This window comes from Solanum verrucosum, unplaced genomic scaffold (assembly GCF_900185275.1).
Source record: "Solanum verrucosum unplaced genomic scaffold, falcon-dt-bn FXZP01000142.1, whole genome shotgun sequence".
In the NCBI taxonomy this organism is placed as follows: domain Eukaryota; kingdom Viridiplantae; phylum Streptophyta; class Magnoliopsida; order Solanales; family Solanaceae; genus Solanum; species Solanum verrucosum.
In genome coordinates, this window is record NW_026020259.1 from 839773 (window position 1) to 961210 (window position 121438).

At 33.2% G+C, this 121438-nt stretch overlaps 13 protein-coding genes and 2 pseudogenes across 18 annotated transcripts; 6 read left to right on the top strand and 9 right to left on the bottom strand.

The window, feature by feature from the left end:
- The first annotated feature begins 3687 nt into the window (after positions 1-3687).
- Positions 3688-5139, top strand: LOC125833372 (pentatricopeptide repeat-containing protein At2g37320). Its single transcript, XM_049512512.1, has one exon. It carries the CDS (start codon positions 3688-3690, stop codon positions 5137-5139), a length of 1452 nt encoding a protein of 483 aa, XP_049368469.1.
- Positions 5140-6289: 1150 nt separating this feature from the next.
- Positions 6290-8849, bottom strand: LOC125833380 (uncharacterized). The gene is made up of 5 exons (XM_049512517.1): positions 8517-8849; positions 7559-7637; positions 7374-7461; positions 7140-7248; positions 6290-6713 (listed from the first exon to the last, which is right to left on the bottom strand). The coding sequence occupies exons 1-4, from the start codon at positions 8811-8813 to the stop codon at positions 7161-7163; spliced, it is 552 nt and encodes a 183-aa protein (XP_049368474.1). The 5' UTR covers positions 8814-8849; the 3' UTR covers positions 6290-6713; positions 7140-7160.
- A 1897-nt stretch (positions 8850-10746) lies between these two features.
- On the bottom strand, positions 10747-16326 carry LOC125833384 (serine/arginine-rich splicing factor RS2Z33-like). Of its 3 annotated transcripts, none has more exons than XM_049512524.1 (7): positions 16268-16326; positions 13862-13992; positions 12680-13012; positions 12462-12557; positions 11902-12098; positions 11717-11809; positions 10747-11396 (listed from the first exon to the last, which is right to left on the bottom strand). In XM_049512524.1, the coding sequence occupies exons 3-7, from the start codon at positions 12701-12703 to the stop codon at positions 10985-10987; spliced, it is 822 nt and encodes a 273-aa protein (XP_049368481.1). In that variant the 5' UTR covers positions 12704-13012; positions 13862-13992; positions 16268-16326; the 3' UTR covers positions 10747-10984. The 3 variants fall into 3 exon arrangements, with proteins under 3 accessions (XP_049368481.1, XP_049368480.1, XP_049368479.1); XM_049512523.1 differs by having other exon boundaries at positions 11717-11806; positions 12680-12719; positions 16268-16320; XM_049512522.1 differs by having other exon boundaries at positions 12680-12719; positions 16268-16320.
- A 1615-nt stretch (positions 16327-17941) lies between these two features.
- On the bottom strand, positions 17942-20218 carry LOC125833479 (ABC transporter G family member 20-like). Its single transcript, XM_049512647.1, has one exon. It carries the CDS (start codon positions 20172-20174, stop codon positions 17949-17951), a length of 2226 nt encoding a protein of 741 aa, XP_049368604.1. The 5' UTR covers positions 20175-20218; the 3' UTR covers positions 17942-17948.
- A 3184-nt stretch (positions 20219-23402) lies between these two features.
- On the bottom strand, positions 23403-27956 carry LOC125833350 (uncharacterized). Its single transcript, XM_049512491.1, has 4 exons — positions 27787-27956; positions 27509-27687; positions 24861-25062; positions 23403-23855 (listed from the first exon to the last, which is right to left on the bottom strand). The coding sequence occupies exons 1-4, from the start codon at positions 27866-27868 to the stop codon at positions 23623-23625; spliced, it is 696 nt and encodes a 231-aa protein (XP_049368448.1). The 5' UTR covers positions 27869-27956; the 3' UTR covers positions 23403-23622.
- A 921-nt stretch (positions 27957-28877) lies between these two features.
- On the top strand, positions 28878-30457 carry LOC125833386 (pathogenesis-related protein 1A-like). The gene is made up of 2 exons (XM_049512526.1): positions 28878-29155; positions 30124-30457. The coding sequence occupies exons 1-2, from the start codon at positions 28917-28919 to the stop codon at positions 30449-30451; spliced, it is 567 nt and encodes a 188-aa protein (XP_049368483.1). The 5' UTR covers positions 28878-28916; the 3' UTR covers positions 30452-30457.
- Positions 30458-31684: 1227 nt separating this feature from the next.
- On the bottom strand, positions 31685-36208 carry LOC125833378 (fatty acyl-CoA reductase 2, chloroplastic-like; annotated as a pseudogene).
- Positions 36209-39246: 3038 nt separating this feature from the next.
- On the bottom strand, positions 39247-43904 carry LOC125833379 (fatty acyl-CoA reductase 2, chloroplastic-like; annotated as a pseudogene).
- A 5718-nt stretch (positions 43905-49622) lies between these two features.
- On the top strand, positions 49623-55328 carry LOC125833478 (uncharacterized). The gene is made up of 6 exons (XM_049512646.1): positions 49623-49874; positions 51317-51452; positions 54166-54250; positions 54338-54385; positions 54738-54859; positions 54955-55328. Exons 1-6 carry the CDS (start codon positions 49712-49714, stop codon positions 55073-55075), a joined length of 675 nt encoding a protein of 224 aa, XP_049368603.1. The 5' UTR covers positions 49623-49711; the 3' UTR covers positions 55076-55328.
- Positions 55329-55842: 514 nt separating this feature from the next.
- LOC125833383 (protein CANDIDATE G-PROTEIN COUPLED RECEPTOR 7-like) lies at positions 55843-58561 on the bottom strand. Its single transcript, XM_049512521.1, has 2 exons — positions 58029-58561; positions 55843-56842 (listed from the first exon to the last, which is right to left on the bottom strand). Exons 1-2 carry the CDS (start codon positions 58516-58518, stop codon positions 56031-56033), a joined length of 1302 nt encoding a protein of 433 aa, XP_049368478.1. The 5' UTR covers positions 58519-58561; the 3' UTR covers positions 55843-56030.
- A 4380-nt stretch (positions 58562-62941) lies between these two features.
- On the top strand, positions 62942-71735 carry LOC125833343 (phosphatidate phosphatase PAH1-like). 4 transcript variants are annotated; one of them, XM_049512485.1, is made up of 12 exons: positions 62942-63184; positions 63272-63344; positions 63576-65123; positions 65253-65860; positions 65937-66010; positions 66702-66786; positions 67962-68048; positions 69604-69676; positions 69914-69957; positions 70556-70684; positions 70780-70878; positions 71464-71735. In XM_049512485.1, exons 3-12 carry the CDS (start codon positions 63692-63694, stop codon positions 71521-71523), a joined length of 2691 nt encoding a protein of 896 aa, XP_049368442.1. In that variant the 5' UTR covers positions 62942-63184; positions 63272-63344; positions 63576-63691; the 3' UTR covers positions 71524-71735. The 4 variants fall into 4 exon arrangements, with proteins under 4 accessions (XP_049368442.1, XP_049368439.1, XP_049368443.1 ...); XM_049512482.1 differs by having other exon boundaries at positions 63272-63340; XM_049512486.1 differs by having other exon boundaries at positions 63272-63340; positions 65265-65860.
- A 732-nt stretch (positions 71736-72467) lies between these two features.
- On the top strand, positions 72468-85998 carry LOC125833344 (uncharacterized). The gene is made up of 18 exons (XM_049512487.1): positions 72468-72701; positions 73538-73771; positions 74236-74331; positions 75805-75857; positions 76037-76133; positions 76255-76328; positions 77632-77746; positions 79852-79962; positions 81151-81227; positions 81921-81987; positions 82710-82775; positions 84044-84151; positions 84268-84398; positions 84628-84694; positions 84794-84849; positions 84917-85001; positions 85274-85344; positions 85439-85998. Exons 1-18 carry the CDS (start codon positions 72546-72548, stop codon positions 85947-85949), a joined length of 2175 nt encoding a protein of 724 aa, XP_049368444.1. The 5' UTR covers positions 72468-72545; the 3' UTR covers positions 85950-85998.
- Positions 85999-93033: 7035 nt separating this feature from the next.
- LOC125833381 (probable membrane-associated kinase regulator 4) lies at positions 93034-94598 on the top strand. The gene has a single exon (XM_049512519.1). It carries the CDS (start codon positions 93212-93214, stop codon positions 94580-94582), a length of 1371 nt encoding a protein of 456 aa, XP_049368476.1. The 5' UTR covers positions 93034-93211; the 3' UTR covers positions 94583-94598.
- Positions 94599-102531: 7933 nt separating this feature from the next.
- LOC125833362 (cytochrome c-type biogenesis protein CcmE homolog, mitochondrial-like) lies at positions 102532-103685 on the bottom strand. The gene has a single exon (XM_049512503.1). It carries the CDS (start codon positions 103393-103395, stop codon positions 102550-102552), a length of 846 nt encoding a protein of 281 aa, XP_049368460.1. The 5' UTR covers positions 103396-103685; the 3' UTR covers positions 102532-102549.
- A 4342-nt stretch (positions 103686-108027) lies between these two features.
- On the bottom strand, positions 108028-110698 carry LOC125833388 (ankyrin repeat-containing protein At5g02620-like). The gene is made up of 3 exons (XM_049512527.1): positions 110321-110698; positions 109224-109633; positions 108028-108915 (listed from the first exon to the last, which is right to left on the bottom strand). The coding sequence occupies exons 1-3, from the start codon at positions 110652-110654 to the stop codon at positions 108034-108036; spliced, it is 1626 nt and encodes a 541-aa protein (XP_049368484.1). The 5' UTR covers positions 110655-110698; the 3' UTR covers positions 108028-108033.
- Positions 110699-121438: the final 10740 nt, after the last annotated feature.

Below are 121438 nucleotides of genomic sequence, written 5' to 3' on the forward strand. Positions count from 1 at the left end.
TCGAGATAAGTGTTAAAAACACCTCTAAACATGGCAAGAATTTAGAAGTGTATTTTACTCATATTACAAAATTGAGGGTGTTTTAAGTTCAATTAATCAAGTACATAGGTGTCATCCCCATAACAAGCTTCCTATTGGCTTCTCACCCTGGATCGAGATTCACTCTTCTCGTCCAAAAGAATAGTTGTCTTCCTGGTTAACTAGTCATTGATCTTTAGCGCCAAAGAAAGTTGAAAAGGTTTTTAAGGTTGAAAGATGAAACTAATAATTCTCTAAATAAATACGACTCAATTTATAGTTATCAATTAGTTAACATGTTGGTTCATCGTATTTTGAAACACGAAAAGTAATCATTTGGCTTATCAAATTACCTATCAGGCTATCAGTGGTGAAAAAGATTCAACAACAACAAAAAAAACAGAAACAACTCCACTAATCTATAGGTGGATCGACTTATTAAGTTCTCATTAAAATCCACAGTTACAAAAAAAAAAAACACTTGTAATTCGTTGGTTATTAGCTGTATTCAAAAACATATGGGTCAAAATATGACTTTCAAATTTAGTTCGTGTAACAAACTCAATAATAACCAAGGGAACTTTTGTAGTATTGCAATCACTGACTGGAATTACAAGAAAATAACAACTGGTAAGGAAGAACAATTAAGAAGAAGAAGATAGAGATGAGATACAAAAGAAGATAAAAGATGAGAGTAATAGACAACTTCTTTCACAATTTGCATCAGTCCAATTTGCTCTCCCAAGTCGTATTTATCAACCCGAATCCCAAACATAGTCTGGCCCAATTGCTTGTTCTCAGCCCAATAGGTCTTGCTAGCCCAACACTATTTGTGTGATCTTGGTATTCCTATTGGGTTGGACTTGGTTCATAACAATACTTTCGTCCTCAATAAGAACCTTGTCCTCAAGGTTCGAGTAGAGCCACACGGACAATATAATATTGAATCTTCCAAGACTCAAGTGTGTGTAGAGAGCTGCAATAGTGGTGCGAAGTATAAACCAAACACTGTCAAATTGCAGAATTGAGGAAACAAATTCATTGCCTTCAAAGAATTCCATATTACCAAAAATCATAACAAAGGCCACAACTCTAAACAATTTCATCTGCTCTCTTTTGCCAAGCCAAGCAATTTTCAATACCTCTTTTATATTAACAGAATCATGAGCAGAAGTAATACATGCTATTATTTCATAGCAATAAGATTGTTGGAGATAGGAAAATGATTCAGAATCCCTCAATCTACACTTCTTGTTTACCTCCATAGGTGTTTCACAGAGAAGGGAGAGATAATGATGTTTCTGTTGAAGAATTATAGCAAGAAGGGCTTGAGAGCTTGCGAGGAGAGGCAGTATCATGGCTGCACCGGATGTTTTTCTAAGCTCTGCAAGCTGAATCTGTTGTGCTACAATGCGCTCTTCAACAAGTCTATGGCCACCGAAATGGGCAAGATAGCACATAAGTCTCGTAGTAGTTATAAACTTCCCCCAACTACTCAAGATAGAATTACTTTTACTCTTCTCGAGCATTGACTTGTGAACAACATAAGCATCAACAATTGAAGCACCTTTCAAAAATTCAAGCTCACTTTCAATCTCTATAGCATAACTAGCTGGTACACCTTGAGCGCCAAAGAAAACCATGATCTCCTCAAGCGTAGAGAAATTACACAACTCCTGCTCAATCGAGTCTACCATAGTCTTGATGCAGCCTTGTAGACATGCTAAATAAGCAGATACAGTATGCTCAACTATTTTCTTTCGTGAACAGACATCACCTCCTATTGCTGCATACCTTATCTTACTCTTTGGAGCTTGGAGAACAAAAATTAGTTGTGCTAGTAGTTGTTGCAGGAATCGAAATAATTTGGGAAGACATATAATATCCAGAGGTGCAATTGATTGTATCTCTCTCGATAAAACTCTTTGAGAACTGTCCTCAAACACACGGTTCACCTCAGCGCATGTATCATCCACTTTTAATTCCATCACTACCATCTTGTATGCAATTGCCCACTTAGCAAAAGTGTCCCGAGAATTAAAATTCAAAGAGGTAACTGCTGTCAATGCAAAGAAAAATAGCAAAATTGGAGAATGCATGCACCTTTGTTGTCCGGGATCCCACACTTGAGTGACGGAGTTAGCATAAACAATGAAGCCAAAAGTACCAATAGAGCCCAACAATAATGGTGGCTTCGTGTTCACTGTACCTATGAGAGCCTTAAACTTGAAACTTATACCCAGATCCCATATACAAAGATATGTTGCAGTTCCATGAATAACGGCAATATCACCATGATTAAATAAAAATTGACACAAAATATTGCGAGCACTGAATTCATCACTAAACTTTCCATGCTCCACAACAAGCAATCCATCCGAAGGCAAGTTACTTCGTGGACTGCTATCCTCGCTCTCCATAAAAAAATCATCAAGATATAGCTTCTCAATTGTCTCAGGCTCCACGAGAAACTCAGCAAGAGACTTGTCGTCAAATGTCTCAAATTCAATTTTCTGCTTACTCAAGCCACGATCCAGAGACTTAGCAGTAACATACCTCTTTGACATATCTTTTGGGGAACCTTCATCGAGCAGTTGGACTTCACTGTGTTTAGGATCTGATGCTTGTTCATCAAGCATTTTGAATGGAGTATCGGGTTGCACCTTTGCGACTACGATGGGGCAGTAACTACGAAAACATTTGTCGAACTCCTTAGGCGACTGAATATGGTTCAAATCAGCTACAACGATAGAGGCAGGAGAAGTTTCTGCCACTTCTTTGGTGAAAACTCCATTAGACATTTCATCGAACACATAGTCCACATGACCTGAATGGTCAGGGATAGATGTGTCTAACAGTTCTGGATGACCCTCAATATAATCCACAGGGCTTGAGTTTTCTTCGGTTGAAGGAGACGTCGTCTCTCCGCTAAAGACTGTAGGAGTACAAATCCCAGTATCTTCTACTACAACCTGTTGAGATGTAAATGCATATTTGTCCTCGATCTTCTGAAGCAAAGCGAGAATACTGGTAATTTGAGCATCCACCCCAGAAGACTCTGTATAGGTTCCTTTCTGAAAACGCAATGCTAATTTTTCCTTTAAATGATTCCAATCAAAAAACTGTTTGTTGCGAAACAACCAACGGAACCACTCGAGGGCCTCACCATCGAGATATAAGGAAGGAAGAGGTAGCCAATATTCCTCGGAGAAGCCCAGAAAAGTGAAATATCGTTCTGCCCTAGAAATCCAGTCCTCTGGATCAGCGTTGCCATTAAATCGATCTAAAACGACAACTTCCATTAGAGTACGTCGATGAAAGCACCAATGTAACAAACTCAATAATAACCAAGGGAACTTTTGTAGTATTGCAATCACTGACTGGAATTACAAGAAAATAACAACTGGTAAGGAAGAACAATTAAGAAGAAGAAGATAGAGATGAGATACAGAAGAAGATAAAAGATGAGAGTAACAGACAACTTCTTTCACAATTTGCATCAGTCCAATTTGCTCTCCCAAGTCGTATTTATCAACCCGAATCCCAAACATAGTCTGGCCCAATTGCTTGTTCTCAGCCCAATAGGTCTTGCCAGCCCAACACTATTTGTGTGATCTTGGTATTCCTATTGGGTTGGACTTGGTTCATAACAGTTCGGAATAAGAAGAAATGAACAATCTCCTTTTTCGTTATGGTATGAGAAAAAATTTGCCACTCACAAAGATAAAGAGGCCATTGAAGGGCCAGAGATTTCTTGATATCTTAGCTCCAAAGCAAAATGTGATCAAGAATCACCAAAACTGTGTTAAACTCATTGAGGACTTTCTTCAAACAGGTTCTGTGCAAAATTGTAAACACCCATTGGATAGAGATAACTCTTTTTCGTATTCAAAGGAAGAAGATTCAGTCTCATTGTTATTTAGATTTCATAAAGAAGGGTGTAAAATTGGGGTTAGTTTAGTATCGAATGCTATGAGTTTGTGTGCATCGAAAAGGGTTTTTAATGTAGGGATTCAAGTTCATTGTTTGGTGATTGTTAATGGGTTTTTATCCAATGTGTATATTGGTAGTTCTTTGATCACTTTTTATAGTAATTTTGGAGGAATTGTAGATGCGTACCAAGTGTTTGATGAAATGTCTGTGAGAAATGTTGTGTCTTGGAGTGCTATGTTAAATGGTTTTGCGAAGGAGAATGAGTTGGGTATGTGCTTGAAGCTGTATAAGGGTATGATGGGGTTGGGGTTGAAGGTTAATGAATTCGTGTTTACGAGCTTGTTGAGCGTGTGTATGGGTAGTGGATGTTTTGGTCATGGAAGAAGTATTCACTGCCAGATAATTGTTATGGGTTTTGAGTCCTATGTACATGTTGCAAATGCGATTTTATCAATGTATAGTAAATGTGGGGAAGTAAAGGATGCTATGTGCATTTTTGATAATACGAAGAGTAAAGATTTGGTGTCGTGGAACTCGATGATCTGTGGATATGGACAGCAAGGACATGCTATTCAAGCTATTGAACTTTTTGAGGAAATGAAGAAGCAAGAAGTGAGGCCTGATTCCATTACTTTCCTTGGGGTGTTGTCTTCTTGCCGTCATGCTGGTTTTGTTAAAGAAGGCATGTCTTACTTTAACTCGATGGTTGATTATGGTGTGAAGCCTGAGGTAGATCATTATTCATGTATCGTGGATCTTCTTGGACGAGCACGTTTATTAGAAGAGGCTCGTGAGTTTATCAAGAAGATGCCAATTCGACCAAATGGTGTTATCTGGGGTTCCTTGCTTATGTCGTGTAGGCTTCAGGGGAACTTTCGGTTGGGGATTGAGGCTGCAGAGAATAGGCTTGCACTGGAACCATGGTCCACGTCTACCCATCTGCAGCTGATAAATTTATACGCTCGTTTAGGATACTGGGATCAGGCTGCTAGAATGCAGAAGTTGATGAAAGACAATGGACTTAAACGGGATCCTGGTTATAGTTGGATCGAGATAAGCAATCAAGTGTTTCGATTTACTGCTGAAGATATATCGATGGGACATATTAAATCGATTGCTAGTTTGGTGGATGTTTTGGTGGATCACATGAGAAGTTTTAGTGTAGAAGAAACTGATTCTGGTGAATAGTAATGTAGAGAAGATGCACAATTTTGAGCTTAATTCAACTCCAAAAGCTAGTTCATCAAGCGTATTTTCCCCATGAAAATTAACGTGGGAGTAGATATGAGATTCTTACAATGATATGGCAGATTCTTCCTGGCATACATCAGGGAGATAATCCTGTTACATCATTCAAATATTCTTACTTTATAGTACCCAACACAGATACAATACAAATACAAATGGCTAAAATTGAGGCAAATTTACTGAGGAGGTTTATTAGTTTGTTTTACAAGACGGTTTATTTCAAAGTTATATTTTGTGATCCGTAAACGCTAAAAAAAGTGGTGCGGATCATAAAGAGGCTATGGGTACCGTTTACTAGGTCATTAATGCACGGTCTAAGAAAAAATTTGGTTCAAAAATCTAATTAGTCTATTTCCAAAAATTCATGAACTAATACACATGAAAAATTGAGAAAATCATGAGTTCATGTTTCATGACCGCTACATGATGAAAAAAGGTGGTGCGGATTATGTGGAGGCTATGGATATCGTTCACTAGGTTATTATGGATGGTTCTTTAAATTTTGGTTCAAAAAAATTTGACCGGTCCAATTTCTAGAAATTCATGGACTAATACACATGGAAATTGAGAAATTCCTTAATTCATGTTTTGTGACATCTAAACATTAAAAGAAGTGGGTGGATCTTATAGATATTGTTCACTAGGTCATTAAAGATGATTCTAAAAAAAAATTGGGTTAAAAAAATCTTGTCAATTATATTCCCAAAAATTAATGGAATACATACAAAAAATTGCAAAAAGAATTATATTCTTATGAGTGGATCGTTCGCTAAGTCAATTACAGATGGTCCCTTAAAATTTTGGATAAAAAAATCATGTGGGTCATATTTTGAAAATTCATGGACTATAACATAGAAAAAAAATGAGAAAATTCTAATTCTTATTTTGTAACCCCTAAACCATATAAGGAGTGGCGTGGATCCTATAGATGCCATGGATATCACTCAGTAAGTCATTACGGATGTTCCTAAAAAAAAAATTGGATAAAAAAACTCTTTTCATCAAAGACCTATAGTAGTGATTTTTACATCCAAGGAACTTAAGAAAACAGCAAAGTATAGGCCATAGTTGTATAAAGGATACAAAAAGATGAATAAACTGAATTTTTTTATATAAAGCAAAGTCTTCTCCCACAAATTCTGGTAAAAGATTGGCCATACAATGAAATCTGACATTAGAAAACATAGGTCTACTCATGGAAGCTACTGTCTCACTGTATTCTAATCCTTTAGAGAAGACGATCCCGGGATAAATCACCAACATTGTCCATCGACTATGATGATTCATCGATCTGCCTAGCCAAAAGATCTCCATACTCTTTAAATTTGCGATTTCCCATCAACTTTTGAGTATTCCAGATCCAAGTGCAGCGCACCAGTTCATTATGCACGCATAGAACTGATTGCGATAGAAAATTATATAAAAATGACAACTATGATGGTTCATCGATCTGCCTAGCAACTGCAACAGGCTGCAAACGCTGATCGACAGAGAAAACCACCAAAATGATTCACCTGAAACTCAGAATATGAAGATGATTAAAAAAGCCTATAACTTCTCATGTAAACTCCAACATCTTGAGAGAAGCAAATTAGACAAGCTCACAAAAGAGACTAGCAATTTATCAATTTGGGTGCGAAAGTCGACATCTGTTATCAGAGGTGGAGACAGCGTACAATATATGAGTTCACAGGAACTCAGTAGCTTTTGTGTATACCCTGTATACATATAGTAAGAAAATCACTAGAAATCTATAAATATTTGATTGTGAACCAAGTTATTTATATATATATTAACTTGATATTGTTGTAGGAACCCATATATTAAGAAATTCACTAATTATACCCCGAAATTCGGGATCTGTCAAGACAGTAAAAGCATCCTGACGACTTAAGCACCTTGAACTAAAATCTAGTGCACCAAAGGAAAAGAGAAGCTACCTCATGAAATAGAATGCAGAACTAAGTTGAACTCCATATTGCAGCATTGAAATTCTCCAACTCCTTTGAGGTTGATCCATACACCGCTTTAATTGTGTCTATGCAACAACTACAATCGAATCATTTCTTTAATCAAAACATCAGTATCGAATAGAATTTCACTGGAGAAGACTTCAGACTTTCACAAAGTCGAAAGGCAGGCTAGGAGTATATGAGAAAATATCAATGAATTACCTGCAAGCTTCCTTGTTGAACTTTTTCGTTTCAATCCCATACAGTATCTCAAAGATGTCCGGTTCAACCCGACAAAAGTAGGGACGATCTAAAGCAAAGAGAAGAAATTCACCAACATAACAAAAGCAAAAAGAAGATAAATAATGATATCTCCAAACTCCAACAGGAAAAAAAGTAAGTTTCACCAGCATAAATGGAGCATTTTCTTGTGCTCTTATCGAAATGTATGCACCATCCATCAGAACCCACCAAGCTGTTGAATAACTGAGAAGGAAAATCCACATATAAAAGCTTCAAACTTCATATAATTGTCTTTTCATTTCGGAATCCGAAAATATGTTGCACAAAATCTATTACTTAAATGACAACTTTTAAGAACTCAAATTCAGTTTAACCACTTATCTCTGAAAATCAAATACTCTAACTTATCTAATCTTACTAAATTCAATCATATCTTGATACTTTACTACAACATAAAAGAAGCATTTTCTACGGGATCCCGAAACCACCAGCCATCCAACCTAATTCATGATAAGCCCATCAACATCCCGACAAAATGCCTACGGTTAAAAACCACCGACATGTCAAGATCCAAATTTGAATACGTTCCTGATCCTGGTGGAGACCACTATGTTCGCACCAGCAGTCCAGCAAAGAGGTGTAGTAGTGGTATCTTTCCTCCCATTACAAACCAACACACTTCGCCCCCCGTGTCCACTAGCGCTCCTATCTAGAGTAAAGAGAGGGCGAAAAAGTGCCACCAAAGCAGCATAAGCAAGCTTCTACTGCTACGTAACAACAAAGTAGGATAGCATTTTGCATCCACATTTTTGAATTTGAGGGTGAAAAGCTAGCTCGACAACAACTAGGTCTCAGTCCCAAACAAGTTAGGGTCGTCTATACAAATCCCCACTTCTTTTAACTAAGCTCATGTCATACTTATGACGATTCATAATGAATTGACAAGTTTTACATTAGCTTCCAGCTTCTATAACAACCCTCCTCCTTTATCCAAGCTCAAAACCAACATAATAAAGGATCAAACTCCATTCAAATAGCTTATAAAATATGATAAATGTAGTATAAAACCATCATATTCATAATACCCACATAATTTAAACTCAAAATTATGAAAACAAATACCTCAATATCAGAAGGGTCATCGAAAATTTCTTCAGCGGAAGGAAAATTTGGCCCTTTTTCTAGTTTGCAGCAGGCACCACAGTTCTGGACACACTGCCACGTCGGTTCTTTGTTTCTGCTGTTAAATCCTGACATTGTCTTCATGGCGGTGGCCGCCGGTACACCTGGAGTGATGGTGGTTGTTGTCTTTTGCTTGCCGCTTTGGGTTTTCGCGTTTGGTCTCTGACGTGGCTGCTTCGCCGCCGTGATGACGGTGGCGAAACGCGGCAGAGTCACCGTAGACAGCGAATGAGACATTTGGATTTCTTATGGATTGATTGGGTCATTGGCGCCATATAAATTCTTTGCAGAAATAGCCCTTTCAGATGTTTATATTTTGTCCTTTTTTAAATTATTTTTTTGCATATATAGTCAAAAGGAATTACTTTATTTTGTGTAAATTTGATTTTTAAAAAATAATTAATTATTGTTTAGTCCTATTGCCAATAGGGAAAATGCATAAATTCACCCTCGAACTTGTTTCGAAAAGTCAGTTACACGTTTAAACTAATATAATGACCTATTACCCCTAAGACTAGTAGCACCACTCGCATAATGGGAGGTGTATCACATTTGGGCCACAACAATGTCATGTCACTGCCACATCAGATGTCATGTCAAATTTTAACTAAAATTCTCCCTATCATTCAATTATTTCTTCTTCAATGAACACCACAATGAAACCTCATTGCCGCCATATTACTACCAAATCTATATATTTCACCATGAAAATCAAAATAGTCCCCATAAATTTCACCACCTACGATCAAATCCACCATCGAAATCATACTATCACCATTATCCCCACAAAAGTTAGAAAGATCCACAACAAAATTTGACACCCATAAACAAACTCATCACCGAAATTACATCATTACCATCAAAAGGTACAAACCCACCACCAAATATCGCTACCACCATTGTCAATATCAATTTTTTCTTCTTCACCACCTTCAATTCCTGCTTCTTTGTCACCCCACGCCAACAAATCCATCATTATATTTTATTTTTTAAACTTAATCATCAATTTTATCAATCACCAACAAAGCCGAAGAGAAAAATCAAATATAATGAAAATGGTGAAATCGAATAAGCATTAAAATAGGATATGATGGAGGGGTGGGGGAGAGGATTTTGGTGGAGGTATAGTGGGGTGGATGGAAATTGGATATGAAAAAATGATGAAAACAAATAAAGAAGAAGAAGAAGAAGAGGCGTTGGGTGGGGGATGGAGGGTGGGGGTAGGGTGATAGTAAAAAGTTTACTTTATTTAATGTCAAACGCGCTTTTTTTTTTTTGCCACATCAATTTTAGGGGGTAAAAAAAATCATTTTTAAATAGTAAAGGTGTGTAATAGATCGACATGATAGTTTAAGCGTGTAACTGACTTTTCGAGACAAGTTCAAGGGTGAATTTATGCCTCATTTGATGGTAATATGCATCGATTAAGAGCCTGTTTGGATTGGTTTAAAAAAAGTACCTTTTAAGTCAAAAATAAAAAATCAAACTGAAATGGCTTTTAAGTCAAAAAATAAAAAGTAGGGGATACCTACTTTTGGTTTCTGACTTATTTTAAGTCATTTTTTATATTTGTCATACATTTTCAGAAGTCAAAAACTGACTTAAAAGTAGGTTTGACCGACTTTTAAGCCAATCCAAACGGGCTCTAAATATATCAAGACAAATTCTTAATGAGATCTTACATAAGTGTTTATATAATCTTCTTTTATTAAAAAAATGATTCATCAATATAAGGAGTCACGATCATATTAATACATCTAAAATCGCCAAATGCTCGAAAGTTTCTCGTACAATCAAAGTGGATAATGTATTTCAAATTTTGCCACTTTGGCTTCCTCTTGTGCCATTCTCCTGCCAAATATAACATTGCATATGGAAAGGATGAGAAAACTAAACTTATGGTAATGAATTCTCTCTTTGATTTGTTGATTCATAAAGCTAAATTAAGGCATAAAAAGACACTCAATTGATCAAATATGTGAATCATTCAGCGGTGGAGTGTTCACGGAACAAAAGGTATCACGAAGTCTCGCTCATAGAGGAAGAGTACTAACGTTAAAACTTACGTAGTTGATGGGATAGAGAACCTTCTATTACTTTACTTTCAACTTTGAAGACCCAAAATAAGTGAAATATATCGTTGGTTCTCAAATATGAAGAATGTATATGCATCAAGACGCCAGCAAACTTGTCATTGAGAATTTCACCAGAGACTTTGTAATTTCATTGTTTGAACAGGTTTTATATTGTTCAATGGCTAGTCTAGTATTCATCAAATACCAAGCATTGTACTAGCATATAATAATCCCAAATATAGATGCAAGTCTGATTCTTTCAAGTAACATCTCATTAGTCCACACAAGGTCCAGCCTTCACAAAATGCATTCAGAAAGATACCACCATAAGTTTCAAGGTGATTGGCTCTCTCTACCGGAGCGTTGATTACGAAACTCACCTTCATCCTCATCATCTTCATCTGCATGGTTCCTCCGGTACTTGGGACTCGGGCTTCGACTTCCACCATTAGCTTCAGCAGGGCTGTCATCATCATACTTTCGAGGAGCTGGGCTATCCCTTCTAGGACTTGAAGGACTCACGCTTCTCTCTCTGGGGCTTTGGCTATAGGCACCTTCTTCTCTCATTGGTGAAGGAGGGCTCTTTGCTTCCATCGGGCTTCCCTCTTCAGGTGTTGGGCTGCGCTTCCTAGTCTTGGGTGGAGGGCTTGGACTAGCCTTCCTTGGCTCCGGGCTCCTACTGTAGCTTCTTGATAGCTTGACTTGGTCCACTTGTTCTCTCTTTGGTGGCGGGGATCTTGATTGACTGAAAGAACAAAGGAGAGAGCTCAGAAATATATCTACTCAAGCGTTTGAACACCATATTTAGTTCCTAAAGTTGAAGGCTGAAAAAATATTTGGAAGTTGAAGCTCTGTCTTGGATAGAAGCTTTACAAATTTCACCTGATATACTCCCAAACTAATTTTTCAATATTTTCATCTACTGATGATGAGTATTTGCAAATATTGATAGCCACATTCTAACTTACAAATAATGACTTCAGTATCTGCAAGTGAATTCATGGGGACAACCCGAGCAAATAGCACAGCAAAATGAATACCATCTAAACATGTGTCAAAACTCACCTATAGCTGCGACTTCTGCTATAACTTCGACGAGGAGAACGTGAACGTGAGCGTGACTTTGACCTAACAGGCGACCGTGAGTAGCTGCGTCTACTGCAATGAACACCACAAAGTCAAGAAACTCAAAAGGAAAAGATTTGGGGCATAAAATAAAGAAGGCACTTGCTTCACAGAGGTTAAAGTACCTGACTTTTTTAGGACTATTTGGGCATTTCCTTTCTATGTGACCTCTTTCTCCACATCGATAACACTTGTTCTTCCAATCCCCAGCTTTGCAATCTCGAGCCCAGTGACCTTCAAGGCCACAGTTGAAGCAGCGGCCTGACCCAGGAGCGGGTCCTTTGCCAAGATACTCGCGCGAACCGCCTGGTCCACGTGGCACCTAGAGAAACAACCATTATCCAATATCAGAATCAGCCGAGATGCATCATAGGAAACCAAGTTCAACAATTAATTCATTTACATAATTATTTTGTGAATAGGATCATGCAAGTACAATTGGCCCACTTCCGTTAAACCGGGACAGTGCAATTTGATGATGTGTTCAAACAAGAAATGCCTTCCTCTTTTTATTCAGCATCTATATATAAATAATTCAACTTAAAAGGCAGAGAAAATAAAGTGCAGTTAAAAGAGAAAGAAAGAAATGAGGTTATCTAGCAGCTTTACTGGAGCCCTATTCACTAGTCAGGACAGCAAATTGATGAGTGGAAAATTCAAGGAAATACATGTGTAGAATACTTACTCCCTTGGCAAATTCAACAATTATGCGGCGTCCATCAATGTCACGGCCATCTAAATAGTATCTTGCATCATCAGCATCTCGAGGATCACTAAATTCCTGTTTAAACACATTGTGTAGCAAACAAAAGTTTTTTTGGCGGGGATGGTTGGGGGATCAAAATGGGAACTAATGAAAATATTAACACCATAATAAAGGGAAAACAGAGAGATGATACATACTACGAAGGCATAGTCGTGCTTCATGTCCACATCCCGTACTCTGCGGAAATGGTTGCCAGAAACAGTAAGGCCATCATTACTTACTTAAGCACAGGAAGTTCATGAACACTTGCCCCTCAAGACGAACTATACACCAGTTTGAGATTGTTGGGAATTCCATAAAAATACGCAAAGACATTATAGAAAGGACCACCAAAGTCTCCTAAAACCGGGCAAGACTCCACCAAGGCCATTATAGAAAGAATCACCGAAGTCCCCTAAAACCCGGCAAGACTTCCCATCAATTCCACCAAGGCCACCCTCTCAAGATTGACCTTCAGGCCAGGCAAATGCCTATAAACCGTCAACAAGATCATTCAAGTTAAACTCACAAGCATCTGGAACACATTTTCCTTTATATATAATAATTGATAATATACCCGAGCAATACATAGGCTTGGAAGGAAATTCCAACACACAGATGGGAGACTTAAAAATGTAAACCTCCACTGACTTTCTGCTGGTGTGCTAAACCAACTGTGCATTTCTAAGGAGTTCCCCACAGGAAACCATCGAGTTATTGTACAATATCAGAACACAAACAAGAACTTGAGCTTTATGACAAACAATTATAAGGGCACACAGAGCAGGCGACTATGATCTTAGTATGTCATATAAATTGGTTGAACAGAACAGTGGGGAATAAAACTCCCTTCCAGATGAAGGAAAAGAAATATATGAGAAATTGGACAAAAAGAGTAGCACAGAAATATTTCGCCAGTACCCCTGTCCAATTTTACAAGCATAGGTGAACCATCGATTTGAGATCTAACGCTACAACCCTAAGGAGCCAAGTATCTCAGGACAAATAGAAATATCCCTCCATTATTGTTAAATGAAGCACCTTCACGGAAGAAGCAACTTGGGTAGGAATTAGGATTGCATTGAACTGTAAGGTAGATGGAACAAAATCCCATAAGACCAACATATAAAAGGAAAACATCACCCAACGTTTTCTAGGACATCAACAAACAACATTAAATGGTTATAACAATAATAATTTTCCCACAGAATTTTCGCAATTTCAGTTGCTCAATGGCAACTGGCAGTATCAAAAGCAATAAGAAAGCAAGTGACACTGTGATGGCCTTAGGCCTATACAAAGAAATGCATGATGTGCCAAGAATCTAGAAAAAAAATTACCTCCCATATTTACTGAACGCACGCTCCAGATCACGTGAACGGGTCCGTGAAGACAAGTGTCCCACATAGAGACGAGTGCTATTTCCCATCCGATCATCATAACGAGGCATCTTTACAGAACAATTCTCAAACTGAAAATATGCACAGAACGAAGATAATATAATATTATAACTTAATCCGTTCACAAACATTATAAATCACCCAGCACAAGATGTGTCAGACCTATTCAAACATGCCAAAAAGTAATTTAGAGCAGAACTAATCCTGGGGTAATACAACAAACAAGAAATGAAAACTAGTACATTAAGCTATTGGCATAACCCATCGGTGGCCCACTAAAGTTGGCACGATGTTTCCTTTAGACACCTTAACTGAGAGATGTTCATTATAGACACCTAATATAGAAACTCGTTGAGTCTTTTTGCTTACATGGCATAATGAGTGTGTCCACTCATTGATAGGCGCGTGAAAGAGTTATTTAGTTAATTTTAATTATTTTTTTCATCTTCTTCCCCATTTTCAGCCACCATTTTGACCAAATTAAATTTCATCCATTGTTAAATAAGGTTTTTCAACAAAAATGACGGAATTTTTTTTTTTAAAATTCAAGAATAAACTCATTGGTAAAATTCTTTCATGGAAAATTTAATATTTACGACAAAGTGAATTTCAGAAAGATTAATAAAAGCTTATTTCGATAATTTGCAGGGAGTGAATTCAACGAAGCACAGCATGCAAGTGTGGGTAATTTCTACAAAAAGGGATAGGAATTTGGAGAAAGCAAAGAGGGGGAAGCCAGGGGTTATTTTGCAAACCCCAAAACAGAAATACAAATCAGAAAGGGGATTTGTTTGTTTGGGGGTTTTGGAGAAGGCGATCAAGGGTGGTTTGGAGAAGACTATCGCGGGGGAGGGGTTCTTTTAGTTGGCTTAAATTTTATTTTACTTTTATTTGGGAAAATATCATGTTTCATTGGGTCAGTTTTAATTTTTACTCAATATTAATTATTTAAAAATTATTTTTCACACAAATGACAAATGTCGTCGTTTAATTTGTCACTTTACATGTCATGGGCGAGTGTAATTCACACAATTATATGTTTTTGCTGATTTTTGCTGATACTAAAAAAGGTGTCAAAATGACGCAACTGAATCCTACATGAGGTGTCTAAGTGAAACATTGTGCCAACTTTAAGGGGCTACCGATGGATTAAGCCTAAGCTATTCTATAACAAAATTACCTGTTAAAAACTTATCTAAGCACAAAATTAATCACTGAAAGGCTTTTGGAAGCGAAAAGATCCCATCCAACAGTGAAAAATAAAGAGTTCAAAAGATAATCAAGCATAAACAAGAATGTGTCTAAGCTCTTTAAAATTTCAAAACAGAAAAAAATAATAAGCCTATTCAACCTGACATATTCAATTTACACAATCCAACTCAGATAACTTCCCATCAACTCAAGCAGAATCTAACCAAAGTAGTTTGATTTTAGCTACAGTATTGAAATATCTCAACCAATTATGGAACCTAAGCGACATCTCCTACCTCAAAAAGATCAACTCACAGTATACTTCTTACAACCAATTTTACATAAGCTTTCAGCGAGTAAAAACAACCATAACCATTCCATATAATAAGAATCTAACATATTCCTAGTAGCAAATTTCTCCTTCATGTACAAAGAATGATTAAGCCTTAACTTTCTTTTCAGAATTGAGAAAGCTTGAACTTCCAAAAGGTACTACAACGCCAAATAGTTACTGGTGTACCACTACGAATGAAGAAAAGCATGCAGAACTCACATCAATAGAAACTCAGTAAATTTTCCACCCGAAATTTTTAACAAGAAAACCGACAACATAATCAGAACCAACCACAAATTCACATTTCTAGAAATCATGCTACTTCACAATCAAATTTCATAACAAGAAAACACGCACACAAAAAGAAAATAGACAGAATAACCACCACAATTCACATTTCAAGAAACCATAACTCCTAACTCAATCCAATCCCAATCAATTAAATTCAACAATTTCAAGAGCACAAAGCCAAAAGCTTCAATCTTTTTTCATAATTGTTGACAGGAAACAACCTACACAACTTCTCACTATTAGAAATCACATAATAGGATGACAACACTTTTAACCTAGTCCAACCCCACAACAAAAAAAAATCAAAAAATTGGATAAAAATCTCAGCTTTATACTAAATCCTAACAAAAATTCCACGAATACTCACAAACCCAAAAAAATAAAAAGAATCTAAAAAACCCCACAACATTTCAGAAACAACCACCACAATTTCTCACCAATACAAATCAAGAATCCCTAAAAATCAATAATTTTAAGGCAATTAAAGAACAATTAAAATTAACTAATCAAGGTAAAAAAAATAAAATTACCCAAATAAGCGAAATTCCTTTGTAACTTTTCTTTGGCTGCTTATCGAAACCCTGTAAAAAGAAAAACGAAGAAACTCTTATTATCGAACGTTATCTTTTTCTTGAACCGACATACAGAAAATGAACGGCTCAGATTTTAGTGATTGTATATCGGACGGTTAGGATTGATTGAGGCCCAAAATTAGTTTTTGGTTTATAGGCCCATTTTATTGAGCCCAAAGTGAAAATTGTTTGGATGGTTGTTAGCCTCTTAGGTTTCGTATTGTATTGTATCGTCTTGATGAATATACTTTTTGAATAGATTATCTCATTTTTCATCATTACGTAACGTAGCACATGAGTAATTTAAAAGCAAAACCTACAAGAAATAGATTATTAGCTGACAAGCAAAGATAAAATAAAAAGGAAAAACATAAGGTGACAACTTGATCACATCAATTTGGTCAGTATATAAAATAAGACTTTTCATAATTACATAATGATATGATACAATAAAATTTAAATAAGAATTAAAACAAGCATTGATTTAAACCAATAATATAATACAATTGGTAACACGTTGTAAAGGGCAGGTTCGTTGTTAACTAAAAAGGTGATCTCTTGGCTTGGAGAGAAAGGAAAATCCGAAAATGTATTACATAGTTGCATTCTTTTTCCTTTTTGTTTTGGCTTGGAGCGCTTAGGTTTATCTCTCTGAATTCAAATAGTTGAGGTGGATTTTTTTTAAAAATGTTTTCATGCTATATTTATGATTACTTAAAATATCTTTTAAAAAGAGATGTGACTATATTGAAAGAGCAATTATTTCCATTTACAAATATATGACAAGGACACCCCATATTACATCCTACATTCTATCAAATTACCACCTACTTTTTTTCAATATATAAAAAAGAAAAGGACCTTTTTCTACCACAAGTAACATATAATCATGCTTAAGAGAAATTGAGTTTCAATGTCAAGCAAGGTATTGTTTATTTCTTATACTCTCTCTGTTTTAATTTGTTGATCTTACTTTTTTGTTTAATCTATCAAAAAGAATGTTCTTTTTTGTTTTTGACAATTTTTTAGTTTCAACTTTCCAATGACAGATTTAAAATTACAAAATTCAAAAGTCATCTTCACTTTCTTAAATTTCCTGTTAAGTCAAAACAAGATAAACAAATTGAAACGAGGAATTTATATCCCAGATGATTATAAAACAAATAGACCAAATGGTTAGAAGCTAAGTTGCTCGGACTCTCTAAAAAAGTTATCGCACCCGTGTCAGATCCTTAAAAAATGCACTACTTTTGAAGAATCCAACGCACACCCAATGACATTTTTGAAGAGATCAAACAACATAAGTTAGAAGGATATCTACAAATTACATTCTCCATAAAATAGTGGAACTAACAATATCATAAGCTAAAAATCTGAATACAACTAGACGAACATTATTTAACAACATATTGAACACTTGAAAATAAGCATATTCATAATGCCTAAGAAAACATAGGAGAAAAGAGCTACTCAATTAAAATTAAGATTAAAAAAAGAACTACTTAGTAAACTTATGGTGAGATTAATTTTTTTCTTCATCTTGTTTTCCCATGGACTCTTCACTTTTGATATTGCACCCATATCGGATTCTTCAAAAATACCCGTTGACTTTTTTGAAGAATCTGAGTAACATAGGTTTTCAACTCCTCTTATTTTTGCTTCCAATCAACAAAGCAAAATAGAAGAGAATCCTAAAGAAAAATCCCAAACCAATTGTGATCCAAAAACAAGTCCATTTGTTCAAGTCAGTCCCACCACTTTGCTTCAATATATCTGATCCAGTTGTCAAACATGTTGTGCTTGTTATGTTCATTCCCAATGTCTTGCTCATGTTTTGCAACAACTTGATCTTTAAGGCCTCAGGGACAGCCCTTAATGGCGAGGTGTCGAAAAGCTGGACACCCTTTACAAAACACTTGTTGGGATCAGAAAATTCATTTTGTAACACCCCTTGGTAAGGGTATTTCACTAAGGACATATAGTGAAACCATATCCAATAAGGAGGTATTCGATCACGACTAATGAAGAAGCCACTGAAGAGAAAGAAGTAAGCTAAGACCGCGACCACGACTGTGTAGGCCATCATGATGTTGTAGATGACACCAGAGAGGAATGTGACAAATGAACTCCCTGCCCAAAATGAGGCAAGTAAGAAGAGCAAGAAGTAAAGGAAACCTGAAACGCCACCGGCTAGTCCAACTGACCAATATGTTGTGACAGCAAAGGCAATGGAGAGGACTAATATGGAAGGAAGTGAGATAATGGCATGTGAAACAACATAAGAGGAACGACGATAAGCGTTATGAGCAGTCTCTCTCATGAAAATATACCTTTCTTGAAGAAAAACAGGAATGGCTTCAGCACAAGTGTAAAAAGTTGTGGACATTGCAAAGGCAAAAAAGCCTAACCTTTCTTGAACCCCTTTTGGAGAATTGTCTAATTTCCAAAATATTGTAGCTAGGATAATCCCAGTGACAACGACAGCGCCAAAACGCATACCAAATAGCTCAGGCATTCTCATGGAATTCAACATTGATCTTTTGGCTATCACAACCATATCTACCCAAAATGGATTAGCAAATTTTGGAACGTTTGAAGAAGAGACATTTGGGTCGATATTCGTTGCTCCTGAGACTAATTTCCCTCTTGAAACACTTGCACTTATTGCATCTTTAAGTGATGGTTTTGGTCCATTGTAAAAGCTGCTGGTGCTAGTTGTTGAGTTTCTTTCCCTTTGCCATGTTTTATTGAATTCCATCAAAGTCTTGGTTCCATTTGGAGTTCCTTCGAGTTCTCTGATGAAATCCAAAGCAAACTCTATCCTGTTTTCATTTTCAGGAATTGGGTTCCCAAAATCAGAAAAAAATTGTTGTAGACATGAAGGAGGGCTAGTCAAGACCGTGTGTCCACGCGAAAGGATGATTAAACGGTCCAAAAGACTCAAAATTCTATAACTTGGTTGATGAATTGACATGATCACAATACTTCCACTTTGTGCTATTCTTTGCAAGACTTTTACCACCATATATGCACTAGTGGAATCAAGTCCTGAAGTTGGTTCATCAAGAAACAGGACAATAGGGTCATGAATTATGTCGATACCAATAGAAACACGTCTTCTTTCGCCACCAGAAACTCCCCTATGGCCTTCATCACCAATCACTGTCTTGGCAGCATTTGTAAGGCCTAGTTGATCGATCAACGCTTGAACTCTAGCATTCTTCTTGGACTTAGATAAAGTCCTTGGAAGACGAAACTCGGCTGAGAACATGAGTGTTTCTTCAACTGTTAACATTGGGAACAAAAGATCATCTTGCATAACATATGCTGAGATAACCTTGAGAAGCTTTGATTCAAGAACTTCACCATTCAAAGTAACATTCCCTTTAAGACTTTCCCTTGATATTCGATCAGCAAGGGCATCAATCAACGTTGATTTTCCCGATCCACTAGCTCCAAGAACAGCCATGATTTCACCTTCTCTGGCTTCTCCTGATATGTCATTCAACAACACCTTCATGTTATTATCGGATGACAACTCATCGTCTTTATCGCCCCTCCTCAACCACCTAGGAAGTGATATTTTACTTTTGACCTTAACACTATAGGTTAGATTGTGAAAGGAAAGAACAAAGGGAAATGATGAAGGAGTAGTAGTAGTATAATTGGAGTGATTCCCAAGTTCAAGAACTTGGTTTTTTTCCTCAGCAGAGTCGCCAAGGCGTTTCAATAGCTCACCTAGTGTGATAGAGACATTGTGCCTTGGTTTTCTTCCAAATTCTTGAAGTTCCATGTTGTTTCTTGGGCCTAAAAATGGAAGATCACTAGCTGAAGACATGTCGTCGCCTCCACCAAGACTAGACATGTTTGATCAAATTAGCACTACGTACCAAATTTTATAGCTAAACAGCAAAATTCAGTAGTTGTTGATTTTTTTGGTAGTGAAGGGTGTTTGGTGTTTATGGATGTATATTTCTTACTAGTTTTGTCTAAAACAACACACTAAATAGAAAGACAAATGTATGAAAAGTTCTTCAACAAGTTTTTCTTCATGTTGAGTCACTTTCTTTATGAATTTTGGCTAGCTAAGTAAATATATTTTTTTGATGCCTTTGTACAAGAATATAAGGTTAAAATTTTAATGTTTTCGTGTAATGTTGAGGTTTGAAAATTATACTAAAGTAAGTTCAGTAGGTGGCAAGTTGGATGCCTTCCATTGAATAAGTATACAAGTGTATACGTAATTTACATCATCAACTACTAGGTCTATGTTACTAGGCATCTCATATGGGTGCGGATCTAAAAGTCGGATTTATTATTACTTAAATTTGGATTTGGGGATATATAGGGGTAAGATACAATCAATAAATGTATATTACGACGTATGTGAGTATATATTTTGATGATTAATTGAAGTTGTTAAATCAAAGCTAGTTATATTTTGTTCATAAGTTATCTCATATAATAGTAAGTGTTCCTAATATTTGTTCATAAGTAATCTCTAATTATAGCAAAGTGTTCCTATATATATAATATATTTTTCATAAGCTATTTCTTATATAATAATAAAGTGTTTCTATTTATATATAATAAAATATAATATAATATAATATTTAATAAAGTGTTCCTATTATTATATATAATATTTTCTTCATAAGTTATCTCATATAATAGCAAGTGTTCCTAATATATTTACCACATGAAATCTCAACAAAACCAAATACCATTTCAATATTATTATTTTTGTTCACAGGTGAAGTTAAGATTTTAAGTTTATGAGTTTTTAATTACAATTTTCTTTACTTACGAAGTTCTAGATAGATTTTTTTTTTACATATTAAATATTTTTTTAACACTAATATAAAGTTTGAGCCAAAGTTTTTGAGTTTTGTCACAATCACCACTATGACTTTACCCTAGCCATAAATGTAGTTGAAACACCCGGGTTGGATTGACCAAATCCAATATGGATCATACTTCCACATTTCCACACCCAAATCATGTTGGGTGCGACAAATATTTTGAAGGATATGAAGAATAGCCAATATCTTTCAATTTTTACGGATAAAATTCAGAAATAATGTTCTAGAATATCACTCGTGTAATTTAAAAGGTTCATAGTAGTAACCTCTTTTTTAAATTACAAGAGGCTGAAAAATGGTTATTTGTCGATTTTCTATAAAAATAAAAAAATAATAAAGAATTTTTTTTATAAAAAACATCAGATGCCATAGTTGTAACTAACCAGATTTAATGGGGAGACATTTCTTGTGTGCTTTTAGAAAAAAATATCAACTACTTATTCTTCTAACCTAATAAATTCCTTTCAAGTGATTAGAGTATATCATAACTCTTTGGTTTTTCTATCAATTGGTTTGTTGAGAAGTAATTTACAACAAGGAAAACTTTATTGGACATCACTAAAATATCAAAAGGTTCATGTCTATTAACTTAAGGTTTCACCAGAATTGAGATGATTGGAACTCGTTCATCCTTAATGATCGGCTTTGAGCTTTAAAAATAAGTAATATTTTGATAGAAAACGTTTGACCCCCTGAACAAATTTCCTCTGCAAAAATTAATCCTGAATTACCAAAGGCATAGCGAGATGGTTAAGCCTCATTCAACCTTAATTAATAGTCAAGTTCGAGCTCTAAAGATGAATATTATCTTAGTAGGAAGCATTTCATCCCCTTAATAAATCTCTCTGGCGAAACTTAATCATCAAAGGGTATGTCTAGATATGGTTGGGGCCCATCTACATAAGATAATCGGTTGATAGTGAGTTTTTCTACCCCTTAATAAATTAACATATTAATAGAAAGCGTTTAAACTCCTTAATATATCACCTCAATAGAAATTTTGATTATTTGAGTTACAGTCAGTAAATTTCGAATTTCAAGATACATAATAATGACGTAAAGTTTGGATACATAATGTAAACTTGACTATTTGTACAAAGTAAAGAAACAATATAATACACTTTGCTAACTTGTTGCGTGTTATATTCATATAGTAGCCACTGCTACTTTCTTGTGTGTTTTATTTAGTTGCAAATAACTATAATTCATCTAATTTTTATTGAATTATTAGTCACTTCCAAGTGGCTTATAATATGGTGACCAATATATTCCTAATCTCTTTTGCACACGCCTTCATTACTTTACGAAATCAATTTTGTCTATTTCCTACTATTATTTAGGAATGTGTTCTTATAATAATTTTTTTTTTAAAAAAAATCAAATTTTTAATCTATACCTAAATCCCTTTCTTATTAATCTGGATTTTGTTTACTTTAGTGTAGATGTTCATCTACTCTGGACCTAAGAATTCCTACAACTCCTCGGTCAAAAAATAGAATATAGAAATGTGCAAGTTATGGATATATAAAGTTCGATTAGCTAGTTTATCAACATGGCCGAAATATACACTAACAATGCATATGTTGTGTATATGTATAGTTAGTAATAGTATATACGACCTATATATTTTGTGCATATTTTGTAAGCTAATTAATCGAAGTGTTTAGGATAGTGATTATCCCAATACTCATTCAATGTATATACTTGTAACTTGCTCATAGTAACTTATCTACACTGATTGTCTCCTCCCCACCCTCCACAACTCACCCCACCCCACCAACCCCCACCCTCAATACTATATGTAGATTATTATAAATACTTTTGCAACAATACTTCCTGCTTACTTTACCAAAGACCAGAAAATAAGCAAAAAAATACTTATTTTCCGAGAAAACATTTTCCTTTCATACCAAACATACCCTTGAGTAATGTGAAGATTACTTGACAATCATGTATACTTATTAATTTACCTGTCAATAAAGACCAAGCCAAAGCCCCCATAGGTAGATTCACTTTTAAGAGACCAAGCCAAAGCCCCCATAGGTAGATTCACTTTTTTTAAGAACCCGCACTAGGCAAGCCCGATGCGACGAGCTCAACCTAGAAGGCAAACCACTTGGTTTTACTGGCAAGGAGTTTTGAACTTGAGACCTCCAACATGGAAGTTCCAAGTCCCAACCACTGGGCTACCCCGAAGGGTACTTTTCTACCTGTCCATTCAACTACTTGAAGCAGAATATCTTTTCTTTTACAAGAGCAAGGACCAGTTTAGAGTTTTAGCATTTCTCTTGTAGTACAATGAATTTATACAAATTTTCACTCTGTTAAGTTTACACTATACAACTGTCTCAAAAGTTCCCTCCAAGTAAAAGATTGAAACCAAACAGCAATGTACAAGTGTTTTAGGGTATACTATGAGAAGGGGATGTTTTTTTTTTTTTTCTTTTCTACCTAAATGACATGACTAAGTGGTCCAATGCCCAATTCGTCCTCTATGTCATCGCTCTCTTCGAACAGCTTCAAGAATCGAGCTTGCTCTTGTTGTTTCTTTCTCTTTTGCCAATATTTGTAGGCAGTCACTGCTCCAAGAACTATAAAAGTCGTCACTAACACACAGATGAGCAGCACTAGAGCCCAGTGCATTCCCTTTTCCTTATTCCGTGGGACATCAGTGTGATTTGAAGCTAAAGAAACCATGCAATAACACAGACAATAAGTTACAAAAATCAGAACAAATGGATAAGCATCCATATGCCAAGAATAGTCTAGATAGATGCTATCAATACAAGAATTTTGTAGCACAGAGAAGTTGATGTTTAAATAATTTGTGAATTTTGTAGCTCAGTAGAATCGTTCCTAATTTAGACAAACTAAAACCATCATGGATTCCCTAAGCACCGAAGTAGGATGTCAGAAGAGACGTAATGAAATAACATTTAGAACAAAGATGACCGAAAATCCAAATCGTCATCATACATATCTTGCGAGAGAAGTGCAACCTTCCGTTTATCCAGTTTCTTTTGAGAAGCAGGCCTATTTAATACTTCAATTATAGAACCAGGCAAAAAATTTATTTACGTCTGTGTCGACACCCCTAAGTGAAGGTAGCGTGGCACCATTGTCTTTTTGATTGCAGGGCCAAATGGCAATTAGGAGCCCAAATCCTACGTCAAAATGAAACTCAAAGATTTACCCACCAAAACCTTTTTCTTTTGATCAATTCAATTGGCATAAATTTTATTTACTTTTTTGATGATTAAAATTCCGCTATGAGTTATGGCCCAACTCCAACTGACCCACATGTTCGAAAACTCGGGGAGGAGAGGGGGTACTTGAATGTCAGCCCTCTTGTCAGTGGCAGGGTTTGAACTAGAGACGTATCTTTCCACACATTTTGTGTTGCATCCTTACCACTAAATCAAAACCCCGGGGCAAAGATTGGCGATACATTTAGCTAGACGCTTGTGTTGATCAGCGTCAAAGAGATCTTAGACAACATAAATGAATTTCCTTAAGCATGTTACAGCATTTATGAGGGGGAGGGGGGAGGGGGGAGGGAGTTGGGGTTTCAGAGTATTTATGAGTTTATGTGCAGTAAAATAATTCCAAATAGCCTCAAGTTCACTGTTGTTACAGAGAATACACCACACTAACCAAGAAGAAGAGACAGCCATAGATAGAATACTCACCACCTTCAAGAGGGACACAGTCTGGACACAAAAATGTGGCATTGAACTCTTTCTCCTTGAAATGAATATACTTCCCATCAGGACTAGTAAAATCAGATGCACAGAACTCCCATTCATCAAATATATCATCAGGCTTTATAAATGAGTCCTTCTCATATATCCCACATCGTTTGCACTTCTTTTCTTCAAGTTCTGTCAGAGGCTAAAAAAATAAACATGCAACATCATCAGCTCCCAAAAGAAGATGCCATAGGCCACACACATTAGATCAGTAAACTTGTGAACTTCTAAAATAACAGACATAGACAAGCTTCCGAGCTGCATCAGAAACATTCCAAGTAACAACAATAATAGTCTAAATTCTTCCCTTGATGCATAAAGCAAACAAACACCATAGTTTATTAAGAATAGGAGTTTTCTCTGCCAGACAGCCACATATATGAAGTAGGCTTGTAACCAACTGAGGATTGTCTTGATTAAACTTTAAGTATCCCTATGTATCATGGAGAAAGACTGGGAAGGAAATTATGAAAAGAAAGATCGTATACATTGCTGTGAGTACTGGTTGCAAGTCCTCTCAATCTTTACATGATCACCTGTTTAGTTCCATTACCTTCTCTCTTTTTATTTCTAATTTTTTGGGTGCACGTGGTTGGGGTTGAGGGAGAGGAAACAGTTCCCTTCGTGCACAATTGGAACTTTATGCTTTGGTAATGGTTATTGCCTTCATGCTCAGCTATTCCTAGCTTGAAACCTAAAAATTCCACCTCCCAAAACCCCTCTTCCATCTCCCAACATCACCTACCAATACCATTTCCAACAGGTCAGCTCCCAGACAACTCATCTCCCAAGTGCAAACAATTGTCCGCAGTCAACTAGCACTTCTCTTCTCAGTCCTGCAAATGCCTTTGATATGCTTCCTAACATCATGCAACACCAATATTTCATCCCCTGCTCTCTCTTATTTCGTTTCTACTAGTAACTATAGCTTATGCTTCTTGGAAATCCTAACATCACATAATAATGAAAACCTTTAAGCCTAATCCCAACATCTACAGCTTGAAGGAAAACACCAAAGGTAAATAGAATTTAAAAAAAGTGAGCTCCCGACAACTACATCCGACCATGTAAATCAGTGTTATCAAGCATTTTGAAAGAAGAAATGACCATAATCCACTGAAAGGTGGGATACTAAGTTATCAAATGAAGGATGATTTCTTCCGAGGGAGAGAGAGGGACTACATTGGAACCTGCTTCTACAACAGACCTTTTCCTCCTCAATGAGGGGTAATGTGTAACAGACTGTATACCTCTCTTGCTTTCTTGCACATCATCCTTCCAGATTAACTAATACATAATCTTGAAGAAATATCTCTGGGGGTAACCTCCACTAAAAGGGGCCATTACTACTAAAATAACTTCTAAACCTTGTTGGGTAGACATTGATGAACTTCCTTTTTTTTTCTGAAACTGTACATCTAAATAGAACCTTGCTCCGCACTTCCCCAATTGACAGAGTTGACCTTATGGAAGAAAATGAAGATTTTCTAGAGCACATTCTACTGACTTCATTAGGAAATTTTCTTTTTCTAGCTTTTCCTTTTCTCAACACGAATTTATGCATGAGCAAACTTTACTAATTGGCAAATGGTATGTCAAATAAAGGGCATAATCTTGAGAAGATAAATCTGGTTATATTCCACCACTCTTTGAAATTATAGAAAAACCTCAAGAGAAGGATATAGTTGGAAATATGATGAACCAACAAATTTGCAATAGTAGTTAAGAAATCATTAACTTTAAGGGTAGTTTGCTCAATGGAACGTCTTGGAAGGCAGCTGTAAGAAAATTTGGAAGTGTGTATTCCCTCGATTTTGGGATCAGTACCGTCTTCCTAAGTGGGTAGTGTCATGAATGTATCTTCCAAGAGCTAATGCAATGGATATCGGTGCAGCTGCATCTAGTTGCTAGAAACAGTGGATTTCTTGGTTATGAATTTTTTTTAAAATGTAAAACAGGAAAAGAAAGTACACCTTCTCTCTTTACTACTATGTTCATTTTACTTAACTATTTCCTGATGTGTGTTTTCAGTAGGTTTTCTACTTTTTGGTATACTTCTTGTATACGAGCATGTTATTTTGCTCGAACATCAATAAAGTTATTACTACTTCATAAATAAATTCTATCATAGTAGATTAACAGTCACTCTATGTCCAGCATAGCCGGTCTCAACCCCAAACAAAGGAGGAGAATTGTTAGGTTTAACAATCTGATACTAAATAGTCAAACTACGATCAATCCTCTAAAATCACAAGAGTCATTTGGTAGCTAGTTTGGAGGTCAGCTATGCAGGCATTAAATCCTACATGAAGCTATACCACGTTTGCTAGCTGGTCAGGAGGTAAATTATTCGTGTATACAGTTAATATGGTGTTTGGTTTGTAATTTAGAAACCCACATAACTAATACAATTACATGGTAACTAATATATGCATAACTCTAATCAGCTATCAAACGAAGGACTCATATAGTCAACCCACACTAATTTGAGGTAGTTAATGACACAATTGAACAAAAAAGAGTATTTTTGGCAGATAATGAGAAAAAAAATTCAAAACATTTTTTTTTCAAATTAAACAATTGCATACCTGCCAAGACTCTTCTCCCTTGAAGGTATACAACTCATGTTTCTTCTTCACATCAGGCAAATATATTGTTCTATTTTCACCTTTACACTGAAAATAAACTTCCGGTGATAATCCGAGAAACTCATGAGTATTATATATCTCGATCGAATCTAGTGTTACAACCGCCGCTGTAATCAATTCTGCAGAAAAAAGGAAAAATTAGACAAAAATCACATGATTTTCCATTGATTAGTTCACTAAAATCAGAAATTCGATTCATTTCATTTCATGAAATTTACCTGGAAGCGAGCTGAGAAGAATCGAGCTACAGAAAAACGAAAGCAGAAGAGGAGGAACCCTAGGCATCAATCGATGACACATCGCTGTAGAGATTTTTCGTTTTTGTTGCTTTTTTTGCCAGGAATTGGGTTTGTTTGATCGAAGACGACGATGAAGATAAATTTTGTACCTTTTGCTCTTCAGATTGTATCTTAATGTTTATTTTAGTCCTACTACTGTACACATCCACTCGGGTTCGACTCTCTTGGGTACGGAATCGTTCTATTATTGAACATTTTATCCCTTGAATCCTCTTAGGTACAAGTTTCTTGGGTATGAAATCGTATTTATTAGATGTTCTTTGTTCCTAATTACTTGTCCACTTTTGAATCGACAACACATATTAAGAAAACAATGATTGACATAATGAGTTTACCAGTTTATCTTTTTCAAAGTGATTAATTGAGGGTATAATAGGTAAAAGTAAATTATCTTTTCTTGATTTGTCAAAATGCACAAGTAATTAAAAATAAACAATGTACACACATTATACAGATTGAAGGGGTGGTATGTATTACTACTTTTGTCCTAATTTATGTGTTATTATTCTCATTAGAATTTTGAGAGTCAAACTTTTTAATTTTGAACGTAAATTTGAATATGAAATTTTTAACAATAACATAAAATGAAATTCTACAAATGAGGTGTGAGAAGGATAGAGTGTATGAAACCTTATCACTATCTCTTGGAGGTAAAAATAAGACGAACATGAAATCCTTAAATTTCTTAAAATAAAAGTTAAATATTTGAAACTACGCAAAAAGCATTTAAGTCATAGTCATTATTTAATTCAGAATATTTAAAAGCATATGAAAAAAAATTATTGTCAAAAGAAAAACTTATTTGACTTTCGAAATCCGAACAACGCCACGTAAATTGAGACATGGAGTGTATATATTCATTCCATATGATAACTTTGCACCATTGATTTAGAAGTTGTTAACACTTGACCGATATCTCATCTCCACCATCTTTTGCTTCTTTCCTTACGTTGTTCCTCCTTAAATTTAAACCAAAACCAATATTGCCAACATTAATGCTACTTAATTTCCATTGCCATTGTATTTGTCAATAGTCTTTTTTTTGTCAAATGTCAATGGCTAAAATATTACTAACACCACCAACTTTTTTGGTGTTGTCCATCTTATTAATCTTCATTACTTTCTCACAAGCAACTCCACCAACCTTTGATTGGGTTCAAAAAGAATACCTCAAGGCTCACAATGATCTAAGAAGTAGTGTTGGTGTTCCTCCTTTGCAATGGGATGAGAAATTAGCCGCTTACGCATATGATTGGGCAACTCAACGAAGGGAGGATTGTAATTACAGGTAAAGATCGTTGCTCAAGATACATAGCCTTATGAAAATATGACCTGACCAAATCGTTCATTGACGAGTCAATTATGACGAAATGATTCTAGTTAGACCCCCTTGAAAGGCTTGGATCAATTTGGACATTTTATGTCGCTAAATTTAGGGTGATTTGCACAAACATGACCTTCGAGTGGCACTATTTAAATTTTGGTCTTGATTGATAAAAAGGGTGCAAAAAGTGGCCATTTGTGCAAATCATGATCTTCCAGTGGCACTATTTAAATTTTGGTCTTGTTTGATAAAAAAAAAGGTGCAAAGTGGCTGTTTGTGCAAATCAGCTAGCCTTGACCAAAACAAATTCTAGACATACCATTCATTGATTCGAGAGTAATTTAGTCTAACTCGATCATTTGACACAGAGGCGTATCTAGAGGGGTGCCATGGGTTCACGTGAACCCATGCTCCCCTCTCTAGATCATATATAGTAGTGTTGTATTTTTTTTAAATATTTAAATATAGATGTGTGAACCCATGTTTAAAGTATCATATAAAAATGCGATGATGATTGGGTGCACTTCTCTAAGTGAGATAGAAATTTAAATCTTATATCTATTTTGTCTCTTTGAGTAACACTTTTCCAAGTGGTTATCAGTTACACTTTTGTCGTTTCAACTAATTTTTCTTTTGTTTTTTTCCTTTATTCTTTCAAAATTTTGAAGTGTGTTACATTGAGAATTCCTAAAAAATTTAGCATTGTAAATTTTTTATATAATTAAATCAAATGTGTATATTAAAATTTAAAACTAGTAGTATTATATATTTTGGACCTATAATTTTTAAACTTTAATGATTCATATTACGAACTAAAAGTCAAATCGATCAAATTTATATTAGAGATACATTTTTTCATAATCGTGCACCCATCTAACCGAAATCCTGAATACGCCTCTGATTTGACATCCTTAAAATTTATTTATTTACAGGGAACATTCGACCGGGCCATACGGAGAGAACATCTTCTGGCAACTTTACGTAGAGACACCAGCAACTGGTATTGTAAAAAAATGGTTCGATGAAAAGAAGAATTTTGATGAGGTAAAGAATGTTTGCAAATGCCAGCCAGAAATAGAAGGATGTGAATGTGGCCATTATTTAAATATTGTATGGAAGACTACAACAAAAGTTGGATGTAGTGGCAATGTTTATTGCAAGAACCAAAAGGGTCTTTATATTGTATGCTCATATGATCCTATTGGGAATTATAAAGGTGTTAACCCTTTGAATCCTGGTAATAATTCAACAAGTAGTTAAGACGCGCTAGGTCGCATTAACTCCTACAGAATTTTATGTAACGATCAATAAGTAACGATGTTTTGATTTTGTAATCACATTGTAAGGATTTGTTTTTTGTTCTTACAAGAATTTTAAAAGAATATTTGGTGTATCTGTCTATAGTAAAACTTCAATTAATTTTAAAAAAATTATCTTCATTTTCCTTATTTTTTCTTTTCGTAAGTTTGAAATTAAGAAAATAACCTTAATCGACCATAAGTTGAGGTCACTGATACTTGGTCATTCACACAAATGATTTTTTTTCATCAAGAATGAGGTTAATAATATAATCGACCGAGAAAAGGGAACATTAACTTATAAGGTGTGAACATTTAGTGATCAATAAAGTGAGCACAAATCTTGAAGACTAGAGTTAACAGATCATTGATCGACAGAGTTATCCAGCACGTATATTGATAGGAGATAGTAAGTATCTGACAATCGAAATAATTATGGTGTCCGCAAGTTAATACGAACATCTAATGGTTAAAAAATCAGGCTGCCTTCACATACTTCTCTAATATGACTAGGCAAGAAGTGATGTTAAAAAGATCGAATTTTATTCATAAAACACATTTTTTTAGTGCGATTTATTAATAGCAGTAATGGAACTAGTAAGTACTAAGTAGCATATAATATCTCTTATTATACAAAAAAAAAAATCACTTTATAGCATATACTCCATCACTTTTTATTAGTAATTTGTTTTCACATAAATACACACAATAACTTTACTATGCCAAATTGAGGAATTAGACTTATCCTAATATAGTTATAGAGATATACTCTTTTTTTTTAATCGAGCGTCTATCGAAAACAAATTTTTTACCTTATAAAGATGGAGCTAAGGTATAAGTACGTCATTCTACTTTACTTGTAGAATTACACTAGGTATGTTGTTGTTGTTGTTATATACTTCTCAATATAGTTACGAAGATGGTTTTATTTCTTGCTATTGTGCTGTCTCTTTTCTTACAATCTCGCATCAGATAGTTTCATTTTGAGTTGAGAGTCTATTGATAATGATTCCCTACCTCATAAAGTAGGGTAATGTTTGTGTATATCCTACTTTTATGGCGTGCAACGACGAAGAACAATACAATCTATCCAAATAATGTATTCATTAAAACAATACAATATGATATAATACAACACAACACAATACGATACGATATATTATGAAAAATACATTACAACCATTCAAACAGAGTGTTAGGAAGATGCTATCCTGCCTTTCAATACATGTTCTTTTACTCCGGGAATATGAATTCCTATAAAGTAAACTCTCCAATTTATTTTTGACAAATCAATATCAAAGCTTTTTCTTTCTTCTTCAGACATCTTCCATTAGTTTTTGCATGTTGCCATTGTGAAACCTTGCAAAACAATAAGCCATAGAAAAAGAAAATTTACTTTGTTTAATCTTTTGTAAAATATGTGTACCTTCTTAACAGAGTGAGGTAGGAAAAATAAGTTTTATAAGTAACATTAAAAGTTCATTGGACGGGGAATGTTCCAACCCCCACCCCTTGACCATCCAACCCACTACTTCGAACCCCTACTGATCACCACACCATCCCACCTCCAGTTAAAGTTATGGGTGCTTTCTTAGCTGATAAAAAAGACGTGTTAAGAGTGAGATTTGAACTCAAACTTAGCAATACTAAAACAACCTTAAGCACCCACCATGAGTCATTGAACCAATCAAATCATTTGTTCATTGGGTGCTTTATGTTAATTTTATACAAATATGTCTTAATTTCTACATATAGCACCCGGATGTGTCTATGTGGATCTGCCCCTGCCCACCCCCATAGTATTTTATAAGATTATATGTAAATGTACTTGAGATAAAAAAAAATTTCTCCATCTAAACTATAGATTAAAAAATTGATGAGTCATGGAAGTCGTTATACTAATGTTTGTTTTAAGATAGGTTATCTATATCACACTCCTTGTGGTGCAACTCTCCCTTGAACCCCATGTGAACGCAATATACTTTATGCACCAGACTGCCTTCTTAGAATATAATTGATAAATACAATATATAATAGTAAGGAGAAAGTATCATACCATCCTTTGTAAAATCCATATGGTTCATAAACCTTGCTAAAGTTCTTCAAATATTCCACCTTCCTTTTTAAAAGCATTTGCATCTTTGAATGTTCAACTTCATGAGTTAACTCTCCTCCTTCATCATGTTGCTTGAGCAATTCCTTTGAAATATAATTTGAATAATCTAACATGTTATCAAAATATTTCATCTTATTAACCTTCACTTGATCTCCTTTTGAGTTAACAAAAGGAAAAGAAGAGAAAAACTCATAGCTATAGTTCAAAAGTTGTGATGATGATAAAGGATTCACATATGATGATGCTACATGATACACATTTAGCTCTGGACTTTGCAAGTATCCATGTTTGGCAATAGCAGACATTGTAGCACTTACAACCATATCAACTGGCACCTAAACCAAGTGAACAAACGTAAGTTGTCAGATAGTTTATGTGATATAGTTTGACTGGTACGGAGTTTAAGAATGAAAGAAATACTTTTAAAACTTGTGATCAAAACAAGTATAGTGTTTCTATAAATCATCTCATTAAGAATAAACTTCAGGTTCAAAGTGAAATTATTATAACTCCATCTGTTCCATATTAGTTGTTCACTTTTTCCTTTACACTTCTATTAAGAAATCATAAATAAGAACATGTAAAATATTTTTTTATTTATGATTTCTTAATGAACGTGTAAAAGAGAAATGTCTTGGGACTTAGGAAGAACATAAATTAGGGGGAAAAAAGTATTTATTATCATATTGTGACCCTTATTATGCAAAATACATGTTGGGAGTGCAATCTTAAAATTAGGCATGACAACACATAAATCCGCAAAGACTTCAACCCGTCCCGCCCATATAGCATAATTTTATATTTCAACCCACCCTGCATAAACCCGAAATGTACCTACCACATCAACAAGACAATTTGGATCAGCAAGAACACCAGGAAAGTCCCCTTTTCCATAGAAAACAATTGCAGGGTCGATTACCCTGTGAGAGAAAACAAGAAGATAAAATTTGACTCTCGAAATCTGAACGATACTAAAGGAGTATAATATAAGATACCTTAATCCTTGTATCCATCCTGGAAAAGGTTGTTCATAACTAGTTGTTATTGTGGAGGGACGAATAATGACTATTGGTATGTTTTCCCTCATGCTATCAATCACCATCTCACCCATGGCCTTTGTGAATGAATATGTATCATGCCATCCATATAACTTTGCCCTATTATAAATCATATAGTATAATTCATTTAATTACACTTGAATATATGTATGTATATCATTATCATAACGACGATTAATCTTGTATTACTATAGTCTTTATAGTTATACATAACTAATCATGACATTAATATTAATACGGGGTACTATTCATATTATAATACATCATATTCAATATTACTCCTATTTATTTAATCCAACAAACCAACCAAATGATAAAAGTTAATGTAGCATAACTAATTTCAACATTAATTAATCATATCAACATATAAACCAATACAGCTATAGTACTCTTTTTGTCATAATTTATATGACTCACTTTTCTTTTTAATCAGCCTCCAAAAAAAAGGACACATTTTGATATTTAGTGACAATTTAAAATTAAAATGTTAATTTTACCCTTAATAAGATGATTTATAATCACAGAAAAGCAAGGTACTTCTCAGCTCCTAATTCTTTCATAATTTTCTTGAACTCATTATTTTTAATAGAATTTTTCAACTTTGAAACAAAGTCCAACTCATTGACAGCATTGAGAGATGGAAACTTAGCAGATGGAGAATTTGATGTGAGTTTTTCCTTTGTTATGCTTTCTCCCATGATGAAAGGCTTCTCATATAAAAGACCTTCTCTTTCTCCATTGGCATATGCTTTAAAAGAATCAAATTGCATAAGTAAATAAATTCTTTTTAATTTATAATAGTCAAACGTCTATATAACAACGTCCTTATATAAATAAAAAAAACACTATAAGACATATAACATGATTGTTATTATAAAGAGGTTTGACTATCTGTCAATGAATTTGAATGTGTACCGGTCGAATAATGAATGAGGAGTTTCAAGTTCTTGCATTTCTTGGCAAACATCATGAGTTGATATGAATCATTCACATGCGCATCAAGAGCTAAGTCATACCTAGACAATATTGATGAAAATACAATTATAATTAAATATAAAAATAAAAGTGTACGTCGCCTCTCTCTGAGTCCGTGACAACTTTTAGATGAGTAGTCGTACTAACCTCAAGTCCAATGTAGTATTTGCGGCGGAATCAATGATCAAATCAATTTCTTGAGCTATTTGTTGAGAAATAATACTATCCATACCAAGATTTGGCTCATGGATATTTCCAACCGAATCAATTTACTTCTTATGAATGACTCATAAGATTCCCCATGCATTTCTTTTAGACATTTGAATAATTTTGACTCTATTATCTGATGGAAAAAAATACATGCATAATTTAGTGACTTAATTTGGAAATTAAATTGTTTTAATATAAAAGGTTTATATGGAAGAGGAAAAAAAACATTTATCTAATTAACATATACTTCACTTGCTAATCTGTCAAATACTGCTTCCTTATCCTTTGCCCTTTTAAGGAGGTAGATCTTGTTTATTTTTGGTGTTGTTCTTAGCATCTTTTCAATCAAAACTGCAAAAAATTATTTTCTTGTAAATGTTAGAGAATATAATTAAGTGATCAAATGTCTACTTTCTCTAACAATTTAAGGTTTTGGATGCGTTAAGCTAAGTACACATTTTAATGTAGTAAATCATTGTAGGCAAAGGTCATGTGTTTGAGCCTCACCGCCGCCAACTAAAAAGAATTAACATCATACATAATTAAGTAGATAAAAATTATGCTAGATCTCTCTAACATGTATTTTAATTTTTTGAATGTGATGATCACATACTTTAAACAAAGAATGTGACAATCATTCAAACTTTAAAAAATTAAGTAAATAGAAGTGTTCTCTCTAACGACTATTTTTGGACGACATGAAATGGGATAAATTTTAGGAAAGAAATAAAATAAGGATGAATTAAAAAGATTTTTTGCCCATATATATATACGGCCTTGCTTTGTGATCTTACTATTACAACAAAGGAAAGGGTCAAATTTGCTCCTCTATTATACGAAAAACATCAATTTTATCCTTTGTTATATCTTTTGATAAAAATACTCTAATCATTTCTCAAATAGCTCAAATATACCATTCCTTCGTTAGAATTATCCAATATGGACGTTCAATCTCACATACACTGATATTTTGATGAAGTGGAGTACCACGCCTATGCACATCACCGCCCAACCCATGCATAGTTTAACACACATTTTGTAAAAAATTATCAATGAAATTACCTTTTGCGAGAAATCATGTAACACCAGTGACAAGAAGGTTTTGGGCTTCAAAAAAGTCAACAATCCCTATTCCATTTTTAGCTAAAACATCTCCTTGATGATCACTCAATGCTTTAATAGAAGAGGAAGACATGCCAATGCCATGATCAATTCCTAATGTTGAGTGACTAAATTTCTTTGATCTAATTTTGTATGAAAAATTGTTAGAGAAATGAGTAGTACTATTTGCAGAAAACAACTTAGTTGTTGGTACCATTATATTAAGGGGAAAAAGATTTTGATGGTGAAGCATTGTCATTTGACAATTAAACAAATAGTTTATATGTTATAGAAGCTAAAATATTTTGTACATTATTTATAGAGGTAGTCTTACTTACAATCAATGTGAGATATTGGGTGTGTTTGGTACGAAGGAAAATGTTTTCTTAGAATATGTTTTCTTGGAAAACAAGTGGATTTCTAATGTACAAAATATTTTATAATGTTTGGTTAGTGAAAAAAATATATTTTTCAGGATATATCTTTTATTTTTGACTTAAGATTAAAAAATACTCTTTAGGAAAATAATTTCTAATCCAAAAATCAACCCCGATAATTGATCTAGAACCCGACCTCGACACCCAAACTAGGATAAGACCCCGATGAACGTTTCAAAATCCGACCCTGAGATTTGATCCAGGAAATTATTTTACAAAAACAATTTTTTTTATAAAAAAAATTGACTGTGTCGCGGGGGTGGGGTGGCGGCCTTGGGGGGGGGGGGGTTAAAGGGTGGGTTGGCCGAAAATGTTTTTTTTAAAAAATTTGAAATATTTACCAAAAATATTTTTTTCTTAAATTTTTTTTGACGGGAATGGCTTGGGTGGGGTGGCAGGGGTGGGGGTGATGGGGGAGGGGTAGGTGTAGGGGGTGGTGTAAGAATGAAAAAAATTAAAATTTAAAATATTTTCTAAAAACAATTTTTTTTTATAAAAATGATGGGATGGCCTAGGTAGGGGGTAGGGGTAGGGATGGGGTGGCGTAAAAGATGAAATTTTTTTTAATTTGAAATATTTCCTAATTTTTTTTTAAAAAAAAAATGACGAGGTGGCGGGGGATGGGGTATTGGGGGAGTGGCGTAAATTTTTTTTGAAATAAATTTGAAATATTTTTCAAAAGCAATTTTTTTTGTGGGGGGTAGGGATTGGGTGAGGTAAAAAAAAATCAAAAATAATATTTAATTTTTTTATTTATTATGTTTGAGAGGGGGGGGGGGGGGTGGTTTGGTGGTCGGGATAAAGATATATTTGGAATTTAAAAAATTTAATTATTTTTTTGAATGGGGAGGGTCGGCTACGGGGTACGGGGTATGGGTCGGGTAAGAAAAATAATTTGAAGGATGAAGTAGAGTTTTGGAAAATGTTTTCCTAATTTGGAAATCCAAACATTTAAGCAGTGGCGGACGCAGGATTTTCATTAAGGGGTGTCAATGGTTATAGTAAAAAAAAATGAAGTTAGCGGGGCTTGGACACATTACTTCATTGAATTTTTGCAACCTATTAACCAACCTTCAACTTGTTTCAAGAGGTGTCAATTCATGTATTTATATTTATTAAACTAAAATTTGACCTCTATATACACCGTAATTTTCCAACGAAGGGGTGCCCCTAGACCAAGGGTAGGTCCGCCCCTGCATTTAAGTCAACCAAACATGGGAAAATTGGAAAATATTTTCCAGAAAATGTTTTCCTCCATACCAAACACACCCATAAATTAAAACGGTTGTGAGAGCATAGTGCTAAGTAACTTAATAAATATGATTGTTGAATCATGGTGAGTTATGATTTTGATAATTAACAAATATGACCAACATGTTGTTTTGCATCGATGAAATGAGATTTCTTGCTTAGGAAATACGAATTAAATAGACGAAAATTGTTTTTAGAAAAAAGACATAAAATTATTAAAATAATAATAATATAAAAGACTAGAAAGTCATTTATGCAATTTATGCGGTGATAACTAATCCACATATGCCAATTTCATCCTCCATATTAGTTTTCTGATGATAGTCAAACCACATATGGCAATTGTAACTTTCATATTGAATAGATCTCTAGTCTCATAGATAGGAATGACAATAGAGTGATGTCAGTGTGAATGTAGGAGCGGAGCAGGTTTAGTTGTATGTGAATATAGAGTGGGACGAATCTAAATAACTTCTTATGATTATATCTAGAAAAGCGGAGCAGGTTTAGATGTATGCAAATATAGAGTGGGACGAATTTAAACAATTTCTTATGATTATATCTGAATATAGGAGTGGAGTAGGTTTAGATGTATGCAAATATAGAGTGGGATGAATCTAAACAACTTCTTATGATTATATCTGAATGTAGGGTGGATGCGGGGATACACTTGTAATTCACATATAATTTTGCTCTTTCACATTAATATTGGGAAATAGTTGTATAATTTCTCACAAATAATTGAAACCAATAATCTTCATTCTTTTTTTTTTTTTTTTTTTTGCCTAGTTGTATAATTGCAAAATTTCCCCCATATTTGAACAATTATTTAGAACAAATTTAGAAGTTCCTTATAATTGTGGATATTCAAAATCACATTTACCATACCTAATATAAGCTAGTTAGTAATTACTATATAAAATTTTATAAAATCTGATATTAACAAAAGCTAAAAAGAAAAAAGAGTGACAATTTAAAAAATTTATTAGATAAATATTAAAGTGAAAAAGGACGAATATATCCCTTATAACCATCGTAAATGGTGCCCTTCGTTATACTTTTAGTGCATAAATATTCTTATCATCCAGTGTATATACCATTTATACTAATGGTGATACACGTCTCTTAATCCTATCTGCTAATCTGAAATTTATTAAATTTCTACCAAAAATTAAAAGTCTCACCCAAACTAATTTAAAAATCCACCCAAATAAATAATAGCCACCACCTGCAATACTTCAGCTGCCTTCGCCTCTTTTGCCATCCTTTGAACCTCAAACTTCACTTTATTGCATATAGTCCATGACTTTATCAATTTATTTTCACATAAATACACACACTTAATAACTTTATTACCAAATTTAGGAATTAAACTTATCCCAATATAGTTACTGGGATTGTTTTGTATCTTGCTATTTTAATTTGTTTGTCTTTTTTATATATATAATTGTGCGCCAAATACTTTCTTTTTTAAATCGAGAGTTGACAACAGACTTCGTACTTCTACATGTATAATGATGAAGAACGATACAATCTATCCAAACATAATACTCATTAAAAATGATACAATACAATATGATATATTATAAAGCGATATGTAACAACCTTTCAAACAAGAGTGTTAGGAAGATGCTATCTTGCCTTTCAATACATGTTCTTTTACTCCAGGAATATGGATTCCTATAAAGTAGTCTCTCCAATTTATTTTTGACAAATCAATATCAAAGCTTTTTCTTTCTTCTTCAGACATATCTTCCATTAGTTTTTGCATGTTGCCATTGTGAAACCTTGCAAAACAATAAGCCAAAGAAAAAGAAAATTTACTCTTTTTCATCTTTTGTAAAATATGTGTACCTTCTTAATAGAGGTACAAAAAAAAAAGTTTTATAAATAACATTTAAAGTTCATTGGATCCGATCCATCCAATGGTAAATGTTCCAACCCCCACCCCTTGACCATCCAACCCACTACTTCAAACCCCTATTGATCACCACATGCACCATCCACAGTGGCGGATCTAGGTTTTTAAAGTTATGGGTATTTTCTTAGCTTGATAAAATAGACATGCGCGTGTTAAGAGTGAAATTCGAACTCAAACTCAGCAATACTAAAACAACTTTAAGCACCCACCATGAGTCATTGAACCAATCAAACCATTTGTTCATTGGGTGTTGTATGTTAATTTTGTACAAATATTTCTTAATTTCCACACAAATATTTCTTAATTTCCAGAGTCTGATATAAGGTTAATGGTGCTCGAGCACTCGGATGTGTCTATGTGGATCCACCATTGCCCAGCCCCATAGTATTATATAAGATTATATATAAATGTACTTGGGATAATATTTTTTTACATTTTGGTAATGGTAAAGTTTTTTCCATATAAACTATAGATTAAACATTCGAGTCATGGAAGTCGTTATACTAATGTTTGCTTTAAGATAGGTTATCTATATCACATGACTCCTTGAGGTGCAACTCTCCCTTGAACGCGATATACTTTATGCACCAGACTGCCTTCTTAGTCTAGAATTAGTAAATAAATACAATATATAATAGTAAGGAGAAAGTGTCATACCATCCTTTGTAAAATCCATATGGTTCATAAACCTTGCTAAAGTTCTTCAAATATTCCACCTTCCTTTTAAAAAGCCTTTGCATCTTTGAATGTTCAACTTCATGAGTTAACTCTCCTACTTCATCATGTTGCTTGAGCAATTCCTTTGAAATATAATTTGAATAATCTAACATGTTATCAAAATATTTCATCTTTTTAACCTTCACTTGATCTCCTTTTGAGTTAACAAAAGGAAAAGAAGAGAAAAACTAATAGCTATAGTTCAAAAGTTGTGATGATGATAAAGGATTCACATATGATGATGCTACATGATACACGTTTAGCTCTGGACTTTGCAAGTATCCATGTTTGGCAATAGCAGCCATTGTAGCACTTACAACCATATCAACTGGCACCTAAACCAAGTGAACAAACGTAAGTTGTCAGATAGTTTATGTGATATAGTTTGACTGGTACGAGTTTAAGAATGAAAGAAATATTTTCAAAACTTGTGATCAAAACAAGTATAGCGTTTCTATAAATCATCTCATTAAGAATAAACTTCAGGTTCAAAGTGAAATTATTATAACTCCATATGTTCCATATTAGTTGTTCACTTTTTCCTTTACACTTCTATTAAGAAATCATAAATAAGAACTTTTTCCTTTACACTTCTATTAAGAAATCATAAATAAGAACATGTAAAATATTTTTTTATTTATGATTTCTTAATGAACGTGTAAAAGAGAAATGTCTTGGGACTTAGGAAGAACATAAATTAGGGGGGGAAAAGTATTTATTATCATATTGTGACCCTTATTATGCAAAATACATGTTGGGAGTGCAATCTTAAAATTAGGCATGACAACAGAGCGGGGCAAATTCACATAAATCCGCAAAGACTTCAACCCGTCCTGCCCATATAGCATAATTTTATATTTTCAACCCACCCTGCATAAACCCGAAATGTACCTACCACATCAACAAGACAATTTGGATCAGCAAGAACACCAGGAAAGTCCCCTTTTCCATAGAAAACAATTGCAGGGTCGATTACCCTGTGAGAGAAAACAAGAAGATAAAATTTGACTCTCGAAATCTGAACGATACTAAAGGAGTATAATATAAGGTACCTTAATCCTTGTATCCATCCTGAAAAAGGTTGTTCATAACTAGTTGTTATTGTGGAGGGACGAATAATGACTATTGGTATGTTTTCCCTCATGCTATCAATCACCATCTCACCCATGGCCTTTGTGAATGAATATGTATCATGCCATCCATATAACTTTGCCCTATTATAAATCATATAGTATAATTCATTTAATTACACTTGAATATATGTATGTATATCATTATCATAACGACGATTAATCTTGTATTACTATAGTCTTTATAGTTATACATAACTAATCATGACATTAATATTAATACAGGGTACTACTATTCATATTATAATACATCATATTCAATATTATTCCTATTTATTTAATCCAACAAACCAACCAAATGATAAAAGCTAATGTAGCATAACTAATTTCAACATTAATTAATCATATCAACATATAAACCAATACACCCTATAGTACTCTTTTTGTCATAATTTATATGATTCACTTTTCTTTTTAATCAGCCTCCAAAAAAAGGACACATTTTGATATTTAGTGACAATTTAAAATTAAAATGTCAATTTTACCCTTAATAAGATGATTTATAATCACAGAAAAGCAAGGTACCTCTCAGCTCCTAATTCTTTCATAATTTTCTTGAACTCATTATTTTTAATAGAATTCTTCAACTTTGAAACAAAGTCCAACTCATTGGCAGCATTGAGAGATGGAAACTTAGCAGATGGAGAATGTGATGTGAGTTTTTCCTTTGTTATGCTTTCTCCCATGATGAAAGGCTTCTCATATAGTAGACCTTCTCTTTCTCCATTGGCATATGCTTTAAAAGAAACAAATTGCATAAGTAAATAAATCCTTTTTAATTTATAATAGTATAACAATGTCCTTATATATATATATATATATAAAGAAAACACTATAAGATATAGCATGATTGTTGTTATAAAGTAGTTTGACTGTCTATCAATGAATTTGAATGTGTACCGGTCGAATAATGGATGAGGAGTTTCAAGTTCTTGCATTTCTTGGCAAACATCATGAGTTGATATGAACCATTCACATTAGCATCAAGAGCTAAGTCATACCTAAACAATATTGATGAAGACACAATTCATTAAATAAATAAAATAAAAAGTGTATGTTGCTCTCTCTATGACAATTTTTAGATGAGATGATCGTACTAACCTCAAGTCAAATGTGGTATTTGCTGCAGAGTCAACAACCAAATCAATTTCTTGAGCAATTTGTTGAGAAATAATAATATCCATACCAAGGTTTGGCTCATGAATATTTCCAACCACAGGAATCAATTTACTTCTTATGAATGACTCATAAGATCCCCCATGCATTTCTTTTAGACATTTGAATAATTTTGACTCTATTATCTGATGGAAAAAAAATACATGCATGGTTAGTGACTTAATTTGGAAATTAAATTGTTTTTTTTTTTTTAAGTTTATATGAAAGAGCATAAAAACAATAATTCATAAATCAACATACTTCACTTGTTAATCTATCAAATGCAGCTGCCTTATCCTTTGCCCTTATAAGGAGGTAGATCTTGTTTATCTTTGGTGTTGTTCTTAGCATCTTTTCAATTAAAACTGCAAAAAATTGTGTTATTGGAAATGTTAGAGAATATAATTAAGTGATTAAATGTGTCCTGTCTCTGACAACTTAAGGTAATTTTAGATGCGATAAGCTAAGTACGCATTTTAACGTGGTATCATAGTAGGCAAAAGCCGTGTGTTTGAACCTCACCACCAACGATAAAGAACCAACATCATACATAATTAAGTAGATAAAAAGTATGATAGATTTCTCTAACTTGTATTTTAATCTTTTGGACTTTAACAGAGAAATGTGACAATCGTTCAAACTTAGAAAATTAAGTAAAGAGATCGTGTTCTCTCTAACGGCCTAAATTTTTAAACGACATGAAATGTGATCAACTTTAGGAAAGAAATAAAAACATGGACGAATTAAAATGATTTTTAGCTCATATATACAATCTTGCTTTGTGATCTTACTATTACAACAAAGTAAAGGGTCAAATTTGCTCCTCTATTATACGAAAAGCATCAATTTTATCCTTTGTTATATTTTTCTGACAAAAATACTCTTATCATTACTTAAATTACTCAAATATACCCCTTATTTGTTAGAATTTGGACGTTCAATCCCACATGACACTGACATGAAATGAAGTACCACGTGACATGCCTATGCACCTCACTGCCCAACCATAATTTAACACACATTTTGTAAATGCTAATTATTAAAATTACCTTTGGCAAGAAATCCTGTAGCACCAGTGACAAAAAGATTTTTGGCTTCAAAAAAGTCAACAATCCCTATTCCATTTTTAGCTAAAACATCTCCTTGATGATCACTCAATGCTTTAATAAAAGAGGAAGATGAGTCAATGCCATGATCAATTCCTAATGTTAAGTGACTAGTTTTCATTGGTCTAACTTTGTATGGAAATTTGCTAGAGAAATGAGTACTATTTTCAGAAAACAACTTAGTTGTTGGTACCCTTGTTTTAAGGGAAAAAAGATTTTGAAGGTGAAGCATTGTCATTTGGCAATTAAACAAATAGTTTATATGTTATAGAAGCTAGAATATTTTGTACATTATTTATAGAGGTAGTCTTACAATCAACGTGAGATAAAAATTAGAAGGGTTGTGAGAGCTAGTGCTAAGTTTAGCCTAACAATTAGGCAGATTGTTGAATTATGGTGAGTTATGATTTTGATGATTAACAAGTATGACCACCATGTTATTGCGCATTCAGAAAATGAAATTTCTTGCTCATTTACAAATTAAAAGATCGTATTTGCGCATTCATGTGATGATAATCAATCCACATATGACAATTTCATCTTTCACATTAGTTTTGTGATAATAATTAATCCACATATATGGTAATTGTATCTTTCATATTGCCTAGATCTCTAGTCGCGTGGTATTGTTGCTGAGATGTCAAATGTGTGTTGTTTTTTTTTTGAAAAATCTAAGTGTTTGTCAAATTTTTAAAATTGCTTTTAAATGGAAGCAAAATTTGTTTTTTTATAGTTAAGAAGAAACTAAAAATTTCTGCTTTTTAAAATAAGTAGAAGCAGAAGCATAATTAATTTTTGAAGATTAAAATATCCCTTACATATATACATATTTACCAATATATCCCTTATTAATTAATTAACACATCCCATAAGTCTAGTTAAGTTTCATTCAAGAATTTTATTTTATTTTTATATAATAATTTTTTTACTTTATTTTATGTTTATATATTATTATTTATATTTTATATATTATTCTGTGTATTATTTTTTACAGAATTAGAAATAAAAGGTTACAACAATATTTTTGCAGGATTAAAAAAAGAGTAACAATTAAAGATTTCAACCTTCCCAAAAAAACAAATAACAAAATTTTATTTTCTTAATTTACATATTATTTTATTTTAATTTGAATTTTTTAAACTTTAGAGTATATAAACAAAACAAAAAAAAGATAATAGCTAAAGATTGATATAAAAAAAGGAACAAATAACATTTCAATATTTTTCAACAATACTTTAGTATTCTTTATTTTAAATAACAATTACAGATTTTAGCTCCCCTAGAAAGGTAATAATTATTTTTTTTTCGTAGTTTACATATTATACCCTAGAAAGATACTTGTCATTTTTCGTAATTTGACTTTTAAAATCATTTTTTTTTAAATTAGTCAAACACAAATTGCTTATCAAAAGTACTTTTCAAATGAATTTGTCAAACACAAATTGTTTTTAAAAAAAATAATTTGAAAAACACTTCTAAATATAAATAATTTTTAATCGTAATGTCAAACAGGCTCTTAGACTTATGCAAGGTGAGGTGAGCCTATAATAGTGGATATTCAAAATCTCATAATCATTTGTATATTGTAGGGGTGGGCATAAACACCGAAAAACCGAACCGAATCGAATTATTTTGGAAATTCGGTTTTGGTATTTCAGTTTTCGGTATATGGTTTTGTATTTTTCGATATTTCGGTATGTAATTTTTGTGTAATTCGGTATTTCGGTGTTTTGGTTTACCGAAATATATTAAATTTTAATATATATTAATATTATATTAATTATTAATATTTAAAAATAAATATTATAATTTAAAATTAAAAACAAAAGTTTGTCTTTTCAAACTTTTCAACTTTACAAACCCACTTCCCAGAAGGCAAAAATTACCGTTCCCACTTCCCACGTCTAGTCGTCTACAGACTATAGTAGCGTCGGCCGTTCCAGCGACCAGCAGCACGCAGCAGCTGCCAATCGACCAGCAGGCAGCCGTAGCACAACAGCGACCGGTAAATTTCAATGTTATAACAAGGCTAAATTTCAATGTTAACGACAATTTATTATTTTGAATCATACAATAATTTGAAAAACAGAGTAAAATAAGCAAAAAGAAATAAACATAAATAAAATAAAGGGGAACTTTCACATATAGCCACTCAAAAATAGTCTAATTACTCTCCATAGCTATAGTTTGATAATTACAATTCGTAGCTACATGTTATATGGAGGAGAGAGGCGAGTGAGACTGGGAGAGAGAGGAGAGAGGCGAGAGAGAGGGGGCAAAGAGTGGAGAAAGGTGAATTGTATATGTATATAGGTTAGATAATTGTATATTATACATATATATTTGTATATATGGCAAGCGAGATTGGAAGAGGGAGGAGAGAGGCGAGCGAGATTAGGAGAGGGAGGAGAGAGAGAGAGGGCAGAGAGTGGGAGAGAGGTGAATTGTATATGTATATATGTTAGATAATTGTATATTATACATAAGCAATTGTATTTATATAGCAAGCGAGATTGGGAGAGGGAGGAGAGAGGCGAGCGAGATTGGGAGAAAGAGGAGAGAGGCGAGCGAGAGAGGGCAGAGAGTGGGAGAGAGGTGAATTGTATATGTATATAGGTTAGATAATTGTATATTATACATATGTATTTGTATATTCTGACGAATTATACATATACAAACATGACTAATTATACAAACTCGAAGTCAGCCCGCGTAATTAATGTATAATGTTAGTCGTGAGTGGTAATTATAGCAAACTATAGCTATAATGAGTAATTAAGTAGTATAAGTTTGCTTAACCGCATAATTTTCCCTAAAATAAACAAAAAAATTACAAAATTTTAAAAAGTCCACTAAGCAGGCCCATAACAAAAACCAAACCAAATTATTTCAGTTCGGTGTTCGGTACACGTTGTACAAGAACCGAAAACAAAAAAAAACCCGAAACCGAACCGAAATACCGAATGCCCAGCCCTAGTATATTGTCACAAAATTTCTATTTCTTATCCTAACCATAAAAAAAACTCTTATCATAAATAATACCTTGATTTCAGGTAGTTACATATTACTTGAGTTAATTTTTCAAATAATCATTTGACTAATAACTTTTATTTCAAAAATTTACTTTAACTTTATTTTGTTGCACAAAAGTCACTTATAAATGATAATTGGTGTAACTTTTTTAAAGTGTAATTTCTGCTCATTTTTTTTATATATTACTATATAAGAAGAGTGAATAAATTCACTCCTCTTTCGACACGTGGCACCAAAAAAAAGGAGAGGGTTGAACATAAGTGTGAATGTGAGGGTATTTTGGGTATTTAAAAATACCCTCACATTCACACTTATCTACTAAAAAAAAATTACTATATAATATATATAAAATTACTATCTAATATATATAATGTATAATATAAGTACTAGATAAGTGTGAAAGTGAGGGTATTTTGGGTATTTAAAAATACCCTCACATTCACACTTATCTACTAAAAAATATATATATAAGTAGTAGAATTAAATATATTTAAAAATAATATAAGTAATACTATACTTAGAATGCTTAAAAATAGTAAAAACTACATAAAAAGTACTACATATCATATTACAATAATTAACAATTATTTGACACTTTCAATTCTATCAATGCCATATAAATTAGGATAAAAAAGGTAACATTTATATTCAAAAATAATCTAAGTAATACTATACATTACAATAATTAATAGCTTAAATATTTAAAAGTTATATAAAAAATTTAATTGACTCTCTAAATTCTATTGCTATCACATAAAATGGATTATATGATAAATATATATTGTTTGAAATTGACGAAAAATAAACTATAATTACTATATAAGAAGAGTGAATAAATTCACTCCTCTTTCGACACGTGGCACCAAAAAAAAAGGAGAGGGTTGAACATAAGTGTGAATGTGAGGGTATTTTGGGTATTTAAAAATACCCTCACATTCACACTTATCTACTAAAAAAAATTACTATATAATATATATAAAATTACTATATAATATATATAATGTATAATATAAGTACTAGATAAGTGTGAAAGTGAGGGTATTTTGAGTATTTAAAAATACCCTCACATTCACACTTATCTACTAAAAAATATATATATAAGTAGTAGAATTAAATATATTTAAAAATAATATAAGTAATACTATACTTAGTATGCTTAAAAATAGTAAAAACTACATAAAAAGTACTACATATCATATTACAATAATTAACAATTATTTGACACTTTCAATTCTATCAATGCCATATAAATTAGGATAAAAAAGGTAACATTTATATTCAAAAATAATCTAAGTAATACTATACATTACAATAATTAATAGCTTAAATATTTAAAAGTTATATAAAAAATTTAATTGACTCTCTAAATTCTATTGCTATCACATAAAATGGATTATATGATAAATATATATTGTTTGAAATTGACGAAAAATAAACTATAAATTACAATAATTAACAAAAAAAATTGTCGGCTCCAAAAAATCTATCAATTAAGAACATATATTGTTTCAAATTGACGAAAAAGAAACTATAAATTACAATAATTAACAAAAAAATTCTCTCGACTCCAACAAATCTATCAATTAATGCCACATAAATTGGGACATGGAAAATAACATATATTCTTTAAAAATTAAGTTCAAAATGTACTATAAAATACAATAATTAACAACTTAATATAGTAAAGAGACATATAAAAAATGGTTAATATTTGAAATTTTGCATGTGCCACATAAATTAGAACAAATAGAGTAATAAATATTATTTTCAAAATTCTGTAAAAAAAAGGTACTACAAATCACAATAGCTAACAATTTAAAATATTTTTAGAATCATATAAAAATTTCAATAACTTCTCAAATTTCATAATATATGACATAAGAAGAGGGAATAACCAATATATTTATAAAAAGAAATGACATATAAAATGAAATGGACAGAGTATTAGTTTTTGAAAATGGAAAAGGACAAAACACATATAAAATTAAAAGAAATATAAAAAAAATTGGTTTAACTCTCAAACATAAAAAGTAACATATGTTTTTAAAAACTTTAATAAAAAGTACTATAATTTACAATAAATAATAACTTAAAATATCTACAAGACAACAAATAAAAGACTAATTTTTGTACTGCTTGTGTCACATAAATTAGGATTAGGATGATTTTAAAATTTTAATTTTGGTTATACATTATAAAATAGCCGAAAAATTGAATGATATAATTTTTTTAAAAATAACCGAATGAATCGTCCTATCGATAACCCTAATGTTACTTCTACTCTGTTTATTTTTACTTAAATTTAGAAAGATATGTTTCATTTCTATCCTCAATCTTATCGGTACATTTATTTGCTATTTGAAATTGAAATTAAAAAGACAAATGACAAATAAGTTTTTATATTAGCTCTCTTATGAGAAAAATATATTATAACAATCTTTACTAATTTTATAACAATACATAAACTATACTCTCTCCGTCCCATATTAGATGGGCACTTCCAACTTTATACGGTGATTAAGAAATCATTAATACATTGGAAGACTTCACCATTTTACCCTTTGTTTATATCAATGCACATTGAAATGAGTTACAAAAAATACACATACAATATAGGAATGGTCATATTAATTGTAGGGTAAATGGAAAAAAATTAATTAATTCTATCCTAATTTAATAAGTGCTCAAATAATATGAAAAAAAAAATAATTAGTAAGATTCTCATCTAATATGGGACGGAGAGAGTAACAATATAACTTTATTAATGTTGCTGCCCGGGCTTTCTTTACTAGTATATATATATATATATATATATATTATTTACTATAATTTTATGTGTGAATAACGGCGCCGTATTGATACCTCATCAGTGAAAACGACATCGTATTAGTACTATTAGTGAATTCGTATTAATACTTGGGCCGCTGCCATTGTTAACAGAGTCTTCTTCTTCAATAACCATAGCCGAAACTTCACTGTACTCTCAACATTTAGCTTCGAAGTTGTTCCAAGATGATGGGTTTATTGCGTGCTGTGGCTAAATCGAACCGTTCGATTCAAACGAGTATTCAAAATCAAGGGCTGACATTGCCTCTCTGCAGACAGTTTTCGACCCAAATGGAAACACCCCAGAAGGACAATTCATCTGATCCATTCCTCCGAAACCCATCTTCTGGTATACATGAATCTTTTAAATATTTGATAAAAAAATGATCTTGATGTTATATTTATTCTTAAAGTTCAATTTTTTTGTTTGTTGGAAGTTGTTTTTTTTTCAGTAGTTTGTTCAAGTTTTTTTGGTTGGATATGCATAATGAAAGAAATTATGGATACCCTTTTGCTTATTTGTACTTTTATCTGTTTTTTTGTGGTTTTTTTTTCAAATATTTCTGTGTTTAGGGTTTATGGTTTGGGCTGTTCTGCTTATTCATTAAGCTTTGAGCATTGTCTACTAGGTAACTGTGTCCCTGTTTTTGAAATCATTGGTTGTTTATTAGAATTGAACCAAGGGTCTGTGGGAAATAACCTCTGTATATCTGCACACTTGCACACTGTCTACCCTGCCCAGATCCTATTTTGTGGGATTTCACTGGGGCTGCGGGAACGAGTATTGTGCTTGCCCCGATCGATACCACCATTCGTTACCGTGAACCAGCCCCTCTTCAGTATAGGCAGGTCTTCCTTTAGAACAGATTCATTGCAGAACAGAAAACCAAATTGAGAGTTGTTTGTTGTTGTTTATTTATTGGAATTTGTTTTTTCCAATGGTTTTGTTAACTTTTTGGATTGGATATGCATAATGCAAGAAATTATGGATACCCTTTTGCTTATTTGTACTTTTACGCAGTCTTGTTAATTTACATGCGTATTTTTTCAAATATTTGAGTGTTTAGGATCTATGATTTTGGCTGTTCTGCTTATTCATTAATCATTTTCAATTTTCTACTAGGTAATTGTGTCCCTGGTAAATGCTTGAGAATTTTGAAAACATTGTTTAAGTGGTTATGAAGGACTTATCAAGTTTACCTGGCTTTTCCCTGTTTGCTTTTTGTTTGAGCATTGTTAGTTTGCTACTAGGTATTAGGTAAGTATTTGACGTATTAAACACCTTGAGATTTAGTTACTCATGGCAGTGAAAATATTTTGTTGGATTTAATTGTATTGAAAAATTTGTGAGTTTAACACATGAGTGGAGGTAATAATCATCAATCAACCAACTACACCTCAATCCACACTAGTTGGAGTAATTGGGGTCAGCTATATGAATACTTTGTATCCTTGCCACACGTGTGCATATGAGTTCACTGTTCTATCCTATTTTGGCAAATTTTATGCTAACCATCAAACTACTCCATCCCCTTGCTTTATTTAAGTTACAAGCTTGTTCTAGTTATGCTTCACGAAGATCACATAGGTGGTGTTGGAGGCAATTATCAACCATGAAAAAGTTATGGATTCCTTATATCCACTTCTTTTGCGTCAATTTCCTTTATTCCACACATGTAGAGTGGATAAGTTTTAATAAAGATGTGAGTTATTCCTTTTCTTTTGGTGACACAAATGCATATGCAATCATATACGAGATTGATCCAGGATCTTGGTATTTCTATTTCCCAGGTTTGGTTTATGGGAGACTTTTTGTCACTGGGAAGCATACAAGGAAGAGTGACATTCTTAACATGTTAGGGAGTTCTAGATTGAGCCCAGATGACGTTAGATTTGAGTACAACATGAACTATGCTCCAGTTTCAGTGTAAGTTTTCTTTTATGATTTAAGGTTTAACAATGTCTATGACGAAAGTGCTTACAATTACACCACGGCTGTGAAAGCCAAAAGCAAATCCAAAGCATGCAGCCTCTTTACACATGATGCAATTGACCCAAGTCAAATGTTTCCTTCTTCAAAAATTCTTTTCTCCTACTCAAAAATACGAACACTTTTCAGAAAAAGAACTGCCACCCATGCTTTTTTTCTCTCTCCTGCCCATCTCTGCCAGCTACCACCTGGTCCACCTCTCCTCCTTCAGTCTATCTCTATGATCTAAAACCATTTCTTCACTTTCCTTTTTACTGTTAAACAACAAGATTATTTTAAATTATCCATCATTCCTGAGTTCGAAATTTCTATACCCAGCATAACACAATGGTCACGAACAAGAGAGAAACCATGATAAGCTATTGCCCAGGCCATCTAAATTTTTTCTGCTTTGTTAAATTGTTACTCACAGTAGCACCACACACCCTCCCACCAATTTTTCACTCTCTTTCTTGCTTCTCCAAACTGAACTGCCATACCCTAGACCCAACTTTCAAACTACAAAAGACAATATTAAATTATAGGCTTTTGGCTAAAGCTGAGCCATCACTACCATCCATGGTGGCCGGGATCATATAAATACATAACTATTACTCCTTTAATGGAGTAAACATGATTTTACTTCTTTTAGTATATCATATTTTGTTTCTCCGTTTGAGGAAGAGCAAAAAAAGTGTAGCAGATGAAAATCCATCAATGTTAAGCTCTATTAGTATGTGTTTGCATGTGGGGGAGGAGAGGAGGGACATATGGGAGATGAATAGAGACGAGGAAATGTGAAGAAGATAGGAAAAATGAAGAGAAATAATACTAAAGAAAGCATGTCAGAGCATTCCTATGGAGGAACAGTAACAACAACAAAATAATACTATAATTGAAGTACAAGAAACATAAAATAGTAACAAAGGTCGAAGAACAAGAAACTACCAGAATAATACCACGATTTGTAGTTTGGAAGGATAAGTGGGACAATACTCTACAACCTAACTAACTTTGTACCCTTATCTTTGTGCTCCATAACCTCCTATTTAAGGTCAAGTCCTCGGTCAACTGAAGTTGTGCCAAGTCTTGTTTAATCACCTCTCCCCAATACTTCATTGGCCTACCTCTACCTCTCCTGGAACCTATGTTGCTCGGACTCTTCAAAAATTTCATTGGGTGCGTGTCGGATTATTCAAAAGTAGTGCATTTTTAAGGATCTGACATGGGTGCGGCAACATTTTTGGACCGTCCGAGCAACTTAGCCAGGAACCATCCATAGTCAATCTCTCACACCTACACACTAAGACATTTGCACATCTCCTTATCTCTTGTCTGAACCATCTCAACCTCGCTTCTCGTATCTTTTCCTCAATCGAGGCTACTCTCACCTTGTCTCGGATATCATCATTTCTAATCTTATCTCTCCCAGTGCCCACACATCCATCTTAACATTCTCATTTTCGCAACTTTCATTTTTTGGGTGTGAGAGTTCTTAATTGGCCAACATTCCGCGGCATACAACATAGTCGGTCTAACCACCACTCTGTAGAATTTGCCTTTAAGTTCTGGTGACAACTTCTTATCACACAAGACTCCAGAAGTGAGCCTCCATTTCATCCACCTTGCACCAATACGATGAGTGACTTCATCATCAATCTCTTGATTACTTTGGATAATGGACCAAAGATACTTGAAACTTTCTTTCTTTTGGATGGCCTTGGTATCAAGCCTCACTTCCTTGCACTCTAGGTATTCTCTCTTGGTATAGGCAATTTCATGGAAGGATCAATGTATAAAAACTTGACAGGATATGGATTCTATGTAAAGGTAATCTTATCATTTGTTTTGATGAAGGGTTATCTTATCAGTTGTTAGCAATATTTGGACTCATACTATTTTGTCAAAAGTTTAGAATGAATAACTAAGAGTGTAATGCTACTGGACCATAAACCCTTAAGAAAAGGGCTTCTTATACATACTTTTATATAATTCAGCACCTATTTAATACATGAAGATGCTTATTAACAAAATACGTTACTTTAACAACCAAACAAACTAAGGGGCCATTTTGTTTAGGAGCTAGTTATGCGGAAATTAATAATGTAGGGATTGTAATGCAAAGATTTAGTTATGCAGGGCTTAGTAATGTAGGAATTGTAATGCAGAGATTAACTAATGTAGAGTATATGGGGACGATAAAAAAGGTAAGCGAACAATGCATATTTATTCCTTGTTTGATATATAAATTGCACTACCTTATGCTGCAAACCAAAAGGCCCCGTGGAGTTTTCAGGACATATCATTTGTTAATCAGATTGAATGTCTTGCTTCATTTTTTACATAATTTGTACGGCAGTATTGACCAGTAGCTTGTGAGTTAATCTGAATTACACCACCAATACTTGGTCAATGTGGGTAATAAATTACTTTTTAGTTTATTCCAGTTTCCTAATGATGTTTCTTGTCACAGTTGTTTCCTTTTCCACCAATAGGTCTTGAAGTTGTCGATTTTTCCTGCATTTTTTCTGTACTTAGTTGTTTGTTCAACGAGAGAGTAGTCTAAGCTTTCTTGCCCGTTTGCTTAATATATTTTAAATATTACTGTTACTGCTTTATCAGAATGAAAATACTTATTACTGCGCTATTCCCTATTTTATCTCATGAATAGGATGATTCAGTTCCCTACTCGAAATTCTTATGAGGCTACACTTAGGGAAGGAAATCGGAAGGGTGGCTTATTCAGAATGGAGAGGGTACTGTTTCAATATACATCTTGATTATTAATCTCTGGAGGGTCACATGCAAAATTGTCATTTCCTCTACCTTTTTGATGATTATAGGTTGGTCGTCAACAGTGGGACACTTTGCCACGCTATGATGGAAAAACTGTAAGTCCGGTCTGTAGACTCTAATGTTTACTGTCTCCATCCTTTTTTCTGTGTGTTGGGCTGTGGTAGATGGTGGTGGAAGGGCTGATAACAAAAATAAAAACCTCAACTAATAGGAGACAAAAAATATACTAGGTGATTTCATTCTATATGTCTAAGCCTTAGTCATAGCATAGTTACTTGATATTGTGTTGCCGGGAGGTAACACTTACGGTGTAGTAGTTGAGGTGTGTTCAACCTGACTCGGATGCTAGTTTTATTTTTAAAAAACAACGAATTATTCTTTTTTTTTCTGAATGATGAGGTTCATGCTTTGAAGCAAAAATCTAATGATGATTGTTGGCAATATCAGATTTTATTGGTAGGGGTCCCTCGAAATGCAGTGGCCGAAGATGTGGAACGTTTCCTTGCTGGTTGCCAGTATGATGCATCAGCAATCCAAATGTTCGGCAGACCACAACGAGCTTCTGATAGGTATCTAAGCTCTACCACTCACATGCCGTTGGCTTTATTCACTCTTATGTGTTCTCTGTTAGTAATTAGATGGATTTCTGGATTATTTGTTGCAGACCACCAACTAGAACAGTCTTTGTGGAGTTTCCCTCGCAGGCTAAGGCAACACATGCATTTATTACGAAGAACAGAGGCTTCTGTCTTAATAACCAAATTACAGTGCGACTTCTTCAGTAATCTCATCCATCTCCAAGATAATCTATGTTTTGTTTCCCTGTTGGCGATCTTCAATTGCTAGGATGTCGATGATGATTTGGAATGCTTGGATTGTGTACCTTCTTGTCCAGGCTTCAATCCTTCCATCAGAGAACTATTTTCATTTACGGTAGGAAAAGCTGAGATGAAAGTCCAAATAATATAACCTTATCAATATTTTGAATGACATTGTTTTGCGTCCAAGGAGGGACCAAAAAGGAGATGTTCTTAGCTTTTGTTTGGATTGTTTGTTCTTAGCTTTTGCTTGGATTGTTTGATCCAGTCATCAAGCGTTATACTTTTAGAAGGCCCTTCATGTTTATGATAGTCTCCTCAAGTCCCTTTATTTAGATACTACTCGAACTACCACTTGTTTCAATTATTCGGTATTAGACACTTTTTAAGTTTAAATTTCAGAAAAACATTGGCAAATGAAATCCTCTTCGACATTGTCACAATGCATAGACGTGAGAAAACACTGTCAAGATCATTTCAATCCTCAGTAGCCCCTAAACAACAGAACTGTCAAGATGTGGTCAATGTTGATGATATATATACTTTATCAGTGCAGTAATCTTATTATTAGGGGTGACAAAAAATAGTCCATTTAGACACTTCCAAATTCAGTCCGACCCATCCATTTGCTACCACTATATAAGTGGGCAAAACTTAGGGGAACCACTCTAGGATGAGCATACAACTTCAGCAGAAGCCTAGGAAATATGATAAAAGGGACAGATGAAACAAAATCATGATTAATGAGATTTATATAACAATTCCATTATACAAAAAATAAAAGGTCTGTATTGTGATTCCAAACAACAGTGAATTGTAATTCATTCCGGTAAACCTACTGCCATTCCAGGTAAAACTCACAGTGTTAGGCTGAGAACTGTATAAAATGTCGGGAAGAGACCCCCTCCAAAAGACTTCAAAATCACAGCTCAAACTCCTCGTCTTGAAGAGCCAATGCTGCAGCCTCTTCTTCCTCATCATCAAGAACAAAGTACTCATTCCTTTCCACAGGCCTAAACATGTAAAACATGACAATGTAAAAAGCTAAGCTCACTATTTCCTCCGCAGAGGACGCCACCCATTGGTACTTATACGCGGCAATTGTCTTCAATGCAAAAACCACAATCCTTGTGAAGTACAAGTATCCAATCACCACAATATAAAACTGCCTGAAAAGAGTCAACTTTGCCAAATTCCTTGCTGCCTTCCCATCGGTCTTGGAAGTCTCCCTCAATGACCTAATCGACCACACAATGGGGAAAATAATAGCACAGCAGCACACAATATCAACAATCAAAAAGACCTGATTCCATGTCACCCAGTCCTTAATAAAAGGACCTGTTTCACCAATAACGACCGAAGCCACATTAGCCAAAACCTGAAGCGGAATCACAATCATCAACACCTTCTTTTCCCTATCTTGCAAAAATGGCTTCAAGAATGACCACCCAGTACCAATCAAAACGATAACAGTGAAAAGCAAAACCACACGCATGGACTGGAAAATGTAGAACAACACATCCCATCCATGTGCAGTCCCAGTAACCTTAACATAATGCTTATCCTCAGCAGCAAAAAGCAAATTCAACGCCTTCATTACAACCAAAAGTGCCATAAGTCCATGAATCCTATGCACTGATATCCTATTCTTCAAACACACCAAGACCCAGACGGCCAAGAAGCCAAAATAAACCAAGGAAAACAAAAAATACAACGTTGGCAACTGCGTAAGACCTGTAGAAAGAGGGGAAGATTATGAGAAGTTGAATATGCAGAGAGATGAGAAATGCATAGTGGGTACCTGCATTATGGCTATTTCAACCAAATTGGCTTGCCATGGTATCATAATATTGAGAGATTTGCACAAATAGGATCATTTCAGGTTTTGCTGTTTAACGTTTGTCCCAGTGTAAGGAAGTTTTGCAAGAGTAGGTTGGCAAGGCCTAGCTTGCTCAAAGTGTCCCTAGCCGGGGCATTTTATTTTTTTTGGTTTCCCATCCGGTGTCCGAAGCCCACATTGGAGCTCCGACTAAATCCAGATCGCGCTCTGCAGGGACCATTCTGGGGTGGCGCTCCCAACATGATTTTCTCCATACCCAAGGCTCGAACCCAAGACCTCTGGTTAAGGGTGAAACACTCTCACCAGTGCAACTTGTTTGAAGTTATGCCAGACAGGAGCATAACTTGTTAAATGCCTGTCCGGGCATAACTTTGAACAAGTTAATCCCGCCCCAACATAACTTCCACTTGGTCTTAAAATGCAGAACTTTTAAAACAGGGGATTTAAACACCAGCTCTCAAAGCACCCATTTTTGCATAATATTTGAATATGACAAGGTAGTAGAAGTATTTGAGTATTATAATTTGTTCGAACGAAACATTTCCATCAAAAATGTTTATTCGGGAAATCATCATTCTGATCATTTGCTTGTGTTTGGTTAATACGCCATAAGGAAAGCTTCTTTCTTTTTTTAGGATGAGGGGGTAAGAGCTGGACATTTGCAAAAGAAATGACTTTTACCAAGTTATACTCTTCATTTTGATGAAAAATATTTCCCTCTTAAAAAGCATACGAAAATGAGTTCATGAAGTTATATTAAGCTCTTCACAATTCAAGTAACCAAGCAAATTTCATGAAAGAATATATTTTGTTTTCACAATTCAGGTCTAACACACCATTAAAAACTCATTTCATCAACGAAACTAGTAGGATTTCGCAGAAAATGGTTACATCAAGGAAAACATTTCCACCATACCAAACCAAAAGGTCCCTTTCACTATCATATTTTCATATTTTGCAGGAAGCTCAATTTGATCAAATGAACATATTTCCCAAAATAACCAACAAAACGAGCAAAAAAATTATACAAAATGAGCAATTTATCAGAAAAAAAATACAAAGTGGGTAATCGAATAAAACCTGCAGACAGATAATCTTTAACGCGGCCATCGAGATTGTAAAGCTCAGTGCGTACATCCATTGAAATTTTTGATTCAGGAGCACAATTGGCGAAGAAGAGAGAGTATTCATTAGGGGAAGTTACAGGGTAAGCTCGATCGAATGACGAATTGGGTGGAGGAGAAAGATCACGAAAAGTGAATAAATGTTGAATGTAATTGGATTCAAGGACACAGAAATTAGGGTTTTGTTGAAGCTCAATAAGGACTTGAATTAGGGATTCTTCAGATAGGAGGAAGAATCCGAGTCCGGAAGGATCAGGGGTAGCTAGACTGGAGATGACGGAGACAGAGGAGACGCTAATGGAAACTTGACCCGTACGTGTGAACCCGAATCGTTCGAAGAGGATCATGGGTCGGTTATCGGATCGGATCTTCAGTTTTTTTATCTCGCCGGAGGTGAATGAGGAGAGGCAGAGTAGAAGGAGAAGGAGGGTCGGTAATTTCAACATTTTTTGTCCGGCGTTGGATACGGCAGCGATGGTGGAATTTGGCGGCGGAGCACGGCGGAGGAGAATTTGGTGAAGAGAAAGTGGGAGAAAATGAAATCTGGAATAAGATTAACAGGAAATTGCTTTGAAATGACGATATTGACCCTATGTGCGTTAGATCTAATGTATTAGGTGGGAATTTGGGATCTAAAACAAAGAGAGGTCTATATATATATATATATATATATATATATATGAAACAATAAAAATAAAGAGATGAAAAAAAAATGAATAAATAAAAGACAACGTAATCAACAATGTATCGAGTGTAATTCCACGAGTAAGGTGTAGAGCGAGCGATGTATACACAAACTTATTCCTATTTGTGAAGATAAAAAGATTATTTTCAACGAGACAACCTTTGTTGGTCGTTTCCTCTATTTCGTGATAAGATAGCATATTTCGTTTGTGTTCATGGGATTTCGAACGAATCCTGAGGTCGCACCTTCAGCTTAAGTAAATAGTATGAAAAGGAAAAGCAATAACAAAGAAGTCATGGTGAAAATAATGAAGAAAAAAACAATATCAATCGGAGAAAATTATGTATTTTTATTTTATGAATAATTTAATGACATAGTTAGAATATTCATCAAGGAATTTAAATTATGAAGAAATGAATATACGAAGTAGACAAACAAAGTTCAACATTTATTAAACTACTATATATACATAAAAAAAATATTTTAATAAATTTCAATTCAAATACAGATTTGAATTGAATCCTATTGAGGTCACGTATATAATTAAATAATATATAATGTATTGTTGATAGTGAAATATTTATAAAAAAATCTGAAAAATAATGTGAGGAACAAATTTGATCAAACTTTTATCTTTTCATTATGTTTGAATTTAATTTTCCAAAATCAAAATCTTCTAAACTAATTAACGTTGACTTGACATTTGAACGGTTTTTATGAGAATGAATTAGAAAAACAAAGTTGAAAAAGAGAGATTTGAAAATCGGCAATTAGGATTAAATATAATTTTTGTGTGGTTTGCAGGTTATTACACAGTGGAGATTTATCTAGTGCGCATAAAGTGTTCACCCGAAGGACAGAGGCTGTGACAGAGATTGTAGCGACTGCGGATTATTCTAGGGTTCAAAAAATAAATTATGTTTGACTAGAGCCGTCAAGATGGGCTTAAGCCCATGGGGACGGCCCAACCCAATCCGTTATCGGGGTAGGATTGAGATAGAATTTTTCAAGCCTCTTTAAAACTAGGGCTTATAAGTCCGTCCCATTTAAGCCCTTGCCCTTGAGACTTGATCGGGATTGGGTCGAGGTCGGTTCATGGGTCAAAATTATTTATTTTAGGGTAACTTATAGAAATTTCACTAGTGTATGAGCTAATTACTTAGTGCACGCTATATTGTAATAGTACGAATCTTACCAATTTTTTGTGTGTCCAGAGACATGTATCTCGGGATACATGAACTCAAAATTATGTGTAATTTATTTTTAGATATACTCTATCCAAGTGGATTCGCATGCATCTAGGATACATTGACAAATCCCGCGTCCTCGCCTCCCTCTCATCTCGCTCGTCACTTTCTTATCTCGCTCGCGTATGTGGATGCATCACACTAGATACATCTATCTCGCGTATCTAGTATCCTAGATACAAGTAATCACACTAGATTTTTTGCTAGTGTTATTGAAACAACACCATTGTTTGTCATATTTGATTTGAAAATCTTCTCGATGTCCTAGAATTTTAAGTTTGAAAAGAAAAAAGAATGAAAAAAAAGGTTAGTCCACCCCAACTCACGACCCTTCTACGTTTGGGTTGGATTGAGCATTTTCAGGCCCTTCCAAATGAACGGTGAACCCGTCCTAACCCTTCAAATTCTTTGACCCGCAAAGCTTGGATCAGATGGAATTGGGCAGGCCCTTTTTTATAACGGTATGTTTGACTATGTTTAAACAAATTAATACTTAATCTATTAGTACATCATTGTGTAACAAATTTCCTGACATTCAAAATAAGGCAATTATTAATTTGTCGATTTGATGTATGGTGGTAATTGACGGTGGTATTAATTGTGATGGCGTGGTTTATTGGTAGTAGAAATTGACAATATTGGTGATAGTGGTGGTAGAGATGGTGACGACTACAGAGATGGTGGTGGTGGTGGAGATGGCGGTGGCTACAGAGATAGTGGAGATCATAGCGGTGACTACAGAGACGATAATGGTGGTAGTTATAGATATAATCATAATGATGGAGGAGGTAAGTGTTACATAGTAATATTTAGCAACATTGTGATAACATAGATGGTTGGTGGTAGACGATGGTAATGGTGGTTATGATGACTAAGGTGGTTAGTAGTGGTGGAGATGGTGGAAATGATTGTAATGACAAAGGTGGTTAGTGATGGTGACTGTGATGACAAAGATGGTTAGTGATGATGGCTGGTGATTGTAGATAGAGTGATGATGAATATTATCAATATCTCTTAATAATATTAAGACTCTGTTCTAGATCTTAATCTATTCAAACCCATTAAATGTTTGAAATCTTAATGAAAACAAATATATTTAATAGTCCAATGTATGAATCATTCAGATTTAAACCTCGTACAAACAAACGAAGCCTTAGCCTAATATAATAAAGCTCATACCAAAAATACTACTCTTATTAGTTTGACATGTATATTTATCTTGGAAAAATATCACCCATGAGAGATTAACATCATTTCATAATATAAATTTCACTTTAAACAACGGATAAGGAATTTATTATCTAATTAATTTTAATTCATATTTAATATATCGGAATATATATATTTTCAATATTACCTAGTACCGAGTCAAATCTGCTCTTTTTTTTTTTGTTGCAGAAAAGAGATCTCTTCCCCTCGCTTTCGAATGTCTTGTTCCTTTAATTATTCCTATTAGTCTGCATATGTATATTTATGGATGTTTCAAACATTATTAGACATATAGACGGTGACAAAGATTAACGTGAACTTGTGTGCCTAACTATACATGAGCTGGATAGCTACTTCTCCCGTTTCTATTCACTTGTCAAATATTTTTTAATCTAATTTTTCTTTTTAATTTTATTTTTGATAAATTAAATTTTTTTTATATTTTTCTTAATAGATGTTTCAAATCAAAATTTAACTAGTAAATTAAAATAGAAGAATTATTTTCTTTTGATTTAAGCACATCACCTCCCAAAAGTCAAGCTTGTCTTGGTTTTCATAGATATCTCATAAATATATTTTTCCAATGCACATTCTTGAAAAATTTCCTAACATTCTATTATTATTTCTAAAATAAGATCTAGACTAGAATCCGCCCCCCCCCCCCCCCCCAAACCCCACCCACAAAAAATAATATTCATAATTCTATACACCCTCATCTAATTTACTGAGTTCAAAATTTATTTTTTGTATTTATTTAGAGCCTTTTTACATATATATAAATTTTGAGGTAAAATTAAGTTCAAATAATTGGTTAATAGCACTTTAGTCCCTTAATATTGGTAAATTTTAATTTTTGTGATATTTGATGAAGCACATAAAATCTTCAATTAGTTAAATTTGACACTTATGATCTCTTTTTTTAAAATTTTTTTAATCATAATTATTAATTATCTCATCACTTAATTCCATATTTATGATAATATAATTTTATAAATAGCGAAATAGTAACATATTTTCTATGTGAAGACGCCAAAAACAAATATTTTAACTAACTAAAAATTAAATAATTTAATTATATATCACAAAGATCAAATACATTATTATGTATTAATAACTTAAGGATGGAAGTGTTATTGACCCTAAAAATATATAAAATAAATTATAAATACTAAAACCACTTTTCATGGGTCAAATGATGACTTCTCATGAAAAATATTAAAAAAATAAGAAGGCGATACTTCTTAGGAAGCAAGGATCTAATTCTAGAACCCCTTTTCTCGAGAAACTAGAAAACATAGTTTATAACTAAATTTTTTTTCGGAGTATTGAATTAGTGCAACAAATGATATTTCATAAAGAAGATTATGGATCAATTTTCTCAATCAACGTCTTCTTAGGTGAGCTTATCATATCAAATTTACCTCATACAATTTATATCTTTTATGTGGTTTATGAATATTACATGCTACGAGGTTTTACTAGTGCACATCCAAATAGTAACGCGAGCAAGTTTCTTGAGATTTTTTTTTTTAGGTTGAAAAAAGCTTTATCAAAATTAAATTTTCAAGAATACCCTTTTCAACAACCCAAATTTACAACAATAATGAAGGTAATTATGTAATTTTAAGAAAAGAGTAAGGGCATAAATGGAATTAACGAAAACCTAAAGGCCATACTTATTTATTTTCCATTTGCATATTTAAGGAATGTTTTTATTTTTTGGGGCAAGTTGGAAGGAATTTATTGACTCTGGTTGTGTGTTTGTTATCCAAAAATTCATTCAATTCTTCATATTATTATCAGTCCAAATTTCAAAGCAATCCTCTTTTTTCTTCCAGCATTTTTTAGCTGTATTTTAAGTGATTTTGACAATTTTGTTATTACACAAAATATTAGAAAAATCAACAGAGATCACCTACTTCCCAGAGAGAGAGAAAAAAGAAGAAGAAAGATACCCTCATAATATTCCTGGTATAGTCTTCTTGTTTTGCATATATTAAATGGAGTAAATTCTTGATATTATTTTCTAATTTTCTTCTTTTCATCAACCCTTTTCAGCTGTGAGATTAATTTCATTTTGATCCATCCATTCTTGGAGCTTCAAGATTTTATTTTTCTCTTCAATCTGTAAGTATGTGATCTTATTTTGCTAATTGGGGTTGTGTTTTCAAGATTTATTTTGGTTTTTATGCATTATATAGATTCAATTCTCATTTGGGGTTTTGTAATTTCAAGAATCTTGATATAAAGTTTTGTTCTTTAGGGGTTTTGGATTTTTCTTGTATTATTTTGGAATTTGTCATTTTTGATACTATGCATGGTCTTAAATTTGTTTTTGTTTTTTTAAATCTGTTGCATGCAGGTATTGTTGTATTCTGTTTTCCACTGCTCAATTAAGATCTTTCTGAAGCTGATTGATTGTGAGCTGTTGATTATTGTGTAATTTTGGGGATATTAAGTTTCTTGGTAGTTGAACAGATGAATGTTGTAGGTAAAGTTAGTAGCTTTATAACACAAGGTGTATATTCAGTTGCTACCCCATTTCACCCTTTTGGTGGAGCAGTTGACATAATTGTTGTGAAGCAACATGATGGGACTTTTAGGAGTACCCCTTGGTATGTTCGATTCGGTAAATTTCAAGGTGTTCTTAAGGGGGCAGAAAAGGTAGTTAGAATAGAAGTTAATGGCAAAGAAGCTGATTTTCACATGTATCTTGATAATTCTGGTGAAGCGTATTTTATCAAAGAGGCTACTGGTGATAATGAGAATGAAGAAAATGGTTGCTTGAAGAAGCCCGATAGTTTGAAAAGTGAAGGGGATACTAGTAATCTTGGTGATGGTAACCATAACGAAAGTAGAAAAGATGATGTGCTGTCTAAAAATGAGGAGGATGAGTATAATGCTGCTGATTTACCATTACGAGATGAACGTGTTACTTTAGGTATGGATCGATTGAATAGGGTAGATTCTGATGCTGACCGAAGATTCTATGAGTTTCAGGATGACCAATCTTCTTTGGATGATTCGGTTGATTTATCAGAATATGGTTCCAGTAGATATGATAATTTGGATATGGAGCATGTTTTAGAATCACAGGACTTGAGTTCGGAAGTTGTTCTAGTGAGCGTGGATGGCCATATACTGACAGCGCCTATCTCATCATCTGAAAGGAATACGGAAGATGTCGAGTTAGACACACCTCAGTTTCATCTGGGCCCTGGTCAGGGGACTGATTTTTGTGATGATAGCTCAGAGTTTAATTCAGGTGATAGTACATGGGCTGACGATTATTTCAGCAGTCTGAACTCATCAAAAATTGCATCAGGAGACACTTGCAACGTGAAAAACGAGAGCACTACAGTTGAGCACCAGTTAGAAGTTTCTGAAGTAGATGGGAAACGTCTTGATCGAACTCCGGAAAATGACCTGAAGAACCGGGAAGCAGATCTTTCCATGAAGAGTACTGTGGAGAGCACATCATGCAGCATTAAGAGGGATGATGTTTTCAAGAGCTGTCTAGAGCTATCTGCATTCGCCATGCAGGCTGAAGATGAGGTTAATCAGTCAGATACGGTTTCTCAGTCGGAAATTCAGGGAGTTGTTGAAGATGTAAAGGAGACGTCTCATAGGAGTCTTTCTGCAATCAGTGCCGAAGATATACATCCTGAGAAATTGGGAAATGAAAATGGCACTCATGATTCTGACAGTGTAAGCCTTCAGAAAAATGACTTGGACATAGAGCATAATGGTTCAGATAGTGCAAGAGACCATCTTTTTGTGAATGATGAACAGTCAAAGGAACAGGCAGATTTAACAGTAGCAGCAGAGCAGGCACAAAGTGAACTGCAAGGATCAGATGAAAGCACCGAATGTGATAATGTGGAGCATCAGACTGCAGCTTTGCTTAAAGGTACAGAAACTGATTCAAGCACAAGAAAGTGTGCCTCTTGTTTTTTTTTAATTAAAAAAATTATAGTGTCTCATCTAGCTGTTCAATTTGATTAATTCTTCTTCTCATTATGTTCACACATTTTGTTAGTGATATCTGCAGGAGTAGAGATATCTCTTTGTAGGAACTTGCTTCATGCTGGAATGGGTTCTGCTGCTGCTAGAGAAGCCTTTGAGGCAAATCGCGTTTCTGAGGAGGAATTCAGAAACTCCGCAAAATCCATAATTAACAATCCAAATTTAGCTGTCCGAATTCAAGGAAACTATTTACAATGGGACAAAGCAGCTCCTATCGTTCTCGGGATGGCTGCATACAATATGGAATTACCAGTTGACTCTACTGATGTCATACCCGTGGAGCAGGAAAAGAACCTAAAAACAGGAGAGGATGATAGTGGGTTGCCTTCAACTCCTGGTCGACGATGGAGGCTTTGGCCAATACCATTTAGAAGAGTTAAGACAATCGAACACACTAGCAGTAATTCATCAAATGAAGAGGTGTTTGTTGATTCTGAATCAATCTCACTGAACCAGCCTACAGAACAAACAGCATCACCACAAGGAGGAAAGGAATCTCCTCGCAAGCAACTTGTGAGAACAAATGTCCCTTCTACTGGTCAAATTGAATCTTTGAAACTGAAAGAGGGTCAGAATTTGGTGACTTTCATTTTTTCCACTCGAGTCCTAGGAGACCAAAAGGTTTGTTGTGTTACTTGTGGCAAATTCATTAACTTCAAAAAAATGTAGGTTTTTTATTGTTTTGGTCTTAAAACAGGTTGAAGCCCATATATATTTGTGGAAGTGGAATACTCGGATTGTAATTTCGGATGTTGATGGGACTATTACCAAGTAAGCCTTTTTGATCATCATACCTCAAGCTGCAAAAAATTGTTAGCCTTTACATACTATCTAAGTGGTTGTCTCTTACCTGATGAGTTGCTTGCAAGACCAGTGGTGAAGCCAAGATTTCATTGAGGGGTTCAAAATATGAGAAGTAAACACATGAAGAATCAAAGGGGGGTTCAACATCTACTATATATTCATAATTTTCGTTTTTATAGTTTTTTTTTTTTATTTTTTGAATTGGTAACTTTCGTTTTTATAATTTTAAGCATGTATAAACACTGTATTTTTCCACCGAACGTGACCCTACCTGGTTCTGCCCCTGTGCAAGAACCTCTATCATGCTAGAAACTTAATAAATTAAAGCCAGTTCAGCCTTCAGATTTTTATAGGATAACCTAGTTTCACATGTCCAAAGTTCTCACCTTTAAGCTGATGTGAGAAACCAATATTTTTTTGTGAAGTTTTCTACTCTTTGGTAAACTTCTTGTATACCGGCGTGTTTTGCCCTTCATTTAATAAATTTTAATACGTTATGAAAAAAACTGATTTGAGAGCAAAAAGAATATTATAAAATAGAACTGTTTGTTGGAACATTTTCTCATTCTGGTATAGTATTACACTATTATGTACCTAGTAGGCCCGAATGAGGACATGTTCTCTAACGTAACTTAACAAGTGCATATTTTATGTCTAGGTCTGATGTTCTTGGTCAGTTCATGCCGTTGGTTGGAAAGGACTGGACCCACTCCGGAATTGCTAGACTTTTCTGTGCAATCAAGGTATTCCTTTCTCTGTCCTATATTTGAACTTCTCTTCGTCTTTAAGTCATCATATCAACTAATCTTTGAACCATTCTTATATTTGACAACTAATACTTTAACCATGGAAAACACCTTCCTAGACAAGTAGTGTGGCAACAAGTAGCATCAAGTACCACCAAGTGTATTCATTATTGTCATATTATAGTAATTCCTGCATCTTTTTCTATTAATACATTTCTATTATTCATGTAGCAAGTCAACTGCTGTATTGCCTTTGTGATATATGATTCTGTATGAATGTAGATATCAACAATACTTTGGGAATTCATGTCCTTGAACATGTTTGCTGACTTATTGTAGCTATAAAGTAAATTTATCCTGAATTGTTATTTTAGTTAGGGTTACCTATGGAAAGATTGTCATTCTTCTTTTGTTATGTGGAAAGGGTTTAGTTCTTTCTGTGTTGGAGTGGGAATGTGGCAATTCAGGATTTGATGCTTCAGTATGAGGTAGGGGTAAGGTTTGTGTACACTCTACCCTCCCAGACCCCACTTATGAGATTACAGTGGGTATGCTGTTGTATGCTTCAGCACGAGAAAAATGTTGCAGGATGGCTATGCCCATGACACTTAATGGGATTGATAAACATGTCAACCAGAGATGAGCAGGAAATCTATTTAACGTATGCAGAGAGGAAAGTAAAACATTGATGGTATCATATAGGGTTTGTCCATATAAAAAATGGGAAAGAAAAAGGTTTTAGTAAGCAAGCATGGAAGAATTATAAGATAATTAGTTAGAAGGTCCTGTGTTCAAGTTACCATAACTTTAGATGAAGTGAGGCAGGCTAATCCGCAGACCCACTCGTACAGGATGACAAGACCCTTATATAAGATATTTGCTTAGGTGAGATCTGCAATGTTACATACCTCACGGCAGAGTGTTTGATTCAACATATTGGACACTATACAATGTGCAGAAGTTGGGTCGAAGAGTAATATGTATATAGTATGAACTCTTATATCTCCTTTCCCTCTTTATTCTTCGTTTTCTATTTTTTGTAGATATGAAGTAGTATGATTGACTGACACGAAGCTGGTTTAATGTTTATGATCTCTCACTTCCATTTTCATTGATGTTGAACTATATTTCTCCATTATTTTATTGATGGATTGGCTTTCTCTTGATTGAAGGAAAACGGGTATCAGCTACTCTTTCTCAGTGCACGAGCAATTGTTCAAGCTTATCTGACCAAAAGTTTTCTGTTCAATCTCAAACAGGTAATCATAATCCCGTTTACATGAAATACCGATGACACTAGTTTTTAGTTTCCTAAAAGAGGCAGAATATTTATTTGAATCCCAAGGGAGCATGTTAGTTGGATTTTCTGTTACATGTAGGACCATTTCTCGATTCGTATGTTTCCGAAGGGACTCTGTCATATGTATGGCTGTAAATTGTTTGGTTTAAACCAAGAGAGTTGACCAAGGCAAAAATCTTGGTCTGTTTGGTACTGCTTTCTTGTGTGTTTTTTTTAAAAAAAAATTAGGTTTGTTTTCTGTTTGTTTTGATTCTCTGTGCAGGGATTTCTGTTTTCCAATGCAGTCTCCTTTTTCTTTCCTTTTTAATTTAGAAAAAGAGAAAACTGAAAACTGAAATTAGGGGTATACATAGTTTATTAAGGTATCGGTTTTCTTCACTTCTCCCCTCACTCCACCTCTGTCTCTCTCACTTCTTCTCCACACTTCAAGGCGAGACTAGAACATGATCAAATGAACACCCTAGAAATGTCAGTAGAACCTTGGTAATCTGAGATCTAAACACCGATGTCTGTGCGAATCATATACAAAATCTTTTCTTTTTCCAGTCTTAGCAAACATACTACCTCAGAAGGGCTTCAAGAAGCTTTTTCCAAAGTTGGTGAGGTGGTACACACCGTAGGCTTTTTATGCGTGGCTATGCATGAAACTTCAAAACACTGATTTTTTCTTTTAATTGACAGTTGCTATATCAATCAGCATCTATCAACTACTCATCTATCTCAAACTATACGTTGACCGTTAACTACCCCAATCCTCCTCCTTATCAGGCAGCTTGGGACCTACTATGCGTAGCTTGAGTTTTAAGGTTGCTATATCAATTAAAAAGAAAAATAGAAGAGACAACATCAACACATCTCCCTTAGCTGTTTTGGTGAAGCACAGCTGCTCATTTTTGTGTATTTCTATAATCTTGGAAAATTTAGCAACTTGAAGGTGCAACCGAAAATCTAGAAAACTATCAAAAAAACCAGCCTTGTTATCAACTTGCCTTCCTCACTATTCAAATCTAGTTTTTATCCTTATTTAAGTTGTTCTCAGATTTGAAGTTCTGGCTTTATTTCCTGCTTGGGTATAACATGCTGCTGCAAGTGAATTAGCAAAGAAAGAGAGGCTCTAATAGATCTGTTGATTGGTTTGCCAATCTACTAACAGAAAATCAAATAATATGAACAGAATTTACTCAAAACTCACCAACTGATCGACTACTGCCATATTTACACGTTTTGAGTACTTGTGGTGTTGGAATTGAGATTTAGCTTTTACTAGCCTTTCTTTTCATTTTTATTCTCCATGTTTTCCTCCCGTACTTTGTTCTCAGACCTTACATATGTTTTTTCTTTCTTTTATGGAGAAAGGAGTTTCTGAGGATGCATTTTGTCTAACACTATTATGGCTCAACTGTATAGACCACCTTAGGAAATCTTGGATCTGGCCTCTGTTTGCTTGTCCTTTCTTGTAGAATTCTGATTGTGCAATAGATTTCACTGACCAGAAATGTGTAAATGATCTGTAGGATGGGAAATCATTACCACCTGGACCTGTTGTTATTTCACCTGATGGTTTATTTCCCTCATTGTACAGAGAAGGTAAGTACAAATTTGCTGAAAGTCCTTTTTTTGCCTTTAGTCTTTGTCAAAGTGCATTATGTATGCATATGCCAATTTCACACGTTTCTTGGTGTTTGGTTTCAACGAGAGTTATCCGAAATCTTCAGCTCTTTCGCTGGAGCAAGTTTACTGACTTTTCCTACTGATATGATAAAGAAGGTTGGCCTATATTTGATCTCTAACAAAATTTACCTTTTCTCTTCTATGTCATGGCAGTTATAAGAAGAGCTCCTCATGAATTCAAGATTGCCTGCTTAGAGGTTAGTACTCAAAATAGTGATGGTTCTTTCAGCTGTCTTTAAGTATGCATGAATGTATGAAGTGGATATTAGTTTCTTTAAAAGGGATGTTAATTAGGGAATTCAGGGCTGACTTGAAATCCTTGACCAACGTTTGGTTTCAGGATCAAATTCCTGGTAACTTTATCAGCATTTCAGTTTTAACCCAAATCTATTAGTTGGTACAATACTGATCAGATTGTAGCGCCAAATACATTTACACAAATATTGTTTCTTTAAGTGCAAAAATCCTTAATATTAATATTCATCATTCACCTTTTTTCGGGCAATTACAATAAATTCTTGAAAAGTTTAACTTTTTTAATAAAAATCTAAACAAAAAGAAAATGGAAAAAGAAACATGCAACTAATTGAAGAAAAACACTACAAATAGAGAGTCAAGTATTGTACCAAGTGGAGATTATACATCTTATCTGCCTAATCCAGATAGTTCTAAAAAATAATATATATTTACCTAATCCAGATGCTAATGCTGCATACCAAATGACCCCTTTTGGATTCGATCCTTCTTTATCTCTCCAATGGTTTGCCACCTTCTAATGTGTTCTCTACATTTCAGGACATTAAAGCACTTTTTCCACCAGACTATAACCCCTTTTATGCGGGATTCGGGAATAGGGACACTGATGAGCTCAGTTACAGGAAAATTGGAATTCCAAAAGGCAAAATTTTTATAATAAACCCAAAGGTTCGCACTCTTTCCTTTGCGTTATTGTTAAAAAACTGTATGTACAGTTTGTCAAGTTTTACACTCTTGTCTAACATGTTGAATTGGACTTACAGGGGGAGGTAGCTATTAACCACCAAATTGACGTGAAATCCTATACTTCATTACACACTCTAGTTAATGACATGTTCCCTCCTACATCCATGGTTGAGCAGGTTAGTGCGCGATGACTCTCTTTTTTAATATCTCATCTTTGTTTGTTCTAAAGTAATTGAATTTGAGAAGTTTTAGAGCCATATTGCACCATGAAATGCAAGTTTACAGGACGAGCTGTCAAACATCAAATTCCTGTTATTTTCAATTTTAGATAGTACGCATTATCTTTTGGGTGTCCTCAATTCTACTAGGAAGATTCATAGTTAGTGGAGTCAACTCTATGAAAAAAAATTATGCAAATAACCGGAAATAAGTTATTAGCATAGTCAATCTCATTTAGAGACTCGAAAACATCGTCAAAATCCAGAGAAGAAGATTAAAACTTGTATAGTTTCTAGTACTCTTATTAGCAATTACGCTGTTATGGCGTGTTGCATTCCCGGATTTTCTTTTCTTTTTACTTTTAGGGGGGGAAAGAAGAACAATTGGCGGACTTGTATGACATATATATTCATTCTTTTCTGTTTGCACGCATTATGCAAAGAACCAACTTTTCATTTACTGGTTATTCTTGGAGCTTTGACTCTTCTATATGGTCTTTTGACGGGCCATGACATTGTTCTGGATTTTCATTGTAAATGCAGGAAGATTTTAACTTGTGGAACTACTGGAAAATGCCCTTGGCAGACGTCGATAACTTGTAGAGATTTCTTCCCGTCATACCGATGGATCCACCTTTTTTGTTGATCTGAGAAGTTTAGCCGGTATAAGTATAACCAACCACCTGCAGTTTCTTTTGTAGGAGAGCTGCCATTCTTAAGGTGTATAAAATTCAGCTATGTAGGTCCTTATTATTGTACTCAAAAAGGCATAAAGTTCATACTCATGAATAAAAAATTTCTTTCTATTTCTCTAACTTCATTTGCTGGCCTTGCCTTTTTCAAATTTCCTCAAAAGTGCATTCTTTCCTCATGCTCCTATACTCGTTGTAACTGAACAATAGTCATTGTCACAGAGTTTTAGTAGCTTAAAGGAGCAGTTACGTGAAAAGATCAATATTTATTATCTCAATTTATTTCAGATATGTAATTCAATTTGACTCATGCAAATTCTTATCAAAATATTTTAAAATAACTTTTTCAAATATGATATTTTTTATATAGTTGGTTTTTTTTATTAGGTATTATTTTTTTTTGAAAAAAATGAATAAAATAATTAAAACTTAGTAAAAATTGAGCGGATTGAATTATGACCCAAGTAAAATTTTAATTGTATTTTGACGAGTTTGATGTTTTGATCTTAATCCGTCCAAATTTGTCTCCTATTATTTTTCATATTATGTTATATTAGTATATATTAACATTTCAATATATACAAATGAGATCTCAAAATTCAAAACTGGTACGTACTTTCTGAGTCCAGCTTATCGCACAGTACTCATTTATCGTCTATGATATTTTTTACATATTTTTTCGATAGAGCTCGTCCACGGAGTTGTCTAAGTATATTCTACAAGACAACGAAAAAAAAGGAAAAAGAAAGAAACAGAGAAGGCGCGAAAGGAGAGGCAAGAGACTCGAACTACTACCGAACAATCTAACTTCTTCCTTCTTCTCTAACACACACACACACAAAAAAAACGAAATGTCTCATTCCATTTCTTCTTCTTCTTCTTCAACGAAATCAACCGGAGAATCTGACCGGAAACTCAATTACTTGATCGGCGATGTCATGGCTCAGATCGGCGGTGAGCAAAGCTGTAGAAGTTGGCGGTGCCGGCAACAGAAATATCTCTCGCAACCTCCGTTACTACGCCGATTCCGTCGTTCAACAAGCTAGTAATGCTGTTTCCGGCGGTGCCAAGTTATTCCTTGATCGTTCTGTATGACGAAATTCTTATCTCCATATCTCATTACATACTAACATTTCGAGTTTATGAGTTCTGGATTCTAGGGTCCAGGCCTTGTAAATTTGAATTCAGAATACAGACTATATAATATGAGTACATATTAAAAATTTGAAAATAAGATCTAGAATATAAATCTAGCACTCAGACTAAATATATGCCGCAAGTATAAAATTGAAGGCATTTTAGGAAGAAAGGTATGTAAACACTGGATTTGCCTTGTATCTGAGTAGTATTGGTCTTAGTGGATGAAACCGGACATAGTTGTAGCTATTTACATTTCTACATTGTCTTCCAAATTTAGCGTATTTGCACTTGATCAACTATTAGTAAAAGTTTGCTCCATTTCTGAATTGATGTGGAAACCAGCATTCAATGCCTATCCTCAACAGTTTCTACTGAATGTTGACACCAATTTATGGAGACAGTGGAATTCTAATTAATTTAAGTGTACATACATATTTACATGCCGACTTACAGAGTACATATGGGACTTTTGAAACTGTTGGAAATACCTAAGAGAGAAGATACTGTCTGCAACACTTTCCACACTCTATTTCTGATTTGGATAACTTTTAGTTGCCACAATTATGTTCTTCTTGTTCATGCCCCTCTTCTCAATAACTTTTATTCAGAAAAAGAACTATTTCCTCCCCAAGTAATTATCATGGATTCACTGACTGAAAGTGGAATGGATTCAGAGGATTCATATAGTGTCAAATAAGAATTAACACATATTTGATTGATTGAAATAGCAATTTTTTCCTGTTATATTCTTTAACTAAATGCATGGTTTTCTCCTGGTGGTTTAGGGGTCTCGGAGTTTTCAGAATTTTAAGCAAGCGGTGAAAACATTAGAAGAACTTTCTGTATCATGTAGAGGTGTAGAGAGAGTTCAGCTACTACGAAGATGGTTAGTTGCTTTGAAAGAGATTGAGAGACTATCACTGCCTCTGCCTGTTAGTGAACATGTCTCTTCCCCAAAGAGCATTGATTCTATTTATACCACCGATGATGACAGGAGTTCTCCTCGTGAGCCAATTTTGGTGAGTAAGTCATTGAACTGTCCATCTTGTGAAGTTTCCAGCTTTATGAAGGATGTTAATATTTCATTTATGACTCGATCTTCAGGAAACCCTATGACATTATGAGATCAATATTTACATGATTTCAGTTTTAATTCAGATGCCTCCGTTGTGTTAGCTTAGGGAATTCATACTGTAATCTGTCATAGTGGCAAATTTTTGGAGAACTAGGTTGATTCATGTGAAACAGAATACAACAGCTCAAAACTTAGCTCTCAATCATCTGGTTGTAAACGACAAGATATATTTTTCCCAGGTGTACTAGTTGGGCCCTTGAGTATCCTCAACGACAAGATATATTTTTTCCATTTCCCAAATGGATTCTTCTCATAAACTATATTTTTCTCATAGATCAACTTCCTTGAGTATTTTGATTCACACTTGTGATAATTTTCTCATGTATTTGCTTACATTACAACGGACAGGTTTTATATTATGATCCTGATCTTGGCGGAGAACCATTGAATTTCAGAGATGTGTTCCTTAGCAGTCAAGCTCTTGAAGGCATGATACTTTCAATGGTAAGATAAAAAAAAACTTAGCTAGCTGGTGTTGCTTACCTGCTTGATGACTTGACAATTGCTCCTCTACATGGTATAGTTTAACCCTAATGCTTCTAAACATTTCAACATCCGAATCCACCATTGTGGTGCGGGTGTTAGGCCTGAACACTTACCAGTGTATTATCAACCAAAAAGTGAATATATAACTATATAATGGAGGGGGTTACGGGACGGAACCTCCACACAAAATGTTTGAAAGTCAACCACTTCTAATAATGGTGCTTATCATTGTGGTGTGTCATACAGTTACCAAGCTGAAAAGAGACCTCTTTTTTACATGATCTTGTGTTAGTCTATGTAGGCCTCCAAAAGATTCTTACTGTACAATATCTATACGTCATGACCTAACTACAAAAGTATTTTGACTTGCCTGATTCTGAAATTAGGCATTTTGCTGCTGTCCATCATCATCTTTGCTTTTGTCATTCGGGGGTGATGAAATTCTTCATAATGCCAAGTTTCCTCATGAAGCTTGAAGATGTGATTGGCCAATGTATCCACAACACCCATTGCTTCTCTAAAGCAATGTTGGATTAACACTTCATTAAACCTCTTCAACATGTTTCTCAAAGCATCAACAATAGCAATCAGGTTCCATGGAGGATTTTATTTAGCAGCGATCCGTTAACCACCAACAAAGAATCAAGTTCAATCATTAACTCTAAAACCTGGTATTGATGATTACTCTAGCCCGATCTCTAAAGCCTTGCCTCAGCAATGCTATTATTATGTTGCAAAACAAACATTAAATTTTTTATGTGGAATTTTACTTATTATCCTTATGAACAACCAAACGACCCCCTAGATTCAGAGCTTCTCCCAAGTTTACCTAGCTACTTCCCCCAACTGGTTTTCTGTTTCTTTTTAAGGTTGAAGATACACCTCTGGTAAGTGGTGCTGCAAACCCCCTTTTGTACCACATGTATTGGAACCTCTCATTCTTCATGTGAAACCTGAGAACAAGAATTCATCATCATGAGTAATCCTTTTGTACATTTTTTACATGAAAGTGAACAGAGAATAGTTGACCTTATGTACTCCTGAAGAAGAGGAGTGTTCCTATTAGCATATCCATAGATAATGTGCGGTTATAGAAAAACTTTTCCTCTCATTTCTACTGCCAAATCTGGATTTATAGATTTGTGTTATTCATCATCTTCTATTGAAACCATATCACTATTTCCAAAAATCCCCTCAGGGCTTCCGGAAATAGTCAAGAATATTTGTCTATGACATTCATCAAAATTCAGGAAGAAATGGGAAAAGTGGCCCTCACTTGGGTGCATATGACATTTTAACTTTCATGGATGAAGCATGATGTCAATTGTAGTGATTGCTTTATCATCTGGAAACTCTTTTGTTTCATCTTTCAGTAACATATGTGTTCTGTTGATAGGGATTAACTGGTTTTAACTTTTTTGTTTGAAACAGATTCTTGAAGCACCTGATACAGAAGAAGTTTCTTTACTTATGGAGATATTTGGGTGATTTTCCAATATTGATCCTAAATTTTTATTTGAGCTTCTACCTTGGATGGACTTGGACAATCAGTAATATGAGTGGTTGAGTCACTTCAGAAATGTGTGCTGAACTCAACGGAATTCAATAAACAGAACTGATACCAGATTTATTTGGTTTCTGATCTATTTTATTCACTCTTTAGGCTATGTCTTACGGGCGGGAAAGAAGTTCGTGAGGCAACCATGAGCAGCATAAAAGTTTTGGCAAAAGCTTTCTCAAGCTATAAAGAAGAAGTGCTGGTAAGGGAACAAACTCCTTATGCATGTCTGGTAGTGATGTTGCTCTAGGATCTAAAGAGTTATGGTTAGTATGTTATTAAACAAAACTGTTAGTCCATCAATTTTCCATAATTCATACCAGGCGAATAAGGAAGAACTGCTTCTCCATGCACAAGGTGCAATTGCTGGATTGAAAATAAATGCAGATATAATGAGGTATGAAGATCTTTTATCCTTTTATCATGATAGAACTTTCTCAATATTTATATGCAAGTTCTTTGACAAGAAAAGCTCATACTCTATTTCTTCTGGTGTATATTTATGTCAGTCTGTATCTTCCACCTCAATTATTGTCACCATAGGCTAATTCTTGTAAGCTACTGCGATTGTTGCCATAGTTTTGCTATTCTCGTATTCTCTTTGGTTAACTTCTTTTAACCTATACCAGGAGCTGTTGATTTATGAATTTCTGTATACATTTGTAATTATTTGAACATTTGAGTTAATATCTCTGAGGAATTTTTCTAGCTTTTATTTTGTCCAGCTTTTAGAGGCGAGAATTTCCACTCCTTTTCTAACTCCTTCCAAATATGGGCATCCTTTCACTATCTTTAGATGTTCTAGTTGAAGTTTCATGTGAAATTTTGCTGGGTGCACGCCATTATGAGTGAAGAACTTGTCTGTCATTGTGTAGGAGAGTTGCCGGATGGGAAAAGCCTTTTCTGAATTTGGGACTTCAAACATTAAATGAGGCGAGCTCAGGAACCTAACAGGATGTTTAGATATTACTCCCTGCATCCCAAAAAAGAAGTCCACTTTTCTTGTCGGTCAGATCCAGATAACATGTTATACTCAACAAAAAGTGACATCAGATCCACTCTTATCAATCTCAGTATAATTCTTATAATCCTCTTGTCTATTCTGTTCTCCATTTCTTAAAAAAATATTTTCCAAAATTGAAAAGGTAATTCTAAAGTCCTCATGTCCCCCCAATAAATACTCAACGGTTCCCTATTTCAACCCATCTCTTAATGATGATGTCAAGTCATCTGCATTTGGAACTTTAGGAATAAATCCAGATTTTGTAGCATCTTTTTATTGCTTTATAAGGCAGACCCAAAGACCTAAATTCTGGTCGATAGACTCTCTACTCATGAGTAGCTGGTGTAACAAGTGCATGCTTTCCATAAAGATTAGTGAAGAAGATAAACTTATCATCTTTAAAACATAAGCTATCTGCTCTATCCAGAGATAGAATATTGTGTCCAAGTTGCGAAAAGAAGCTTATTACAGTATCGAGACCTTCTGCAGTAGCTCATGCTTCCATTATATTTAGTATTTCAGCAATAGTAGCATTTGATTTATGTTCTTATGACTCACAACTTGATAGTTATGGTGTACTGTAGTATATTGTTCTTTAGTTGTTTGCTATGAACCTTAGATAATCATGCATTTATTTTTCTATTTGTCTGCATAAACTGCAAAATATAATTTCTCCTCTTTTGTGATCTGCCATCAGAATAGATTCTGAAGTCTCAAACATACATCAAAAACTAGACAAGGTGATTTTACAACTGCCTTCAAGCAAACATGAAAAGGACTCGTCTAGTGTTGCAACAAATGCAACATCAGAGGCAAGTTGGATTTCCTTTCCACTTTTTGTTTTTTACCAAATTATGCTCTCTAACAATGAATTTGCAAAAGACGCAATAGTTGAGAAAGCAGAAAATTTTCTTGGGGGTGGGGGAGTAAAAGTCTCAATAAGTTTTATATTAGCCATAACATACGAACGTTCTTTACGAACTTAAACTTGTTCCTTTTGTCTAATAAATAGATAGCTCTTTCTAATTATTGTACTCCCAAAAAAATGAACTTAATGTCTTTGTTTGATTTGGAATTGGTTCATCGTAAAATCGGAATTTTCTAAAGTTCTTATAGAAAGTAGAGTAAGAAAATATTTACACATCTTGGCAGTCAGCAGAAGAAGATTTTCAACTTCCCTTGAACACTTGTGATATAAAGAGGGATGACGGAGTTGTGTTTTGAAAAACAAAATACTCCTTAACAAAGAAAAAAATGACGATTATGAAGAAAATGTTGTTTAACTTCCCATTGATATGGCACCCATTAAATAGGATGGTCAGAGAAAAAACATTAAAATGGGATGAGGTAGTTGCTTGACAAATAAATGCTCTGTAAACAAAGGACAAAAGGTCAATATTGAATCAACTCTGATAGAGGAAAATGATCTCATATCATGACTATATAGAAACAACTAATGGGTATAATCCTGGAAAGATTTCACACCAAATGTAAAAGGAACTCTTGTTGTGAAAATTCTCAAATTACTCAGAAATTGACAGTTAAACCATCTGTTTAAGTGGGGAAAAAAGTGAAAAAAACAAATGAAGGAATGTCATGTTTTGGAGTTGGTTATCACATCCTTAAACTTTTAGTTATACTTATGAATCGGAAATATTGGGAAAAAAAGGGTGTAAAGAGGTTAAAAAAGGAAGTAAAATTATCTTGGATTATTTTTAACTGACCATTTTAAGGCACTTGAAAGAAAACAGAAGGACCTAGAGTCATTCTAAGCTGAATAATATGTACGAAACATACAGCTGTATCATTAGATGCATTAAACAAAAGAACAGGTATCTGAAACTTGCCGACATAATTCCTTTCCATATATATGCAGGATTTGAAGATAAACTGATCTGTTGTTGTAAAAGACTGCAGAGTCAAGCAAAAAGAGGTCAATTAAATGATGAAATTGTCTTATGAATGTATTGCAGTGACCCCATAGGAGTAATCTTATTAGGCACTTATAAGGTATATGGTGCAACTGCCGTATTTATGGAAAAGACATCACTAAATAAATGAAAATTTTCCTGTCTTAACAGTTGAAGACAATTTTCTAGTGAAATAATAATTCAATTATACAATAGCAGGGAAGAGTCCTCTTCTCAATTCTTACGCTTTTGCTTGGGAGCTAGGGAGGAATAACTTTGGTGTGATAAGTTGAGAAGAAGTGAAACAATTTACAGTAATATTTTCCTCTGTTTTTAATTTAATAGTCTCTTGAATAAGGGTGGTTCTGTGCTTGTTCTCTCTTTTACTTTATATAATTAAATATCCAAACTGGGTGTACACTTAAATCATTCATTAGTATCTATCTGTATCAATAATTTTTATGATTTTAGCCAATTATCATCACTTCTAAGTGAGAGGCAGAGAAACCTGAAGACTTCTTCTTGAAGCAGATTGTTAAATGGTGTAACAATTTCATGTCCTATGTGTAAGCTATAATTAAATTTAGTCTTGACTATGGGGTAGCTTTATATAAATACTTTAGATGGTTGTAAGTCATTTATATCAGTACTTATTATGTGTCTAAACACTTGTAAGATGCTTCAATATGAAGTCCTTTATTTGCTAATATTTTCGTAAGTTGCTGCATCTTTTGTATGTTCCTGTTCTTATTATCAATTTTTGAACATTCTGTGCCCAAATCTGCTGTTTTTTTTTAAAAAAGAAAACAGTTAGCCATTGGATGGATCAGTTATAATAGTTCGAGCAACATATGTGGATCTACACTTTTCCTCTATGATTTGTCCTTTAGGCACTTAACTCTTCAAAGAAACTATTAAAGATCCTATCTCCAGGATAAGATTTAGATTCATTTTAATTGATGGGAACTTTAAATTTTTTGTTGGAACTGATGCTTTTTCTATGGCAGGCATTGAAAGAAGCACTCTCCCAGCTTCAATTCTTATCCAAGATGGAAGCACTTTTATTACAGAAAAAGGCTTTGCTCGGCAGGGATGTTCCTGAAAGTCAGTCCAAAAGGGTATGCTTTCTAAATGATGACATGGGGTTTTCCTGAATCTGAAGTGCTATATATCCATGATGATCATAGCCCTAATACCCTGGGCATGATACCTGCTTGAAATATCCACACAATATTTGTTATGGGGTTGTTTAATGTTGCTTGCTTTCCTGTGTGAGACCTTTTATTTTATGAGGTGTCTCTACAAGTAGATCAGATTCACTTATCTTAGCTTTCAGTAATGAATTACTACCTTTGCACCACAAAGAGTAACCTGGTTCATACTCCACTAGAACAATAATATTTGATAAAAGGGGGGTAACTATATCTAATCTGCTTTACTGCAAATCATTATTATTTTCACTCTTGGTTTAATATATAAATTCTCAGAAGAAAATACACAAACTGTATCCATTTGACAAGTTTCTTACTCCTGTATTTTACTTTACTGACTGCAATTAGAACCAATAATCATAGTGATAAAAGAAGTAAACATAAATGTCTTTGTTACATCCAAAGCTCGTTTCCTTCTTTTTTTTGTTGGTAAATAGAGATATTTTATAGATACAAACTAAGCAGCTATTACATATGCTTGCATAATACTCAGGTTTCCAAACTTAAACTAGATTCTTTATCAGCTTGTAGACTTGGTAGCAACCATGTTGGAGGGTTCTTCAAAAAGACTTTTGATTGTTGATTGTGGTTGTTCCCTGTTGTGCTAATACGTCCACCACTTTATTGCCCATCCCTAAAAACTGTACCAGATCAGTGGATTCCCCAATTTCTTCATCCATAACCTGCATTCAAAAATCATGTTATGATAAATCGGGTTATCATTTTCAAGTGGGTACATGACTTCTGTGGAATCTGTCTTCACTTTTAAGTGGGAGGTTTCCATGGATATGAGCCAGCTTGAGTCTTTGAAGAAGCACATTTCCTTTATTAGTACAAGATCTATTAGAACTAATCATCAGCTAAACATCAAATCGATTATGCAATTGCAAGAGTAGGAAAAAATAGAGGTGTCAATGTGGGAGGGGTAGAATAAAATGGGGATGATGATTGTTCTGACTTTTCCTAATCATTAGGAAATGAAGTAGAAAGTTAAGAAGCTCGAATAGTGCAATTAACCCTATAGAGGGCTCTCTTCTAATATTTTGATCTGTTCTTGCATGTTTGAACTGTGTTTACTCTTTGCTGTATAAATAGGTTTTTAAGCTGAAGGTTTTATCAGAGTCTCTTTCAAGCTCTACTTCAAAAACTGAAGACCGCATTTCAGAGAACAGGTTCGAGCTTCTCTCCTTTGTCATTTCTGTTCTCTCTCTGTGTAAAAACAACTTCTAAATGAGATTTACTTTATAACTACAATCGCTGTAATCTTATAAAACCCTTCCCTCTCTATTTCTCAATGAGAAAGAACAATTTACTGTGCTTTTCTATTGTAAATACTTCTATTCTGATCTATAACTAGTACTAGTAACTAAGTCGTCTTAGGTGGAGGTTTACTGAAAAGAGAAAGTGGAAGGAACACTGAATGTCTAATCCTTTGGTGTCAAATGTGATACTGAACCTGGCAGTTTATGAACTCTATTTCAGAGAAATCTTGCGAAGGTTAACTAGTACGTTAGAGTGATTGCAAAGACCATGGGAAACAGCAGTGCAAATTTTATATGGAACATACTTATGTTTTTCAAATAGAAGTTATTGTTTCTGTAGTTTCTAGTCCAAGGGTAATCTTACATTTTAGTTTTCCGGTAATGGATCTCATATTTTAACACCATAAACTTAATTGCATTTTAGGATCTCATACTTTCGCACCATAAACTTAATAGCATTTCATAGAAATATGCTCATATTGTTTTATTAAAGCCAAGTTATTCCTTATGGGAAATTTTGGATTTCCTCTTTTTTTCTTTTAGTGGAGATATCTGGTTCTCATTTTAAGTTGTTCTCCGCTTTCATCTATTTCTTTCCTGCAGAATCCAAAAGGAAGGAGCCCTTAAGTTCCGTATAACAAAAACTAGCGAGATCTCCCAGCTTGAGAAGGTAAGATTTCATCAACGTATTCCTGATGGACATTCTATCAACTGTTTATAGTCGGTGAATATACTTGTATGAGAAATGATTTGATGGCATGGTTAGATACATATTCTTTCAAAGTTCTCTTTTCCTAAGCTAGTAATTGTCCACCTTTGAGGTACTTCAAATTCTCTGATTCAACAGGTGTTCTCCTGATCTCTTTCTATTATCATCATAGGTTGCTCTTTTCTACTACTGGGTCAACTTGCAGGTTTGTTAGAGAAAGACTTAAAATCTTTAAGTCAATTAGCTATAATTGTAAGGTTAAAATAATTATGATTGCAGAGAACTTATTACATTTTAAAATGAGGCGAAACAAAGTTATTTTATGTATGGATTTACCAATAAATCCAAAGGGAGTGTGAGTATATATGAGTTTATAAGCTCCATGAAATGCCATATGTCTTTGTCTTTATCTTTATTTCCTGGCACACAAACATTTGTTTCTTTACTTCTTATTGTTTCCGAATCTGTATGTAACCAAGGAATGGATGCTCAGATGATTTTGTTTCATTTTGAGTTAGATTTACAATTACTGCAAAGAGCCAGCCAATGTTAACTATTTCCTACATGTTTCATGTCTCAGTGACCTCTAGTTCTTGGGAACGGGATAAAACGTATTTCACTTAGTTATAAGTTTCTTGATCAGAGATTGTACTCACCTGTTGAAGTATGATTTTCTTTTCTAGGAACTTGAGGATGAAATTAATGCGCTTGAAAATCAGAGAGATGAACTTGAAGCAGCTCTGAAAAAGGTAGCAAATGCTTACTCTTCTTTACTGAAAGTTTGTGTTTGTATGTTGGTAGTAAAAGATGTTCCATCAATCTTCTATTTTACTTGGGTTGAAGAGCTACTTCATCTGCATCTATCATTTAATTGCTGCTTGTTAATTACATAATAAGCTAGTAATCTCTTTAAGGAGTGTGGTGGTCCGATGTTCCCTTTGAAGGACCCTGAGGACCTAGTCCTTCGTAAAAGGGGGAGCAGAGCCTCCTTCGCGTCTTGTATCCCTCAGACTCTGCAATGACTTACCTAATGGAAGGAACCTTGCCTACTAATTCTTTAGTAAATGTAAAATTATGTACACAGACCCTTGTGGTCTGGCCCCTCCCTGTACCCCGCGCATAGCGGGAGCTTAGTGCACAGGATTGGCCTTTATGTACTTCTACGTAACAACTATGCCAATTTTCTTAAATGAAGTTCCTTCCTAATTAAAATATTCCGAACGGGCATCACGTGTATACACTTCTTTAGTATGGAGAAAAGGGGCAAGCAAATTGCATGCTAAAGGTAGACAAGTACCAGTGAGAAACTTCTTTGAATGGACACTTGAAATCACCCATATTTGTCAGCTAAACCAATGAGAACTGTGTCCTTATTTAGTTTTAGGTTTGGCTAGTGAACTTCCCATATTTGGGTTACATGTGCTGGAGGGTATTAGAGAAAGAGAATGCTGCACTTGTCCCTCATCAATTGTGTACGAGTTTTCAAAGCGGTTCATAGTGTCTTAGGTCACTCCATCCATAGCATTAAGGGTTTAGGTTGGGTGCTCAATTTTTTTGTTAATAGAACCAATTCTGTTCACTTCATGTAGTAACCTTTGTCAAAAAAAAAATCTGTTCACTTCAAGAGAAGGGACATCTGAAAATAAAAAATGGAAAAGAAATGAAGTCACTCAGCTTCAATGAAGTCCGAGTAAAATGACTCAGCTTCGATGAAGTTCGAGTTCCCTGAGCATCAAATGGTCTATGGAAATTATTCCTGAAAAATGTGTCACCGGAATTGAGGTGCTAGAAGAAAATGATCTATGATATTCCCCTATATTCAACATTCAAGCATGAATGTTTCAGAAATTACTCCCATTGACCCCGGTCATTGAGAATTTAAAGTAGTAAAATGCAAGATTTTTGTTGATTGATTATGAACAAGCATGAATGTTTCAGAAATTACACCCATTGCCATACTGCTAGCATTTCTAATCATCATTCTTATCACTGATCATGCTGTGTCCAATGAGTGTAGGTCAAAGTTGCATTGGTTTCTGCAAATGCCCGTCTTTACAATGCTAGGGAAGAAAGAGATCAGTTTGATGAAGCTAATAATCAAATTCTTCAACACTTCAAGGTGAAGGTAAGGCAATGAAGTAGTACCGTCATGGAATTTTTCTTATAATGAAGTTAATGCATAATTTTGTAGTCTGCAGACCATCTTATTATAAGATCTAATATCTTCAATTCTAAATTCAGGAAGATGAGCTGTCTAAATCGATGACCTTATATAAGGCAGAAGCAGATGTTTGTGATGCATTTATTAGTTTTTTAGAAGACTCCTGGACTTTTGAGTCCTCTCACATCAGACAAAAGCAGAAGCAGGTCAAGTATGAAGCTTTCCTCAATCTGCATTTTGTTTCTGTTTTTCTTTTCTGGAAAAAGGTGTTACCATGTTAGTTTGAGTTTTCTGGCTAGCTAAATTTATAAGTAGCAGTACAATTGAAATTAAAGTGGCTATACTGCTATTTCAACATTTCATCATGCATGTAATATATCCTTGAATAGTAGAATTTCTTGGAGCATGCTTAGTTAATGATATGCTTTTGAAATGTCAAGTGATGAATTGGACAAATGTGAAGATTATTTGGTGAACTTGGCAATCCATGTCTTATCAATGTACAAGGTATGACTGTTTTGATGTGGAATGTCTAAGATTAATGCTTCAGATTGTAATCAGATAGTCAAATTGAGAACAGAATGACTTTTCCTTTGCACTTGACAGGATGAGCTGGGGCCTTCTATTGCAAACCTTAGGGAACTCGGAGAGAACTTGAAACGGTATTATAATTCACATTTCTAAAATATCCTTCTAGAGGGAATCGTGTTTCTAAATTTGAATTGCCAGGCCAGAAATTATCAACAATGAGAAGATGGAAACAGTTGAAGTGAAGAGAAGGTTGGAAGAAGAATACATGGATGCAGAGGCCAAGGTACATCTATAATTTATTTCTCCAACGTACTCTGATCTGTTACTAGTCTTAAGTGCATGATCATTCTCCACTGGAAGAGTATTTATATCGTACCGGGGTTTCTGATTTGCTTGACACTCTCGTTCAGTCTGCATTTGTTTGTTTCTACATGTAGTACTTATCTCTTAACTTATGTATTTTTTTCTGTTATATTATTATTTCTTTTTTTCTGTCCTTGCTATTTCTCATCAGTGGATGTTCTGTCTATCTTTTTTCCTACAATTAATTTGCAGTTAGTTACAGTGTTCAGTGTAGTGGACGGCATAAAAAGACAATTTTATGGGCAAGACGGCACGATCTCTAGGTGATGAAGTGTAATTATTTACTTGTTTTGTATGCACTACTAGTAGTTGCATCCTGTAATGATGACCTCAAGATTAATAATACGACTTAACCAGGAAAGGTGATGAGAAACTGAAAGAGTTACTTGATACTCTTCAAAAGCTAGAAGACGATTTTGAATCCATTAATAGACCAACACTGGAACTTGAGACCCTGGGGAAGACTGAGGCAAAATCCAAAGAGACACTTGAAAGCTCCCCTTCGTCATCTCCTACGCAGCCAACAAACGATGACTCTGCATCGTTTGTGGATGCTCTTCCACGAATCCAGACGCCAAGGCCTGACCATACATCCAATGCAGAAACATTGGTACTAACACCAAGACGATGGATGAGAGAGAATGTCAGAAGAAGTCTTTCATTAGCTATTAATCAAACAACAGGGTCGCTGGAGTCCAGTTTCAAGTCACCAAAACATCGGAAAGGGAAGTCCATGGATCCAGCTGCTGAATTGTCTAGGTTGAAGCTCGAGCTGGAACTCGAGAATGATAGTAGAATACACCCTTCTGAGGAGATCAATGACTGGGAATCTGATGTGATTGATAAAGAAAGATTACATTTTAAATGAACTTCCCAACCACAATACACAGGTTCCAATATGTATGTACCCTTTGGATAACCTTCTTGAGCCAAAAGACGGCGAAAACTGCCTATAGCCCTTTTTTTTTTTACTCATGGACCTTGGGGATAACCTCTTAAATCACTTTACACTTAGTTTTTCATGGTATTAGATGAATCTTTTGTACATAAAATACGCTGTTTTTATAACGTTCAGCTTTAATTCTGGTGTACACATGGATTCTCCGTATGTACTGTCCTTTTAGTAAATTTAATGAACTAAAGCTGTTGAAGGAGTACTTCTTCAAGTAAAAACCACCATGAGTTATGGTGGAATGGTTGGATCTTCATCTTTAAACAGAAATTTCGGATTCTAACACTTGGAATGGAAACCTTTTGGTAGCCTTAGTGAGCCTACCCGGTACGAATCTAGATTAGTCCGACTAGTTAAAAAAAAGTTACTTTTGGTCTGGGAAGAAAAACCTATAGAGACTATTTTTGGAGTGCAAAAGCTGAAGTAGTGTTAATAGGAAGAGGGTAATAGAGACTGGGAGTTGGGCCAGTTGTGGAAGGTTGTCAGTTGGGAGCATGACTAGTTTTGAACTTTGTCAGATTGAAGTCATGTGAGGAATCTGATGTGGAATAGTAGCAGTAGCAGAAACAACAGTCACAAAAGCGGATTTAGAATTTTGATTTTAACCGCTGAACCCATTACATATTTAAAATTTTAGGTAAAAAAATGATTATTTGTGAATATTTTTGGTATCAGAAACCTGGATTCAGATGAACGTATTACGTATATAGTCAGCTAAGGGATGAAGTAGGGGCATGGTGGTTTCTACTTTGTTCCTATAAACTACAAGTCTTTGATGAAATCAATACAAAATATTTGTGCAAATCTCTTGGTATTCACAAATCCTTTTGTTTTGTATCAAACAAACTACAATTTATACCCACTCCATGTTCCCTTCTACCTATTATATCTGTCTATATAGTGTGAATCGGAGCTTTGGTTTAATGTCTCTCAATCGTTCTTCACTTAAATATCAATTTTTAAACTCGCAAAATATATCTAATTCACACATCATGCATTGTGCTCTTACCATTACACTGAAGCTTTGAGATATATATCATCTAACAAGTTTCATTCCACCTTTTTCAACGTTTTTGGGAGTCATGAAATAGAAATTCACAACTTTCACAATTTTTTATGTCAATCCATGAATTTTTTAAAATATGACGGTCCAAGACTACTATGATTACAAACCTATTAAATTTTCATGTATCACATATGACCCTATCTCACAAACAAAGAAGACTAGGGGATTATGTTTTGTTATAAAATCAAGGACCTCGAGCATTGGAAACTATATCATTTTTATACTCTCTCTGTTTGATAATACTTGTTAATTATTAATTTTGCACACTTCTTAAGTTTAATAATACTTGTTAATTATTGACATCGCGCACTTCTTAAGAAACTATAAATATAAGGTAATTTTACTATATCACCTTTTGAATATAATAAATATAATGTATTGAAAATGTAATAGAGAAATGACTATAAGGATAAGTTAGGAACTAAGTATAAAATTATTTATTACTTTCATAAGGTGGACAAGTATTATTGAATATTTTAAAATAGTATAGTGGATAACTATTATTGGACGGAGAAAGTAAGTTTGAATTCAACATTTTCAAAAATTGGAAAGGCAAGACATTGTACCCTTTGGCAATGAGTAGAGTTAGTAGTGTCAAAAGTTAACATCTCAAAAACAGTAAAAAAATAAAATAAAAAATATTTTTAAAAAAAAAATAATAATACGTCTCATAGATGGTTTGACCAAGTCAATGGGACAATGTGAAATGATATTAAAAAAATCCTATAACAGAATTCAATTTTTTTTATTTTTTTTTGGTGCTAAAAACAAAGTTGTTGAGGAATGGGCAATTTCTTTAATATCTACTGCATAAAAATGTTTGTTTAATCAAAATTTTGCTGCATTGGGGTTGTGGGTTTTGCAGACACTGGCCATTATTAATTCAATTGTTTTGCTCTCTGATTATTAAAATTTAAAGCTATCTTCTTTTGGACACGAGTAAAAACCACAAGATCCTTTGCTCATTCAAACTTTATTGTATAACTTTTTGATAAATTTCCCGCTTCAAAATTTAAAAATAACAATAACTTACTTCAATCTTAAGCAATTTAAGTTAGCTCTATAAATCCGCGTTGTTAATATCGCTCAATTAAATTTTGGAGTTTTACTAATCAAAATTTGACCTCCAACATTGTTTGAAATTCTCAATTGAATCCACAATCACATGGTTAAAAATCATGCGCAATACCGACAGAACTAAGTCGGTTAGTTCAATAATAAAAATTAGTAATTATATTCAATATGTAAGTGTTAGTACATGAATTTTTTGGTAATATGAATTTTAGGAATTTTTTTTGCAAAAACTTTACAGGACCCTCCTTAATGAATTGGGGGAACAATACCTATAGCATCACCATGATTTACAACATTTTTTTACCATTTAGGGGTCACTCATCAATAATAAGATAATTTTCTCAATTTTCTGTGTGTGTTAATACGTGAATATTTTGGTAATATGAATTTTCAGATCTTTTTTTGCAAAAACTTTACAGGACCCCCATAATGACCCGAGGGAACAATACCTATAGTCTAACCATGATTCATGTCATTTTTTAGCATTTAGGGGCCACTCAATAGGAATCAGGTGATTTTCTCAGTTTTTCGTGTGTATTAGTATGAATTTTTTGGTAATATGGATTTTGGGTACTTCTTTTTTCAAATATTTTACAGGACCTTCTATAATGACCTGGGGGAACTATACTTACAGCTTTACCATGATTCACGTCATTTTTTTAGCCTTTAGAGGCCACTCAATAGGAATTAGACGATTTTCTCAGATTTTCATATGTGTTAGTACATGAATTTGTTGGTGATATAACTTTCATGAAAACCTATTTTGCAAAAACTTTACATGACCCTCTGTACTGACGTGGGGAAACAATATATATAGTCTCACCATGATTCACACCGTTTTTTTAGCATTTAGAGGTCACTCAACAAAAAATAGGCAATTTTCTCAGTTTTTCGTGTGTGTTAGTATGTGAAATTTTTAGTGATATGGATTTCAGGAACTTCTATTGCAAAAACATTACAAGATCCTCTGTAATGGCATGGGGAAACGATACCTATAACCTCACCATAATTCACACATCTTTTTTAACATTTAGGAGTCACTCATCAAGAATTAGGAAATTTTCTCAGTATTTCGTATGTGTTTGTACATTTAGTGTTTGGTGATATAGATTTTGGGCATTTTTTTTGCACTATCTATATAGGACCCTCTGTATTACTTGGGTGAACAATACCTAAGTCTCATTATTGTTCACGCCAATTTGTTTAGTATAGGGGCCACTCAACAGATTGACGTCTCAATTTTTCGTATGTTTTAGTACATAATTTTTCTGGTGATATGGATTTTGATAACTTTTTTTGCAAAATCTTTACAGGACCCTCTGTAATGACTTAGAGAACAATACATATAATTGCACCATGATAGGAATTAAGTTTTTTTCAATATTTCGTGTGTTAGTACAATAATTTTTTGATGATGTGGATTTTTGAAATTTTTCTTGCAAAAATTTTACAAGACTCTGCGTAATGACCTGGGGGGACAATACTCCATGCTACTTTTTTTAGCATTTATGGGCCACTCAACATGACTTAGGTGATTGTCTCAATTTTTCGTGCGTCCTAGTATATGGATTTTTGGGAGCTTTTTGTACAAGAATTTTGCAGGACCCTCCGTAATGAAATGGGGGAACAATACCTATACTCTTATCATGATGCACATCACTTTTTTAGCATTTAGGGACCACTCAACATAAATTAGATGATTTTCATCGTTTTTCTTGTGTGTTAGTACATGAAATTTTTGGTGATATGAATTTCGGGAACATTTATGGAAAAACTTTACAAGACCCTCTGTAATGACCTGAGGGAACACTATCTATAGCCTCACCATGATTCACGCAATTTTTTTAGCAGTTAGGGGGGCACTCAACAGAATTAGACGGTTTTCTTCTCTTTTCATGTGTGTTAGCTCATGAAGTTTTTGATGGCATGAATTTCGAAACTATTTTTGCAAAAACTATACAAGATCCTCCGTATTGACTGGGGGAACAATATCAATAGCCTCACCATGATTGACGCCATGTTTTTTGCATTTAGGGGCCACTCATCAGGAATTAGACGATTTTCTTAATTTTGTTTTGTGTGTGTGTTAGTACATGATTTTTTGGTGATATGAATTTCGGGCACTTCTTTTGTAAAAACTTTACAAAATCCTCTATAATGACTTTGGGGAACAATGCATATAGTCTCACCATGGGTCATACCATTTTATTTAGCATTTAGAGGTCACTCCATAGAAATTAGACGATTTTCTCAATTTATATATTTTTGATAAAATGTTCTTAATAAGCATTTGGATGAGTTATGTTTTTTTTTTACATAATTGGATGGAGTTATGTATATTTAAGTTTAAATTGAAGAAAAATGTGTGTTGAAATACTTCGTTTCAAGCTCAAATACTAAAGTTTTGTTTTTTTTTTTATGTAAAAAGAAAAAACTTAAGTTTAGTTTGATCACAATTAAACTACTTTTTGCAATTATTGTAAAAAAATTCAAGAAAAAATGGTTCCATGCAATGGACCTGTTTTATTGTTTTTCATTTTTTTCCTTTTTGGTGCAAGTATTCTTCTTAGTTTCCAATTTCCATATATATATTTTGCCAAGAAATTTTAAATTAGTTTATCTTTGAGGCCTTTAAATATTTCTATAACATATATTTCAGATTTTTGTGCATCAAATTTAAGTAGTAAGGTGATTTTTAACCTTTGGTCGTTGAGAGTGAAAAGCACAAAGAAATCTATTACTTTCTCCGTTTATTACACTCTCCGACTCATATTAGTTGTCAAAATTATTAAAAATAGTTCTCCCAATTTACTTGTGATTTTACAAAATTATGAAAAAATTAATTATTGTTATCCCATTTTACCCTTAATATTAAATATTCTTGAAATAAGAATAACTTAAGGTGTGTTTGGTACGAACAAAAAAAAAAATATCATCTCAAGAAAATTTGTATGTAATCTAGCGAAATACTATTGGATGAGAGGAGACAGGGAGTAAGGCCTCGGCGGTGACAAGGGTTGTAGTGTGTAAGGAATGGGGGTTGAGAGTGTTGCCCGTTGAGTGGTGGAGATGAATAAGAATGTCATTCGTGAAACTTATTTTTCCTGCTTCAATTAAGGAAGTTATTTTCCTCATTTTTAACGAATTTGTTTTTCTAGAAAAATTTATCCAACTAAAATGACAATTGAAAAATATTTTCCTATGTATCAAACACACTCTTAATCTTATTCTTTTTAATAAAGTGCAATTTATTGAAGAAAGATAAAATTAAAATAGTAAAATAATTTTTTTTAATTCATATTTTTTTTAAAAACGTACAAAATGAACTTATAATAAAAACTAATATGCGACGGAAGGAGGGGTACTTTTATCACTTGTGAATAAATAGATATTTGACCATAGAGTAAATGAAGTGAAGTACCATTAGTAAATAGTATGGAACATAGATAGATAAATGGAAAAGGGTCAAAATAACTCTTGAATTATGTGAAATAGATCACTTACATCCTCCATTATATTTTGTGATTAAAAATATCCTGCCGTTATTTCAAGAGACCACAAATATACACTCAAGAGTTAAATACCCAAAGTTTTAGTAACTTGGCAAGCCACATAGGACTAATCCCTCCACCTAAGCGTTGCCAACTAGGATTCACTATTAAAAAAAAAAAAACTAGACCATTAGTGGCGACAAAAGTCGTCACAAAATTAAAAAAATATTAGCACTAAAGGTTTAAGTGATTTCTTGCGGCAACTAAGGCTACAATAGACATTCGCTAGTAAAACCTATTTTTTCAACAAAAAAATATGATAATTATTTTTCGGTTGCAACCTAATTTTATAAAATAAATAACATGTACTATTAATATTAAAAACATCTAATATTATTATGAAATTTATCAAAATTACTTCTCGACTCAAATGTCCTACTACATAATGCATTATTGTACATTTTATGCATTTATATGACATAAAAATAAAATATATAGTATCTTCAAACTCCTCCTTAATCGATATCATTTGTGATTTTTTTTAAAACAATGAAGAAAAAAACACAAAATCATAATTTAATGCTAAAATCAGTGAAAATCTTTAGTAGCGATATTCTGGGCTTTTGTGGCGACTTTAGCTGCCGCGAAAAGTCTAGTTTTTTTAAGTGAATCCTAGTTAGCATCGCTTAGATGGAGAGATTAGTCCCACGTGGCTTGCCACATCACTAAAAATTTGGGTTGTTAACTCTTGAGAGTATTTGTGGTCTCTTAGGATAACAATGAGAACATATTTTATCCCAAAATATAGCGAAGATATAAATAGTTTATTTCATATAGTTCAAGAGCAATTTTAACCCTTTTCTGTAGAATAAATAACCAAATAAATAATAGTAAGTCAAATAAACTTTTTTCCTTTTTTTCTTTTCTTTGAGAAAGGGAGTGGGACATTGTTGTACTTGGTATGTAGGCATTCAAAAGTTCTTCCTTTTTCCCTCTAATTTCAAAGAAAATAAAATTTATGTCATCTCCATAACAATTTGTGTTTAACATTTTCAGAAAGTGCTTTTAATTTGTCAAATTACAAAAATGAAAACTACTACCAATTAATTTGGTAAGATGAATTTTCTATATGGTAATCATATCCTTAAAAAAATTGAAAAATACTTATTTCATTCTTCTTCTTTTGAAAGTTACGCACATTTGGCATTCACCTTCAAAAAGTGTGGCCAAACAAGCTATAAGCAACCTTAGCTAGTCAAGTTACGAGATATTCATATTGGTAAGAGATAACAAATCACTATTAAAATAATCAATGCTCACGAAAACTGATTCGAACACCACGACTTATTAAAAAGATAGACAAAAAAAAGTTTACTGACATTTCCTTCAAATTTTTATATGCTTTTCTGTCTTGGCATCATCTCTCACTTTAAAGTACCTCTGCTCTTCCCTCTCACATTTGCTCTACTCCCCATAAGCATCTTCACACAAACACACACAAAAACTCAGAAAACAGTGCAAAGACTCCTGTCTTTTACTCACATTAAATGGACACAAAAACTCCTCCACCTTCATCTAAAATCAAGAATTCAAATGAAGAAGAAGAAGAAGAAGATTACATAGATATGGAAGTTACTTCTTCTTCTTCTTGTTCTTCACCACAAATAAGCAGAGAATTTGAGTTCCAAATGGCTTCTATTTCCATAAATGACAAAGAGGCAGCAACAACAACATTAACTTCACCAGCTGATGAGCTTTTCTATAGAGGCAAACTCCTACCTCTTCACCTTCCTCCAAGGTTAGAAATGGTTCAAAAACTTTTTAAAAACTCAAAGATTGAATCTTTTCAACAACAAGAAGAAGATGATGAAACATTTAGCATTAGTACTAGAACCCCTTTTGATTCTTGCAACATTTCCTCATCACAAATGGTTGAAAAACTTCTTCAAACTTCAAAGATTCAATCTTTTCAAGAAAAAGAAGAAGAAAGATTTAGCATTAGTACCAAGAACTTGATGAATTCTAGGACCCCTTTTGATTCTTGCAACATAACCCCATCACAAATGGTTCAGAGACTTCTTCAAACATCAAAGATTCAATCTTTTCAAGAAGAAGAGAGATTTAACATTAGTACCAAAAACTTGATTAGTACTAATACTAGCACCCCATTTGAGTCTTGCAACATTTCCCCATCAGAGTCTTGTAGAGTGAGTTGTGAACTCAATCCAGATGAGTATTTCTTTGAATGGTCCACTGAATTCAGCACTTTTTTCAAAGACAATCATCCAAAGATGAAATCTTGGTCCAAAAAGCTTAAGTTAGTGAAACAATCTTTAATAAGCCAAAAGCTAAAGTTTTCAACATCAAAAGCATATCTCAATCTCAAGTCTTTATTCAACAAGTCTACTTGTTCACTAGATCATCAACAACAAGTTCCTAAAGAATGTTCAAATAAGTACATAAAGGTATGTAAAAGAACCCCTTTTGGTCATATTGGAAAATGTACACATTCACCAACATTAGCAAGTATGATAAGAGACAATGAAGGAGAAGGAGTTCATGAAGATAATGTCAATAGTACTCATAGAAGGTCATTTTCAGCAGCAATCAAGAAACATTCACCAACAAAATGTTTATCATCTTCTTCATCTAATGGTTCAACTTCTTCATCATCATCATCATCATCTTTTTCATTGAACTCTAATGGATTTTATGAGTTGAATTTTCTTAAGAGAAGTAGTAGTGTGACTACAGAGATTGAAGGGTCAATTGAAGCAGCAATTGCTCATTGTAAGAAGTCACAAGAGCTTTGTAATCCAAAAAGGAAATTGATTGAAGCTGAAGGGGTTCATTCAATGTCTATTTCCAAGATTAAAGCCACTGAGATTCAAGAAAGATCAGATCTTTGCAGATTTTGAATAAAGTTTTTTTTTTATTCTAGTACTGTCACAGGACAATACAAAAGTCCCCAAAAAAAAACAGATTTAGTTTCTTGTTTGAATTTGCAGATTATATGTAATTAATTCATTGTTTTAGTGTGTATAATTCCATGAGTTAATGTAATTTTTACTTCCCTTGCTCTCCCTAACTCTGAATTATGTTTTTTTTTGTTTTTTCACCCAATATCTGGAGCTCACATTGGAGCTTCAACTAAATTCGAATTGTGCACTGTAAAACCCATTCGAGAGTGGTGCTCCTAGAAAGATTTTCTCCAAACCCAGGGCTCGAACTCGAGATTTTTGATTAAGGGTGAAATAGTCTCATCACTGCACCACAACCCAAGTTGGTTGAATTGTGTTACAAAACACAATTTTATTTTTTAAATTGTGCCTTATAAAGTGTGGTTATTTTTATTAAATTTTGTTGTTAGTTGTTCATTAACATCCATGCTTTAAGGCTTAGTGAGATTTATTGCTTGTTTGGACATGCAAAATTTGTGCTTCTTTTTAATTTTTCTTTTTCAAATAATTGTTTGGTTATATATAATAGTCAATATTTACTCCAACTTGAAACATGAGCGGAGCTAGGCTATCGCAAGGGGTTCATTGAGATCTTTCTCATTGAAAACTTACGTTGTATAATGTATATACAGTAGATAGAAAAATTGCGTTGTATAGTTTTATACAGTAGATATTAAATTTTCTGGCCTTCTTCGTATGTTTGCTTTTTTATATTTTGAATTTCTTTACTGAAAATCCCGACTTTATCACTGGTTTGAAGAAAACTAATTTCTAACCACTTTTTAAAGTAAACAAACGTTTTTCCTCACAAAATGTCTTAACATTTTTCTTAAAAGCAAAATGCATGTACAAACATAACTTCAATTTTCGAACTTGAGTTCAAATATCATCAAATTCATGTTCAAATGCCTACTTAGACATGAAAAAAGAGAGGGGTAAATAGACCTTTTTGCACTCACTTAGATGGTGGAAACCTTTATAAGAAGTGATAAACTTTGTACTAAAGAAAAAAAAGAGTACTATAGAAACAACTTTTTTTAAGACATTGGCTTTTTAACAAGAGCCTTTTTCCACAACTAGATTCTGCTTCACTTTTTCTCACTTGGTTTATTAATCATTCAAGTGCTATGGACTCTGCCAATAGTAAATGTACTATTCTACAATTATTTTATTTTAGTAGTATACAAGTGAGGAATCTCTCAACTTTTACTAAAGAAAAAAGTGAAAAGCTGTTATTTTTCTTTTTACAAAATATAAAAAAGTTTTGGTCAGAGTATTATCAAAAAGTATTTAGGTTCTTTACATTTGAAAATGACTTGAGTATAAATGAAATGTATTAAAAGGTTATAAAACTAAGAGACCATTGAAAGTGGTGTTTTACTATGAATCTAATCTAACTTATATATATAGTAATATACAAATATAAATAATTTTTACATTGTCCTTGTTTGGATTGTTGTTACCTTTTTTTTTTTTTTTAAATAATAACTCTACCCCTATTTTTCTTTATAATATTATAAGTTGTATGATATTATATAATGATAAAAATAATACAATTTATTTAAATATCATATTTATTAAGACAATACAATATACTACGTACGTAGTCAAAATATAAAGAATCATATATTTTCGGTGTCAAGAGGATTCAGTATAATACATACATACATGAAATTCCCTTCGATTAAAGTAGCTCTAAACTTAATATTAATATATTTTAGCATGTTGTAACACGCGAAATATCTAATTTTTCTAGTTACTAGTTTCACTGCTTATGAAAATGAATGCTTACCTTGCACTTATCTTTTAGCCGGTTTGATATTTTAAAATTTTATTTACATTATCAATGTATAAAACTTGTAAAAATAATATAATATATTTTAAAAAGGTGGGGTGGAGGGGACCACTTGATAATGACATACATAATCCAAAGATCTTTCATGATATCATGCTCAAGTCTCCACTGACTTGACTATCTGAGAGACTATTAATAGGTAAGATTGGTTGTCTTGCAACCCTATTGAAATATGCACATTTTAAGATAATCATCATTACTAAGTCCCCCACACCCCTAACCTAACAATCTTATGTTATATGACCTAGACTAGACAATCACCTTTGGGTGTCATTATTTCCAATGAGAGCATGACAAACAAAACATTAACTTAAGAAAGTTTATTTTAATATTTGAATGGTTACATGACCTAATAACAATAATAATAATAGTTATTATTAGTATAAAGTACACTCCAACAATTCAGGTGTTAATTATATCATATCCTGAAAGTTTTCTAAATTATATCTCAAAATTTTTAGATTTTGCGGATACATTGCTTATCCGCCCAATACATAACAAAGGATACATAAATTATGTATCAGATATATAAGTTACGTATCAGATACATAACTATAAACCAAATTCATACTTATTTATGTTTGAAATAACAACATTTGTATCAGATACATTCTACCAGGGGTGACTCAACAGATCTCGTGGCCTAAGGCAAAATCATATTAAGAGGCCCTTAAATTTATTTTATAAAATCTATACACTAACAAGAAAAAATATTTTCTACACAATAGATTAATCATTTAAGACAAAAAATATCGAATTTCACACAAAAACAAAAAAGAAAGGAAGATGAGAACGAAAAATAAAAGTGATGGATCATCGATGTTAAGCTTCAAAACTCAAATTGAAATTTTAATTTGGCTATCATCACAAATAAGAAAAAGAAAAGAACATACATAACTTAATAGTTGAAGTTTTGATCATGGATAGTAACAAAAATATCCAAATTTCTAATCAATTTAAATGAATGATATAATTCATTCCAATTTTTTTTGGTTTCCCACCCGGTGTTCGGAGATCACATTGGAGCTCCGACTAAATTCGGATCGCGCACTGCAGGCCTATTCGGGTGTGGCGCTCACAACAAAATTTTCTCCATACCCAGGGCTCGAACCCGAGACCTCTGATTAAGGGTGAAGCACTCTCACCAGTGTACCACAACCCATGTTAGTATAATTCATTCCATTAAGTAGCACTCATTGGTGAATATCTAAAACAAATTATAAAATTTTCATATAATATATTGAATAAAACGAAAAGGAAACTTGTTCATAAATATTTTTGTGTTCACGCAGTTTAAGAAAATATTGAAAAAAATTCATTATGTTATCGATATATATAACTTAGTTCCTATATAAAAAGGGTAAATTTTAAAATTGGAAGTTAAAACAAATATATCAAATAATGAGTGAAAAGAGTATGAGAATTTATGAACTTATTGGTAAAAAATACTCTCAAACAAATAATAATAAAATATATACAATAACAATTTTATTTATATAAATTATATTTATATATAATAAAATTAATAATAATAATTTAAACAAATTTGGGGCCTTCAAATTTTTGAGGCCTAAGGCAATGGCCTCACTGGCCAAGCCTTAGAGCCGCCCCTGCATTCTACACAAACAAAGTTGTAATGTATCTTATAAAATGGAGTGATATATCTAGATGTTAAGACAGGGAAAGAGAAAGGGGGGATTTTTATAATTAATTCAAATAGTAGAGATTTTTAGAGATTATTAATTACGAATTTTCCCTTATTAATATGCTTCAGTTTCAAGTAAATTTGAATAAGTTATATAACATAATCTCTCTAAAACTACATAATTACACGACTTAAGCTCATTCTCAATTAAATTGAGAATAGTTACAGAACCAACTACTACGACAGTAATTATTATGCATCAGTCTCAATTAAATTTAGATAAATCATATAAATTGCTATCATTGTTGTAACTTCATATTTAAGCTCATTTCAATTTGTGAGGACGGCTCATCTCGATGTAATAGTGGAGCCAAAATCTTCATTAAGTGACTTCAAAATATAATGAGATTTAATATCTACTATATAAATATAAAAATAATTCTGAAAGTATATAGATGGCATAATTTTCTAACGAAGGGTTGGATGAACTCCCTGACAATCCTTAGTTCTACTCCTACTTATTATAAATTGACTAGACCTTGATACTTATCCGAATTTGAAGCCGATAATGTAATCAAACGAAATTATTAGAAAATCCAACCTAAACATTAGAAAGAAAAAGTACGAGAAACAAAAGATTGAAAGGTATTGATCAAATGTCTAGGAGATGTCCTCATTAACCTATTGAAAGAACCTCATATGAACTTTCATGCACAAACAAATTTAAATTCACATTACATGTGCTATGTTCCATTGTTTTGACATTGACAAATCAATACTTTAGTAAAGCTTGGATTATTCCATGAATTACAAAAAAGGTCTAGGAAAAACAAGTATATCATAGAGAAATTCCTAGAGTAATACTAGGACTACTAATATGAAAGACTAAGCGAGATAGATTTGAACTACCTAACTAACCCTGTATATTCAAGATTAAACTCATATTTTCTGCATGTATAGTAGATATTTAATCCCTTTAGCTTCTTCATATTTAAACTCCTTCATTAAAAATTATGTCTCCGCCACGACTTATATGAACTATATGACCACTATTCCTAAAGAAAATGTGATGTAAAAGAACATAAGAAGCCAAATAGGAACAATCAAATCAATTGGTAAAACAATGTCTACATTCATATTATATAGGTCATTCTCAAGATAGAAAAAGTGAACAATAAGAATCAATTGGACCCTTCATTTTGTGGTTTATTATTAATGTTCATTCTCTTATTCAAAAGTTTTTTTAAAATTCTTTAACAATAGATGTGCATGTACTTCTGAACTGGAAAAAATATGATATCTGCAGCAACAACAGTACCATTTCCGTAGTGGAGTGTGTGGTGTAATGTCTAGATTTTAGGAGATAATATAAAGCAACAAATATTTTCTTGAAGATAATATATCTGCACCAACATTATCCAAACACACTAAATATTCATGATCTTGTAGTAATTCATTATAACATGGACAAATATTGTGATATATAATTTAATTATTAAGTATATACTATACAGTTGAATAAAATTTACTTTTACAACAAAGAACCTTTAAACACTTATACCAGAATATCCTACTTCTGACTCTCCATCTCAAATTTTGTTAGAATTATTTTTTTCACTAATTGGAGCGATCAAGGGCTGAATCTTAGTGGATTACAGTAGTAAGTTCAACCTGTCACTTTACAATACCCCATCATATATTTAAACTAATCGAAGCGGCTAGAACTAAATCTCAGTAGATCGTGACAACAATTTTTTTTTGCACTTCTTTTGGTATTAATTTCTAAAATATAACAACTCATAAATACACCATGTGATATATAACCAACTAGGGTGGTGGTGGGATGCATAAGATCCATCCACCCTTAATCAGAGATACCTCTCAAGTTTGAGCCATAGGGTGTGAAACTAAATCTTGTTGAGGAGCGCTTCGCCCTTAAATGTTTACAATGTGTGGATCCAAATTAATTCAAATTTTATATATATATATATTATATAAACAAATCCATATCCAACTTTAAAGGATGATATAACTAGCTAGATTGCTCTCAAAGTAAAAAAGTTATCAATCTTGGAAACTAGAAGAAGTTTGGTGTAGAAAAATGTCAATCACAAATTTTATGTCATATCAATGTTTCATCTCATGATCCTAAACCCCAAACAATGCAAACCAAAACTGGAGACAAAGGGAAAAGAAGTTAGTAAATGAGACAACATATAAAGATTGGTTGTGATTGTAGACCATGTGGCAATAACTTTTGGAATTTGTCTTGGAGTTTTTGGCTCTTTTAGTTTATCTCATTTCAATTTCTTCTGTCCACCAAAAATCAAATTTTCAAAAAATAAAGGACAGAAAATGTGCTTGAATGCATTTGAGGAAGGCTTGAATTTGTTTTTTTGGATGACCAAGAAATCCGTCTGGGGCTAGCCTTTTAGGACCAACTACAACTCTCAAAACTCGGAGATACTGGGGCATGCACCCCTCTACCATTCTCCACTTAAATACTAGGCATAGTTCTTATGGCACTGGACTTGAATTCACAAGTCCATCAACCTTAGCCGCTTGAACCAAGTCCATTCATGTGGCTAACAACTCAAATTGAATTACAAAATAGGGGGTAACAGAACATTTGTTTACCCTTTTTTCGAACAAATGGTAATAATATTAACCATCAAAATGAATAGCAATTGTTTTTCCTATAAGAAGCTCATCACACTAGCTAGATTGTATGCAAAGTATGAAGCAATAACAGTTTTAGTATGCCATTAATAGATAGGTATCCGCAACTGTGCCACATGTATTATGATTCTTTTGAAGAAATACGGACTTTCTAAAAAAAAAAAAATGTCAGACAGGAGCATGTCACGAGATATGCACAGTAACTCCCAAGGATTCGGTCATTTAACAATTCAAGTGGTACATGAGTTGAGTTTAGAAAAGTTCGGTTTCTACCTATCTCTGTCATGCTCTAATGCTCTCCTTCCCTTTAGAACTATAAAGGGCAGTAGTAGCTTCCTTTTTCCTTTATCTACACTTTGGCTGAGCACAGATCTCAAGGAACTCTGTCCATTTGATCTAAGTCCTGATCTTCTTCTGAATTACCTATACTATTCAAAACTACGCCTAAATATAGAGCTGCTAATACACAAGTCCGAGGGGTAGGGACGTGGGTGTACAAATGGTGTATCTCATTAGGCCTACACCTAAAAAGATGAAAACATTGCACACTGGAGCAGAGAGAATGTTTTTTGAACACTAAAGGTTATGCCAGTTGCTGTCAAAACTTTGATTCTCATGCCAGATATGGCACATGATTAATGATGCAACAAGTTCTAAGAGATTTCACTTTAAACACTATTGAGTCTACAACTTTTAAGATACTCAAACCAATGATAACAACATGACTAGGATTTAAACTTTTACCCTCCGTCCATTCCGGTTTATGTGACAAACTTTCAACACACTTCTAAATTTTGGAAACAATTAGCTTTATAATTGTGCAAATGTTATGGTGGCATGTTTAAAGCCACAACTTTCAAAAGGTTTATTTGAGACCACACAAATGCTATGCCATATATATTTGAGACCACAAGTTTCAAAAGTCTTGTCTTTATTTCTTTCTCAACTCCATACAGATTTAAACTATCATATGAAAGCACATTCATTGTTGTTCCTGTAACATAAATAAAAGAATTAACGAACACAACACTTCTAGTGCTATTTCCGTGAAAGAGGTTGCTGGTATGGTTGTTGCCACCGAAAGCAAGTAGACCATGTGCAGAGTCACAATAACAACAACATACCCAATGTGAGGATAGTGCATACACAGCCTTGTTTCCAATAGACACTCGGCTCAAGTAAAACATAATAAAATCACGTATGGAAAGGAAAACACTAATGCAAAAGAGAACGGTAACAACAACACTTGAGTTAAAAAGCAAATAGACCATGTGCAGATTCATGTAAGAAATTAACAAAAAATTAACATTACAGGTATCAACACACAACAAACGAAAAATTGGAGGCGCCAATAATGGGGTTACAAGTAATGATAAAAATGCACAATAATAAAGAAACATGGACAAGAAACTCGGAACTGATTTATTCTCTATTTCTTTCTCCAATGACCTCTATATTGAGTGTACACAAAGAATTACAACCATCCAATGTCATAAAAAATAAGTACTGTCATTTATTCACTAAATATTCCAAAATTTCAAAACTGAAACCCCATTCCTCAGGGTTAGTACAGGACATAAAATCTATGACAACAAAATTCATTGTATAACCACAGTATACCAACTATATATCCTTTCAATTTTCTAACTTCCGTCAATAGTATAATCATAATTGAAATTTAACTAAACTCCATTTCGGGAAAATAATCAATTAGAAGTTTTACCATACTCTATAATTGGCTGAGCCTTACGCCCTCGCAATAGCTGGAGGCGCTGCATCATCACCCTCTTCCTCATTCCGTTCCATCTGACTAAGCAACTGCTTATTCTTCTCAAGTGCAGCTGCAACTTCAGGAGGCATATACTTCTCATCGTGTTTAGCCAACACTTCAGTAGCTCCAAAATAACAATTCCCACTTCTCGCCTTCTCAGTTACCTGTAACTTTTTCTCACTCAAGATTTCATTCTCTTTCTTCTTCATCTCCTCGGTAAATGGCTTTATAAACCCTTCTACTACAACGGAATGCCCTTCCCGAAAAAGATCTGGTAACGACCCGTCATACTTAACCAAAATATCAGTAATCAAATCAGTTATCACAAATTCCATTTCTGGGGAATTGGGTATTGGTGTTACACTATTTTCTAGTACTAATCCACCAAGTCGAAATTTGGATCTTGTAGGGTTTTCAGCATGTTTTGCTAGAGCATCTGATGGGGTTAAATAGAATACAAGTTGGTCTTGGAATTGGTTAAGGACTATTACTATGAATCCTGCTATGCAGCTGAAGGTAATGGCATAGGTCCACAGACGGCGGGTTTGGAGTTGCCGAGCTTTGGCTGCGATATCAGGCCGAGCTGAACGGTGGGATCGTGCGGGCCGGGAGAGTGTGGAGAAGGATCTGAGGGTGAAAACAGTTTGGTTGGTATTGAAATGGGGAAATACTAAGGGCTGTGACTGGTGGCGGAAAACTGAAATCAAAGGGTGAGATTTGGGGAGAGTGGCGGTGGTAGTGGAAGCGGTGCCAATGATGGCAGAACGAAGGAAATGGGAAGCTAGACGAGAAGCTAAACGAGAAGAGAGTTTCGAAGCCATTGAGATTTTGTGGAATGTATCGGCCTGTGGATAGAGATAATAAGGAGGGAATTAAGGTTAGGGGTGGGCGTTTGGTATTTCCAATGTTCGGTTTCGGTAATTCTATAATTGGTAATTGAAAATAGATACCAACTATCAAACTTCCAAAGTTCGGTCTGGTACCAGTAATTTGGTAATACCAAATTATTGGTGTATATAAGTTGAATCAGCTAAGAAATAATATGGAGAGTTGCTAATACCATTCCTGGAAATTTCAATAAGTACAAAGCCAATCCAAGCCACTATGATGCACAACTGCAATACATGAAAAATAATAATTAGATAGGTAATTGCAACCAATTCAGTCGTGATTTATCTCTCTAAAAGTATCTTCCTACTCTCTTTTCTTTTCTAATTCTTAGCTAATTCTAGCTCTCATTCTCTACTTAAATTATCTTCAATTAACTCTCCCGTTTACGTATAGAATCAGGTATGGTGATCAAACTCAAGATGATTGCTCAGTGCAAATCGCTTGGGTCAAATTATTCTTAGCTGTTGTAAATCCAATTGAGGATATTAGCTGAATTTAGCTCCATTTTACAGCCTGTTAAGTAATTGATAAATTTTCGAATTATTGTTTGTGATCATTGAAGCTCATTACAAGATCATTTGAAACAAACAAAAACTGGAAAAGTAAAAATCTTCAAATACTTGTATAAATTTCTTCTAGAGAACCAAACAATCGGAAATATTCCAAATTAAATTAGTCATCAAAACAGGAAGAATTAGAGATCTCAAACAGATTAAAAATGGTGATTTTTCCCTAAATTCTCTATTTGCCCTCTTTAGTCTTTTAGTTTTGATATATATTGGCTTGTACTGATGGGCCTATGTCACATTATGGGTGATAGCCATTATTCAATAAAGTAATGTAGTATCGAATATCAAATGGTACTAATGTCTCGTAGAGATATTATCAAATTTATGAAATTTTACTTTCCAATACCATACTGAAATTCCCTATGCGGCTTGGTAATTTAGTTTTCGGTGATAGTATTTGTTATGACCCGATTTTGAAAACTAAATTTCTGAAATCATTTCGCAACTTTGGCAATTTATTAATTTTGGAAAAAATAACAATTTTAGAAGTCGCCACTTAATTTTTCTTAATTGAATCATTTAAAAGAGGGTTTTGAAAGAAAACATATTAAATAAAACCAGAGTCGGGTAAGGGTTCAAATAATTCTCTAAGGAAGGGTTTAGGCATCTTAGAGAATTCGTTAACACATGGTTGCCCGACGGATTTAAAGTTGGCTAATTTTATAAAAAGGTTAATTATAAAAATCTTGTTTGAAACTAACAAAAGTTTTTGATACTTGTACACTCATCTTATTCCAACTAATGAAATAAGTCAAATGATAAAGTGCCAAAAACAAAAAATTTAACTTAACATTTACAGAATGGGAAAGGAGCTAACCAAAGAAGATTAATGAAAATAATTTCCAAAGAAGAGTAGGTAGAGCAGTGATAACACAATTTTAATGAAATAAAGTGCACCCAAAACAACAAGATAGAATCAGAAAGCTACTGAATTACCAAGAAACATTAGATAAGGAGAAACAATACAGTAATCTGGACACCATGCTTAAAGCCGAATTCATATCATATAAAGGTCACTGCTAGGAAGAACTTACATAATAGAGTTCAAATATGCAAACTTAATATTAAACCAAACACGAGGCAAGAACAGGTTAACAAACTTCATGCGAGAACTAATTTGAAGAGTATAAAAGAGACAACAAATCTTACTTAATGCACACAAACAACCGGGGAAAAGAAATTAACCACATGTCTAGCTTGAGCAAAATAATCAAACTAATTTAAAGATAAGAAATATGTCGAACCATGACCAATACGAGAGAGAGCTAACAGATAATCCTAACACATAAACACTCAAGATTATTCAACAATCACTATTTGGACAGAATTATCTTAAATTTATACGACCAACAAGACTTTACTTTAAAACAACAAATCAGTAGATGCCTCAACTTAGTGCTTGTAAAACATTGAAGAAATCGGCCTTTGACAGAAAACAGAGGCAATAGTCTCAATACAAAAGACGACTTCTAAGGCAAAAAACAACAGCTTAACATTAATATGAATTCTTAAGTATAACTACAAAACATATTTCAGAAGGTTACAACTTACACACCTAAACCAGATGACTATATGACTCGGCTATATCTATTTTAATCAGAAGTAACAAGCAGGTCCATAAACTAGCGAAAGAAAGGAAAATAGTTTCAACTTGAGCTAGGTTAACTTTAACCACAAGAGCGACAATCAACTATGCCAAAACTGAAATTTGAACAAAGCATCCCATGATAATAAAGAAGAGCTAGACGGAGTAACAGTAATTTGGTTGATTCAAACTATACAAGATTTAGCTGAAAACACATTTTAGGAGCAACGAAGCTCAACCTAACATTTTAGTCCAAACAAACTCGAAGTGACAGAATACATTATCTCTAATAATATGCATCTAAAGAAGGCAATGATGAGAAATCAGCAACTATATAACATGGATTTTCAAAGTCTAGAAGCACATATATAGATTTATGAACTCGACTAAGTAAAGGAATCACATTCACATCTCTGAATTATAAGAAAACAGCCATCAATAGAGCAAAATATTTAATAAACTCATTCAAATCTGACTTAACCAAGAGAACAGGATAGTGAAAACTTTTACTGTCATTCACATAAACATCACACTTATTTTAACTAATCACATTGAATCTAAAAAAAAAAAAAAAATACTAAAACAAATAACAATTCCACAATGCAACAGAAAGAAAAGACCGAAGAAAGAGCAAGAAGATTACCTGATTCTGGGCAGCGAACCGGACAACGAGTTTGACGGAGACGATTTCCACCTCTTCAACTCGAACAACCACAAAACTATTCAACTGAGAATTCCTAAACCTTTTAGGGGTACTCTCAGCTCTCAAAAGCCTCTCCCCATGAACAGTAAGAAGGAGGATATTTATAGGGGTTGAGAAATCTGAAAATCACAGCCTAGAATCGATGTGAGACTATGAGCTCGGTCGTCTGGTTTAGCGTTGATGGAGTCGAGCGTACTGTTGAGAGAATCAAAGAGAGAGAAGAGTATAGGGGTTATTTGGGCCGGGTCAGGTAATTTTGGGCCAGAAAATTGAATCTTTTTGGCCCAAATTAGTCGTTTAAGTAAGTGGACCAGCTCCTTTTAAGTGATTTTCATCAATTCGGACTTGATTGATTCAAAGCTAAATCCGAACTTGATAAAATGGGAAGGATCAATAAATTATACTTATTAAGCTTCTTAACTTCAACAATACCAAAATAATTATTTCGAAATGAAAAATCATTTATACTAGACTAACGAGTTAATCTATTTTAAAAGAAAAATGCCTACTAAATTGGGACATGATTTCAAGTAAAATGATTTCCAAATGAAAATTATATAAATCAATATATTTACAGTATATAGACATATATCTTATAGGGGAAAATGGCAAAATTGCTTTTGAAAATGATTTTCAACTTATTTATAATTTTCGAAAATAATTATTTTAAATTGTTTAAAATTTAAGAAGCTTGAAAATTAATTTAATAGTGGAGGGTCAAAATTGGGTGTCAACAGTATTCACACCTAATTTCAGTTTGGTAGTATTAAATACGAATGGTACTAATATTTTGAACTGACTAATGAAACTGCTTAACGTATTTATGAAATTTTATTCCCAAATATCGAAATACCAAAATATTATGTTTGGCTTGGTAATTTTATTTCCAGTGATTTATGCCCAGCCCTTATTTCACATACTACACTATTTTTCACTTGGACTAGAAGTAAAATGCTCATAATTCTAAGAAGCGGTTTAGTCCCTCCGTTCCAGTTTATGTGACATAGTTTCTTTTTTCGTACGTTTAATAAAGAAAGAAAACCTTTTGAATTTGGAAACGGTCAATTTTTTAACTGCACGCATGTTATGACATGTTTAAGGTCAAAAGTTTCATAAGTCAAACTATAAGCTTCAAATGTATTCATTTCTTTCTTAAATTCTGTGGCATTCAAGCATATACTCTAATTTTCCTTTTTAGTTGTCCTTTTTTACTTGTCAATTTTGACAAATCAAGAAAGGACAATTTTTTTTACTTATTATACCCTCAATTAATTAATTTTGAAAAAGGTAGAACTTCTTGAAAATCTTAAATTTTTAAATCATCCACTTCATAATTAATAGGGATAAAATGGTAACTCACTATATCAATTATTGTTTTCTTAATAGATGTGTCAATCCAAAAATGGACAAGTAATTAGGGACAGAGGGAGTATAATAGAGTTATAAAGTTGAAAAAAAACCAATTATCTGTACACATCAGAAAGGTGCTAAAATTTTCAGTAGAGCATAAAAATTTACATATCACATCCCTTGAAAAGAGGTGTGGCTCTTCCCCGGATCATGCTAACGCAGGATATTTTGTGCACCAGATTGTTACACTTCAATTATCTTGCTCATATACTACACAAAAACTAGAGCTATTGCACTGAATCTTGAAGTGCAAAGATCAAATTTTTACTACACAAGAATGTACATTGGCTAACAACTAGAACTATATAGCATATAGTTTCTTATACTGATCTTCAGGGATCTCTGATTCTGACATGATTGATACGGACCGAGACAACGTCTTGCTACTCCGAGCTGATTTCCTCTGACTTCTCAAATTCGAAGACTCAATCCGATGCATAACTACCCAGTAACATAGTGTCCCTAGTGTCGCAACCATGATAAAAGTTCCCATAAAAGTTACTGCACTTGCCATCCATCTTTCATCTTTACCTATAACGATATATGACAGTGCAAGAAATGCTACAGAGACAAATACACAAGCCAACCACATTAGCTTGTTGATAATCGCCATCATTTGCTTTTTGGCTCGTCTTTCAACAACCACGATTGATGTTTGAACAACCACAACAGCTAATGATATAAAGAGTGCAAGAGAGTCGAATATGAAGAAAATGACAAAAGGGGGTTGAGGAGCAATCCTTCCTTCTCCTATTGAGTATCCCGGAGGAACCTCCTTAGGATTGTCGGTATATTGGCCTGGTAGATTAAATATGGCAGCAAAAGTAACAGTGGCAATAAGAACAGCAACAACTGTGGTGGAGTTTATGGCGTTGTTGATACCTTCTGTGTGCATTTTGTTCAGACGTTTTGCTATGTTCTTCACTCTTTTCTGAGTTTGGAAAGTGTGCTCTAACTGATTGTGAACGTCATGTTTTATGTCACTAACAGTTTGTTTCAGTTCTTTGGCTGAACGCGTTGGTAAAGCTAGCTTCATGTTCTGTGCAGTCAGGACACCATGTTCCTTTAGAATCGCTGCTATCTCTGAATTCCGTGCTTTCTCAGCAACGTCAAGAGCAGTTTCACCAGATTTATTGATGGCATCCCACTTCATTCGTTTGTCCTTTACGAGTGCTTGAACGATCTGCACAAAAGTATTCAGATAGTTAGTTGAACACTTGACAAGAAGACTGTTCTGTGTTTTCATTTGAACATAAAAAATCGCGCAAATATTTGACTCTCTGTTAGATACAACAGAAAATTAGCCTATAGAGAAACATATGGAACTATATTAACATAAATGTGACAAATAAGTTGTGAGAAATAAACAAAGCCAGGCTATACATGTTTAGTTTATGCGCCAAAAGTCATTTTTTCTTTCTTAAACTCTGTGTCAATCAAACACCACCATATAAAATGAAACATGAGTATAACATACATATGAGAATTTACCTCTACACGGCCTTTACGCGTTGCAATATGCAGAGAAGTATTACCCTTTCCGTCAATAATTGTAGCCAAAGTAGGATCCGATAGAATAAGCTCGTTAACCACATCAACACATTGGCCTTTGACTGCCATATGAAGAGCTGTTTGTCCCTTTTTATCTCTCCAATTTAAGATCCCTTCTTCTTTGCCTAAAAGTGCCTTCACAACTGCAACATGACCATTTCTTGCTGAAGAATGAAGCGCCGTCTTCCCATTATTCTTCTGTATTGTGGCTAAACTGCTATTAGTTTCCAAAAGGAAATTGACAACATCAATGTGACCTTGTGCAGATGCAGTGTGCAATGCTGTGGAATTTGACTGATCAAATGTAACTGACAGCTGAGGAAATGCCTCCAATAGTACCTTCACCATTTCTGCAATGAAAAATCGTAACATTTTAGTAAAAGGGAAGCCTAGTGCACAAAGCATCCCGTGTTAGCAGCCACGCGCAAATCCAACCTTTTAGTATCATGATCAAATTGTCATTACTAGTTCAAGTAGAACTACATCTAATTAAATATAGAAGAAGAATCAAATTTATAAGATTTAACACTGAGGGGACTTCCATAGGAGGCACCTAGCCAACTTGCGTGCACCTCAGTGGCGGATCCACAGGAATCGAACCTGCAAACTAGTGTTTGCACAGTCCAGTACCACTTGGCTATCTCTCTTCTTTGATTAAGGTGGTTCAAAATTAATATATATACAAAAATATTGAAAATCTACCCGGTGTAATTTTTTGTCAGTGAACCCATAGCACCCACGTTGGTTCGCCCCTGATGAACCTTTACTATTCTGCTGATACAGAAAAATGAAAAAACCACAACAACAAATACTACGGTTCAATCCCAAACAAGTTGGGATCCCAGAAGGATCATGAAAAGTAATACCATGTATTCCTCTTTTTTCATTTTGCTTATTTCATTGAATGTTAGGCCACACCATTAAATGCTTATGAGAAATGAAAAATTCATAGATGTCAACATAATGAAAAACCATAATACGTATAACGCCTCAATTCCAAACAAGTTGAGATCCGCAAAAAAGAACTAAACACTTACCAAAATCACCCTGTTTAGCAGCAACATGAAAAGCATCATATCCATTTCTAGCCTTAATACTAGCTAAACCAATATCATAATACTTGATCAATTCCTTCACTAAAACCAAATCACCAGATTCAGCAGCAACATAAAGAGCATTTTCACCAGATTGGTTCTGTTTTGACAATAATTCAACCAATTCTGCTTCACCACAACAAGTAATAATCTCTAAAACCAATTCAAGATTCCCACTTCTTACAACTGAATGGATTTGTGTGTCTCCTCTTTTCCCTGTTAACTGTTTTGTCATTTTTTTCACACAAACATTTTGCTGCACAACAGAGGAATCCATATTAGCTGAAATTTCAACACTTCTTTAAAAGTTTCCCCTTTTATTTATAGTATAATAATAATTTATCAAAGTCTTTGAAGTCAACATATCATATAAATGATCTAACCAACCTTCTGGTGGTGGGGTAGTAAAATTATCTGGTTCTCAATAAAAAATCTCGAATTTGAGCCATGTGTATGTAATCATCTTTCTTAGGGAATGATGTATTTCTATTGGGATTTTCATAACATGAATCTAAATTAGTCGTGTTTTATTATGGTAATGGACACTGGTATTTCAACAGGGATTTTTATAACGTGAAACTGAATTAGTCGTGCTTCATTATGGTAACGGATACCAAGTAGTATGAAATTAAAAAGTGTACTCTAATTTTCTATTTTGTTTCTCACAATTCATCTGACATACTTTCCTTTTTATTTTGTCTAAAAAAATCACTTTTTATAATTAAAAACAACTTAATTTTGAAATTTTCGTTTTTTTCTAAATGAGATGATTCATAGAAGCACAAATATCTAATATTTATTTTAGATCACAAATTTCAAAAGTAATTTTTTTGTGTCAAACAATATCACATAAATTAGAACAAAGAAATACTTAATTATGACATGACCAAAGAACATCTTCTTTCATCCTTTATAATCAAAAAGCCATTCTAGCTCTCGATATGTAATCGTTTTTTAAAAAAAAGCATTTTACTTTAGATATGAGATTTTTATATATAAATTTAAATTTAATCGTGCTTCGATATAATTTTAGATAGAAAACTAAAAGGTAAGAGCTAATTTTCTACTTATCTATGACACGACAAAAATATATCTCTTTTTTTTTTTCTTTTTTTGACACTAAATAGTGGATTTTAGATAATGATTGATGTCCACTAGTTAATTTTTTTGGTCCACACGCTTGGTCTATCATTTGCACCATCAGACATGAATTCACAAAAATACAAGGACTTTCAACAAGAAGAGAAAGAAAGTCAACTCAATTCTAGAAATCAATTAGTGGTTTGATTTTATTAAATGAAAAACATAATGGTGGGGTCATTTCTTGAAAATGAAAAAAATAATATTCAGATGTGTTTCTTTTTCTTTTTAGTATTGACAAATTCTATCATAAGATTCTCAAGTCGTTTGATTGGTGGGATAAATAACTATAATATTGTTTATAAAAAAAAATATGAGATTTTTTCATATATATTAGGTAGATGATTTCCTTATGTGAAATTTGAGATTATTAATTCTGAAATAATTAATAAAATGCATAGTTTTTCTCCTAAAGTTTTAAAGAAAAATAAGGCTAAAATTTAAATAAATTATGTATCTCAGTTTATTCAGTCTAAATCAAGTACTATATATTTTATATTATATCTCATATATCTCAAGTTTAATTCAATCAATCAGACGTTTATCGATAAAAAATTATTCATTAAATAAATGGTTTCATCATATTATAATTCATTATGTTTTAATGATGATCATGTTATAATTCGATAGTTATAATCTTGAAATAACTTGTTACTTCATCAAAATTGAGGATTTGATAATCCAACTAATTAATTATTTATAAGTGCTTAAACACAATTGAGCACTATACAAAAACACAATTAAAAAAGGTGAATTGGGTTGTTGAAGAAATAAAGACAATTGAAAAGACATGATTAGTGCAGAATTTGGCTAGAAAGATAACACATGGGCTGATTCATTAATTGGAGTTGTTTATTACTCATGTAGTAGCATTATTCTATTCCCGTCTCAATTTATGTGAAATTATTTTAATAAACATATCATTCAAAAATAATTAAGTGAGAACTTTTGATACAAATTCAGGATTTGAAGAACATTACGGGCCTGTTTGAAAGGCCACAATGGAATTGAGAATTGGTGTAATTACTCTCTTTGTCCTGTTTGGTAGACCAAGTAATTACTTGATAAGAGGGGAATTGGATGTAATTGAGGGGGAGTAATTACACTCCTCAATTCCCAAGAGATGGTAAGGAATTGAGTGTAATTACACCATGTAATTACATAAATTTTTTAATATTATATTTTTTTAATATATTTTTGTTTGGAATACCAAGACACTTCTTCCTTTTTTGTCAGGATATTTCCATTTCTAAGAACGGCATTCAAGTAAGATTTATTTCTTGATTCATTTTACTTTCATATTTTGATGTCTAAGTAGATTATGTATAAATTTTATTTTTATATTTTCTCCTGTTAGTTTTGAGATTAAAATAAATATGAGAATTAATTTTTTTTCTTTAATTTTTTATAATAATAATAATTTAAAAAAAATAAAAAATCGATTCTAACAATCAGTTATACATAGAAATATATTTATTCAAAATCTGATCTATTTTAAAATTTAACTGTGTAATTACATTCGTCCAACCAAACAGGACAAAGGGAATTACACTGTAATTACACTGTGGTAACCAAACAGGTCAATGTAATTACTAGACTGTGTAATTACTAGGCTAGTAATTACTACCCTAGTAATTACACCAATTCCAATTACCAGGTGGCTTTCCAAACAGACCCTACGGATTTGAATAGATGACTCTATTATGGTCCATTTGGTATTTATTGGTTTCAAAATTTATTGTTTCTATTTATTCTAGTATAGTAGCATATATAAGATTTGAACAAAAATCATGAATTCCAAAGAATCATAAATTGTACATTAGATTCCCCGAAAAATTCAACTTGTCCATTCATATTTTTTCTTCACATAAAAATGTGAACTTTTATATGAAATGTTATGTAGGATAAATGAAAATTAATGGGAGAAGGTTGTCGAGGGTCCATCAAAAATAATTTTTCTATTTTATAAAGGTGGAGTAAGATTGTATACATCTTACTCTTTTTAGACTTTATTAGTGAAATTACACAAAATTTATTTCGAGAGTTTGAGAATAATATATTCAATATAAATGGTACATGACAATAGATTAACAAGTTTCCGAAGATTAAATTCCACATCAAAATGAGAAAAAGAAGTGAAGAGTTTTATTAAGCACAATTCAAATTAACGTGGAACATGCCCTTTGAGGCTCAATGTGACATAACTCGAAAGGTATATTTGTAAAAACTTAAACCCAAAACGAACAATATATGTCTCGACTTGAATCGCAATAGTCGAAAAATATGATCGGAGGGAATAAATCTTTTATCAAAATAAACCAAATTAACTAATCTTTAGGAAAACATGGGCCTATTTACTTTAAAGTTTACTTTGAAGTCTTTCTTTTTCCAAGTGTGAACAAGTTTCTGACTAACTTTTACTAATTATTTATGTTGGAAAGGGACTTCCAAATATAAAAGGTAGGTTTATGTGGCTCTTTGGATGATGAAAATGGTTTGTATGATTGGTTTATAGAGGGAGACAATAAACACTATTACTAATTAATTAATGCATGTAACTGAGAGTCATTATTGGTAACTAATTATCGAAAACAATTTATCTATTTCATAGAGGTAGAAATAAGACTAGTTGCATATATTTTATTCTCTTCATACTTTACTTGTGAATTATAAATTTATTGTCGAGAGTTTGAGAATGATCAAAAATAAAAATGTATCATAAAAATGGTAACAATAGATAGGCTAGCAAACTTTTGAAAATTGATCACCTTAGATAAATTTCACATCAGAATGAAAAATATAGAAAGTTTTATTAAGCACAATCAAATTTACATTATACGTGCATTTTGAGTCTCAATATGACACAGCCCAAACGATATATTTATAAATACCCAAATTCTACATGAACAATATATACATCTTATGAATTTGAATCACGAAAAATATGGTCAAAGGGAATAAATCTTTTATCAAAATAAACCAAATTAACCCATCTTTTTTTCAAGTGTGAACAAGTTTTTGACTAATTTATGCTTGATAGAAACTTCCAAATCCAAATATAGAAAAGGTTTATATGGCTTTTTGGATAGTGAAAATGGTTTGTATGATTGGTTAATTGAAAAAGACATTAATTATAATGCATATAAAAGCCAGTCAAGCCCGCCATTGTTTAAGGCCACTCGTGGGTTTCTTTTCTATATTTTACTCCAATTATGCCACAAATCAAGTATTATCAGCACGGAGGTAGGTAGGATCGAAGGATGTTCGATAAAAAAATATATTATTTATATATGATTAAAATTATTTTTTATGTATATATATTTTTTTTTTTTGTTCTAATTTATGTAGCACCTTTTGGATTTCGAGATTCAAATAATTAATCTATTTCTTATCGTAAATTTTTCATATATTTTTTAAATATTTTGAATTGTCAATTATTGTGACTTATAGTACTTTTTACGTAGTTTACATAAATTTATTTCAAAAAAGTTGATGATTCTTTGCGCAAATTCCTGATCAAATTTAAATTGTTTGACTCTCGTAAAACGAAAAGTGACGCATAAATTGAGACAGAAGAAATAGTAGATATTGAATCTTTTTTTAACTTTTTTTTATGTGTTTACTTCTTCATATTTTGAATCTTTTAACGAAAATCTTAACTCTGTCACTTATTATGAACGCTATATATATACCAGTTCATGATTAGACTAAGGGTGGTTGTGTTTTGTGTACCTCTCAAAGTAAAAAAGAGCAACACCGAGGGAATGACTCATGGGGGTAGCAATGCTTAGGTTATAGATTTAGTCAATCTAGTAATTTTGGTTCGAGTATTATATTTGGATTTGAAAAAACATTGAATAGGTATGATTTATTAACTTAAAACCTGATAAATTTTTTAAAAATAAAAAACTGAATCGACAAGTTCCATTTTTATGACGATTAGAAAACTGGCAATCGATATTCTTTAGATGTACAAAGTAAAGTATGTTTCTGTATAATAGCTTGCAAATCACATAGAAAAGATAAATCACGCTATCTCATATAACAAGCTCGACCCATAAGGTCAATCCCCTACTTCCGCGAACAAAGAGTTTCAAATTTAAGACCTCCATTTGGATTCCCCAGCCAAACTATCAAATTTTGATTTAGTGCCCGTTTGGATTGACTTATTTTAGGTGTTTTAAAGCCAAAATAGGTTTTAAGCAGTTTTGAAGTGTTTGGGTAAAGTTAAAAAGTGCTTATAAACACTTATTTTAAAGCCAAAATAACAAAAATAAGCCAGAAACCATAAGTTAGAAATCTGAACTTATGGCTTTTGGCTAATAAGTCATAAGCCAAAAGTCAATCCAAACAGGCCCTTAACCAATTGAAATTTTTAATTCTTTTCTTTTTTCTTTGAACAAATTCACCTAAAGCATTCTCATTTTTACTACTTTCATCTTTTGAAACTAAATTTTGATAAGGAAAAACCACATTAATGGGACATAAAATTCAAAATAATTACATGTTCATACCCCAATCCAAAGTAATTCAAGAAAATACTCATTCTCAAAAAAAAATTACAGCCCATATCCCCATTCATTAAAGCTGATAATTTTCGCTTAACTGATACTAAATCAGTATCATATAATGTATTGGTATCATTAAGGCTGATAATTTCGCTTAACTGATACTAAATCAATATATATATATATATATATATATATATATATACTGTAGTGGTATCATTAAGGTTTCTTGTTAAGAAATTATTCAATAGTCAATGATACAATAAGAGTATATGTATATTGTTGTGGTATCATTAATGTTTCGTGTTCAGAAATTACTCATTAGTCAATGATACTATAAGAGTATACTTATAGTATCATTGACTAATGAGTAATTTCTGAAGAAGAAACCTTAATGATATCAATATTATATATATATTTAGTATCAATTAATCAAAATTATCAGTCTTAATGATACAAATACAATAGATAATACTGATTTAGTATCAGCTAAGAAATTAGTTAGAGATATATAATGTAATTATTTAGTAAGGTATGAATGTAAAGCGGTATATGTTTGTAATTATTTCACCTTTATGAGTTATTTGGTTAGTTTCCCTTTTCGATAAATGATAACCAATATATAAAACTTAAATTTAAATTTTGACAGTACATTCTTACCACATAACATACGTTTTATATTTAAATTTTGACAGTATATTCTTACCACATAACATACCAAATATAAGCATCCATTTTATTCACTAGACTATAAGCTTTTTAAATTTTAATGACACATTCTTATCGCATAACACACAAATACAAGCCTCTATTTATTTATCCTTCTCCAATACAATGTGCGATCCATTTTATTCATCTAGGGGTGTGCATCAGTCGGTTAGGTTCGATTTTATGAATAATCGATTTTTTATTTTTAAATACGCTAAATCAATAACGAACCAATAAGATATTTTTTTATCGATTTTCAGTTTATCAGTTTTGATCCTTAACAGTTCGGTTTTTGGTTTAACCAATAAGAATATGCTTATAAAACAAATATATGACTTCTCTAATAAATTTAACACGACAAGACAATAATGTAACTTTATAAACGCTCATAAAATAGAAATAATAATAACAAACATGAAAAGAAATATACATGTGTAACACAAAGAGAAATAAAGAGGAATATGATTTTTACTTTAGGTTTTGACGATTTGTATAATGTAAAGTTGTGAACTCAAAGTCACAGCGAAGTATGAATTGATGGCTAAATGACAAAGACATAACTATTAAGATATTGAGATTAATATTTATTAATATGTATGTATATGTAAAAGTAGGGGTGTATATGACCGGATGAGTTCGGGTTTTTCAACCTCAGTTTTTTTTGGATTTTTTCGGGTTTTTCGGGTTTTTTTGGTAAAGTATTCATACAAACATATAATTTACTTGTACTTCAAATATTTCTTTAGTCCTACCAAAATACAACTATCTAAGGTGTTTCTTAAGAAAATAACACAAAATATGATATGAGTAATGACACTAAAATATCCAACAAAAAAATAATAATAATGAAATCGCGTAAAACAAATATTGCAAATTAACAAGTCATAATGAAAATGATCATAATTTAAAAGTACTAAATCATGCTAAAATAAATTTAATAAGTACAAGTTACATGACTAAATATTAAAGGAAATTAAAATTAGATTATGTATTTGAATTGTCTAAACCAATGTAAAACCAAAGAACAAATATTCAATATTATTGTCATTCTTAGTGTTGAATTGATTTTCTTTTTGCATTATTATTAATTTGATTTTGATTTAAGTTTTATTATAATTACCAACATTTGTGGACTATAATCTTTATTGAACCATTCAAAATTCTAAGTTTCAAACTTGAAATAATATATTAAAAGATAAAAACTATGGAAAGGTATAAGAAATATTTAAAAATTATATCAAAGTAAATATTTTTATGTATAAAATAAAATTTAAAAAATATATATATAATGTTGGGTTAGTTTGGTCTCGGGTTGGTTTTTTTTAGTTAAAATCAAACCAACCCAAATATAGTCGGATTTTTTTTCAATACCAAACCAAGTCAAACCAACCACTAGTCAGATTTTTTTTCTCGGTTTGTGATTTGATTCGGTTTTCAGTTCGATTTTGTACACCCATATGTAAAAGTATTAAATTACTATAGTCTTAACTCTTAGGACCCGTTTGGTAGGTGGTATTAGATAAAATAATCCATGGATTAAAATTTAGTCCATCTAATACATTGTTTGGTTACTTTATTTAATTTAATCCACGGATTGCTTATCCACCATATGTGGTCTTATCTTATCCTTAGAAAATGGAGGGATAACTAATCCAAGGTTTAACAAACCTTGGATAAGATCCCTAATGACTAAACTATCCCCTTATTCCTTTTCCTAAATTTCTTTTGTAATTTAATTTCCTTTTTATTTATATTGAAATGGTTATAAATGTTCTTTTTTAATTCTCCAAATTCGTTTTGTGTAATTTAATGATTTCACTAAAAAAAAATGCTCCATTTTTTCTTGATTTTTTTAATTCAAGATAGTTTGTCGATTAACCACTTGAACTATTTATTTATTTAAAAACAAGCTTTAGGTATTGAACAATTTAAGTAGTCTTAAATCTATATACTTGACCTACAAAAAATTAGAAATACACCGTGCCATTAATGATCTCCTTAGTGGTACATCACACCTTAAAATTAATAACAATTTTATGTATATTTATATACACATATTTGACTTAACTTGTTAAATGGAATAGAAAATCCTATAAAAAAAAATACTGTCCGACGGTTATGTACCTTGACCTAATTACATGAAACTAACAATCTCATAATAACACAAGGGTATAATAGGAAAGATATTTTTTGTAAAGTTTTAAATCAAACACAAGATTAAGTGGAAAGTAATGAACCAAACACTTGACAAAAAATAATCCCTGCACTACTAATTCCTGCATTATTAATCCCTGCATTATCAATGTTTGTACCAAACGACCCCTTAATGGATTAACAGTTTACCCAATAACCCAATATTGAAAATCAATACCGAACCAATAATCCAATAAATTTTTTTTATAAAACCATTAAGAAACCGTTAACTCAATAACCCAATAGCAATAAACCAATAACACTTTTTTTTTGTTCGATTTATTGATCGGTTCCGTTTTTCACACCCCTACGGGCTCACTCTAATACTATGCAAAAGTACGAGCTCTTTAGATAAATCCAATATTATGGGCTTTATTGGGGCGAGTCCAGTACTTCCTTTCCAATATTATGGGCTTTGTTGTGAAGATGGTGGGTATTTGGGCCATGAACATGATGATGACGTTTGAACAAATGGCCCATTATATCTCCTCTCTCTTCAAACTCTCGCTCGTCTCTTTATTACTAGATACATGACCCCGTGCTAGCACGGTGCGCAATATTCGTTCATCCCATATTAATTGATTACTTTTCATTTTGCACGATACTGAAGAAATTATAAATAAGAAAATAACTTTACTAATTCAACCCTTAAAAAACTTACTGAGAATTTTACAAATAAATGTGACACTTTCAAAAGGAATTAACGGCAAGGGTAATATAGGAAAAATTTAAATAATGTTTTGTTGATTTAGTAAGGTGATCAACTAATATGAGACAACTATTTTTACAATAATAGTCAATTAATATGGGACGAAGGGAGTGTCATAGAACTTGAAAAGTTAGATAATTTTTTATATGATTTTAAAAAGATTTTAAGTTCTTAGTAATTTTTATATAATTTTAAAAATAATATATATTACTCTCTTTGTTTCAATTTAAGTAGCATATATAGAATTTCAAAAATTAATCATTTTTTATGTCTTTTAAATATTTAACGTAATTTTCAGACCATATATGTTACTTCTCCTGTCCCAATTTATGTAGCACTGATAAGATTTTTTTAGAGTCAAGTGATTTTTTATATGTATTTTATACTTTTTAAATTGTTAATTATTGTGATTTATAAATTGATACCAATAGAATTTCGAGAGTCAATTAATTTTTTTTATATAACTTTTAAATATTTAAGTTGTTAATTATTGTGATTTATAGTGTTATTTATGTTTATACAATTTTTAGATATATAACAAACTAAAAAAAAGACAACTTTTCATATTTGGTAAACAAATAAAGTAATTAGCATTTTTAAAAATGATTTTGCCATAAAAAATAAAATGAAAGAAGTTATGAGGTAGAAATAAAGAGAAGGAAATAAAGTTGCTATTCAAAATAAAAAGTGGGACCTATATTATATGCATTAATTAATAAAGGGAAAGTGGAGAAAAAGAATGGCTCACATGCATGGCAAGTAGACAAATTTTGCGGCTGAGAAGTAAAATGTGGAAGGGCTTTTACGTCCCAAATTTAAAGAGTATAACTACAAAAAAGCGAAGTACTATTATTTAAGTATCAACATTGGAAAAGTATTAAAAGTTGGATCAAATTGCCCTTAAGCTTTCCTAAATATGGAAAAAACAGCTATGTTGAAAGTTGAAAACTGTCTCTTCTATATAAGAGAAAAATATAGAGCAACTTTCACATACAACAAATATAAAAATCATATTTATATGTTATAGCTATAGTTTGCATAATTACGCTCCATAACAAATTTTATGTTTGCTATAGAGTTTTTGATTAGCATAATTCGCTACAAACATTCAATTTTATACAAATTGTTCAGTTTTGTATTCCGAATCAGATGACAATAAAAGGGGATCATAATTTTTTTTTTTAAAATAGTACTCCCTCTGTCCCTAATTACCTGTCTACTTTTCCTTTTATAGTTGTCCCTAATTACTTATCCATTTTGACAAATCAAGAAAGAACAATTTTTTAACCTATTATACCCTCAATTAAATGACTAATTACTTTGAAAAATGTAGAACTTTTCATCCACTTCATAATTAATAAGGGTAAAATGGTAAACTCACTATGTCATTAATTGTTTTCTTAATAGGTGTGTCAATTCAAAAGTGAACAAGTAATTTGGGACAGAGGGAATATTTAATGCTAAGGGTAAAACATGTTTATTATTTTTATCTTTTCTTGATATGTCGAAAATGACTAGTAAATATGTAAATTTATTTTTGAAATAAGTGACAAGTAAAAATGAATTAAAGGAGTAAAAGACTAACTTTTATGTGAATAATATGCAAAGTGTGTGAAGTAAAGTATATCGGGAATCAACACCTTAAAATATACTCCTCTGTACCCTTCGAGGTGACTCAGTGGTTTAGATTTGTCAAGTTTGAAACTTCTTGCCAGCGAAAGCAGGGTGTTTGTCTTTTGGGTCAAGCCCATCGCACCAAACTCGTCTAGTGTGGGTTATTTTTCATGTGTGGCTTGCGAGTTA

Bases quoted from the DNA above. Each gene is read 5' to 3' on its own strand.
- LOC125833479 (XM_049512647.1), bottom strand. From the start codon at position 20,174: ATGTCTAGTCTTGGTGGAGGCGACGACATGTCTTCAGCTAGTGATCTT.
- LOC125833384 (XM_049512522.1), bottom strand. From the start codon at position 13,971: ATGCCTCGTTATGATGATCGGATGGGAAATAGCACTCGTCTCTATGTG. The intron at 11,810-11,901 runs GTACTTTAACCT...TGTTCATTGCAG, and splicing joins AATAGTCCTAAAAAAGTCAG to TAGACGCAGCTACTCACGGT. The intron at 11,397-11,716 runs GTGAGTTTTGAC...TTGTTCTTTCAG, and splicing joins AGCAGAAGTCGCAGCTATAG to TCAATCAAGATCCCCGCCAC.
- LOC125833380 (XM_049512517.1), bottom strand. From the start codon at position 8,813: ATGTCTCATTCGCTGTCTACGGTGACTCTGCCGCGTTTCGCCACCGTC. The intron at 7,638-8,516 runs GTATTTGTTTTC...TTTCCTTCTCAG, and splicing joins ATGACCCTTCTGATATTGAG to TTATTCAACAGCTTGGTGGG. The intron at 7,462-7,558 runs GTGAAACTTACT...TCTTTGCTTTAG, and splicing joins AAAATGCTCCATTTATGCTG to ATCGTCCCTACTTTTGTCGG.
- LOC125833344 (XM_049512487.1), top strand. From the start codon at position 72,546: ATGTCATGGCTCAGATCGGCGGTGAGCAAAGCTGTAGAAGTTGGCGGT. The intron at 72,702-73,537 runs GTATGACGAAAT...CTGGTGGTTTAG, and splicing joins AGTTATTCCTTGATCGTTCT to GGGTCTCGGAGTTTTCAGAA. The intron at 77,747-79,851 runs GCAAGTTGGATT...TTTCTATGGCAG, and splicing joins CAACAAATGCAACATCAGAG to GCATTGAAAGAAGCACTCTC.
- LOC125833362 (XM_049512503.1), bottom strand. From the start codon at position 103,395: ATGGCTTCGAAACTCTCTTCTCGTTTAGCTTCTCGTCTAGCTTCCCAT.
- LOC125833372 (XM_049512512.1), top strand. From the start codon at position 3,688: ATGAACAATCTCCTTTTTCGTTATGGTATGAGAAAAAATTTGCCACTC.
- LOC125833383 (XM_049512521.1), bottom strand. From the start codon at position 58,518: ATGTTGAAATTACCGACCCTCCTTCTCCTTCTACTCTGCCTCTCCTCA. The intron at 56,843-58,028 runs GTTTTATTCGAT...CTCTTTCTACAG, and splicing joins TAAAGATTATCTGTCTGCAG to GTCTTACGCAGTTGCCAACG.
- LOC125833386 (XM_049512526.1), top strand. From the start codon at position 28,917: ATGTCAATGGCTAAAATATTACTAACACCACCAACTTTTTTGGTGTTG. The intron at 29,156-30,123 runs GTAAAGATCGTT...ATTTATTTACAG, and splicing joins AGGGAGGATTGTAATTACAG to GGAACATTCGACCGGGCCAT.
- LOC125833478 (XM_049512646.1), top strand. From the start codon at position 49,712: ATGATGGGTTTATTGCGTGCTGTGGCTAAATCGAACCGTTCGATTCAA. The intron at 49,875-51,316 runs GTATACATGAAT...TCTATTTCCCAG, and splicing joins CCTCCGAAACCCATCTTCTG to GTTTGGTTTATGGGAGACTT. The intron at 54,860-54,954 runs GTATCTAAGCTC...TATTTGTTGCAG, and splicing joins CCACAACGAGCTTCTGATAG to ACCACCAACTAGAACAGTCT.
- LOC125833350 (XM_049512491.1), bottom strand. From the start codon at position 27,868: ATGTGTCATCGATTGATGCCTAGGGTTCCTCCTCTTCTGCTTTCGTTT. The intron at 27,688-27,786 runs GTAAATTTCATG...TTTTTTCTGCAG, and splicing joins TCTTCTCAGCTCGCTTCCAG to AATTGATTACAGCGGCGGTT. The intron at 23,856-24,860 runs GTGAGTATTCTA...TGGTTTCTTTAG, and splicing joins CTGTGTCCCTCTTGAAGGTG to CTTCAAATCACACTGATGTC.
- LOC125833381 (XM_049512519.1), top strand. From the start codon at position 93,212: ATGGACACAAAAACTCCTCCACCTTCATCTAAAATCAAGAATTCAAAT.
- LOC125833343 (XM_049512485.1), top strand. From the start codon at position 63,692: ATGAATGTTGTAGGTAAAGTTAGTAGCTTTATAACACAAGGTGTATAT. The intron at 65,861-65,936 runs GTTTGTTGTGTT...GTCTTAAAACAG, and splicing joins GAGTCCTAGGAGACCAAAAG to GTTGAAGCCCATATATATTT. The intron at 66,787-67,961 runs GTATTCCTTTCT...TCTTGATTGAAG, and splicing joins GACTTTTCTGTGCAATCAAG to GAAAACGGGTATCAGCTACT.
- LOC125833388 (XM_049512527.1), bottom strand. From the start codon at position 110,654: ATGGATTCCTCTGTTGTGCAGCAAAATGTTTGTGTGAAAAAAATGACA. The intron at 109,634-110,320 runs GTAAGTGTTTAG...TTTTCATTGCAG, and splicing joins TGCTAAACAGGGTGATTTTG to AAATGGTGAAGGTACTATTG. The intron at 108,916-109,223 runs GTAAATTCTCAT...ACTTTTGTGCAG, and splicing joins CGCGTAAAGGCCGTGTAGAG to ATCGTTCAAGCACTCGTAAA.